At 43.3% G+C, this 144,179-nt stretch overlaps 2 protein-coding genes across 6 annotated transcripts; one reads left to right on the forward strand and one right to left on the reverse strand.

The window, feature by feature from the left end:
* Positions 1-6,004: 6,004 nt before the first annotated feature.
* On the reverse strand, positions 6,005-80,912 carry FRMD6 (FERM domain containing 6). Of its 5 annotated transcripts, none has more exons than XM_058540568.1 (14): positions 80,830-80,912; positions 44,018-44,259; positions 37,174-37,264; positions 33,849-33,928; positions 32,762-32,838; positions 30,138-30,324; positions 26,653-26,808; positions 23,584-23,649; positions 22,607-22,675; positions 19,516-19,690; positions 14,821-15,156; positions 13,636-13,767; positions 10,833-10,924; positions 6,005-8,940 (listed from the first exon to the last, which is right to left on the reverse strand). In XM_058540568.1, exons 2-14 carry the CDS (start codon positions 44,114-44,116, stop codon positions 8,656-8,658), a joined length of 1,845 nt encoding a protein of 614 aa, XP_058396551.1. In that variant the 5' UTR covers positions 44,117-44,259; positions 80,830-80,912; the 3' UTR covers positions 6,005-8,655. The 5 variants fall into 5 exon arrangements, with proteins under 5 accessions (XP_058396551.1, XP_058396547.1, XP_058396548.1 ...); XM_058540564.1 differs by having other exon boundaries at positions 33,825-33,928; XM_058540565.1 differs by lacking the exon at positions 80,830-80,912 and adding an exon at positions 80,364-80,561 and having other exon boundaries at positions 33,825-33,928.
* Positions 79,713-81,808, forward strand: LOC131405253 (basic proline-rich protein-like). Its single transcript, XM_058540346.1, has 3 exons — positions 79,713-80,622; positions 80,719-80,964; positions 81,138-81,808. The coding sequence occupies exons 1-3, from the start codon at positions 79,713-79,715 to the stop codon at positions 81,806-81,808; spliced, it is 1,827 nt and encodes a 608-aa protein (XP_058396329.1).
* The last annotated feature ends 62,371 nt before the right edge of the window (positions 81,809-144,179 follow it).

Below are 144,179 nucleotides of genomic sequence, written 5' to 3' on the forward strand. Positions count from 1 at the left end.
CACAAAGACACGTCATCTCTAATAATATCCTGGGATAAACAGGCATTCATGGGCTAGTTAGGAAAGTTGAGGATGTGCTCTAAATATCGAACAACCAGTTTAGAAGCAAACTTGGAACATAACTCCTTCCTACGTTGGAAACTGTCTGTTCTCATGAAATTCTTCTCTTGCCTTAATGACAGTAGTAAAAGAGACCCTAACTGACTGCAGTTGACACCAGATGGGTAAACGCCTGTCCTACATGGAGAGCTGGTTAATTGTAGCTGGCCATGTGTACAGCCCTCCGAGTAACCTCCTGAGAGTACAACTCCCTCTCCTGCAATGGCTCAGAGCATCTGAGCAGGATTTCTCCGAGGCCAGGCTCCTCCATCACCACAAAATACATGTCTCAAGAATCAGAGGGCTGGGTGGAACTTAGCTTACTTATTTACATTATACCTCTGTGTGGGGATCCACTTGTGTAAAGCATCAGAGGAATGATGAAGCAAATAAAACAGTGACAGGGAGATTTTTAAATATTTTACTGTACTCAAGTAACCCCACCCTCCTACTGAGCCAGTCACATGCACATGACACCCAGGTCTCTAGAACATGGGTGTATTCAGACTTTCTCACTTGAACATTGGTCCACTCTCTGATAGCTATATTGGCAAAAAGAGAACAATATCGCTTTCACAAAACGCAATATACCTGGACACTCTGGAGACCCAACCCATCCCAAGAGTGGATCATGCGAATTCAGGAGCAGATAACCTGGTTGGTCTATATTGCTTGGACTCACCTATAGACCAGTGGGTTGCAACCCTGATGCACGTCAGCACCACCTGCAGAACTCTTAGTAGTGCCGGGCCCACCCTGGACCAAATGAATCAGCAGCTCTGGTCTGGGCCCAGGCATGGCTTTTAAAGTTCTCTAAGTCATTCTAATGTGCGGCCAGTGTTGAGAACCACTGCAATAGACTAGAGTGGTTGTGGCTGTTGTGGCAATTTTCAAAGTATTCATGCAGAGTAGATTTAATTCATAATATAAAGCAGTAATTAACTCTTTAGTCCTCCCAAGAATATTGCCAAGTATGGCAAAATTGCCTGTTTCTCCAGTATTTAGCTTAGGAGGTGACAGCCGTGTGTGTGTGTGTGTGTGTGTGTGTGTGTGTGTGTGTGTGAATAGTCCTGTTGTTTTGCTTCCTGCATAGCTTTGGAATCTTTTCCTTTTCCTCCCTGCTGCCACACCCTTACTGCAGGTCCTCATCATCTTTCCAGGCTGACGGCTCCCTCCCCACTTTCTAGCACTGCTCCCATTCTTTCTCTCAAACTCCAAACGCGTCTCCTTCTCACAACTCCCTCCAATGGCTCCCTGCTGTCCAGAAGAAAGCTCCGTGTCCTCATCTGGGCACCCAAAGCCTCTCATGACCAGGCTGGAGACTCATTACTCAAGCCAAAAGGCCCCTTCCCGAGCATGGTTGTCTCAGCTTTTAAGCCTTTGCCTGGACAGCTTGCACCTCACTCCGTCCCACCAGAAGTCCCAATTCAAGGCTCTTCTTCCCAGTAAAATCTTCTCTGATCGTCCCACCTCCACTCCCACCCACTAGGTCTTCACTGCCTGTGAAGCAATACCTGCATAAGCCTTGTATGTGTCTGGCAGGTAGTGGGTGCTCAAAAAGAAAAAAATAGTGCATGAACCAATTCCTTTTATCACCGTATCAATATTGTGAGTCTGTCTTCCCTATTAGATTCTGAGCTTTCTCTAAGGGCAGTGGTAACGGTGCATGTCGTAGAGAAAGCAAAGCTTTTGGGGACAGGTTTGGGTTTAAAACTCTGCTCTATCACTGACTAGCTGTAGGGTCTTGGGCAAGTCAAACTGTTTCCTCAGCTGTGAAGTGAGGGTGACAGGTCCTTGGAGGGCTGTGAGGATTAGACATGGTATGAGTAAGATCAGACGTAGAGTCGTGACCAGATATTTTCTTCCCTTCCCTCCAATTTACTTACAATTTACCAAATGCACTGCAAACTCATGAGTAACACTCCACCAGAAAGCTTTTGTTTGGATTGCATGCTTCCAAATGACCGAATGGCTCAATTCTTTAAAAGTTAAATGTTTGTTAGAAGATTTGAAAACCTTCCTCTCCCCTTCAAGTCATCAAGGGCATATTATACCTATTACCTTATTTCATCCCCAACAGTCCTCTGAATTATTATTCCTGTTCTATAGCCAAAAAACTTGGAGCAAGGAGAAGGTAATGGATTTTCTTTGGGAGGAGAGCTAGGGGTCTTCAGCATCCTGTCTGTTGACTCTAGCTCTGGGCTCCATCCTTTACGGCACGCTGTCGTCATATTCAGTGTGCTTTTAAACGCAACTACTTATTTTTTTGAAATTAAAACCAACACGCCAATGATGGAATGTTTTCAGGGCAAAAAGTAAAGCAGTTAATTTAAAAAATGAAAAATAGTATGTTTTAAGAAGCAGAGCCCTTTCAGCCCCACCATTTGGGATGAACAGTGGCCGACCACCACCTCCTCTCAAGAGCCTCGGTTCCTTCATCTCTAACTTGAGGATAATAAGAGTACCTGCCTTATGGGAATTCAGTCATGGCAGCATAACGACATTTCCATCAATGAGGGACCACATATATGACAGTGGTCCCATAAGATTATAATTGAGGGGGCCGGCCCAGTGGTCCAAGCGGTTAAGTGCGCGCGCACTCCCCTGTGGTGGCCCGGGGTTCGCCGGTTCGGATCCTGGGTGCGCACCAATGCACCGCTTGGCAAGCCATGCTGTGGCGGCATCCCATATAAAGTGGAGGAAGATGGGCATGGATGTTAGTCCAGGGCCAGTCTTCCTCAGCAAAAAGAAGAGGATTGGCAGATGTTAGCTCAGGGCCGATCTTCCACACACACACACACACACACACACACACACACACACACACACACACACAAGATTATAATTGAGCCGAGAGATTCCTGTCACCTAGTGACATCACAGCCATCGTGACACATTACTCACCATGTTTTTGGTGATGCTGGTGTAACAAACCTGCCGCTCTACCAGTCGTATAGAAGTACAGCACATACAATTAGGTCTAGTACATAATACTTAATGATAAACAACTATAAACAACTACATTACTGGCTTATGTATTTACTATACACACTTTTATCATTATTTTAGAGTGCACTCTTTCTACTTATAAAAAAGTTCACTGTAAAACAGCATGCCATGTTACACTGGCAGCAGCTTTATACATCTCATGTTCACCTTGTCTCTTGATTGCATCATTTCTCTTTTCCTTGATTTAATCTCGTGTTGTTTTGTTCGTCATGACCCCTAAGCACACAAAATCCACTGCTAACATTGCCAGTAAGAGGCCACATTGAGTCATTGACCTGGAAATGAAATTAAAAGTCATTGAGGACTGCAAAGTTGGAGAATCAGTGATGATTATTGCTCGCCAGTCAGGCAGGTCCCATTCCACCATAGCTACGATCTTGAAGAACAAGAAGAGTGATGGAAGTTGTTAAAAGATCTGCTTCACTTAAAGCAACAAGACTAACAAAAATTTGAGAAGAGCCTATTTCAGACATGGAGAAACCTGTAACGAACTGAATTGAAGACCCAGCAGCACATCCCTCTCAGCACCATGATGATCATCACCAAAGCAAAAAGTTTGCAATGTTGAAAGAAAAGACTGGACCAACGACAATGTTGAATTTCCTGCCAGCTCTGGGTGGTTTAAACAACTCAAGAATCATTGTTGATTACATCATGTGAAAGTGAGTGGCGAGTCTGCGAGTGCTGATGTGAAGGCAGCTGAAGAATCTTTGGAAACTCTAGATAAGCTGATTATAGAGGTAAATTACTTGCCAGAGCAAACATTCAATATGGATGAAAGCTCCCTGTTCTGGAAACAGATGCCTGAAAAGACTTTCATCCATAAGGAGGCTAATCAACGCCAGATTTCAAGGGTTTTAACGACAACAGTCTTGCTTGGGATCAATGTTGAAATTGAAACCCTTTGTGACCTGGCACAGTGAGAACCCCAGGGCCTTCCAGCATATCAGTGAGCACACACTGCCAGTGTACTACAGGAGCAATAAGAAGACATGGACGACCCAGGTCCTGTTCCAAGATGCCCTCCTGAATTGCTGTGCCCGTGAATTGGAAAAGTACTGCTTGGAGAATAACATACCTTTCAAGATTTGGTCATTGTTGATGATGCTCTTGGACATTCTCCTTTTATTGGTGATCTCCACCCCAATATCAAAGCAGTATTTCTCCCTCTAAATGCCACCTCTTTGATCCAACCAGTGGATCAAGGAGTTATAGCAGCTATTAAGACCTACTACCTGAGGAGGACTTGTGACCAGGCTATTGCTGCAACTGAGGAAGACCCTGAGAAGACACTGATGCAGTTCTGGAAGGATTACATCTATGACTGCATCAAGAACCTTGCTTGGGCTTGCGTGATATCATCAAGAAGTATATGAATGGCATCTGAGAGAAGACACTCAAGAGGTTCGCCCATGACTTCAAAGGATTCACCAAGGAGGAAAAGTTGCAAAAATCACCAAGGCTGTGGTTGAGGTGCCAAACAACTTTAACCTGGGTGTGGCTGAGGATGACACCGAGGAGCTCCTGGACATGATCCCTGAGGAACTCACTAATGAGTTGTGGGAACTGGAACAGGAATGCCTGGCTGAAGAACAGGCAGAGAAGAAGGAATTGCAGAAGAAAAAGAATCCCCAAGAAAATTCACAGTAAAAACTCAGTGAAGAACATTCACAGTGAAGGGTTTAGCAGAAGCTTTTGCAGACCTCAACAAGCTCCCTAAAAAGGTTGAAAACATGGACCCCCAACACCGAAAGGTTTTCATTAATAGACAGGAATGTTCATGGTACATTATCTGCTTACAAGCAAAGCTATGAGGAAGAAAAGAAACAAACCAAGCAAACCACCATGGACATATTTCTGAAAAAGTGACACGTCCTCAAGAAGAGCCTCAGGCAGGTCCTTCAGGAGGCATTCCAGAAGGCCTTGTTATCCTAGGAGATGACAGCTCCATGAGTGTTATTATCCTGGAAGACCTTCCAGTGGGACAGGATGTGGAAGTGGGAGACAGTGACACTGACGATCCTGATGCTGTGTAGGCTTAGGCTGATGTCTGTCTTAGTTTTTTAACAAAAAAGTTTAAAAAGTAAAAAAAAGCTTATAGAATAAAGATATAAAGAAAATATTTTTGTACAGTTGTACAATGTTTTAACCTAAGTGTTATTACAAAAGTCAAAAAGTTAAAAAGAATCAAAAAATTTATAAAGTCAAAAAGTTACAGTAAGCTAAATTTATTATTGAAGAAAAATATTTTTTATAAATTTAGTGTAGCCTAAGCGTGCAGTGTGTATAAAGTCTACAGCAGTGTACAGTGAGGTCCTAGGCCTTCACATTCACTCCCCACTCACTCACTGACTCACCCAGAGCAGGTTCGTCCTGCAGGCTCCATTCATGCTAAGTGCCCTATACAGGTGTGCCATTCTTTATCTTTTATACCATATTTTTACTGTACCTTTTCTATGTTTAGATATGCAAATACTTACCACTGTGTTATAACTGCCCACAGTATGCAGTACAGTAACATGGTGTACGGGTTTGTAGCCCGGGAGCAATAGGCTACACCATACAGCTCAGGCGTGTAGTAGGGTGTCCCATTTAGGTTAGTCTAAGTACACTCTACGATGTTCACACAATGACAAGATCACCTAACAATGCATTACTGTAGGAGGATTAAGTGAACTGACACATGAACTTCTCACGGTTGGGGAGCGGGGTTCAGCACACAGCAGGGCTCAGCTCAGCTCTTACCATCAACACCACGGGGGCTGTTTTGTGCAGAATTCCATCACCCTGGACCTTTCATGTGCTCTATTATAGGAAAGAAAAACACAGAAAATATCCACTCTTTAATGCTTCTTGCTTCATTGAGGACTCTAATAATAAAAAAAGGCACTTCCAAGACAAATTAAAAGTAACTTTATTTACTGCTAATCTTACCATGAAATGCCTATAAGAATAATTACAAAATAATGCAGTTTTTTTACACTTTTGGTATCATCCTGACATGATGATCCTTTCACAGAAAGGACTATTTACAGTTTACGTAAATATAAAGCTCATTGGTGCAAATACAAACGAAGACGTGTGGAGGCAATATATCCCACATCGGTCTGCTGAGTAGCAATGGATGTTAACAAATGCAGAATAAATAACAGCTTTACACTTTTCTTTTCCTTTTTTATTTTTTTAAAACCATTTCCAAATACAAAAATGTAGACATTCAAAATGGATTTTCATATACATATATATAATTCTGCTGCAGTGGATCAAAAAGCAAAAATGTCTTTAGCATGTTTCATTTTTGAAAACCCACAAGACTATTTATAAATCCACTTACAAAGAGGGTGTGCCAAACCACACCAACGATGGCAGAATCGGGAGCCCTGACTCCGGAGGGAATAGAGAAAACGAAGCACAGAGCACTACCTATTCAATTAAACACGTTTTTCCTCGATGTTCGCAGGAATACTAAGAGCTGAGAAAACGCACCACACATCATGATCCAGGCTCTTTAGAGTCAAACTCACCAGGACTTGTCTCTCCAGCATCGATAAGAAACGGTGGATTATTTAATGACTTATCAATAAAAGTCATTAGATGATCCTTTCATACAGAGACAGCCACTTCTATACATTCTGATATCTGAAACTTTGGTTCTTTTAAAACATCTGATAAAAGCAAAATAATTTCATGACTCTGGAACTCCACAGACTTTTTTTGCCTTTTGAAGTGTCAGTTAAACTACTGTGACGAGGCTTGTGTTGACACGGCCCTGTCACATCCACGTGGGGACACGAGGGGCAGCAGAGGTGGAGCGTGTTCACATTCTCCATGTGTTTGTAATACTGACTCTCACCCACGGTAACACTGCAAGTCTGCTGTACCCTAAATCTATTTCTTTGTTACCTGAAAACTTAATTTTGTACAAAAATATGACTGTTTCTTTAGAAAATAATATATAATTTTTTTTAATAAAACCTGGTAGATAGAAAAAATGGTATATCAAAATATGGTAAACAAATGTAAAATACTTAGTCATTAAAAACATCTCGTAGAAAGACCTTGTGCTGAATGAAGCACTCTCCCCAAGTGCGCGGCCCCACTGCTCTCAGTGAGGGTCAAGTGCCTCTCCTGACTTGGTTTCATTATGTACCCTAACAGTAGTAGCAGAAACCGTCTTAAAAACGGCCCTTTCTCCAACACTAACATTTTCCGTACACTTCTACTTCAACATTAACAAGAGACACCCTCTGGATCAGTGGTTTTCAACTCTGTTGCATATTGGCTCCATCTGGAGAACTTGAAAAGAAAAGGCAATTCGACCTGGGTCTCACCACAAGAGGCTGATTTAACTCATCTGGGATGTGATCCACAAATTGTTATTTTTTTAAAACCTCCCCAAATAATTCTGTTATGCAACCAGGGTTGAGAATCACGGCAAAAGACACATGAGAAAACAGTTATTCTTAACTCTATATATCAACTGATTGTCTGCGGGTACTATTCATTCAGTGACACATCCTCCATATTAAACAACAAAAACCATGTAGACAAGACAGTCACGGAAACTAAAATAAAAAGTTATTAGTAAGCTTTAAACACATATAAACACACACAGCCTCATGTGTTTATATACGTATAACATATATGTATAGTTAGGGTATTTTGGTTAAGCAGAAACTAGTATTACCATAATTTGTTCTTGATTAAAAAAAAAAACACCACCAAGCACAAACATGTTCTAAGACATTTCCACAGCTGTAACAGAAACTGGTTTTGGAAACCCCACAAAATGTGTTATGACATGAACACAACTGATCTGTGACTTGGATGAGGAACTCAGCCGAGCCCTAGAGCTTTCTGGAAGAGCAGGAGGACAGGGCACTGACCAGGCGTGAAGGAGTCACAAGGCATCGTAGCGAGTGCAGTCTCTGGTTATTGCTTAATTCACGTCTTCTTGACCCGGGGCCACGCCTCTGCTATGTACGCGTCTTTGGCTTGCTAGAACCACAGGATTGTGACGGCTTCGTGAGGGTTCACTCTGGGACAGCCCCAGTGGGCGGTAATGGCCACACACTAGGCAATGGTCTCCCCACTAAAAGAAGAGACTCGTCTTGCCTCTCCCTCAAAACATGAGCATTCTTGAGGGAGTGAAAAAATAATTTACCAGCAAATATCTAACAACATCTTTCACATGATAAAAAATGTGATGTTACATGTAATTGAACTAAAAAACAAAACAATGATCCAACACACCACAGCTCAATATTCTGAAGGCTTGGTAACTAGCAAAGGCATCTCCTTTCAAAGGACCATGAACTTCCCGGGCACTTGTCTTGTTGTACATTCTCCGTAGTTCCCTTACCTCTGTGTGACACTTAAAGTGCAATTGTCCCAAAGCTTTTATTTCCGTCTCAAATATATAGAAAAAGAAAGAGCAATGTTTGGGGTGAAGAAAATATGGCACAATAATAAGTCAAGAAGGAGCACATGGCTTTCACCGCCTCTAGCAAACAGCAGGCCGCCCGTATAGCTGCATGTAGACACACTTTATACAACAAACTCTGGAACTTCATCGTGAGTGAGATCCAGAGAAAAGTATTTGCTGGTTCTTTTGACCGGAAAAGCATCTTGGATGTTGACACACTGCTGAGCCAAGCAGCTGCTGCAGTAGAGGCCTTCCTCGTCCAGTCCATGACCACACCCAAAGGTGTAACTCTGAGCCGTGTCTTGACACAGACCTGCAAGGCGCAGGAAGTCTTTCTGGTTAAGTCTGATGTCATCAAGGCTCAAGCTGTGTCGATCGCTGGAGGTCTTTGGTTTTCGACATATAGTCTGCAAAATAAGAGAAGGGTGAAACAACTTTAAGAGTATAGACTAAAGGGAAAGCAATCTTTTCCCTGCAAAGAGAGAGGCTGCAAAATCATAAAAGGCTAAGGAGTCCCTGTATGTTAGGAAGTGGTTTCCAATCCAAGGTTTCTGGGCCCGAGGCCCTGTAGGGAAATATCAGCAACAGCAGCAGCAGTGAACGCTCATGGAGCCTGCACTACATGCTGGCCCTGATCTACACCAGCTACACACACTCACGCACGCACGCACTCCTCCTAGAGCCCCAGGATGCAGGTGCTGCTGTTCCCCCATTCTACAGATGAGTAACCCACGGCACACAGGAGGAAACGCAACAAGAATCCAACGTCTGCTGCATCTCAGAAATCAGGCAATTGCCTTAAAATAAGGCTGAATGGGTCAAGATACCGTCTCTCTGTTTTTTCACTAGGATATGGCAATTCAGTGTGGCAACACTCTCACACTGAAGGCTGTTATTATTTGAATAAGAAATGGGAAAATAGACCAATTATTAAGAAACACAGCTTGAAGAACTAGTTTTTAAAAGCCAGAATCTTGGTGTAGAAAAATAATACAAAGTGTTTCTGGTGTAGAAAAGGTTGGGAGGCGAGCCCCAGAATGAGGAGGCAGCTCCTGAACCTGCAGGGGTCATGTTCTGCCACACGCTTCACACGCCAGGAAGCACGCTCGGAACTCACCATCCCAAGAGGTGGCACAGGCTGAAAACAGAACAGGTCAGCAAACGGTTCAAAAACTACATGGAGGGAAGACACTCCATGGTTATTTAGAGAAAGAGGGCATCCTCTCTCTCACTTCTTGCTGCTCAACACCACAAAGGCCTTGTCAAGACAAAGTTTCACTCAGCTGGGGGCAAAACTGACAGAAGAAGAGATCAAGGCCTGAGCATGACAATGTTTCACTAGGGTGTCACACCCGAACACAGCGTTTCACCGGGCTATCACATCCCAACACTCCCTGAAGACGACGACCCCCTCCCCAGGTGCTGAGGCGATTTCACACATGGAATTCATTCGGTCATCACCACAAATCCTCCAGGATGCGCACAGATGCTCTCCCCATTTTGCAGGTGTGGAGTCTGCACCCCCGCTGTGCCTACAACATGCATGTACACTAAGAGCTGACACTGAGTGCAGAGCTGGTGTGCAGGCAGTGTGGCCCTGGAGCTCGCTGTCCTAATCCTCACACTAAACACAGTGCTCTGAGAAATTACTCACTGGAATTTTCAGAAAGATATTAATAAGACGTCATGTTCACACTACGGCTACTTAAACGGAGGTAAAAGAAAGAAGGGAGACACACAGGGGATAAAAAACAAAAAGGACAAAAAGACCGAGAGGCAGTGCTCAGAGAACAGAGGGACCCTGAGTCGTGGGTGACGTCTGAACGCTGCAGCCGTGAGAGTCGGAGTATTGAGACTCACCTGTATCTTTGACATTTTTATTGTCTAACCAGTGATCACAAGTCATCAGATGCTCTAGCTGAGCAATCTAATGGAATAGTCAGAGTGGGAACACTTCTCCATCACACACCTGACAAGAAAACTCTGCTCCCAGTTGCTGAGGTCAATCAACACACACAGTTAACCTGAAGCCTGAGGCCAGAGGCTTCCCACCCACATAAAGTGCGCAACAAAAGACATCATTTACCCAAATAAAGATCAACACAAAGACAAGCAGAACTAGAAAACAAAACGGAAATAAATTCAGAACAAAACTAGAATGTTATCTCTAGTAAGGATCATCTCCTTAGGGCTTTTAATTTTCACTTGTTTGTATAAATATAAACGTTAAGTTCCTATTCCTATTTAACACTGTTTACAACTCCAGTTCCTTATTTAAATTTTTTAGGTCCTTCCGTACCTGTGGAAGAGAATCAGTACTCTGGCCACGAAGTTTGACAACTGTTTCCGAGGAGCTGGAGGTGGAAGAACCGACTTCTTTTACGATCAACCCTGAAGTGAAACAGAAAGGAAAATGAAGCCTGCCCACGGTTCACACCTCACGCCCCGTCTGACACACCAGGACAGAGGGGCACACGTCACCCATCACTGTGGAGCTCACTGTGACTCGGCTGCAACACTCGCTCTCGCCTGATGATGAAGAGGCAGCAGGGAGATAAACGTGGGGTGAGGGAGTAGGAGTTAGAAACTGAATTTTCCAAAGTAAGCGTCTAAAGTGATGATGTCGGTAATGAAGACAAGGACTGCGGGTATGAGCAGTCTCCTTCCTCTCTCCCGGAGCCTCCCCACTCCCACATCACACCAACTTCGAGTTCACCCTACAGAACAGAGACGCTCCTCCCGGGTCTGTTCCACCTGGACGTGCAGCAGGTAAGCATGGGGCCCCGGCCGCTGGAGTCCCCAGGACTGGGCTGCAGCCGGGCCCAGACAAGGAATTAGCTCACGTCCCGGCCAGTGGCTTCGCCTCCCTGTGGATCAGCGTCCCCCTCTCAGAACACAGGGCTGACAGCAGTGCCTATCCAACAGAGCTTTAACAATGATGAAGGCACAGAGGCACGGGAAGGGCTCAGCGCAGGGTTGCAGACAGGGCACACAGTTCACGAAGCTCTTCCTGGCTGACGGGGACCCTGGGGCACATACCTCCTGGGCAGACCGCACTAGTAAGAGACCAAAATGGGAGGCGACAGTGAAGATTCAGTTATGGATCTCCGAGGTCAATGGAGCCCCTAACCATGCAGCACTCATATTTTGGAAGCAGGATTCCAGGGCTGACGCCTCCCTATGTGACTGTGGCAGGGGAGTAAAGCTCTCCGAAAGAGTGTTTCAGAAGGTAAAACTGCCAATAAGAACTGGAGAGATGGAGGGGAAGGCCACTAATGTTCTCCTTCAAACAGATGAGGGGAGATCCTTAAGGCCAAACAGCTCCTTAGGTCAAGTACCTTCCCACCTTATGAAGAAGAGCCTTAAGTAAGGGGACTTTATCCAGCCACTGCTGGTGTGCTGTCCCTCAGCTCTTCCAGTCTCTCTGTGATGCAGTGTCTACCAGACTGCCTGATGACCAGTGCAGTCGAGACGTGACATACGAAGACGTTCCTGTTGTTACGTGCAGACAGTTTAAAAACCCAGGCAATACTCACGTTTTGGGGTTGGTACCAACTACTTTAGTAAAGAGTCCCTCTCTAGAAAGATTCTTATCTTCCAAAAAGCATTAAACTCTTGAACAAATCTTCACAGGAGAATGAGGACCGGTGCACGTCTGGCACTTGGTAAGCTTCCTTCTGGATTTCCTGGTAAATGTACTTTTGGCTGCCAGGCCTGTAAATAATGTGCTCCAGAACACAGACCCAGCCCTAGAAGAGTCAGCACCACGCCTGGTGCTCAGACATGGAACCAGTCCTACCAAACTCCCACAAGAAGGGAGGGGAGGACAAGCAGTGTGCGTCACCACTACTCAATCTGATTCTCAATCAGTAAACTCAATATAACGCTGTCCATGCACCTATAACGTGCAAATAATTGTCAATGCATAGCTAATACACACTGGAATGTATGTATAAGGAAAAAATTCAGTACAATACAGCAAATGGCACAAAAGGGCCGAGTTTGGCCAAGAGCTCTAAGCACGCGGAGAGCAGCCAGCGCACGGGGTCTGTTGGCCAGGCGGAGTGAGTCTGCAGCTGCCGGCAGGCCTGCTCCTGGAGAGGCTCTGGAGGCCACGCTTCTGCTGATCAGCAACGGGAGCTCCGCCACGACGGGCTCCTGGTGCTCTTGCAGACTGAGGGCCAGGGTGATGGGGACTGTGCGCTGGCCCCTGCTCGGCACACAGGGAGGCTCACTGTCAGAGACTGCGGGTCTTGACAGAGCAATGGCAGGCTACCCCAGGTGTAGCAGGGTCTTTCACTCAATCAAAGCTCCAAGTGGCAGAACAAGCAGCACCTAGGCCATTTCGACAGTGCTGGTTGCTAAGGCACACTTTTCTCAAGAACAGAGACTAATTCATGACATCTGACAAAAGCAGTTAGAAGTGACTGAGGTTTGAAAACAAACCAATACTGCTGCTATTTTTTTTAAGATAACATCTTTCATTTGATAGAAATATACATTATGTATTATATTACATAAACTATATGACCCTATAATAGGGTTGCAGGGAATGCACATTTTCTGGAAGAATTCATCAACTATGGAACTTACGAGTGTCTCTTTATGTCAACTTTTTTGGACACTTTTTCCTCAGACTCCTGTACCCAATATGATACAGTCAGGAGAAAACAAACCAAGCCAGAGGCCAGACTTCTGTTTCTATCCACCCACAGAGCATCTGCCCTCTCTAATCCGCAGGTTTTCTCATGTGTCAAAAGGAGGAGGCCAGTCTGAAGGGTCTCCAAGAACCCTTCCAGATGTATTACATGATTCTCTGATGATCATTTAAGGTAGCAAAAAAAAGAGACAAAGCCTTATTACACAGCTTTGTCCAAGCGTGGGGCAGAGGATGCTCATGCCCAATCCTGGAGCTTCTCCACCTTCCCCTGCTCCCACAGATGGCACTCGTCTTGTGCTTCATAACACTGACTTGGAAAGGCTCGTCTTCCAGTCCTGGCTCTGATCCAGAGCTCCCGCCGCCCTTTCTATGTCTGAGGCACCTGCTTCTCGGTCCAGGAAAACCTACTTCCTAAGGAGAAGAGCTTCCCACAAGAGCTCACCGGAGTGTCCATTCAGCTGCCGTGACAGGAGCATGTCCTCCGTGATATAGATGCACATGTCTGGGCTGACTTCCAGGGACTCTTCATTCATCCGCTCCAAGTCCCTGGGGTCATCAACCAACATCTCTATTTCTGACACAGAAGAAGGAAAAGACATTGAGTGACATGAAGGGACGTGGCCACCATAATTCACAGCCAAACTTTGAGGAGGCAATGTAATTACTTATGTTTAAAAACAAATTTGCTAATGAGAGTCTACAATGGGAAACTCTAGGGACAATTCTCAACTAGATGCTATGTGCTCTCTTTTTCACAGGATTGCTGTGTTATCTACGTGTCTGCTAATGGCATGATTTGATTGCGGATTATTCTTTACTCCTTAAGAAAGAAGAAAAGCTGTGCTATCATGCTGTGGCGACAAAGGGCAGACAGACTGAGGGGCCGTCAACAGCAGACCACTGACACAGGTAGAACAACTGGTCCTGAGCTCCCGTTTCCCACAGCTGCCCACTCTCAGGGCATCTGGTGACTCAAACTGAGAGCCACAGGAATTCCTCAGTAACCACACATACGTTATGCAGTTTTCCTTAATGGAGTCAGTATCTTTTCCCCAAACCTGAACGCTAGAGCAATGATCTGAGACAGAAAAGTAATAAAAAAGATGCACACAAATGCTAAGTTTGGCTGATAGAGGCTCTAGGTCTCGTCTTATCTCCTTAAGACAGTTAGGTAGCCAGGTGCAATACTCACTAACTAATCAAACGGCCTACGCTCAAATCCTCCTTTTTTGCAGAAGCCTGAGACATTTCTGTCAATATCACTGCATCCACTCTTTTGTCCTAACCAACGCCTACATAATCCAGGAATCAGAAATACAGACGTGAGGACTGCAGGACCAGCCTCTTCTCTGCTTCATATAAGCCAACTAGGACTTAGAATCCACAAATCCATCCTGCGGCCACAAAGGATCATGACTAGAGGGAGACTGTGTTCACAAACACAAGCAATTCCACCAAGCCATTGGGGAAGACGGCAGGACACCTCTCCTTCTCTATACTACTCCTTAGTCGCTCTCCAGACATCAACTCCACAGAACCAATGTTTGACCAAAAAAACCCAGTACAGAAAAAGAAGAGAGCAGTGACGACGGGTCAGGGTTAGCTCTGGGGGTCTGGGGGAGGTTACCGTCATCCTGCAAATCCTCTTCCAGGCGGTCCTTGCCGCCACTCTCCACTCCTGAGGTGTGGGAGCTGCCATGGCTGGTCATCGAGCTGCAGGTTTTCAGCTTGCGGTGGATGGCGCTGCCAGAGTAGCTGTCCTCCGGCCCTGTGTCCCGGGGCTTGGTGTCGGCCTCGATGCCCGAAGTGTGGGAGCTGCTGTGGCTGGTGGTGGAGTGACGCGACAGGCGCTTGTGCTTCATGCTGCCAGCGCTGCTCCCGCTGGCCCGGGACCGCTTCTCCAGCTGGTCCATGTCGAGGTCCAGGTTGTCGCTGATGTACGATTCCCGGTACTGCTTCTTCTCTGTGTGGTGACGAACACAGCTCGTCATTACATCAACCAAGACAGAAGGGAGGGCTGCTTAGGTTACCTGAGTCATCAGGCCAAGAACAAGTGCAGTTTCACACCCAGAACCTAGTGACTAGGAAGTGCTGATAATTCTCACAGGAGCTCAACTTCAGAAGCCTGCAGCGGGGATGAGAACCAGGACAACAGACTCGAGGGGAGTATCGTTTCAAAGCTTCAAACACTAATGACAGTGCTACTCAAAGTATCTGCAAGCTGTTAGTGGTCCACAATGAAATAAGTGCAGCAGCTGAGAATACACATTGAGAAACTCTTAGAGCAACCTGACATTGCCACGACAGCCACTAATATGACTCTGTATTTTGGAAAAGTACCTGTCCACAGTGGATTAGGAATTTTAAAAAATCTGGTCCTTCCCCACAGACAATCTCAGAAGCACTGCTATAGAAGACTGTTTAATAAATACACTTAGGCTAGTTGCCATTCATTTTATTTGTTAATTTGTTCAATCTGGTCCATTGTTAGCTTAGCTCTAACTGCTGAATACCATTTAAAATAAAACTATTCTTCCTAGAATTTCTTTCAAAAAGTTCTAAAATTTGGGTTTTCATTAATGAAGATTGTTTTTCTCCATTTAAGCTGAATGAGTGAGGCTTTATCATCTATTTAGAAAACAAGTTTGAAATCACTACTGGTTTGATGATTTATACCCATGTGGCCTCTGATGGGTGAAACTGTTCTTCGATTTAACATGTCAGTGCTGGTCTTTAATGCAGTCAAAGACACAATATTGCAAAGTCCCTCTTATCAAATGCTAAACTAACCATTACATAAAGGCAGAGTCACAACTAAGCTGCAGGTGTACAACTGACACAAAAATATTATTTTTGTGTTTCAGGTCAGAAATTTAAAACAGAAATAGTTTAGCTTCCTTATATTTTTAATACTTATGAGAAATAACACATTAGAACAACGTTAAAAATGAAGAGTGCAGGGCTGGCTTGGTGGTGTAGTGGTTAAGTTCACACACTCTGCGTAGGCAACCTGGGGCTCGCGGGTTTGGATCTCGGGTGCAGATCTACACACCGCTCCTCAGGCCATGCTGTGGCGGCAGCCCATATATAAAATAGAGGAAGACTGGCACAGCACGTTAGCTCAGGGACAATCTTCCTCAAGCAAAAAGAGAAAGATTGGCAACAAATGTTAGCTCAGGGCCAGTCTTCCTCACCAAAAAAAAAAAAAAAAAAGAAGAGTGCAGTTCGCGAATGTTAAATTGATATTATTTCAGAAACTGCTAACTAGCAGACTAATTGGGTTCTCATGGGCCTGTTAATAGATGTAATTGTCTTGTTTCTTGATTAAGTGAAAATACTTGCACTCCTCATGTCTGAATCCACCTCTGAAATATAATCACCATAGGCTCCCCAGAGAGGTAATGAGCGTCAGCAGAAAGAGAGATGCTCTCCAGGATGCAAAGCAGAAAAAATGCTGGAGAAGGCCGTGTGTACATTTCTGGGCTCCAGCCCATTCACGAAAATTCTAAGGAATTGGGCTGAAACACAAAGGTGATTGTGTGTACCCACACAGAAGGCAGATCAGACAGGACATCAGAGCCAAGCACATACATCGCTGCAACGAAAGTGACCCATCTCCTAGGGCTGCCCCAGGTTCTAACAATTCCTATCTTCTGAAGGCAAAAGGGGTTGAGATGAAGATGGAGAGCTAACGGGGTTTGCAAAATTCTCAATTTCTGTTCACTGTCGTATCATAATAATAGCCATGCAGCCCTTGAAAGGGTAGAAAGAGAAAAAAGTAAAAAAAAGTGCTACAGGGTGTTGGAGTGCTAAGACGATTGGGAAATGTGGGTCTAATAATTCAAAAGCTTTTCTGCCTCTTTACAAATAGCCCTTTCACTCCCAACTTCTGAACAGCTTTGGAGCCAATTTTAGTTATGCTGTATTCACTGGTCCTCTTCCTAGAGGACAAGCACGTGCGGCCTGCTCTCTCCCTGACAGGAGCCTAGTGTCAGTGTGCCGGCGCAGCCGTGGTGCTCCACGTGACTGCTTCTGTTCCCTTATGGTGCTGGATCACTTAGATCCTCTGCAAACATCTAAGAAGCTTCGCACCACTCAGATTCAAACTGAGAGAAACATTTAAGTAATTCTGAAATTTATTCTAAGAAACGCACAATGCAACCTCTCATCCCTAGTAATCACTGGTGTCAACAGCGTAGATGATGGATACACTGGTGTTCTTTTGACTCCCTCTGTTGTAAAAGCCCGGAGGCCACAAAGTTTCTCAGACGTTATTCTGGAATATAACACAGTCAACGTGACCTCCTGATGCACGACTTAAGAATAAGCTCCAGCCACTGAACAGAGTTGCGTTAAAAAAGTTTTTAATGACACAGGCATTTTATCCCCTCTCTTTTAAACTCTACGGAAGCATTCTAGTGGTCATTTTCTACCATAACATGCTGAAATAGTGTTTCAGATAGGGTGATTCTAAATGAAATTTAATTAAGATAAATACAGACTCTTTTTGTGCTGTTTTTTCACTAAAGTAATGTTGAGAAAAGGGCTTTCTGGTCAAAATGATGCAGCCCTTGAGTGTGGGTGAGATAACTGGACTCAGGCCCAGGGAAGCCCAGAGTCAGTTTCAGGCTTTCTTCAGACCTGGAGGGATCTCTAAGTAGAAGAAACTAAGTATACAGAAAAAAAAAAAAAGCTGTCCCCCTACACTTTCCACATAAAAGATCTAATTTACACCCCATCTCTCCTTGCCTGCCCCACTCACATAAGCCCCAAATGCACTGGGACCACACCTGATACCAGACAAAGCCCAGCAATCTGGAGAACTCAAAACTCGGCGTGATTTCACCTGAGAGCCTATAAGGAGGCTCATTAACTCCCTCAGGTTCTAGAGGGCTCCCTTAAGGTCATCTAAACAAGAATTCACTAAAATGCTGCTGGCAGAGAGCTTACGGAATCAGTGAACGTCTTGAGGTGCCAAGCTGGCCATTTAGGAATGAGGCTGACTTGGCGAATGACGGTCTCTGCACCTGACTACGTCACCATCCTTACAAGTCTCCTCAGCACTTCTGCCCCGTCTGAATTTCTCTTAATATGCACGTCAGCCTTAGAGAGAAATGTGCTACAGCGACGAGTCATCCTGGGGAAACACTGGAGGTCGGTCAGGTAGCAGAGGAAGCCGATACCCCTGACAGTGACACCAACTCTCTCCGAAGCAGAGGAAGTTTGGTGGCAGAGCGTGGGAAAGGATTCATGCTCTCATTGCTGCTTAAATTACAATGGCATCTCCATACTGGGCCTCATTTAGATTTAGACCGCTTTTGAGAGAAACCAATCAGATGTGCAAACCTCTATAAGGTTTTTCATTTGTGAAGAGAGGACAGGTATTGTCCTTTTTCGGTAGGAAAGGTGAGGTCTGAGAGGTCAAAATTTGTTTCAGACACAGACCTAAGATATGAATCTGCATCCTAATGTTCATGCAAATATCCCAAAAAGAATCTAATAGAATTACCAAGAATTACCACAATGTGAATTTGCAAAACAAATTGAAGACATTAAAAAATAAACAAATATGCAAAGTAGTGTTTTTGGGGATAAGAAGTTGGGGTGTTTTAAATGGAGAATCCACAGGGTGCCGCCACTCAAGATGAAGGGTAACCCTTAGATAATGCTGTCAAGCTGAAGCCTGCGTGGGAGCCCCTCCCCCTGCCCTCCTCCTTCCTCACAGTGACTTGCCCCCCTTTTCAGGGCCCAGGACTCTGCAGCCCCAAACGTCCTGCTCTGTTCTGTGTCTCAGCAAAGCTCCCACAGAACTGGCTGACAAAATCTTGACATGAATATTCCCTCTCCTCTGTCATTCTTGCTGAGCCAGACTTGGGGGCCCCTCAGCAGTCAATGAGAGAGGCTGTGGCACTTCTGTGACCCGCCTTCACTGCCACTCTAACCTACGGAGTAACGGCTGGAAGGAATCGGCATCCAGCGGACAGCAGCACCAAGGTGGACCCGCGCATGTACAGGGCTCAGAGGAGACAAGCCTGGGCCTGCACCTTCATGTGGTGGCTTTTTGCCAAGGATGTTCAAGCCAAGCGTGGGGAGGGGCGTTAAAGGACAAGAGTAACCTCGGGTGTGGCAGACAGTGACAGGGCAGGTGGGCTCGCGGCTGGCCCTTGCCTTCTGGGATGGAGCTGAGAAGGAAACAGGAGTGCTGCTCTGAATCTGGACAGGCCCAGCCTCAGATCCCACTCTTCAGGAGACTAGTGCCGGGTCGTGGCAACTGCAGAGCCAGGGGCCAAAGATGGCAAAGGTGCCCAAGACCCCGCCATACCTTCGCTTTCCTCCAGCTTCCGGATGTGGCGCAGGACAGGCTGCAGATTCATGTAGAGGCGGTGGCTGTTGCTCAGGAGTTGCAGGAGGTGTCTGGAGCGCATGGGGCAGCCTGTGTAGTAGATGAGCTTCCTGGCGGAGGGCAAGCCATCTGGCAAAATCTCAAATTTCTTACCCTGTGGAGGGAAAGTGTGAATCAGATTCAGGAAGAAAATCTCTGATTTGCCAAGGTTCTCTCCATTATCCATTTAGTAAGGAAAACTACGGATTCAGAAATACATGCATACACCCCTGTGTTCATTGCAGCGTTATTCACAATAGCCAAGACTTGGAAGCAACCTAAGTACCCATCAAGGGACGAATGGATAAAGAAGCTGTGGTATATATACACAATGGAATACTACTCAGCCATAAGAAACGATGAAATCCAGCCATTTGTGACAACATGGATGGACACTGAGGGTATAATGCAAAGTGAAATAAGTCAGAGGGAGAAGGTCAAATACCGTATGATTTCCTTCATTAAGTAGTAGATAATAACAACAATAAACAAACACATAGGGACAGAGATTGGATTGGTGGTTACCAGAGGGGAAGGGGGGAGGGAGGAGGGTGAAAGGGATAATTCGGTACATGTGTGTGGTGATGGGTTGTAATTAGTATTTTGGTGGTGAACATGATGATGTAATCTATGCAGAAATAGAAGTACAATGATGTACACCTGAAATTTTTACAATGTCATAAACCAGTTACTGCAATAAACAAAAAATTTAAAAAAAAAAACATGCATAAAGCTCCAATCAAAATTCTCTGAGGAATAAATTACTGTTCTCCTTTTCAAAAATGTCACAGAACAGAGGATTACCAAACATTCAGGGAAGCGTCTAGCCAGAGTCTTTTGGTTCTATCTTTGGTTTATCTGGCTGGGTAGGCCATTCACATCAAGGAGAAGAGAAGGACCCATCGTGAAAGCACCCTCCCACCACTCCCACTGAGCAACAAGACGACAGATTCCAGAAGAGGAAGGCACTCAAACATTTGTGGAACACTTACAATGTACCAACCACTGCGCTAGGCACTGAGAGAATGGCAGTGAATAGAACAGACAAGGACCCTATCTTCACAGAGCCACATTCTGGTGGGAGAGATGGTAAATAAACACATAAAATAATTATAGTTTATGATAAATTCTGGGAAGGAAGCAAATAAGGAGTTGTGATAGTGAACAATACAGGATATCTAGGATTTAAGAAGATGGAAAACTTCTCTGGCTGGACAAAAGAGGGAGCTGGGAGCTGGAGGGACAGTGGAGGGATGAGACAGGAAGGAGAAGGAAGAAATACGAGGAGTATAAGTCTCTCCCTATGAGGAGAGATGTAAGGACTCTCAGGCATTAAGTCTGGGCTCATTAACGTCAAGTTCTAAGTTGAGGGTGAGTTCAGCAAAGTTCCTCAGTTATGGGGTATTATGAACTCCTTTAACTTTCCTAATAATGAATAAGGCAGCAGGACTACAAAAGGGAATATTCCAGACACAATGATTGTCAGCAAAGGGGAAGATAAAGCAGAGGGAGGCATATTCTAACTACACACTCAAGTCAGTGCAGAGCAACAGGGGTCATGTGACTCTGCCGGGCAGGATTTTTCCATTTTAAAGGAACTCAATGCTAGAACGGTAACAACTGACACTTAGTGAGCAATCAGCACATATTAACTCATTTAATGGTCACCACAATTGAACATTAAAATCAGGGTCAATCATCCTTGATTTGGAGTAGAGACACTGCAGCACAGAGAAGTTAAGGGACTTGCCCAAGGTCACACAACCAGGCAGGGCTGGGCTGGCTGCAAGAAGGGTCACCTGGGAAGTCTGTCAACATAGATTCCTGTCCTCCACACCTACTTAATCAAAAATCTCCTGAGGGAGGAGGAGGCCCAGAAATTTGTATTTTAAACAAGCTCCTCAGATAAGCCTGATGCATAACTGGAGTCAGGGACCACTGAGTCTAGGACCCTTAGAAAGTTCCCTTTCATAAATGTATTTGATTACTACTTAATCCGGGACATGAAAGGGGCAAGTGGTGTAACAATTTGCTCATTTTCAAACAGCTCAGATCCTTTCACAAAAAGCCTGAAGGAGAGAGCCAGCGAGGAGGCAGCAGGCCAGGCCCCACGGAACGCAAGAGTAAAGTGAGATCAGACTGAACCGTGCCCAAGCACTTCAAGTCCTGTAGAGTCAGAAACAGGTCTCTGACTCACGAGGCAGTGGGAGGCAGTGCCCAAGTGTTGCTTGGCAATACCGCCCTTTGTCCACATAGACACCTTCCTGACGGGAGAGAAGCCCATGGGGACAGAGCCTCATCTTCCTCCTTTCTTTGTGTATTTTTCCAATAATTTCTGAACAAAGCAAAATTCAGGGTTTTAATGACCACTAGATATTCACATTATTAACTGTAATTCTTTGAACCCTACCAAAAAACGGATAAAGCGGGCAAAGTAGAGAAACAGCTGGGAAAAATAAAAAATTTGCTCTGACAAAAGGAAGTGTACCATTCTCAGTATTCTAAAAATAAAAGTATTTTTCCTGTTAAGCACTGTAGACCTTTCTTTATAATGACGAGTTTCAGAGTCAGATATGAATAGAAACATCTTTTTATATTACTCTTTATTCTTCGCTCAGAAGAAGCAACTTCCAAAGGAACTGGCCGACCCCACACTAAGAGCCAACTACCCTCTGATTACGGCTTTCTGCTTTCCCACCCCTCAGCTGCATGCTTTTTAAAACAACTGTATTTGATGAACTCATCTGTGCTTTTCCCACCACATTTCTTCTACAACTAGAATAACGAGGGTCATGAGGTGGGAAGCAGACACACAAACCAAACTTAGTAATTTCTTATGCTGTAAGAGTCTTTGATTTTAGGTTCACTACTGAGTGCCAAGGAGTACAGCATAGGCATAAGAATATAAGAGAGCTACTAATTATCTTCAATTTTTAAAAAATATCTTTTGTGCCTGGGACAATATTGTTTAAAAAACAAACAAACAACAGTCCACAAAAACAAACAACTGAGTAATTTATTTTAAACTCACCACAAACACCAACTTTCCAACATTTGTCCAGGGGAAATCGTAAAGTAATTGTTTCTCTTCATCTACATTCTGTGGAAAGAGTTATAATGCACAGTTACTGAGGTAATGGACAGACACTATAAAATGGTCTTACATCTCTCCCAGAAAACTGAAATACAGTAATTAAAATCTAAGAGAGGTCCCTAACTCTCCCTGGAGACGGGCAGACAGTAACTAAAGATGAGTGGCACAATTCTGCAGCTCTGGTTCCTGAGGGGCTGCACTAAGTGGTCTTTTCCCAGCAACCTATTCCCTTCTGGCCTGTCCCTAAATTTAAATCGAGTCCAACAGACTCAGGCGTTGCAGAGATGAGATAAGGCACGCTTTCATAAGCGGACATTCTGCCTGTATCCAGAGATGAGATAAGGCACGCTGACTTGCACAAGCGGACATTCTGCCTGTATCTGAGATAAGACGTCCTTATTTTCCCCTAAGTCTCACAGAAAGAGGCATTCTCTCTCCCCTGCTGACGCTGTAGGGTAACACCATCCCACCCGCAAAAGGTGACAGTTACTACTTCTTCATGGGACAAGCTGCATCAGCAAAGTGTAACAGAAATTAAAACACCTGGTCAGGCACTGTATTAAAATCTCAGTTTTCTTCCCACAATTATAAACACACCAGACGATGAAAGAAAATATTTAAAATCAACGACACACAAAGAAAAATGTCTGGATATTAGCAGTCTATTAGTGATGACCCTGGGCCCATCTTTGGCTCACCGCTTTCTGTTCTAGAAGACTTATTACTGCCAAGGGTCAGACCGCACCCCTTCATCTATCCCACATCACCCACAACTGTGCTCGACAACCAGGAAGTGACCACCAGTCAATGGCCGGAAACGGACCAGTGAACCTATCGCAGGACAACACAGGCAGGCACAGTGTCAATGTCACACACAGTGGACATCGTCTGACACTTACTTCTCATTTACTAACCTGAAAAATCTGGATTCCACGCATGGTCAATCCAAGGGTCAGAGAGGCTTCCATTTCCCTTTTATCCTGTAGGAATAAAATTAGAATATATTTTTATTCTACAGTTGACAGTTCAGCACCAAAGAAAAGAAACAGAAAGAGAAATTTCAGGATTGGCAAGTTTTTGACTTAAAATAACTTTGCTCATCTTATCTTTCTGCATCTCTAGTTTTTTACAAAGTTTAAGAACACCATGAGTGCATATTAAATCAATAATGGTAAATTCTACTTTTTAAATCTCTGAGATTTCAAAGCATTGGTGTTTTTACTATATTACATACATTTTCATATCTGACAATATTCTAAATACTTATGTTATTGAGAACTCCAGTAAACAACTATTTTTGCTGCTTTTGCATTACTTTTTTACCTTCCATCTTATGCTTAACCTTTTCTCAAATGCTAGAATCTTGAATCTAATGTCATAGTTATATTCTGAGATGCAACAGACTTTATATGTTTCAAACTAGGTAAATCCCCCAGCTCTGAAGCCAAAATTAGAGGTGAGCCTAAATATTTATGGCTGTCTCATGAGGACAGATAATAAAGCTGTAAAAGCTCTATATTCAGTTAGTTTGGAAAGAAAATATTTATTTTTAAGCAGTTCAATTATCACTTGCCATTGATACACATTCTACTAGCTAAACAATAAATAATAAAAAATAAACTATGAGTATAAAGGAAAAAGTTCTACAATTAAGAATTACTCTGAAATTTGGCTACATCTTTTAAATGCTCATCTGTAATAAGTGGATATAAGCTATGAAGTTCAAAACAGAAGATAAATAAGATTACTAAGTCACAAATATTTTCATTATGAGATTTCTCAACAAAAACAATAAATGAATATGTACAGATCTTTATTACGTTTAGTACTAGGTTTTCTGATGAACACGGGAAGAAACATTTTTAGAAAATGCACCCTCACCTGCAGAGTAAATAGGGGAGAGAGCCTACTTTCACTATTTGGGCCGTTCTAGCCAACTAACATACTTTTACATCAAGACAGTAATTTCTCTTTCAGAGCTGTTCTGATTGCTTCCTGAAATGAGACTGTGCTCATAAAAATGCTGGTCGTGCATGTATGAGGTGTCTGTTACTGGGAAAGCGGTGCAGAGGGTTTTTTCCAGAATATTTCCTATCCTCTGTTCACCTTACTTCCATTTTATAAGCAGGTCTTAAATGAAGCAGTTTTAATGGCTCCCACTAGATTTCTCCAAACTCTGCCCATGAGGTAATATCTACTTCCCCACTTCATTCAGCTACATTATTAATTATCTTGTTTTAGGCAGACAAGAGAATCATTTTCTGTGCCATAGAGATGTAGATTACTTTAAGCAAATTTGAAAGATTGATTTTTATACAAAAGATAAATTGGGGAAATCTACTTCACCAAAGAATTCTTGAGAGGATTCTTTAAAATACTAAACTTCCCTAGCCAATAAGGAGCAATTACTATTTATGTAGCACTCACTAATGTGCCAGGCCCTCCACCTGTTTATTATAGATTCATTATCTCACAGAATCTTCCTAACATTGTGAAATGTTCAATCATTCCCACGTAATAGACGGCCCAGGATTATTCTGCCTAGGATCCCAGTAATAGCAAGTGGTAAGAGAGGGTTTCTAATTCATATATGATTCCAAAGCCACACTTTTTCCAATCTATCATTCATACTTCTAATACATTTTAAAATACAGATTGTCAAAAATGTCATTTATTTGCATTTTCTCATATAAACTGAAGTGTCACATATGAAATCTCTTAAGGGGAAAAAAATAATTCAGTCCTTTAGGAATTGAGCCAAAGAGATCTTGTGGAACTCAATCATGCTTTTCAAGGATGACAGGGCTTTAACAATGCCTCTCTTGGGGATGGAAGAGAGGAAAAAACACCATCCTCTGGTCCCTTATTGAGTTTTCTGAGCCAGCCAGGAAGATCACTCAGCAATACATCCCACCTCCAGTCCAGAGTCCAATGGTCTAGTTGTACCAACCTCACCACAACGGTGGGGCAGAGACACCAAGCACAGAGACAATGATAATGGTAATAGTAGCTGAACATCAGGCTAAGGTGGCATGGCTTTCTCATCCATTTGTTCCTTTAGTCTTCAACAATTCTCAGAGGTAGGCAGGTCACCATCCCCATTTAACCACAGGGAAACTAAAGCACAGAGAGGTTAAGTAACTTGCCTAAGGTCACAGAGTAAGAGGTTGACTCCATCCTATCTGGCAAGAGTTCTTGCCAAAGAAGTGACACTTGTGAAACAGGGAGAGGCATGGAGAGGTGGAGGGGAAGAGAAGATGACAAATAGTGTGAGAGATTAGCCTGGCCCCAGCTATTATTTGGGAGTGTGACCTCTGACCCAGGATGGGAAAATGAGGCTAGAGGGACACAGGACACAAAAGAGGGTCACAAAGTTCAGAGAGCGAGGGGAGCGTGAGGTTCCTGGTTTAAGCACAGGAAGACCTGGGTTGAATTCCGGCTCTGCCACTTACTAGTTTTGTAGTCTTTGCTCGGTTTCCTCTTCTGTAAAATGAAGATTACAGTTCCTATCTTACAGACTTGTGAGAATTTTAAAAAAAGGATAAATATAAAGTGTGCCCTGTCAACACAGCACTCAACAAACACTGGCTGTTGTGTGACATTCTTGTGATTAATGGATACAATGCAGGCATGGCTTCACTTTGAGGAATATTAAAAATTACTGATCAAACGTTACTGCCCAAGGCAGAAATGCAGATTTCGGAACGAGAAAAATAAGTATTTTGTAATCACTGAAAAGGCAGATTCACAACTTGCAGCCACTTGTTATCTAATATTAGCACCATTAAAAAAGACTTCCCCTGGCTCTGGCCCCAGGAAAAGCATCGCTGACCCCAAGACTGACCCACGACAACAAACAGCAGTTCACGTGAAACTCCTAAAAAAGCCCGCTAAAAAGCGAAACGACAACTGTAAATAAAAGCTGCTTCTGATTGAGGAGGCATTCTTTTCTCCGCAGCTGCAGACTCCCTACAGTTTTGTACCTTATACAGTCTGTAGTAATGAACGGCCACGTCGTCCAGTCGGACGGCCTCTTTGATGTATTTAAGATGAGCCTCGGAAGCCGTCAGCGCAAACTGATCTTTGTGCATGTTTGGGATGTGCTTCAGGATGTAGTCTTTCCCTCTCTTGGCAAGAACCTGTCGGCATAAACGGGTGTGCAATGAGACACTTGCTGGAGGGGTGTAAGGACCACTTTCACCCCCAAAATGGTTCAAGGGTCATGTAAACTGGCTAATTTCCCTAGGAAAGTCCAGTTTCTATTCTGTTTTCACCATCTGTTGTTAGGCTGAATCAGCTCATGCTAGAAGCTACAAAGTCAATTTAGCTGTAGTACTGCGTATCTAAGAAGAAAAATCACAAGAAATGGGAAAAAATGTTCTCTTGGCTTTAAACTCACCAAGAAAAAAACCATGCAAACTTGCAAAATTTGTTACACATCATGTTTATACTTGCAAACTTATTGGTACCATGAATACATCTGTCAGCACATCTTCAGGTTCTACAAACTACTTCACTCCTCTAAAATTACAGCCACAGAGTGGGAGTTCCTAAAAGTTACTGCAAAGAAGGCGGGGCGCTGGGAAGAATCCTCTGAAACATGTTTGGTTTTGCGTAAGAGGCGACAGGAGCACTCTGACCATTTCTGAGGAAATGTCACCCAGACGTTCCCCACACTGCACCGTGGCTCAGATTCTCACGGGCAGCAGCCTGCACTTTCAGAAGTCAATGGCACACAGCTTCCAGCAGCTGCAGGCTAGGCGAGGTGTCCACTACTTACAGTCTCCACTGATGTCACAAGGACTACAAAATACAGAATTACGCTAAGGGAGCAAAAAGTAGTGTTTAAAAGCATCAGTTTTAAAAGTTAGAGAATTTTTAGTTCTAAAATGTTTTTGTAAATATTGACATTTTGTTTCTTCCTATTAAATTAAACATAATAAATTACTGACCAATTATGAAGTTTTGCTGAGAACTCAAGTTACAGATCTTTCTTTCTAGACCACTTTTATACGGAGACCATCTAAATCCGTATTTGTCAACCTTTTTCAGGTGAAAGAACACAGAGAAAATGGTATTTGTAAGGGCACTGAAGTACATGGATTTGGAGACCCCAAGGGTTGAGGAAACTGGTATTCGGCACTTGGGATGCCAGGACACACGGACCGGGAAGCTCTGATTTAAATGACCGAGATTCAGGGAGTCTCTGATGACAACTAGGGAATGTCAACAAAGCTAATTTTGGTCCAACAGACAGTGACACGTACAAGGTAGACACCTTTTGTGCTTTCTCTTCAACAATGGAAGCACTGTCAGTCAACAAACACTTGTATTGAGCACCTCAATGCGAAGTGCTCAAGAAACAGAAAGGGGGGCCGGCCCAGTGGCACAAGCAGTTGAGTGCGCGCGCTCGGCTGCAGTGGCCCAGGGTTCACTGGTTCGGGTCCCAGGCATGCACTGACGCACTGCTTGTCAGGCCATGCTGTGGCGGTGTTCCATATAAAGTGGAGGAAGATGGAAGATGGGCACGGATGTTAGCCCAGGGCCAGTCTTCCTCAGCAAAAAGAGGAGGATTGGCATGGATGTTAGCTCAGTGCTGGTCCTCCTCACAAAAAAAAAAAAAAAAAAAAAAAAAAACAGAAAAGGTTAAGTCTATGCCTGTCCTTTGGTTTACTGGGGGCAAAAGATAAATAGACCCCTTGAAATTAAGATGTAAAATACTGATGTCCAGGGTCTTATTGAGCCCAGTGGAGGGGCACTGGGCAGCTGGACAATCCGCCCAGAGGGAACACGGCTGAGCTGAGTCCTGGAGGATGAACGGGAGTTAGCCAGGTGGACAGAGACAGGGGCTTCACCGGCTACAGGAGCTGCAGCAAGGAAGGCCAGAAGTGTGAACAGCATAAGACTGAGGCGACACAGAAAGTGCTGGACGCTCTGGTGCACAAAAGTCAAGGTGCAGGACAGCCAGGAAGGAAGTGGAGAGCTGGCAGGGACCACATCATCCAACTTCCCCAGTCATGCTGGGAGCCTGGGCCTCCCTCTGCAGGTGCCAGGGGAGTCCCCGAAGGTTCAGATCAGAAGCAGAATCAAGTGGTCTGCGTGCTGTGGGGCAGAGGCTGCAGCAGGGACAAGCCTCCACAGCAGCAGTGAGTGCTGACAAGAGCTGGGACTGGAGACGGAGGGAGCCACGACTGGGACGCAACAAACATTTAGGAGGTTAACAAGAAGAACATAAGAGAATCGTGCCTCTTCCGCTGGGTGATGCATCATCAAAATCAAGAGTTTATGTCAGAAGCTGTTCTGGCTGGAGGGAGCAGGGAGAAAAAGGGTGACAAGGGGAGTTCTGTGGGGCACTCAAGTTTCTGGGTGACGGTGGACGGCAGCACCACTCACTGAGATCGGATCACAGAGGCAGGGATACAAAGAACCGAGGTGGGAAGAAGTTTGATTTGGGACATTCTGAGCTCGAGGTACCTCTGGTAAACAGCTATCTCATGGACACGGGGCAGAGCAACAGACGTGGGAGTTGCCAGCACAGAGGTGGTTGTTAAAAGCACTCATTTGAATGAGATCTCCCAGGACGTGAGTGGTTCGATGTCAGATGCAGCCGAGAAATCCAGGAAAAGAAGTGAAAAGTATCCACTGGACTTGGCAATTTAAAGGTTGCTGGTGACCTCAGGGATAGCACCACGAGTGGACTGGTGGGGAAAGAAGGCAGATGGAAGTGGGCTGAGGAGTCTGTGTGGGAAGTGAAGAGGCTAAAAAATCAAACAGATGTTACTTTTTCAAGAAGCTTTACTGAGAAGGGAAGGCGAGAGTGGCAGCTCCTCTCTCCCCTCCTCCTTTCTTTCCTGAGAGTGGAGAGGTGCGAACCAAACATGTTTTGTATGTTCTGACTGTAAAGAGTGAGTTTGAGTAGAAGCTAAAGAGAAGTCAGAGCAGAGACCTGGAGGAAGGAGGGAGACCGACATGGACAGGGCGGGCTGGAGAAAGCATGGCTGGGACAGTCTGTGCTGGAACAACCTAGTGCTCTTGCTTTAGTCAGGCTGCTTCCTCTCCCGGAGTGAAGGCAGTCAGAGCAGGGAGTTTACTTGTTTGTTCTCTCAGCACAGGAAAAGCTGTGAATGATCTCACCTTTTCGAGAGTAATGTTCTTCTCCTTTCAAAGGGGAAAAATGCTGCTGGAATTAAGAGTAGATAAGCAGGTCGAGGCCACGTACATGCCAAAAGAAGGCTGACAAATTCCAAGTCCCACCACACTTTGAAGAGAACAATCCTCTTCCCCGTTAACTACAAGCAGATCAAGAACATCAAGAGATTGTGTGTACCATGGTCTCAAGTGTTATCATGAAGGATTTTACCGGCCATAAAACATCTGGGTTCTCATTTCTTGAAGCAACACGAGTAGCAGCACAATGAACCAAAAATGTGCTAAACAAAACACTTTAGAATCTGAAAATAGTGCCTACCCAAGATGGGAAGTAAGCCTCTGGCTCAAAGTATTTTCCATAGTGTTTATTCCTTTTGAAGTTCCCAAGATCAGCCTGCAGGGCAAAGGCTGCCAGCAGGAAGTAGGCCTCCTCCCGGAGCACACACTGAGAATGAAGAACTTGTTTTCTCAGGTGCCAGTAATAGTAGTATCTTGCTGCTCTGTCACTGGGAAAATAAAAGAAAACAGAACTCACATTCTGACGGAACAATCCAATGGCATGTAAACAGAACCCAAACCCTGCTATCCATCTGGTGACAAGGGCTCTTCCGTTCTGCTCCCTCCTCCCTCCCTCTTGCCCCACTCCCCACTCATTGAAAAGGGGCAGGTCCCAGGGAGCCGGAACTCCAGGGAACTCCACGTCAGGCTCCCCAGACTGCAAAAATAACATTTCCTAAGGCCTATAACATCTGGTTCATTCCGAGAATGGAAAAAGGTCGGCATGGTTCACTCCAATACATAAATATTGCATTGAACAAGTATCAGAAGAGAAGCCTCGGCATTTGTTGTCTCTATTAAAATAATTTTGCTACAATGCTGCTGCGCACATTGACGTAAATAAGGACAAATCTGAGGGGACAATCCTAGTTTTTATGTTTTGCTGTTCTTTTTGTTTCATTTTTCAGCTGAGCACATTACAAGTACTCTTAAGGCCCTTCCAAAAATGTTTGTTTATATGCCCCTCTAGAAAAAAACCTCCTTAACTATAGTGGGGTTTTTTTCCCTCTCAGAATGAATGAACTGAAAGCTTTCCTTAAATCTTCTTTTTTCATTAATTTACGGATGTGTTTTTATAGACACATGACTATCATGATACACCTCACAAATGGAAATACCAGTAGTGTGCTCATTGCAATCTGCTGAGGTCAGAAATAAATATAGTCCCCATTAAATACGCTGGGTAAGAAGTGCTGACTGAGAAAAACATGGTCCACCTCCAAAAAGTGTCACAGGCAAATAGGAGGCCTTTGTGATCAAAGTAAAAATGCAGGAAAAAACGTGTGTGTGTGTGTGTGTGTGTGTGTGTGTGTGTGTGTGTGTGTGTGTTCAACGAGCTTATCTGCTCCCTATTATTTTCGGTTGAATGTTGACCTGGGATTCATAGCTCGTTAGCTGATGGTGATAAAAACATACGAGTTTATTTTACTCAGGTCATGTCTAAGTATGAAGAGCTAAAATACAGCATTTGTGTAATTTTTCCCCTTGGGAGAGAGTACTTTTCAGAGCGCTTTGTTTATAATGCTGACCACACAGTGTTTGAACTAGTTCATCCCTGGGGAAAAGGGCAGAATTACAGGATGAATTAAACATTCATTACCCCCAGGGGGTTAATTAGTGGCTAAATAATATATTTTCCTTCTTTCCAGTGCATTCCATACTTAGTAGGTCAATTGAGTAAAAATTTTATATAAACTGAGAATAATTTTAAAAGTTTCTCAGCCTTTTAAAAAATTCTTTACGGACTATATTTTTTACCTTTCAATTTGCATACGGCAATGATATAAATATTAAGAGTGAATCTCACATATAACTCACTAGCCGGATATATGTCTCTTGGGGTTTCTCAAAATTTAAAAATAAATAACTAAAACAGAGTTCACATTTCTACTGCTTTCTATCAGCCAACAAAGTCCCCTCTGGAAGTCTTCCAGCACTGAACCCTCCTGTACAAATGATGAACTGAGCTTCTGAAATGACGACTTCTGAGTCTGTATCATGGGCATAGCATTATTCCTGCACCCACCTCCAAGAAAAGAATCAATTTCTTGCCCTGGCCAAACTGCGTCTAAGGTTCTCACAGGACAGCTCCACTGGGCGTAATCTTAGCTCTATAGCTACTGCCAAGAACAGAAGCAAGACCACAAAGCTGACAAGGAAACCAGGCGATAGCAAGACCCAGGCGTTTGACAGACGAGAGTTCTTGCCCCTGCCCCGTCCACAACCAGAAAGCAGCACGCTCCTGTAACCCATTTCTCCACTCTTCACAAAAGTGCTAGCTCCCACGTGGAAGAAGTATCTTTTTGGTGACTGATTTGTTATTGAAAACATGGAGAATAGAAAATGTGAGCCAGCAATACTGTTAATATTTTCATCGACATTCCAACATTATCATTCATTCATTCATTCATTCAACAAATATTTATTGAGTGCCCCTGTACCTCAGTTTTAGGGACTGAGGATACACGAGTGTGCAAATAGATTTTTTTAAAAAAATCCCTGCTCTTGGGGCCAGCCCGGTGGCGCAAGTGGTTAAGTGCGCACGCTCTGCTGCAGCAGCAGCCCGGGGTTCGCCGGTTCGGATCCCGGGTGTGCACCGATGCACTGCTTGGCAAGCCATGCTGTGGTGGCGTCCCATATAAAGTAGAGGAAGATGGGCATGGATGTTAGCCCAGGGCCAGTCCTCCTCAGCACAAAAAGAGGAAGATTGGCTGATGTTATTAGCACAGGGCTGATCTCACAAAAAAAAAAAAAAAAAAAAAAAAAAAAAAAATCCCTGCTCTTAGGGAATTTACATTCTAGTAGGTGGAAGAAATAAGCACTTTATCTGGAGCACCAGAAGACGAGCGCTGTGAGGAGACAGGGCAGACTCTCCCGTCCTCGTACCTGATCAGCCGGCCATTTTCCACGTAGTACTGCACGCGGAAGTGGATGATCATGGGGGGCCCAAAGTGGTCAATGCCCTAACACAAAGAAACACATAAAAATTAAGCTATGTTTAGTTATTTCAAAATTTCAAAAGCAACAAAATACCACTTTTTAAACACTGAGAGGTTTTTCCTACTTCTAATGAATGGGGGCTTGCCGTGGGTAGACAGTTGAACCATCTGGATACCAGGTTCAGGCAAAACCAGGAAGTTCTAAAGCATCATCCCTGTATCTGATATCATGCCCTGTGATGCCAATGATGACACACGGGGAGATAACAATAAACGCCAGTGGACACTTCTCGCTGCCCCAGCTCCGCTCTTGCTCTGTCCCCTGTTCCCCTGTGGTGACCATCTGCTCCTCATTACAAACGTTCTCTTGTTCCTCTGACATTCCACACACCAAATTCTAATATGCTGTTTGTTTATTTAGACATTCATGTCCCTTACTTTGTAGTTGGCTTTGAAGTATCTTCCAGTTTATTCCAAGAATTCTTAAATACAAATTGGAGGATCTAGGATTAGACACTGAGGATTTACTCCTGGCTTACTAGGGTGATGCTGGAAACACTAGGTAAATTCCCCGTGAATGCTACCCCGTGTAAATGGAACTGATGTTTACTAAATAAAGGACCAGTACAACAAAGTAACAAAGTATCATACGTAAGTATAGTAAAAGTAGATTTAAAAATTACTAATAACTTCTAGAATGTAAGTTTTGGCAACTAACATACGCACAGAAGAGGAACAAATACTTTTTCCACACTTTTCACTTCAAAGCATTATCCTAAGATTACTAAAAAGTTATCATCCAACATTATTTTAGCAGATATCTGAAATCTATTGTTATATGCTATATGCTATAAGCTATTAATACTTCATTAATGTGACATTTTAGAACTTATAATTCATTTTCCTTGCCCATTCTCCACTGTATAAAGTATTAAGATATTTTTCTAATGCATAATAGCTGAAATAAACCCTTTAAAAAATCAAAATTTTGCTCACAAATGTAATCTCACCCAAGTGACTTCGTATTGGCGTACCTTGCTGGCTTCTTTCTTCCATTCTTTTGGACAATACTTATAAAGCTTTTGTGACAATTCCATATACACATGTTCATTATCTGCACATTTAAAAAAAGGAGACAAGATGACAGAGGATAGATTTTTTAAAAGAATATACGAAGGAACGGGTTTTTTAAAAAAGCCCCAAGATTTGTGAATGTACTCTGCATTCACATACTACCAGGAAAGCTCAACAAGATACTGAAAGATAAAAGGTTCTGTGGGCTAGACATCAGGTTCTTTATGAATTATTTTGCTTTTGTAATACAGAACACATGCTATTAAAAATATGTAATAATTAGAAAAAATATTAGTCTCCAACTCCTGCTTTCACTTAGTTTCTAGGGTCATTATAACTCACAGTCTAACTTCCAACACTGTGAGCATTACTTGGTCTTAGAAAAACATGCTTTTGTTTAGCTCAGAGGACTCTTCTCATAGGTACAAATAATGAAATAGGGCAGAAACACCATCCGACCTGCTATGTAAGCAGTTAGAAAACATTCATGATAACAGCCCACTTCCAGAGGAGTGGGACCCATGCTTTCTGAAAAACAGTCTGTAAGACGATTCCTTCTCTGTGTTCGCACATAAAACACAGCATGACAAAATGACACTCCATGACTTGTACTGCCTTCGAGACTGATCTTGTGGGAAGAAGAGGAGAATCTTATGCAAAACAAGAATGAATGCCAAAATATTTCTTCAAGGGAATGATGCTCTTAAGATGAAAATAAGACTGCTAAAAGCCCAGTAAAAATGATCTAAACATGTGAAAACAAGCTAGTAAAAAATAAAAACATTTTCAAATTTCCCAAAGAGAATCTTTTAGAGGACAGAGATATTTCACAAGAAAAGCCTTCAGCATTCCTATCTTGTACAAAGTTTTAAATCTTTTTTTGAAAAGCGTCTTCCTTTTTCTCTAAGCATCACCAAGAGGGCATGCTCCTGGAAAGCTCTGCATGAAGGGTATTCACTCTAGAAGGAAGTGTGTCTCTCTGACTACTAAGGATGACACACGTGACCACACTGTCACTCCTTACTGAATGCGAGGGTTCCAATGAGACAGCACCATAGAGAACAGGAAGGGAGAAGCTACTCTTCACCTGTAAATGGCATATTAAGTCAACCAATTAGAAGAAAGGGATAAGGAAGAGGTCCCAGAGACAGAAAAGAGGATGCTACTTAAATCCACTTAGATCAACTAAAACTATCTCCCATCTCTCATGCTACCGATTAAACATGAAATGGACAAGATCAGACAGCCTTCCTGTTCAATCTGATTTGTGTTTGGCTTGAGTTCCTGTCTGAAGAAGCAACAAAACGAACAGAACTGAGACTGTTCACCATAATAACACACATATATTTTTAAATGATCACAATGTCTCTACCATCTGGCAGTCTGACAGAGCTCTATACTTTAAGAATTCTCAAGCACACGTCAATCCTGCAAAGCAGGTGGAGCAGTCATTTCCATGTGACATGTGGGAAAACTGAAACTGAGAGAAGTCAACCACACGCGTAAGGCCACACAGCCAGCTGGCGGCGGAGCTGGAACTGGAACCAGGTCATCTGATCCCTGTCCCAACGCTCCTTCACCACACCGCAATCTCGCTTTCACAAAGGACATCTCAAAAACGCTTATTCTGAAACCTAAGGAAGCTGTGAACTGGTTTTATTAGGCTGACTTGTTGAACAACAAACATCAACAGTCTGGCCGTAGGCGTGTATAAAGAATTAACTCTGAGTATAGAATAAAAGTGAAGTTATTTAGAATCCATAGGACATCTTATTTCTCCCTTCCTTGAAAGAATGACTGAGGTTTGTACTAAGACAAGGATGGAGCTGAGCATTTGTTTTATTGCTTTAACAACCACAGGAAGGGGGTGGCTGCATGGTGTAGCGGTTAAGTGCGCGCGCTCCGCTGCTGGTGGTCCGGGTTCGGATCCTGGGTGTGCACTGTCAAGCCGGGCGTGCACTGATGCACGGCTTGTCAAGCCATGCTGTGGTGGCGTCCCATATAAAGTGAAGGAAGATGGGCACGGATGTTAGCTCAGGGCCAGTCTTCCTGAGCAAACAGAGGAGGATTGGCATGAATGTTAACTCAGGGCTGATTTTCCTCACCAAAAAAAAAACAACCACAGGAAGAACTGAAGAGCGAGTCATTGATTCGTGGGTTCCTGATGTGTTACCACTCTACGCTCACTGGCCTGTGCTAGAAAGACAACTGGAAACAGCTCACATTTTGGAGAAGGGTCTTGTTTATTAGGTGATCATGATATGCTTTCCAACCTAGTAGATCTAAGCATTTTATGGTACTAACCAGATTCTCAAGATACCATAAGCCTTAAATTTAAACCAATTCCAGTAGTAGAAAATAATCTATATCTAAGTAGAAAATATAAAAACACTTCACAAAAAGTCTCCTTGAAAAACTGAGCAAAGACAGAAAAGGTTTTTGGCATCTGGAAGACTAAATTAGAGAAACTGAAAACCATGATTTGAAAGAAGAAAGCTCATAAGGAACAGCTGCAGGTAAACCTGGGCCCTCAGCTCCAACTCAGGTGTCGTGGGAGCACCTACATGAAGCCCTTATTTTGAAAACCTTCTCCACACAGAGACGCAAAAGAAATGCATCCACACCTCCAAGTCACATGTCCTGACTGCAAGGAGAAAGGGCACGGAGGGAAAAACAGAAAATGAGAGTAAATTGACAGGTCCCTTTGTTATACTATATGGCCAATAGCAAGAGGATTTGAATGGAGGAAAGGCAGTGTTATTACGTCTAAATGTCATTTAATGTTTAAAATTTTAAAACAAATTAAATTACAAAAACACCCAAGATAATTTCCTAGCAGCTCCAGCTGCTCCCTGAGTGCAAGAAAACAAAAATCAAGCTTGGTTCATTAACACATAAAAGAGCAAACACATAAAATCCAGACTCCTACAGAGGAAGCTTTCTTTTTTTTGTGAGGATGATCATCCCTGAACTAATACCCAATGCCAATCCTCCTCTTTTTGCTGAGGAAGATGGGCCCTGGGCTAACAACCGTCCCCATCTTTAGAGGAAGCTATTTTTAAGTTCAAACTATAATAAATACATGACCTGAAATTCTAAATCTTATAAGAAATACACAACAGTTAAGTTTAAAAAATGAATACTAGACTAAAAATGATGATTGATTTATGAGTATTTTGACAATCACAATTGTATAACAATATGCCCAATTTAAGTTACGGCTATAAAACGTCATTTCCTCAGGGATAGTTAGCTAAATCCATCAGAGGTGGGACTAAGACTTACTTTGTATAACACTGAGTCCAAAGAGGTGACAGTCCTTTAGCCTGAGCAGGTCACACACCTGGACCAGCAACTGGTGACACAGAATTTTAACCTGCAGGGAAAAAACGCTCACAACTTGAGATAACAATCCAAGCCTACACAATGAACCACAACTAGGCAATCTAATGCAGATAAACACCCTCCTTGAAAGGACCAGCTTACAACAGCAAAACAACTGCTGGGTCATGGAAATCACTTTAACCTGTGGCTGTGTTTCTGTAACGATTATCACGATACAAATGTTTACAACATGGTAATACAGTCCCAATGCAATCTTGTATAAAACTCATAAATCTTGTAATACATGGACAAGGCCACACTCTAAAACCATGACGCATGATAAATGAATATTGCAGAAGGAACCTACAGTACGAATAGCCTACCCAGGTTACCAAGAGTATTAATTTGGCAAGTATCCTTATAAGGAAAGTTTTCCTCTTGATATTTAAGCAAAATACTCATATACTGCTCAATGAGAGAACACCTAGCTTTTATTTATCTTAATCACTTTTATTGTCTCATATCTTTTAAGTACTAAACCAGGTTCCTTTTCTGAATCCTAGTATAATTCAAACATAATAAAACCATATTAATTTGGAACACTGGGGATAAGTTATCCTGAAAAATTACATGTGGAATGATAAAAGAGTCTTCAAAGAATACAGTTTTTATGCCTTCTGAAATGTTTAAGGAAGTGTTTTGGGAAACAGTAATTCTGCTGAGTCTGCTTTGTTGAATTTAGAATCACTAAAGCTCATTAGTTGGGACTGACTTCAAGAGACCATACAGGTCAATTTCTTCATTTTATAGAAGTGGAAAAGAAAACCCAGAAAGCTTAAAGTCATGTAGCTAGTAGTGGCAAAGGCAGCAACACACAACTTTGCTCATTTGTGTATTATATTTTTATATGTGTACATTAAAACAAGTGCAACACGACAGTGTATAATGTTAGCTGTATATATTATGTGTGGCATTTCCCCTCATTTGTACTATTAACTTGCAAATTCTTTCTTCAATGATAATGATGCCAACTACAATTTTAATTATTATAAATTCTAAATTAGTTAACTCTGAATTAATGACTTTTTATCATACCTTTTTTTTGTGTGTGAGGAAGATCAGCCCTGAGCTAACATCTATGCCAATCCTCCTCCTTTTTTTTCCCTTTTTTCTCCCCAAAGCCCCAGTAGATAGTTGTATGTCACAGTCGCACGTTCTTCTAGTTGCTGTATGTGGGATGCCGCCTCAGCATGGCCGGACAAGCGGTGTGTTGGTGCGCGCCCGGGATCTGAACCTGGGCCGCCAGTAGCGGAGCGCGCACACTTAACCGCTAAGCCGTGGGGCCGGCCCTATCATACCTTAATATGTAACTAAGATTTGAAAAATAAAAACATGCTGAGATCCCTTGATAACTGAAAGCAAAATAATTCAGAATGGTGATAATGAGACTGGAATAAGAACAACAGGTTTACTGCTCTTTTTCACATTCATTATTAAATGGCAACTAATCTGAAGCACTGTATCCACTGGAAAGTGCAAAAGGCATTGACGTGAGGCCACAGCAGCACAATTCCACTGCTCAGAAGCACCACGAAGCAGGGACAGTGTCTTTTTGTGTGTGTGTGTGTGAGCAGGACCAGCCCTGAGCTAACATCTGATGCCAATCCTCCCCTTTTTTCCTTGAGGAAGGTTGGCCCTGAGCTAACATCCGTGCCCATCTTCCTCTACTTTATATGGGACGCCGCCACAGCATGGCTTAACAAGCGATGCGTCCGTGCGCGCCCGGGATCCCAACCTGCGAACCCCGGGCTGCCGCAGCCGAGCCAGCGCACTTAACCACTTGCGCCGCCAGGCTGGCCCCGACAATGTCTTATTTTATATCCAGGACATACAGTAGGCACTCAGTAAATGTTTGATGAATAAAAGCCAGGAGTCTGTGTCCCCCGTGGGCTCCTAATTTTCGTTCTGTTCCATGACTACTGACCCCCTGAGCAGATCATTCTATAAATGTGCCATTCAAGAATTTAGGGAAAACGTATCAATGCAAACCCATCAACACCGCTGGGAGAATACATCTGTCAGTAGAAAATCATCATCTTTATGCATTAAAAAGACTTTGAATTTTGAGTTTCATATTACCATAATTCCACTTTACAAATAAGCTTAAATAAACAGATTGATAAAGAAAAAAGTATCAAATGTTATATAAAATTGAACTATAACACTACAAATTTGAGACTTAAAATGTCCTACAGTCTAGGATACCTTTAAGCCTTAGTTTTGACTGTAGTATTTAAAAATGTCACATATAAAGCACTCAGGATAAAATGTGATAAAAAGTTAACAGAAAAATTCCAAACCACAAATGGTATATAAAATAAACTATGTTGTAACTTTGGGTAACTGTTGGTCAAATAATGCTGTACATTTCCTCCATACATCCCATATAATTATTATTGTTCTACTAGTTTAAATCAAGTATTTGGAGCCTACTGATAAAGCTCTTTAACAACTATCAAGTAAGCACAGTATCCTTGTTTAAAACTGTAATCAAGTAAGGCTGTGGCCCTGAAGTCTTACCTGCTGCGAAAACAAGCTTGAGTTTTTTATATTTGCAAATTATGAGTTTTTAAGGCTACATTTTAGCTGACTGTGAAATATTTCAAGTTCTTTAATCTTTAGGAGCAATGGGATCTTTAAAAAGTGCTATAGAATATGAGATATTAAGAATAAGAATTAAGGCATTATCTAAAAATATACTCTATATGGAACTTTTTAATAAAAACAGCATTTGACCCTAAATGTCAATGGTTTGTTAATGAGCAAGAATATTTAATATGCTCCAGAAAAAAAGAATTGTTCACTCTCATCTTAGTGCAGAAGTAAAGCTCTTGGCCATAATTGATATCACTCAAAAATGTTGTGGCTCTTACATTTACCATGATTTTATTTCCAAAATTTTCCAAGTTTCCATATTTAATATTTATTTGACGATTAAAATCATTTAAAACAGCCCCTTTAGCTCAACGCACAAGAATTCAGAATGACCAAAACATTAAATCTACCCCACATGCAGAAAGATAAAATTCTTTCAACTATACTTTTCAGGGAACAAACTTTGTTTAAAACATATTTAGAAAGGATGAAAAAATGAGACCATTAATGAAAATCTTTTGCACAGTTAATTTATTATACTTATACTACACCTCTACAAACATCAACTGCTATTTTCTGAATACACACACAACACTTTCTAGAAAAAGACCTTTGGCAGCCTTGAACTGGTTTTCCCGCAGGGAGGCGCCTCTACTCACCCCTTACCCCTCCTCTGTCTATCAGCATGCTAGGAAGGGGTCTAAGTATGGCAGGGGAGGCCACACGTCCTGGAATAACAGGCCCACCCCTTCAGGCCCTCTATCTGAGTCTCATTAATAGAGAGCCCTAATGAAATGCGCAAAGAGCTCAAAGAAGTGAAAACAAGTGCTACTCTACTGTGTGCTCATGCACTGAGCAATCCCCGGGCCGCACCGCAATGAGCACTTCATGCATGTTCTATCTTTAAATCCTTGCAACGTCCCCGTGGGGACTAAGATTAGCTCCACTTTATAGATGAGGACACTGAAGCAAAAAACAAACTCGCCCAAGGCTGCAGAGTGAGTTGGGAAGAAGGGATCTCCACCTCGGTCCCTGTGACTCTAAAGCACTCCTGAATCATGATATACGGTTTTGCAATCCACGACCACAGTCCTGACCATCCTGCAGGTATTATTATGTTAATTTGCAAAAGAAAAGAATTGAAGAAGCATAAAATTACTCTCTAAGGAATTAAAATAATAGTAGCAGCTACTATCTATGTGTCAGGAATTACGCTATGCGCTAACCCTGAATTCTCACAACCACCCACAGCATAGGGATTATTCTCATTTTATAGGCGAAGATGCTGACGCTGAAGGAGTTTAATGAACTTTCCGAAAGTCATTCAAGACATGGGATCTGAACTCAGGTCTGTGTTTTAAGCACATTCATGTCTTCTCCCTACCAGACTGCCCCTCAATTATTCTTCATAAAGGGAAGGCAGAAAGGGAGCTAATATAAACTGAGTGCCTACTATGTGCTGGATCCTGAGCAAGCTGCTTCGACAAGCGAGGAAGGTGACTGAGTTTATTCAACCTGTCCAAAGGTCACAAAACTAGTAAGTTGTGGAGTCAAAATATGAATGATCTTATAACATTTCTCAACAATAATGATGATTATATTACTATTAACAACGACCAACACTTACCATGGCTGGAACACCGACACAATGCCAAAAACACAATCCAGTCAACAGAGTTTTGTTGAGTGAAATAAACTAGGTGGTGCTGGTAGACAGGTCTTTGCCTGTCTGGCTTAAGATTTTTTTTTTTTTTTTTTTTTTTTGTGAGGAGATCAGCCCTGAGCTAACATCCGCCAATCCTCCTCTTTTTTTTTTTTGCTGAGGAAGACGGCCCTGGGCTAACATCGGTGCCCATCTTCCTCCACTTTATATGGGACGCCGCCACAGCATGGCTTACCAAGCAGTGCGTCAGTGCGCGCCCGGGATCCAAACCAGCGAACCCCGGGCCGCCTCAGCGGAGCGCGCGCACCTAACCACTTGCGCCACCGGGCCGGCCCCTGGCTTAAGATTTTAAAGTATCGAAAGCACCTGTTAACCAGCCCGGGTGGTCTAATGGTCAAGATCCGGTGCTCTCACCGTGCGGCCCAGGTTCGCTTCCGTGTCAGGGACCCACACTACCTGTCTCTTGGTTGTCACACTGTGGCGGCTGCACATTGCTGTGATGCTGAAAGCTATGCCACCAGGATTTCAAATACCAGCAGGGTCACCCATGGTGGACAGGTTTCCAGACTAAGACTAGGTAGAAAGACCTAGCATCCCACTTCTGAAAAAACTGGCCATGATACAGCACCAGAAGGTGGAAGGTGAAAAGATGGGGCAGGGGTCAACTCTGCTGTACACAGGGTCACCAAGAGTCGGAATCGACCTGACGGCATGAAGAAAAACAGTACCTGTTTAGAGGACCCTGTTAAATACAAATTTCTATGTCCTACCCTTGACTTACTACATCAGCATCTCCAAGGAGTGAAGCCCAGTCGTTTGAATGTTTAACAGGCTCCCCAAATAATTCTGATGTACATTCAAGTTTTAAAACCACTATCTATAAGAACAATGGATTGGGTATCTTCCAGTCTGTTCTCCATAATTATCTTCCTCAGCTAAGATCTTAGTACAAATTAATTTCTTAGAAAATTATAGTCAGCTCTTAGCATTCCTCATGATGTCCGAGTAGTTTTTCTTCCACTCACCTGTGGTCAGTAAGGTTTTGTTCCATGTCCTATATGTGTGCACACACACATGAATACATGCATACATATTCCACCAGATGAAAAGACAGAAATGGAACTGAGAGGTTTCTGAAGTACTTATGCTATATGATTATGTATATTTTTAAAATTTAGTGGACATATTTTTGTGACTGCATAAAAGAACTCAAAGGGCAGAATCACATATATAAGTAAGTTAAATTTTAATATATTTTGTCAGTGCCCACACTGAAAAAGAGAGATATGTTACCAATTTTTATTAGGTTTTAAAAACCAAATACTGAAAAAATAATAGTCTATCACTTCACACATGCAAAGACAACTTCAGGTGCCCTGAGTAGGAAGGTAGCTAATCCACAGATATTCTGCCCAGATGATAAGGTTCATTGAATAGGCAGGCTTGATGCTCAATCCCTATGAGCAAAAACGAGGTTATATTAGTAAATCAAGAAACTAGGGTTATGGTCAGAATAAAATCAAAATAATTATGATAACAAGCAGAACTTTTTCCTATCTAAACATTTTTTTATTGAGGTAACATTGGTTTACAACATTAGAGAGATTTCAGGTATACATCATTATAATTTGCCTTCTGTATTCCCCGCATCATGTTCACCAGCAAGAGTCTAGTTTCCATCTGTCACCGTCACGTGTGCCCCTTTACCCTTTCACCCTGCCCCACCCCTTTCCCCTCTGCTAACCACCAGTCTGGTCTCTGCATCCATGTGTGTGTTCGTTGTTTTATCTCCCACATATGAGTGATGGAGCTATTTAAATGTCATATATACTCAGTATAACATATCGAAATACTCTTTTATACAGCAACTGAGTTAAAAATATAGTAGCACATAGCAAAGAAAACTAATTCAAGGCAAGCACTAATGGAATTTTTCCCTTAATTCCAACAGAATACAGTAAGTGAAAGAAAGACTATGAAAGCTGATCATAGGGAGAGGGCATGGTCCTGACCACCATAACATAACATGGTGTGGCAGTCTCCTCCAAAGCGAAGCATGCACACCTCACGACTCACAAGTCCACTCTTGGGTACAAGCCCAGAAATGGATACAAATGTGCACACACATGAAATGTTCGTAACAGTTTTATTCATAACAGCCCCAAACTTAAAATAACCCAATATCCATCAACCATAGTTGATAAAGATATTGGGCATATTCATATGATGGAATATTATACAACAATGAAAAAGAATTACTATAGCATGGATGAATTTCACAGGTGAAACATGGAGTGAAAGAAGCCAGATACAAAGGAGAACACACCACAAACTTTAGACCTGCGTAGACTACTTTAACACCCCAATTCTGCCACATTATTAAGTCTCATTCTGTAATGATTTCACCCTTAAACCAAGTCATAATTTGAATATGGTCACTGCTGGAAACACAAGTAGTTAAACATTTCTAAAGTGGGATCTACTCACATTGATGATGATGTTCAGAGATTCATCATTGGGAAGGAAAATGCACACACTCCGGCGGTCTTGCATGACTCTGTTGTTGTGGAAGCTCAGTTTGTTCATGGTGTTGTGGGCTCTCCAGTGGTCAGGGCTGGGCTCGGAGTCCTCGGCAAGTCTTCCAGTTCCAAGCACGCCAAAGCCAAACTCTGCTCCTCATCACATGCCCTACTGGAGAAGCATGATGTTCCGCTACGTAGGCTTCATTGCTGTAAAACAGTCCAGAAGAAGACAGTGAATAAAGGCGGTGAGCTTGGGAGGAGAGAGATGGGGAGATGAGCAGCACAACCACTCCTGCTGGCACAGGGACAGCACGTCTCAAAGCTACGACTGCCTAGTTGAACACATGAGAACTCACTGAAATTTTTCTGTTTGTGCCCACTATCAACTGTTTTAAAACTGTGATTCACAGTCATGAAGTAAACATAAAGCCATGAGTGCCTCACAGCTTCAAGGCAGCACTATGCATGCAGGGCTTACAAAAGCAAAGGCCTGCCTTGGAGGGGTTTCCAGTCTCACAGTGAGACAACAAAGGGTCCTGAAAAGAAACAAACAAAATGACAAAAGAGCAACAACAAGAAAATTGTCAACCTCTCTCTTTTTTTATTTCCATTACAATCAAACTCAAATAAATGTCTTGGCTCTTACACTCCATTCCTTCTTCCCCCACTGTGGTCTGCCTTACACTGCCTTCCCTTCCCCAACATGGCTCTGCTAAAAGCAGCCAGTGCTCTCCAGACCACCAGGAGGACCCACAGGAGTCCCTGGAACTGACCTCCCCACGACACTAACCAAGGACGTGGGGCCCTCCTTACAACTTTTCTCTCCCAGAGTTTTTACGGTGCTGCTCTCTCTCCTGATTCTCTAACCTGACAATGCAAACTTAATTTTTCTACTTGTTACTCCACCAACCAATTAATACATACAAATAATAAGACTATGTATGGAAAACCATGTTTGTATACAAAAGGGCTGTGAATTTTGGATACCTCTCATACCCAATCAGTTTATTAAACAGATTAATTTTATTTAACGTCCCTCAGATTTTCCAGGTATACTATTTTGTTTGCAAGCCATAAAGATCTTATTTCCAATTTTCAATAATCACACCTTTAAATATCTGTTTCACGTCTCATTGCATTGGCAAGAACTTGCAAAATAATTTTAAAACAATAGTGGATATTCCCTACTTTTAAAGTGTGTCTAATGTTTCATATATTATTGCTATTATAACACTATTCAACCAACACATGTTAAGACTAGTTGCCTCTCAAACGAACAGTAATGATTTATATTGTTCCTTTCCAGCTATATTTGTAGGATACGTAGGAATTCCCAGGAATACGGAACTGTTTTACCAGACAGAGAGTTTAACTATGCAGTTTTAATTACAAAGCAAAGCTATTATCAGCGCTCACATACGTCAAAGCACAAATGAGGTAGGATCTTGGCCTATTTGCTTCAGGTTAAATGTCCATCTGTTATCAGCAGGAGGATGGGAGAGAACACATTCTTAGACAGCACCATGAGTAAATATAAACTAGTACTTCTTTTTAAACTATAAATAAAATACCATCCACAAGGGAGCTACTCACACTAAGAAAAAACAAACAGTAATCCTATATACAGTATTTCCTTATTAGGAAGGTACTGAAAGGTCCCTTAGGAGTATTCTACTAGGACAGTAGCAATTGCTTCCCATTAGGTTGCAGCCAGCACGTCACCCGACAGGGTCACTGGAGGTCAGGGTTGCAGTTCTCTTCAGGATGGGATGGTTAGCCCACGTGTTCTAGGACCACAAACTAACTGCACCCCAAATCCAACCCCCATCTGGAAAATGCACACTTTCAGTTCAACGGTTCCAAAGCAGCAACTGGAGGGCCAGTGCTGGTTGTATAAGAATCAGCCGGGTACTTGTAATAAACACAGACTCCTGAGCACAGGGACATTTCTGCTCACTTGAATCTCCAGGATCAGGGTCCAGGAATCTTAACCTTTCAAAAAAGCTCCCCAGGTGTTTCTGACACACAGTCACGCACGGAAACCACACTTCAGTTAACAGCAGGAAGGTGCCGAGCAGAGGGCTGGACAGAATACCTCCATAGAATACGTCGGGAACACATCTTGAGGTATAGGACTGGGAACAAGCAACAGATGTGCAAGATACGACGTCATCACTACAACTGAAAAAAACGTCCTCAATGTTTTCAAAGGTATAAATTCCTAAAACAGGTCAAATTTGTGTACTCAGAACATCTTCCTGAAAAATGTTACTAGGTGATCCAGGGATAAATAAGTTGGGGAAGCTGGGTATCCTATATATACCCTCTCTGACAAATTCAGAAAGTGTTGAAGGCTCTGAGAAGTCCTGTAGGCAATTTCTTAAATTTGTTTAATATTTCTCAAACTCGGGTAGAGAATACTCCCGCCCCCAAGGCATATCTATTAAGGTCCTATAGAATAATATTCTTAGGCATACCATCTGAGAAATACAGTTCTAAAACAATTTCCTTGTCAAATATTATATTTCACGGCAGTTTTTCCCCTAGGTATTGATATATTCCAACACTCAGGCCTCCTTTCTGCTGTTAAAACCTTTTCAAGAAGAAATTATAAGCTATGATTAAATCCATCTTATTTAAATTCAAACCCTGATATTAATCCCAGTATAATTCTTCTTATTTAAATCTACACTTCAAATTGAGTTACTCCTATAATTTTCCATTTCTAATTAAACTAATTAAAGGGGGTATTTCTACTGACCTACTTTCTAGAATTTAAAAAATAAAATATGGAAAAAATACATTCTAAGGTTTGGGATGTTTCCAGAGCTTCATTAAAATAATTCTAAAATTTCATTTGAGCTCAATTTTTATGTATTTATGATTCAAATAATGCAGCAAAAAAAGACTGCAAGAGGATTATTGAAGAAAATTTAAGAAAAGCAGATCTTTAAGAAGCAGTAGGGGATGGCAAACTAGAAAAGCCCTAAAAGAGAGACAGGATTAAGTTTGTACTTTGTACAATGTACCGCGGCTGCAGTAAAGTTGGTTAAAAGGTTCCAGAGAAATAGCAAAATACCCATCTCTCTACTATGCTTCAGATTACAATTAATCTTAAATTGGGCAGTCCTGGGGAGAAGTGGACAAAATGTACACCAATTTGAATTGGAGAAATCAGCCTCTGAGCCACTGGCTACTTATTCTGTGTCCTAAGGTAAGTCCCACTCCGCCCCAGGAGAGCACATTTCCTGCTCCAGGGCAGCCCTCTTCGGTCCAAGGACCTTAGGACAGACCAACTAGGAAAAACAAACCGTGTTGCAGTATCCTATTTCCCAGGCAACAACAAAACAGCTTTCATAGTGATCAAACCCCATCCTGCCTCTTTTATTAATACCCCACTTACAAACCAAGTATGTTAAGCTATAAGATTCCCTCACTTAAATTTTAAACCCACATTATTGTAAATTCCTTATTTCCCAATAAGCCCCATTGGTTACAAAGTTACATTTCTTTTAAGAATCAGGAAGCTACCACCTGTGGACATTCAATACTGATTTCTATTTTTTAGAAATTATCGAAAATAACCTTTAAAACTGGGTCACCTCGGAATAAAAGCATAGACTTTAGTTCATTATAAGTATCAGTACTGGTTCATCAGTTGTGAGAAATGTACCACAGTCATATAAGACATTAACAACAGGGGAGAGTGGGTACACGTGGGGCATATGGGAACTCTCTGTACCATCTTTGAAACTCTTGTATTTCTAAAAGTATTCTAAAATAAAAAAGTTTATTAAAAAAAAAAACAAAACTAGGTCAACAGAAATTTCCGACCCACGTAATATAGCCTCACTTTGGAGGATTCTCAATTCTGAGATTGTCACACTAAAAAAAGTGAAAAGATGGTAATGTGATTAAGAAGATTACTCTAAGGCAAACCTGGTTAGTAGGCATATTTCAACACTCAATAAGGTACCTTTATTACCTCACAAAAACAAGGCAAAAAATTATCTTGGAAAACGGGACTACAGAGTGCTATCTTCGAATTGAACCATCACACATTTATGAAGCTCAAGTTATACACAGAGCACTGTAGTATTTATCTGCTGAAAGCAGAATACAAAAGCAATAGAAGATGTGCCCCTACACCCATGAGGTCACAATCCAGTTAGGGACACACCACTGCCAAGAAGCTTAAGACGACGACCTTGTTCCTGCTTCCCAAGAGCACAGTGCTCCAGCGGGCAATGCCCAGGGGAAGATGTAACAGATGGCAGCAACAAGGCTATGAATGCTGTGGCTAGGATCACTGTGGAATAAAGAATATATAGTCTTTCAATGCATGGTGCCCTAAAAGGGATCAAAATGCCTTGGGTACAATCAGTTGGGGTTTTCTTGTTCATTTATCAAACATCTACTATGTGCCAAAAGCTGTTGTAGATGCAGAGTATACAGCACTGGACAAAGCAAAATTCTGCTCCAATGGAGACAGATAATGCATATATAATGTAGATGCTGATATGAGCTATAACTACAAATAAACCCAGAGTAAGTGAGAAAGGTGATGGAGATAAGGTGGTAGTGTGGATGTTATTTCATATATGGTATCAGAGGAAGCATCTCTGATAAGCTAATATTTGAGCAGATACACGAATTAAGAGAGGGATGTCATTTCCAACCATCTCAGGGAAGAGTTTTTCAAATAGAGGGAAAGTAAATGGCAAGGCTCACCTACTGTTCAGAAAAGGTAAAACAAAAGCACTAATTACAGCTAACATTTACTACATACTTACTATGTACCAGGTGCTGTTAAGTACTTATGGAATATTAAAGAAAACTGTAAACTCTTTGCCATGTTTCCCATTAAGAGGTGGGATCTATTTCCCACCCCCTTGAATCTGGGCTGGCCCTGAGACTAACAGGCTCAGTCAGAAGTTCTGCTCATGGATACCTCATTTGTACAAACACTCTTTGGCTGCTATTTCAAAGCACCATCTCTTCCCTAACACTTAGTTCAGTAGCCTGTGGTTGTTACTGTTCCTGTCTATCTCCTCTACTCAGGCAGGGTCACTAGCTACACATACATGTATTTTTTAATCTCCAGTGGCAGGTATATAGGATATGCTCATTAAATGTTGATTGTTTGGCTTACCACTCACGTCCTTGGACAAGGAAGATTCTAGAGCAGGGTTTCTTAACCTCGGCACTATTGACATTATGGGCCAAATATCCTTTGCAGTGGGGGGCCGTCCTGTGCACCACAGGATATTCAGCAGCATCCCTGGCCTCTACCCACCAGATGTCAGGAGTAGCTCCCTACCTCCCAGGTGTGACAACCCAAAACATCTCCAGACACTACCAAATGTCCCCCGGGGCAAAATCGCCCACTGTTGAGAACCAATGCTCGACAGGTTTCCTTGGAGTCACAGGCTACTTTTTAATCACCCAGTTGTTTTTTAAGTAATAGTACAACTCTTACTTAACACACGTTTTCCAACTAAAGGTCAGCAATTGCGTTCCAAACTCAGAAATCTTGCTTGAACCTTTAGATCAAGTGTTCAACCTCTCGAGAGTCTAACGGCCTCTGGCTTCAGACGGCTTTGGAGCCAGCCCCGGCGGCCTAGCACTTTCAAGTCTGGCACACCCCGCTGCGGCAGCCCAGCTTCGGTTCCCAGGCGTGGAACCACACTACTCGTCCGTTAGCAGCCACGCTGTGGCGGCAGCTCACACAGGAGACTTACAACTATGTACTGGGGCTTTGGGGAGACGAAAATAGCTTTGAAGTCCAGCCTTCTTGAAACTTAAATTTTTAATGCAACGTATTACCAAACTTCTCATATAAGAATACATCCATTTTTATCAGGCACTTGCTCCTGGAGGGTCCTATATTTTGATTCTAGTACCTGGAAATATAGAATCTGACCTGGAAACTGACACCTGATTTTCAATTTCTCTGTATGCTCTATATTATGAGGATTTTTTCCGTGAAGTAAGGGTAATTTTTCTCATTCGAAGAACAGGTAAATTGAACACTTGCTACTTCATGGCCTGTTTTGCAGTTACAAAAACGGTAATTGACATCTGTCAACGATCTGGAGCTAACCCCTCTGGAAAGAACATCAGACTCGGCTGCTGTCTCTTTCCCATCCTCCAACCACTGCTCCAGCAGATCAACGAGGGACTGTTGGAAGCTTGATATCACTTCCCAGATGGCTGGACCCCAGGTGTTGAGAGACAATATGGATAGAACACTAAGAAGATAGATTTAACCTCCCCAATCAAACTTGCGTCCTAATCTGGATTCTACAAATACTAGCTTCTAATCTGACCTCTGAGCCCGATTCTTCATCTGTTAAAATCTGTAATATTGGCCTCCCAGGATTATTGGAAAGATTAGATGATATAATGGTTAAAGCACTCGATATCATGTTGTTGAGGGGATATTCATTAAAATAACAGCGAGTCATGAATGAGAAGGCACATCTACAACTGATCTACAACTGATCAACAAGAATCCCTATCACCTAGAGATCTACAATTTAGAGCCAGATGCAGCAACTGCGCTAAACTTTGGGAGGTCTACTTAGGCCTAGGGGAGTTAAGTAAATGGGACAGTTGCATTATATTAGGTGATGACTCCTCTGAAATCTTATGCATTAAAAAAGAGAAAGCACGTATGAGTGTAAAGGTTCAAAGTGTGCTGGTTGACCAAAGGATGGAATGCAGAGAACATCTCTTTTCATCTGTTTGGCACCATCTTTCCACTGGGGAGTAACCCCCTCCCATCCCAGATGTTTCCAGTAGGGCCATCAATAACAGTGTGTTTTCTTCTCTGGAATGGTGGAAGATGATGTAGGGTAGTGACCCAGGGCTGGCCAAACAGTATACACCATTCTCGAGTCACAGTAATTGGTCTAAATGGTGAACATGTAACGCAAGCAAACCCAGAATTCCTCCATGAAATTTGTTATACAAATGCTGGGATGGACAGGGCTGCTTCTGTCTTTGGATTGCTATTTGTGAGAAGGATATGAGCCTGGAGTTGCTGGCAATCATCTTTACATGATAAAAACTTTCCTGAAGAAGGAAGCCACCACAGAGGGAAGCAAAGCTCAGAGAGAATCCTGTGGGGCCGGCCCCGTGGCTTAGCGGTTAAGTGCGCGTGCTCTGCTACTGCCGGCCCAGGGTTCGGATCCTGGGCGCGCACCGACCCACCGTTTGTCCGGCCATGCTGAGGTGGCGTCCCACATACAGCAACTAGAAGGATGTGCAACTATGACATACAACTAGCTACTGGGGCTTTGAAGAGAAAAAGGGAAAAAAAAGGAGGAGGATTGGCAATAGCTGTTAGCTCAGGGCTGGTCTTCCTCAGCAAAAAGAGGAGGATTGGCATGGATGTTAGCTCAGGGCTGATCTTCCGCAAAAAAAAAAAAAGAAAGAATCCTGATGACATCATTTGAAATACTGCATCTAGCTGTGTCTGAAGCCAGAAACCATGCCTAGGAATTCCCACACAGTAAGCCAATAAACTATCTTTTCTCTTAAGCTAATACTGCCACTTTGCAACTGAATAAGTCCTCTCTAGTACAGCCCATCAAAACAAGAAACCGATTTACTGTCTGGTGTACTCATTCATTAATTCACTGAGTGTCTACTATCACTGGCTACCAACACCAATATTTACTTGAAAAAAAACTGCTCTAAGTTTTAAGGTTTCTCTCTATTATAAAACAAAATAGAATATTCACTATGACTAATATTCATCAGCAGCAGAGAAGACCTGGAAGATGGGAAAAAAAAAAAAATGTGAGGCACTGGCAAAGACAATACAAAGAAAGAAAATTACAGGCCAATATCGCTGATGAACATTGATGCAAAAATCCTCAACAAAATATTGGCAAACCGAATACAGCAATACATTAAAAAGATCATACACCATGATCAAGTGGGATTTATACCAGGGACGCAGGGATGGTTCAACATCCGCAAATCAATCAACGTGATACGTCACATCAACAAAACAAAGAAGAAAAACCACATGGTCATATCAATAGATGCAGAGAAGGCATTTGACAACATACAACATCCATTTATGATAAAAACTCTCAACAAAATGGGAATAGAAGGAAAGTACCTCAACATAATAAAGGCTATTTATGACAAACCCACAGCCAACATCAGACTCAATGGGGAAAGACTGAAAGCCATTCCTCTGAGAGCAGGAACGAGGCAGGGCTGCCCACTCTCACCACTCCTGTTCAACATAGTACTGGAGGTTTTGGCCAGAGAAATTAGGCAAGAAAAAGGAATAAAAGGAATCCAAATAGGTAACAAAGAAGTGAAACTCTCACTATTTGCAGATGACATGATTTTACATATGGAAAACCCTAAAGAATCTGTTGGAAAACTATTAGAAATAATCAACAACTACAGCAAAGTTGCAGGGTACAAAAATCAATCTACAAAAATCGGTTGCATTTCTGTATGCTAATAATGAACTAACAGAAAGAGAGCTCAAAAAGATAATACCATTTACAAATGCATCAAAAAGAATAAATCTTACCAAGGAGGTGAATGACCTATACAATGAGAACTACAAGACATTATTGAAAGAAATCGATGATGACGTAAAGAAATGGAAAGATATCCCATGCACGTGGATTGGAAGAATAAACATAGTTAAAATGTCTATATTACCTAAAGCAATCTACAGATTCAATGCAATCCCAATCAGAATCCCAATGACATTCTTCACAGAAATAGAAAAAAGAATACTAAAATTTATATGGGGCAACAAAAGACCCCGAATAGCTAAAGCAATCCTAAGAAAAAAGAACAAAGTAGGAGGCATCACAATCCCTGACTTCAAAACATACTACAAAGCAATAGTAATCAAAACAGCATGGTACTGGTACAAAAACAGACACACAGATCAATGGAACAGAATTGAAAGCCCAGAAATAAAAACACAGATATACAGACAGCTAATTTTTGACAAAGGTGCTAGGAACATACAATGGAGAAAGGAAAGTCTCTTCAATAAATGGTGTTGGGAAAACTGGACAGCCACATGCAAAAGAATGAAAGTGGACTATCTGCTATCGCCATTCACAAAAATTAACTCAAAATGGATCAAAGACCTGAAGGTGAGACCTGAAACTATAAGACTCTTAGGAGAAAATATAGGCAACACACTATTTGACATTGGTCATAAAGGAATCTTTTCGGATGACATGCCTACACAAACTAGGGAAACTAAAGAAAAAATAAACAAGTGAGACTTTATCAGATTAAAGAGCTTCTATAAGTCAAACGAAACCAGAATCAAGATGAACAGACAACCCACCAGCTGGGAGAGAATATTTGCAAAACATACATCTGACAAGGGGTTGATCTCCATAATATATAAAGAACTCACACAACTGAACAACAAAAAAACAAACAACCCGATCAAAAAATGGGCAGAGGAAATGAACAGACACTTCTCCAAAGAAGATATACAGATGGCCAATAGGCACATGAAAAGATGTTCAACATCACTAATCATCAGGGAAATGCAAATCAAAACAACATTAAGATATCACCTCACGCCCGTTAGAATGGCTATAATCACCAAGACAAAAAACAACAAGTGTTGGAGAGGATGTGGAGAAACGGGAACCCTCCTACACAGCTGGTGGGAATGCAAACTGGTGCAGCCTCTACGGAAAACGGTATGGAGATTCCTCAAAGAATTAGAAATAGAGATGCCCTCTGTCCCAGCCATCTCACTACTGGGAATCTAACCAACAAACCTGAAATCAACAATCCAAAGAGGCTTATGCACCCCTATGTTCATTGCAGCATTATTCACCATAGCCAAGAAGTGGAAGCAACCTAAGTTTCCCTCGACTGATGACTGGATTAAGAAAATGTGGTATATATATACAATGGAATACTACTCAGCCATAAAAAAAAGACAAAATCGTCCCACTTACAACAACATGGATGGGCCCGGAGCGTATTATGTTAAGTGAAATAAGCCAGAAAGAGAAAGACAAACACTGTATGATCTCACTCATATGTGGAATATAAACCAACACATGGACAGAGAAAACTGTACTGTGGTTACCAGGGGCAAGGGGGGTGAGGGGTGGGCACAAGGGGTGAAGGGAGTCATATATATGGTGATGGACAAACAAAAATGTACAACCCAAAATTTCACAATGTTAAAAACTATTAAAACATCAATTAAAAAAAAAAAATGTGAGTCACTGGAAAGTTTAGGTGGTTGAGTTGCTGTTAGGACACTACCACTCTCTAGGAGCATCACAAGAGCAAGTGGTTTATGGGAATAACGCATAAATTCACTGAAGGCCAGCAAAGTATACAGCACAACTAATTCCTAACAGTAATTTTGAGCAAAAAAAGAACACCTCATCTTGAATACTAATCTGTGAGTGAAAAGTCCTATCTTATTAAAGACTACAATGTGGTTTTACAGAATTGTGCTAAATGTGCTTTTATTGTATTATCCATTTGTAATAAATTACAGTAGCTGCAAAAAAATGCTTCTTCTGCAAGCAAAATAACTGGAAAGCATGGTTGATATACAATTTGGGCACTGGTCAGTTTATGTTATAGTTGTAGAAATTTTAGTAAAAATAGCTTAGTTTGGGGCCTATTTTATAAATTTGGTAAGAGGAAATTAAACTAATTACCAAATGCAATCTAATATAGACTATAACCTGACTTGAACACTATTACACTATATGACTATAAGTGGCTGTGTATGTCACTTAAAATGCACTTATTGTAATATGTAGTTATTGTATGTAATATACGTATATATTTTAAATATGTAAATATATGTATTTATATATGTATGTAAATATATGCATGTGTAAAAATGTACATATAATACAGTAACTACACTTGAAAAGTAGTTATTGAATCAATGGAAAGGTTAAGTTTGGAAGGAGGGAACACAGTGACAGGGTTCAGAGCCTGGACTGGAGCCAGACTTCCTAGACTGGATTCCAGCTCTGACACTCGCCACCTGGGTGCCCCTGGGGCAAGTCTCTTTACTTCTTTGTGTCCGTTTTTCTCATCTATGGAATGGGATTGGTGTGAAGATTATTAAATGCATTACTCATTTACTACCAAGTAACATTATTGTCTTCATATCATGGAAAGCCAGTGGAAGAAATGTTTTTTGGTAATATTTGGTGGTTATTATCTATTCTGTCATGAATCATATTTTGAGTTCTAAAAGAAATGGTATTTTTCTCCTATTAGCAACTAATGTATTCTTTCATTTCTGTATTTAACCAATGAGATTTGCAATACCTTCAGACTGGGAATGAAAAAGAACCTTCCCATTAAAGTGGACTTGAATTGGTGCCAAGTAATGCTGATCATCCTCTAAGGAATAAAATCCTGTGGCTAATCCTTGGCGATAGAGAAGGGAGAATATAAGAAAGACAGGCCAAGGAGCTTTATCTTGCAACAAAGAGAAAAATTAGTGAAATCACTGTACCCACAAGCTGTGGTTAGCACTGTGAATCACTGCAATCAATATGACTTTGTCCGCAGGAAGAATCATAAAGATGTTCATATCTTTTGACCCAATAATCCAACTTCTGGGGAATGTGTAAGAAGGAAATAATTCAACTAAAACATACCATAGTTTTGAACAAAAGTACTCACTGAACCATTATCCATCAGAGTAAAAACAGGAAAAAAAATCTCAATAGTCTAACAACTGGAATGAATTAGTAAATTACAGTATATCAAAAATAACATCAATAATAAAAAACACCATTTATTGAGCACATTCCCCCCAAATCACAAATACCTACTATAGCCAAAAATTACCATTTCACTATATGTTTTTAGAATAGAACTAGCAGAAATTTAAAAAGCCCCTAAATCAAAGAAGTAATTTAAAAAAGTAAAGAAAAGAAAGAAAAAGATCCCAAGCATTCTGTCAGTCAATGAACAAGCATAAGCCAACCGAATTTAAGGCCTCCGGCACCTTGTTAAAGTAGACCATTTTTGTCTTTCATGTTATTTCTAGATTCTGGTCCTTAGGGAGCTTATGATCTCTTTGAAGAGTCAAAATTGACACAGTGAAACAACAGGAAGTAATACGACTGTATGCTAAATTAAATGCTAAACTGTGTGGTACGACGAACGCTGTGTATCTGAGAGAAGGCTGAGAACTGAGGGGAGTGCAGCATTCAGAAAAGACTGCATGGAGAGGGGAGGATACGCCTTGGATGCTGGATGCAGTGGGAGAAGAAAGAATCACAAGGGTAGAGAGGGTCACAGATCAGGGCCCCCTAGAGGGGGAGCCAGGAGAGAGGCCTGGGCCTGGACAAGGGTCCATGTTGCCACCCCACGGTGCAAACTCAAAGCATGGAGACATGAGAAATCAGGCTTGGAGTGCTCCCCTGAACGCTGAGGTCTTCTGACACCTAGTCTTTCCAATTTTCCCCTTCTTTGGCATTATTTTCTGCTCTGACCACACTCACTTTATTCAGTCGATTACAGAGGCAAAGCAAAGGGTGATATAATAGCAGTGTTTGGGGAAATGAAACCACTTTCTTTTACCCTTGAGATTAAAAACATATTTCTATAAAGCACGATTCTAGTATACTCTCTAAACAGAACAGTAATAAGCATAACTCTGTTAACAATTACTATAGCTTCTATCCTGGAGTTCATGAAAGAAGTAATGGGAATTTTTAGAGTTATTTTAAATATTTCTAAAAGCTGATAAAATTGGCATATTTACCCATGATAATATCTCAAGGGAAATTAAAGATCATTCACTTAAGTAACTTTAATATCATTTTTAAGTTCTTATTTTGATAGCACATTTAGTTTTATATGCCAGATTTAAAAAATGAAAACAGGTGACCTACTTTGATAGACAGTCTTTCCAAACACAAGGCCTAAGGAAGGCGAGGGAGAGGAAGATAACAAAAGTGCTCCCTAATGGTTGGAAGGTTGGGATAGATTCAGTTGCTACATATACATTTAAAAAATAACCTTAGTAAGAAAAAGAAAATCTTTCCTTCTTTCTAGTCCACCATTCTAGCGGCTCTCTCCTCTACCATACCTCCTCACTGTGTTCTCACCTGGATTTGTAAAGTCTGTCTCGTCTCGTTCTTTAAATCTGCCACCCCACAATGCTGCCAGGACGACCTCATGATACTGTACTCGGACCTTGTATATCACACCCCAGCTCGCATCCTTCAGTGCCACAGCACTTCCCCAGGATGACACCAAAATGCTGAGGCACAGCAATCTTTCCCCATCGGGTCCCTCATCCTCAGTGTGACATTCTCCAACTCACCTTCTACACTGCTGCAAGTGCTTCCTCATGGCTCCCTGAAAGGTCCTGCTCTCATATCTCTATGCTCGGGACCACGCTGTGTCCTCTGCCTACAATATCCTCCCTTGCATATCATCCTGCCACCCACCTCCAAAAGAACAAAAACAAAGTATCTTCTTCTCCCTGGAAAACCGAAGACACTGTCTATGAGGCATGCCTGCACGTAGGCAGGTGGCGGAGGGGCGCTCCTCCCTCCACTCTTGTCACCTGTCCTTGTTGTTGAGTCTGTCTCCCCACGAGGACTGGAATCTCCTCAAGGACAGGATCTGCCAGCATCTCTAGGTCTCTAATGCCTGGGATGGTACTGGGTCTGTAACAGGCACCCAGCAAGGCATGTTGAATAAATTATTTAGAAATTCACCAGAAATGTGAATAAATTCCCTAGCAATTAAGAATAAAATTACGTTAAGAAGAACTCTCTCACCCCTACTGCAGCAATGGGAGTCAGTATTGGTCACCGCTTATTGAATATTTTCTGCATGTTAGTTACAAGGTAAAAGTGAACATTTTTTTCTTGTTTTTAAATTTAGTGGATAAATGTAATGGGAGAACACTATTCTCCAACACTGTCAATAAAACACAGTTTTACTGACACAGGAGGAAGGTCTCGGGGTGTATCAGGTTAAACCAGCTTGTGTGAAAGCACAGAAGATACCTTGGTTGGGATGCGGTAAATTGCAAGTACCAAAAATATCCAACTCAAACTTGGACTCCGGAGCCAGACTGTCTGGGTTTGGCTCTCAGTCAGCTATTTACTAGCTGTACGACCCTGGACAAGGCCCTTCACCACTCTACATCTCAGCTTCCCCATCTGTAAAATGGAAATAATAACAGTATCCTCTTTACGGGGTGTTGTAAGGCATATGGTTTGCACTATATAAGTGTCAACTATTGGTAAACTAGTTAAATGATACAGGGGGAATTTATAAAAACCAAAGTAACCTGAAGCCTAGAAGTAGAATGGTGAGCTTATGGGTGGTTTGATATGGTAGCTCGCGATGTCATCGAGGACCCAGCTTCGTCCTGCTGCCTTGCAATCACTCTCCTTCAAGGCTGGCACCTTTCAGAGTGCCCACATCAACCAGAACATGGAGGCAAACAAGAGCACTGACACTCACCCTGACTGGACGTCTTAGGTCCCATGCTGCCCTGCACTGGGCAGGGGTATAGAATAGTTAGACCAGCTAAGCCCCACAGGGCCCATCTCAAGAGCTAGAGCTAGAGGTGGGATTCACTTCCCCTGAAGTACATGGACATCCAAAAACCCGGGTCCCTTTCAGAAGTTGGGAGAGAGGGGAGATGCAAGATAGGCAGCCCACAAGAAGAGCAGAGGCAATGGTGAAACTCATGAATTTTAAACCACGGAAACTTTATTTTTTCACAGCCATCTGTATTCAAAAGTCATATCAGGTTTAGCAACCAGGGACAAAAATTCCTTTCAACCAAGATGAATTTCTAGCACGATACTGCCAACAAAAAGTGCTGTTCTCAGGGAAAATCCTCCAACTTAGAAGCATCTGCTTCTAATTTCCACAATGAAATTTTGATTCCTTCATTTATGGGACTTGCACTCAATTCCCTCTGACACAGGAACTGCAGGGTTCCAGATAATGATTTTGCTGTGAAATTCTCATTATCTGGTAGTAATATATGGAATCTTAACATTAACTTATTTTTCCCCTGAAAAGCTTTTTTCCAAAGAGAGTATAAAGCCTTTAAAAAAGATTGAATTGAGCATTTGGGAAGCTGCTAGATTTCTTTTAACACTGCAAAAGGATTTTCCATGTCATTAAATGGTTCTTAACAACAGCAGCGAAATACATGTACAAACTAGAAAGGTAAAAGTCCATCAACAACAGAATAAAATATGGTACATTAAAACAATTCAACGGTAAACATTAACGAATCACAGCTACCAGTTAACAAGTATGACTCTCAAAAACACTACTGAGCAAAAAAAAGCCAGTTTCAGAAGAATATATACAGTATGCTTCTTTGCTATGAAGAGAAGTTCAGAAACAGGCAACTCAACAATGATTTGCCCAGGAATACACACGTATGTGGTAGGACTGGACCGAAGGTACTGGAAGTATGAACCTCCAAACTGTCATGGCGGAGCTGAGGGGGAGTCGGGGGTGGGGGCAACCTTAGAAAGGGCAGGGGCTACAAAGGAGCTAGAGAAATGTTCTTTTTCTTAAGCTTGGTAGTACAATGGTTTTCTTTTATTACTATTATTGTTTAAAATGTACGTGGGCATTATAAACACTCTTCTTTGTGTGTATTTCACAATCTAAAAAGTAAAACAAATCAGAAGTATTGATGCTGAAAATGCTGTGAATAACCACATACTGGCAATTAAGTTTCAAAAAGACACATAAGGTAGGACTAGCACAGAATTCTGTTACAACAGCCGGCTACTTTTAACACAGGATGAATCCATCGAGGATCCTGTGCAAAGACTAACTACCACAAACTAAAATAATCCTTATAAAAGATTATGTTGCCTACTACACAATTGTTTCCACAACCCTCAAACTGAAAAAAGCCTTAGATATTTTGGTGCTGTTAATGCATTCTTATAGGAGATTCTACAATTTAGTGGCATGTGTATGTATTAATATCTACTACTAAAAGGAAAAATAATGTAATAGAATACAATCAAATGAAAATGTCACCACTGTATCAGATCTTAGAGAGGATCTGGTTCAACCCCTTATTTTTACAGGTGAAGAACCTGACACTCTGAGAGAATGACCTGACCTGCCAAGATAATTCCAGTTAATTTTGGGCACCCATGTGCTTTTCCTTCCAGGATTTTTCTTCTCTAAATTCTATTTAAAAACTTCCACGGGTAGGAAACAATTTAGTTTAATTTAGTCTCCTTTCAGAAATTTCATGTTTTATATGTTTAAATAGAAAGTTAAGAAACATGCTAAAATGCTTTACTAAAGTAAACATACCCAAATGCTAATAAAACCTGCCCTCCACCCCGAGAGTTGTAGAATTATATAGAAAAAACTTTATGAAGCCAGAAAAAGACTTTGAGATGCTAGGAATCTAATTTTTACCTTTATATTCATAAACTATGGGCTGAAATTATTTTGTTAAATAGACACACCCAAGCAAGTAGCATCTGGTATGGGACACACTCTCACACTCACACACATACCATGCGTGTGCCAAATGTGCCACACACACAGCCTGGTGTGAGTGAGCTCACTTCCAGGCACTCTCCACAGCAAGAGAAGGTCGAGAGCACAGTCCACAGACCTCAAGGTAAAGATTCCTCTGCACATTCTAACAAGGCCTCCTATTGCTACAAAAGTCCTTATTTAACACCCCTTTGTGGGTTTTGCTGTGAATATATAACTGGGAGACAAAGACGTCACATAAACTTATAAAGACATCTGAAAATAACAGTTAAAGTCAGAGAAAATGTTGTATACCTGAAACTAACATAATATTGTACGTCAACTATACTTCAATAAAGTAAAAAGTCAGAGAAAAATAATGATTATTTTAATCATTTACAGTTTTAAAAGCCCTTAAAAGGACAAAAAAATATTTATTTTATATATGGCCTCTTTATTGTAGCTTCACAAAATATTTACTATTATTATTGTCATGTAAGGATTTATCTCCAACACATTAAGACACTTATTCCTAACAAAATCTTCATTAACCAGAGACCAACAGTTCAGACTTTAAGAACAACCCCCATACCCCTGTTCCTCTGGGACATCATCAAATCATTAGCCAATCTACTCTAAGGAGACGGAGGTGACTTGTGTTATTCTGGAGAAACATGAATCCAAGTCTGTTAAGGTGGCTGTGTGGAACATTATGGGAGCCAGGGCTGCCTCCCTTTTCTCAGGGGAATCTTCAGGCAGAAGCTGGCTCTCTTCTATCTGTCATCCAGTGTTTAATTCCCTTAGCTTACTTCTGGAAGATTACTACCATGAATTTGCCAGTTCCACCAAGTGTGAAATCTCATTTTCAAGTGGAACTTACCTATGTAGTAACACGCTATTTCCCATATACCAATTCACAGGCCTTATTTCTGGAACTCTTCTCAACTGGGGTTTTGAAATAAGATACAAACCAAGGTCAACTCAATTATTACCCATATATTCCAAAGAGAATAGGAATAAAGGCCACTTACCAGTGAACCTCTGGGGTCCCTAGTGTGTGAAGTCAACAAAATCCAAGAGTGAGTCACTGGACAGCCCAGTCAAGTCGCCTCCATTTGACCTACCTGTTCACTGGAGTTTTTTCTGGTTCTGTGATGTGCATCCCCCCTGTATACTCAATGAGTATACTCAAAACAGAGCATTCCTTCTTATAGTAATCACCCTCTAATGCTTTGAGAGAGATTTAAAGTCTGCTTTTTAAAGGGTGTGGAGGAAGGAAATCAGAATTACACCTTACCTTATACTAAACAAGGTTAATCCTCTGTGAAAAATGAAACCACAGCTCAACTTTGAAGGTTAGAGTTAAAAACAAACAAACAAACCAATCAAACCAACAAAAACCAGAAACCACTCTACCTCTGCTCAGCACTGCCTTTTTATATATGGCTCTAATCATGCTGAGCAGGCAACCAGTTCTGAGGCTGACCTATAGACTTTTACCTGGAGAAACCAGAGGAGCAGCCTATTCCAAGTTTAGCCATCCCTCACAGCAGGACCACTGCCCAACACAAGTGGTGCATCATTGCCACCTTACTCCCTTAATCCTACCAAGAAAAGGCTATATATTGCCAACAGTTGCCTTAGAATCACATCATCTCAGATCCAGAGGCAAAACTATTCAAGTGTTCAAAAAGTACTCATTGAGAGAGGAGTGCCTATTTTCCTCCATGACCTTCAGATTTGGAAGAGTGGATTAAGAAGAAAACAGGGTGTTGGTCCTAGTCATGGGCTTTCTAGGGAAACCTGGCTGGAATTCTTTTTCAGATAATATTTGGAAAGTTTTAAGTTATCTACTGGCTTTTCATCTTTAATACAGGTCTCACTAACCAGGAGATAAAATCCTGAAATTCCCCCTAAAGAGTCTTTTAAAAACATCTTCCAATTGAATTAATCTGTCTAGAATTTGGAAATTTTTTGCTTTAAGAGTATAAAAAAGTCATGAAAGTTTATTAAAAATCTATAGCTAATATTACACTTAATGGTGAAAGACTGAATGGTTTCCCCTAATATTTATCAAGGCAGAGATGTCTGCTCTCACTCCTCATATTCAAAGTCGGAGGACTCAGTATCTGATTTTCAAACTTACCATAAAGCTACACACAGTAATCAAAACAGTATAACATTGGCCTAAAGACAGATTATAGGTCAATGGAACAGAAATACAGCTGTACATAAAAAAGTCATTTGACAAAGGTGCCAAGGTAATTCAGTGAGGGAATGAGCTTTCAACAAATGGTGTGGAACAATCAGATATCCATATGGAAAAAACTGACCTCAATTCTAATATAAAAATTAACTTGAAATGAATTACGGAAGCAAAGGTAAAGCTAAAACTATAAAACTTATAGAAAACTTCTAGTAGAAGATCTTTGTGACCTTGGATTTCTAAGAGCACAGAAAACACTAAACATTGGAAAAAAAGATAAATTGGACTTCTTTAAAATTAAAAATTCTGCTCTTTGAAAGTCACTTAAAAATGACAATGCAATTTTCAGGTTGAGAAAAATATTTATCTGATTAAAGACTTAAATCCCAAATACATAAATAGCTTTTCAAACTAAGAGAAGACAACTCTCTCAAAAAGATGGCCAAGGGGCCGGCCCGGTGGTGTAGTGGTTAAGTGCACACACTCCGCTTAGGTAGCCCGGGGTTCACAGGTTTGGATCCTGGGTGTGCACCGATGCACTGTTTGTCAAGCCATGCTGTGACAGCATCCCATATAAAGTAGAGGAAGATGGTCACGGATGTTACCCAGGGCCAGTCTTCCTCAGCAACAAGAGGAGGACTGGCATCGGATGTTAGCTCAGGACTAATCTTCCTCACACACAAAAAAAACAAAAAACAACAATGGCCAAAAGATTTAAACAGTCACTTCACTGAAAAAGATATACAAATGGCAAATAAGCACTTGAAATGATGTTCAACATTATTAGCCAGTAGGAAAATGCAAATAAAAGCTACAGTGAGATACCACTATGCACCCACTACAATGATTAAAATTAAAAAGACTGATAATACCAAGTGCTGGTGAGAATCTGGAGCAACTAGAACTCTCAGACACTGCTGGTTGGAATATTAAAGGGTACAGCCACTATGGAAAACAATTTGACAGTTTTTTATAAAGCCAGACATTCATTTACCATACAACTCAGATACTTCAGTTCATAGGTATTTGCTCAAGAGAAATGAAAAGATGTCCACCAAAGACTTACACATGAATGTTCATAGTAACTTCACTCATTATAGCTCTACACTGGAAACAACCCAAATATCCACTAATAACAGGTGACAACTGATACGACCCAACAATAAAAAGAAACTAATGATAGACGCAACAAAACGCAAGAATCTGAAAAGCACTATGCTAAGCAAGAAACAAAGGCCTGAGCCCTATGATTCGATTTACGTGAAATTCTAGCAAAGGCAAGACTACAGATCAGTGGTTGTCAGGGACAGGGTGAGGGCAGGAGGGAGGAGGACGTGGGGTGGAAAGAGCTGTAGAAAACTTCCTGGTGTGACAAATGTTCTGTGTCTTGGGTATGATACCAGTTACATGACTCTACACATCTGTCAAATTTTAAGTAGATTATCTCATGAAAAAGCTGATTTTTAAAAAAATTTTAATGACTCTACATGTTCATTAGAGTGTCTTATGTGTTAAGGGATACTCCATTACCTCAAACTCTTTGCCACATGATGCAGGGTATAAACAAGTGATAGAACATCAGCTAAACTGGCTAAATCCACAACTTTGAGAAAGTTTACACCAGACCTTAGAATTAAAATGAGGGAAGTCATGGTGATCTGGAAATAGACTATAATTTTGAAGGTTAGTAAGAAAAACAAAAGTTGGCCTTTTATGTTTACCAAAGGTATCAACTAGCAAGAATTCTGGAGAGATAAAAGAAAACTTCTTGTTAAACAATTGCATAGCAAAGTTTAAATAGGTAGTACTTCACTCACTACGTGGTATAACTGTTCATTTGTCTGTCTCCCCTCATCAACCAGGCTCTAATTTCTAGAAGGTGGGTCCACGCCTTGTTCATCATTGAACTTCCAGTAAAATGCTTGGCACATAAATGACTGTTGAATGAAAGAACAAAGTGCAGATGTTCTCATGCTAAATTTACTTTCATCTGCAAAGTCCACATGTAAGTAAAATGTCCTACGGAAAGGCCCACGGTAGACATGCTTCTGTAAAATACTAGCACTGGGGCTGGCCCAGTGGTGTAGTGGTTAAGTTCGTGCACTCTGCTCTGGGGGCCCCGGGTTCGCAGGTTCAAATCCCCAGGGCAGACCGACGCACCACTCATCAAGCCATGCTGTGGTGGCATCCCACATACAAAATAGGGGAAGATGGGCACAGATGTTAGCTCAGAGCCAATCTTGCTCAGCAAAAAAACAAAAACAAAAAGAACACTAGCACTATTTCCTTCAAGTTGCACAGCCTTCTTTACTCCAATTTAAAGATTACAAAGTTCTAAAGAGAAATCAAGCAGCTGTTTAATGTCTCACCTTTAAATGTATAATGTGCAATCATTTCAAAACACCTTTCACTTCCCTTTACAAACCTACCCTACAAATGAACAGAGATTTTCTCAAGTAACAGCTGCTCTGACCAGGACTGATAGTGTGAAATTTTATGTACATCTTGCTTTCTTCAGATAAAGGCCAATGATCTGGAATTTTGTGCCAAGTTAAATGCATTATCACAGGAAGCAGAACATATTTGAAAACATCACCCTATCTGCTTCAGACTGACACAATTCTCTATCGCATAATCAATGTAAGCTAATTAAGGAACACAGGTTGATTTAGTATCTGGCAGAAACTAAAACTGACTTTAAAAAGTATTAAAAAAAAAAAGAAACCAAAACGTTGCATCATATTTTGCAAATACTCTGGAAAAGTTTTATCAACATAGTGACTGTGACTGGTGGCAAGAAAAATAGCACAGGCCTCAGAGTTAGAAGAGTATATGTTGTGGTTTTGTCACCAACTCTATCAGTTAGAGGTGTCTAATCATACAAGTCATTTACCTTCTTGTCGTAAAACAGGGAGACCATTACTCTGAGGATCAAATAAAGTAACCAAAGTAAATACTCCTTCTAAAACTACAAAATGTCATATAAATTATGATGATGCTAGAAAATTTAGTGGAAGGAAATAAATGCTCACCTTCCTTTAATTTTTAAGAAAGAGATAATATATATGAATCATGGTTTTTAATCTGATGAATACTATGCATTCGTGCCCTACAAATATGTGTGCATGCACACACACAACATCTGTGTTTAGTTTTAGGGTTGCAGAGTCTCCCTTTCATGGCGTGCAGTCTAGGGTAAGCAACCCTGCCGCAGGCTGGCGCATGCGCACTAACAATTTCTCCCCTCCTCTTTCTCCCGCTGACACCTGTCAGCAGTAAATGACCATCCAGACAACTGTGATAAGAACCTTGAGGTGTGTTATACAGGTATCACATTGACAAGGCACTTTCAAATACATTATTTCATCTGAGTAGTATCTTCCATTCTCTAACAATACTGTAAGATCCATGACCTCACTCACTCACATGTCAGATATAATTCAACTTCTGAGTTGTGATTTATTATAATACCAAACTCTAAGGACAGTTAGAAATTCTTAATCATGCTGCATGGCTATATTTCAATCTACATTTAGGCAGACAAATCTCATTAATTAAGATGCATATATATTTATGCAAATCTATTTTATTTTACATTTTTTAGCATCTCAGACAACTGAGAGAACCCCATTTGGAATTATTCTTATGATTACAGACAATTATTCTCATAATCAAACATTTTAAAAAATATATATGATTTTTTTAAATTACCATAGGAACCTAATCAATGACATCTTGATTTGTTTCTTTGAGGAAAATGTTCTATTTTATAGCTACATTCTATTGGTAATCTTCAAAATTCAATCTTTATTTATAGTTTTTGAAAATTAAAATGAAATTTATGTTTTACAATGCTACATTAAATCTAACTATAAGACTGCTATGAAAGTTATATTTTACTTATATGTCAGATTTGGAAGATACATACATGAGTTTTCATAAACACAGTTTTTAGTTTGTTTTATGGGTCAAACTGCTCCCTGGCTTGTGGAGGGTTTAAATTCATAAAGGTAATAGCAAAGTACCTTTATTCATATGCTCAGGGGGAAAAACACACACACACAACTTGGAGTAAAATAAACTAAGGAGGAGTAGAATTCTCTATACATGATTTTAGTTAATTCTTTACTATTAGCATTTTCGTCCGACTACAGAACATACCACACACCGAGATCTTTTTTCCTGCAATAATAGAGAACACACAGGTGGTCAGATGAAGCAGGAACAGAAAACAGGAGGGCTGAAGAAGTCAGGGGAAGCTAAAACTCATATCTTCAAGGAGGTCAAGGCAACAGCAGAGATGATGGGTGGCATAGCAATATAAAAGTTTTATTTAGAAATAACCCCAACTTTTTGGTCTTTTTTTGCCCCTCATCAGAAAGAAAGGTAAGACCAATAGAAACTCTTTTATAAGAAAACGTGTTGTCCATGATCATCTCATTCCTAGGCCACAGGGCCGAGTGTTATCAGCTCAAAAGGTCAGAAGTCAAGACCACTTCCTCATGGACAACCTGATCACAAGAGTGGACACCACCACTTGCCAAGCCAAGGAGACGAAACCTCAGCCTGGGTGAAACTGGCGTTTCCAAAGGAAAAAGCTTGTGCCTTGGTCAACCCCAGGCAAGCAAAGGAAACATGCACTGTACCTGCATTATGCTCACATGGCACGAGGAACAAGAAACCCTGTTCTTAGGCAGCCTGGGAAGAAACCCCAAACCAAACTAAGGCATGTCATAAGCGAGACATTGCCTTCTTGCAATGAGAAATCACAGATCATTTCTAACGCTGCATTCTAATGTTAATTATTAAAACCCAATCTTTACTTATGGTCTTTTGAAAGTTTAAGGAACAAAATTTGTATTTTTCATAGCCTTTTGAAAATTTAAGCAACAAAATGTATATTTTTCAATGCCAAGATTAAATCTGAATACATATCACTGTTATGGAAAGAGTTATATTTTATTTGTATGCCAGACTTGGAAAATAGGCATATGGGTTTTCATAAACACATTTCTGTTACTTTTTTTACGGGTCAAATGCCTCCTTGACTCGCTGAAGCTTTAAATCTAGATGACAGTTCCCTCACCTTATAAGGATCTGAAAGAATGAAGCTGTAATACTGTTGGGCTTAAGTCAGGAGCCCTTTTTTTCTAGGAGCTACGGCAGAATTCAAAGGAGGTAGAAACGTAGTATCTTGTCTGCCCTCAAACAGCTTCCTGCCTACCTGGAAGATGTAACTAACCACCTAACAGACAATAACATCACACCAGGGGAAGATACACAAGCAGGAGTCACCACCACAACACGCCTGATCAGGGCTCCAGCACTAGAAAAAGGAATTCAGCTGACCACTAACCACCTACCCAAGACCCAAACAAAACTTCATATCTTTCCAATCCCCTTGGCAATTGAGAATATATTTCAAAGTCTCCTCAACAGAAAATAGATTATACATTAAAAATGCATTAATTTAGATGCTATATACTGATTAGAAATTCCCCGAAAACTTATTGGTCAAAAACACAAATCTAGATCAAGAATCCATAAGCCAATCATTAAAGAAAATTTGTTTTATGTTATAAATTAGATAACTTCCATTAGCTTTCCCTGCTAGGTTTTATGCTACAACTGAAATTCATGAAGATTTCTCTTTCTGTTTCTTAGACACCAGTACAAGCAAATATTTTAGTAAATTACAAATCATCAGTTCAACCTCCTTTTTGCAGATATAAAATGAATGTGAGCTCAGTTAATGAATATCTGATGTTAAAAAAATTATTTTAAAAAGATTTATTTGGAATTCATTTTAAATTCTACATGACACTTGACATTTCTTAAAAACTATTCTCTGATCTGATTTCCTTAAATTCCCTTAAGATCACATTTGAAAATTTGGGGTTTATTTGAACTAAAACTTCCTTAAATATGTTAAATTTTCTGAATCTCTTTCTATAATTACAAGTAACATGAGTTTCTCAACAGAGATTTCAGAAATGGCACCATCACAGCTGACCTCTTTCTCACTGTGACACCAAGCCATGCAAAAAATTAACTTTACCACTATATTTAGATGGGTTTAGTTAAGTATAGAATTCTATTTTCTTTGGAAAAAAATACTTAAAGCATTTCTGATTGTTGTGATAAAATATATGCAACCACATAAAATTCCACTCTATTTTTTGGCTCACATATGTCATTAACTTCACTGTTGAGGTTTTTCATGACACCATATTACTTCACTCCCAGATCAGGCTGATAAAACATTAATATTTTTCAGTCATGGGCTTGGAAGTATTGAATAAAGGTACTATCCATTACTCTTGAGGGAATAAATCAGTTTATTTTTTTATAATATCCTATCTTGAAAACCATAAGAAAAGTCCTTACTACACTTTTTTTTTTTTTGAGGAAGATTGGCCCTGCACTAAAATCTGTTGCCAAATTTCCTCTTTTTTTCCTTTTTTCTTTCCAAAGCCCCAGTACATAGTTGTGTATCATAGTTGTAGAGTTGTAGCTCTTCTATGTGGGACGCCGCCTCAGCACGGCTTGATGAGCGGTGAGTAGGTCAGCACCAAGGATCCAAACCGGTGAACGCCAGGCCGCCGAAGTGGAGTGTGCAGACTTAACCACTACGCCACCAGGCCAGCCCCTACAAACACTTTTGAGATAATTACAGTTTCATAAAATAAAAGTTGTTTTGCAAGATAGCTTTATTTGAAATTTCTAGCCCAATTTCCCCTGTCTTGTCTTTACTTATTTACACAGTTCAACTTAGATACCAAAAAAACCACAATAAACTCTAGAGCTATAAATTATAATTCTTTATCATCAATGCAATGATTACAGCCAATGGTAAATTCTTTGGAAGAGTTTTTTTTTTAAAAAACCTTATTTTATTATAGAAATTACCTCTATCTGCTTCTAAGGTTAAATTTTTACATTCAGAATATTTTACAAACTGCTATGGAATTATGAGAACGTCAACAAGTCTGGAATCCAGTCGTGTTACACTCCCCACTACAGTCCCCACCGCAGACCAGAGTGCTCTGTTTTAAGGTCTCAGAGCATCTCTACTTCTTAGCAATACTTATCGCAATTGAACAAACCATATACTCCGTTATTTAATATCTGCCTTTCCAGCTAAAAGGTAAAAGTTTCAGGAGAGCAGGGACATCATGCCTGTCAAGTTCACACGGTCTCCAGGGCCTTCTGCATGGCATACACACTATTTGTCAAATGAATGAAAAAATAAGACATTTACAACAGTATTAGCCATTAGAAAGAAGCAAACTAAAACAATGAAATGGTATGTAGTAATGACCTATTTATTTGGAAACTTCATTTACATAACAGAATCAGAGAATTGGCAATAAATGAGGTGCTTAGTGAATTAATACTCAGATTACATAAACGCTACTACGAAGCTACAAAGGAATGGACAGTAAATTAAGACAGCCCTCTTTAAGGAAGTAGATTTTATACAAGACTTTGATATTTTCTAATTATTCTACAGCATCATTATAATCATAGATTACCATCCACTGGAAGCTGAATCTAAACGATAGTTAACTTAGTAAATCTAAAATTTGCTAGGCACTAGTAAATTATAAGATATGCTTGTTGCTCTCAAGAAACTTCCAATACAGTTGGGGAGCTGGAAAACATATAAAAAGATGACTACACAGAGCAGCATGTGCCAGGTTCCAGTGAAGTGATACAGGCAATGTGCAGCTCAGCTTGGTGGAAGAAGAGGAGGAACCACGACCCAGACTAAGTGTGTCTATGTTTGAAGGGACAATGAGAACTATTTGGCTAGACTTAAGGAACTCTGAGATGACACTGGAAAATAAGTATCTACAACTCAAGGACAGCCAACTCCCGTGCCCAGAGGGGCAGGTAACAAGGGAGTGAGGCCTGCAGGATGGAAAACGCCAATGGCCACTCAGTCTCAAAGTTGGGGGCAAGAGGATCTTAGCTGGGGGTTACAGGGGACTGCAGAGCACATATCCCATATAAAAGGGGAAGCTATGTTGCTCCAAAAGATTATTGCCACACCTTCCAGTTTTTCAAAAGAAAGTACAAAGTTCAATTTTTTTTAATGTAAAATTTCTCTATTTTTAAACGCTGACAAATAAATGTTCAATATGTGAAAAAACAAAACATGTCTGCAGCCAATCTTGCTGGTGGGCCACAGGCTTGCTGGTCTGGGTTGGCATGCTGAATTCCACGCTAAGAGATCTGGACTTCATCCTGCAGTCACTGACTTCAGAGACTTAACATTTATTTCAAGCTTTGCTTAGCTTTATACCTCTGCACACTCCAGCGTTTACCATGTACAACACTCAGCACTGCCAAATTATTTCACATTGGCCCTGTGTGAGCATTTCTCTGTTACAAGTCAATTATGTTCATTTAACCACTGCAGAGTGACTTAGAAGTTTTAGCTGAAAAAAGTCACACTGATACTAATAAAACAGTGTTGATATAGCAGTACCTAAGAGAATGCTTACATGATGTGTATATACCACAACCCACCAGAAACACACTTATAATCACTGAAGCTCCATGTCTCAAAAAACATGCTCCATAATCTACTGCAAGTGAAAAGCTTTGCCCTTTCCAGCATTTTCCCATAATTAGTAACTTTCTAAAGACTATTACTATACTTTATTACCAAACCCTCAAACACATGTAATAAAGTTTTAATTCTATCAATCACTGTAAGCTTTTAACTATCTAAAAACAATATTTACGTATTAAAGGCCTATGCGTTAGCATTTTAATAAGCATAGGGAAAGAAAAGATAATTAGTATCAGAGACTTGTTGATTAGTTTTGATGATAGTGTTACAGAAAGTTAGCATTGTAATTCAAAGGTAATTCCCAGATGAGAACATTCTTGGTGCATAATTATGATATAAAACACAGAACTCTGAAAATTGCTTAATCACATGCTTTGACATAATATTCACAATGAAAGCCTGCAACAAATTATAGAAGAAATATTAAACAAGCCATGTTTCTATTACTTGATTTGCTCTGGCTCTTGGGAACCCCTAACCTGAGCCATCCACTCTGTGAATGAAGGCTGCCAGGCCAGTGGGGCACTACGACGAGTAGACTGGTCTCACTCAGGCTCTGCTGTATCCTTTCCATATAAAAGGATCAATGGGTTGAATTAAAGAGCATGTCTTTATTAGAAAAGAACAAAAGGCTTAACACAAAATTACAGTGCTTCCAGGATATAGTTCTTAGTCAAAGCGATTCAATTAAAAATAAAAAACTGCATTAGAACTGTGTTTCTATTTCAAAATCAACAGACTACAATCTCACTCTAGAGCCTTACCAATAACAACTAGGGGGAGCTCAAAGACTCCCCACCCGTCAGAGCCTGTTGAAGACGCTCATGGCCCCCAGCATTCCCAAGTCCCACCCCACATTCTATCAGACATATTAAAATGTACTCACATCCAACATTGAATTATTTATAAGAAATGGAACTAAAAATAAGAGCTTTCATAAGCTTTTCACTCCAATCAGGTTTTCATCCCCACTCCTCCACTGACACAGCTCTTGTCAAGGTCACCAATGACCTCAAAGTTCCTAAATCCAATGAGCAACTCCCAGTGCCTGGCCTATTTGACCTCTCAGCAACACATGACACACTGATTAACTCTCCTCCCTAAGAGGCTTTCTTCACTTGACTTCAGGGAAATTCTTCTCATTTCCCTCCTGTACTTCTGGCTGCTCCTCCTCAATCTTCTTTACTGGTTCCTCCTTATCAGCTCAACCTCTGAAGACTAAAGCGCCTCAGGCTCAGCCCAAGTCCCTCATCACAGTTAGAAAAATAACTCATAGTTCCTTCTTCCCATGTTACTTAGGGAAGTTACTTCCCTACTGTTACTTAGGGAGTAGAGACATCAAATTAGGTCCACTATCTTGGAAATATGTGCATAATACCTTTGGCTTAAAATATTTTCTTATGAGATTTCTTCTCTCCTCCACAAACTATAAATACTGATATGACCCAAGGCTTGGTCCATGGACTGCTTTCTCTGTCTACACACATTCCCTAAGTGAGCTCATCCAAATTCTATTGGTACTTCCAAATTTGTATCTCCAGCCTGGACCTCTTCCTTCAACACCAAATTCCTATATCCAACAACCTACTCAACTTCTCTACTTGAAAGCTGAACATAGCATGTTGAAAACAGCTCCTGGTTATCTTTCCCAAACCACTCCTCCATCAGACCCCCATCTCAGCTCACGAAACTCCCTAATTATGTAGAAAGCCTTGGTGTTATCCTCACTCTGATCTCTTTCTCATACTCCTCAAACAGCTGGCCAGGAAATCCTATTGGTTCGACCTACAAAATAAGTCTTGGTCATTTCTCACCACCTCCTCTACTGCTACTGGCACCTCTCAGCTGAATTACTGCCAACTTCTACTAACTCGTACCCCTGCTCCCATCCTTGACCACCTGCTCCATTTTTCCATCTCAACACAGCAGCCAGTGATTCTACGAAAACGCCAGTGAAATCACCTTGCTCCTCTACTCGCAACTCGCCAATGATTCCCCATTTCACTCTAAGTAAAAGCCAAAGTTCTTAAAATGATCCACCAGGCAGGCCCTATATGATGTGCTCTTCAGACCTCTTTGACCTCCTCCACTCGCACTCTGTGGTCTTCTCACTGTTCCTTGAACACACTGGGCACACTTCCACCTGAGGCCTTCGCTAGCCTTCCTGCTGGAACACTCTTCCCCCAGGTCCCTCTGCATGGCCAACTTTCTCCCTAAGTCACCTTCTCAGTGAGTCCTACCTCAAACACACTACTTCAAATGGCCAATGTCCCACTTCCCTCCTCTGGCACTCCTAATGTCCCTCACTTTGCTCTGTTTTTTCTCTTTCCAATTACACTTATTACTTCCGAAAATACCATAAAATCTGCTTTGTTATGTTTATTGTCTGTCTCCTAATAGGATATAAGCTCCATGAAGGCAGGGCTTTTTCCTTTATTTTGTTCACTGACACATCTCTGGGACCTAGGACTGTGGCTGGCACACTGTAGGCATACATTATGTTAAATGAATTTAATTAAACATTTAACAATTTCAATTTCATAGTTTTCTTTTAATATTGAGCCTTTTATCAGATCCTGAACATTTCTGTTGCTCCTAGAAAAGCTCCTTTGTAACTGAAGAACAGAAAGATCCCAGCCTGATCTCATGGCCCAACACAAATCCAGCAGCCCAAGGGAAGCTAGGGATGTCTACCTTTGGCCATCACCGATTCTGCTCCCCAGAACCAGGACTCCTAGTTGCACTTACCTGGGAACATCTAATACCCTATCACACACATGTATTTTGTTCCCCCACCTAGACAAGAAACACTTTGGCAGGACTTGCACAAAGTATTCAACAGTCCTGGAAACTTTGTAAAGACATAAACCCTGTTTTTTGATGAGCTTAGGGAAGATTTTTAAAGCATTAAGTTTACTAAGTTCGGGCTGGCCCCGTGGCTTAGTGGTTAAGTGCGCGCGCTCCGCTGCTGGCGTCCCGGGGTTCGGATCCCGGGCGTGCACCGACGCACCGCTTCTCCGGCCATGCTGTGGCCGCGTCCCACATACAGCAACTAGAAGGATGTGCAACTATGACCTACAACTATCTACTGGGGCTTTGGGGGAAAAATAAATAAATAAATAAAATTATAAAAAGTTTACTAAGTTCAAGATATTACACAACACATAACAGGGCCCAGGGTTATCGAGGGTAGGTCTCCCTTTTAATGAACAGATCAGAATGATTACATCATGATTATTCTGGTGCATCCTGTGCCCATTTTGACTGGGCTTGTAATTACGCTATTTAGATGTAAATGTGTCTTCTAATGTGCTTAAGTTTGTTTTTCTTAAACACTCCCTTTGAAACTTTCAGACTATTAATTTCCTTTGAATGAATGGTTTAAAATCTTAAGCTTTGGGCCTCATAACAGAAAATCGTAAAGGTCTGACCCACATTCTATAAACTGTGTCAATGGTGGGGGTGGGACTGGAGGAATAAACAGCAACTGCCTTAAACCCTAATAGTGGCTTTCTCTAAAAGGACTCACGTGAGTACAAGAGTACAAGAGTACGGGTACAAGAGCAAAAGGCATGGGCCACTGGTACTCTTTAAGTTTAAAAGTACTTTGTACATTAACCATCACAAAGAGAATTTCCTAAACCGGTATACTTAATTTTTGGCACCTTATCTAGCAGGAAGAAGCTGGGGGACCGAGACTGCCAGAAATCAGAAGAGAATTGGGAAAAATAACTCGCTCAGCTAGTGATGAGTGGGACAGGCCAGCTGTTGTTAGTGCAACAATACAGACTGCCCAGTATCTCTAACTGAGAATACTAGGTTTTGTTGCCTGCTTAACGCCATCAAAAAACAAAATATAATAAAATCTTGTCAACTGCTTGTAAACAAAGGCTTAGGAACATAAAAGAAAACTATAAATCCTTCTAAACATCATTTCTTTTTGTGCTAAGTAACAAGAGCTAACATTACTTGATTATGTGTCAGACCACGCCAGTTGGCCAGTTGCTTCATAGGTACGATTTCACTTAGCAATCAAAACAACCCTGTGGGATAGTTACTGTTACTGTGCTCATTTTACAGACAAGGAAAAAGAGGTTGAGAGAGTGAAGTAACGTCCTCAACGTGACACAGTGGAGAATAGGGGAGCCTGGATTTGGACCCCAGAGTACGATCTCAAAGACCTCGTTCCTACCGTTATCCGTCACTGCCTCACTTTCAAGTTGTCTTCCTCTCACAGTTTACTCTTTTCTGCAGCACTTTCAGTGAGCGACTTGTCAGGGTTGTGGCCCTATGGTGAGCACATTTTTGACTAAGATCACACATGCTAAGTCTTTACTGCATAAGCAGCATCTCAGTATATCGAGCAGGATATATTTACCACCCATCTGTAAATCTTCTGTTATTTTACCTATTTTTCACCTTCCTAATGAGCCTAAGTCGAAATTCTGAGCCTTTTCTTGAACCATGAAAAATGTCCTTTTTCTCTTTAGGGAAATACAAAAGAAAGATACACCTATACCAATAGCGTCCTTTGCAAGCACTTTATCTATTAGATTTCTCATAATCCTACATTTTACAACCAGTGCTTCCTGGGGACTGCCACAGACTTCAGCATCAGAATTTTACTGTTGTTTTAGGTAGACAGAGAGGGGATGTTTCAGGGATATTTAAGAAAAGATAACTTGGGGGGGCGGGGTGGATAGAGGGGAAAAGTGTGTAGAAGAGGAGGCAAATGGCAAGAAGAGAAAAAAAAAATCTTTTTTGCAACATTTTCTTAAGAATGAACTGTTCTAAAAATATGTAGAAAACAGTTCTTTGAAATTAGGGTCCATCCTAGTTCATTTATGGATCAATGAAACGACGAGTCAGGAGGGCCCTCCAGTTATCACCTACTGGGCACTTACAACCCCAAGTCTCACTGGAGAGCCCTGGAAGAGGCGGAGAAGAGACAAGGGGAGCAGAGGAGTCCCAAGGGCTCTCTCTGGGGCAGAAGTGGAGCAGGCTGCAGGAGGTGAAATTTTGCCTCACTCTGCTGCAGCACCTCACCCTGGGCAGGGCCAAGTCTGTCTGAACAGAGCCACAGGACACCTTTGCGAGAATCAGAAAAGGGCACCACACCCTCCAGGCCAGAGAACTCACTGATTGGACCGCAGAGTAGGGGCTGGGTTTCGGCCCTCAGACAGCACTAGTCTAGAGTAGACTCGGGTCAGAAGCAGCTTCCACTCCTGGCGCTGTCATTAGCTATGAGACTGTATGAGTCACTCAATCTCACAGGGCCTCAGTCCCTCCACCTCTAAGAAATGATGGAGCTAGATGTCGCCTAAGGTCCCCTCCTTCTTCCCAACTCTCAACTGAAATCAGGCAACATCCATTTGGTATCTTTAACTGTGTCCCTGAAATACTAGGATTCCATGGACTGAGTTGAGCCTTCACTGTTTCTGTGATACCGCATTTTTTTCTCTTACATTTCTAAAGTATTTTTTTTTCTTTTAATCTTGAGACTATACTCTCCTTTCTACTCCAAAGGGCTCAATTTTTCTTGAGCCATCAAAAGGTCACACCCCACATATCAGCCCCAAACTACCCAAATGTCCATCAACAGAACAGATAAAGTATATTCATTCACAGAAATAAAAGAAAAAGAACTACTGCTACATGTATCAGTTTGGACATCACACTACGTTGAGCTAACGAAGACACAAAAAAAGAACTTATATTTGATTGCACTTAAACGCAGTCCAAGAACAGATTAGAACTATAACCTATGGCAATAAAGTCAGAAGAGTGGTTCCCCACAACAGGGCAGGGACTACGACTGGAAAGAGAAGGTTCTGGGGGCTGGGGACGCTGTTTCTTGATTCGGATGCTGGCTGCCCGGATATGAGCCCTTTGTACTATACACTTCTGATCTGTGCATTTTCTGGTTGTATGTAACTACTTAATAACAAGTTGAAAGAAATAAAGTCACAAGAACCACTCCCCCCCCACCACCAAAAAAGCCATCTACTGAACCTAGACAGCACAGTGCCACTACCTGTAGGCAGAAAACTAATTACCTTTCATTTAATGTGAACCAGACAAAGAACTGCTAGAAAAGCTAAGTGAGAAACTTCATTAATTTCCTAAAAATCTTCATCCAGAATTTGTTTTATTTTTATAATTTCCTCCTTCACATGAAACTGTGGTGATAAGTTAGTATAAAATACTGCTTTTCTCTCTGTCTTCATATACCAGTAAAACATTACTGCTCAAAGTTCTACCAACTGCCAGAACAGCGACTTCTTCCCCCTTCCCAGCATTCCAGAACGCTCTTTGACCAATATGGGAGACTGCATGATTGCCCCATTTGCTACGTATAAGAAGTGATCCCACACAAACTTGCACCAGAAGTAATTATACCACTCAATCATGTCAGATAGTTGGAAGCACAGAGAGCTTGTTTTTACTCAAAACCTTAGGATAACTTCAGCCATCACTGCTGTAGGGCCTTCTGGTCCCACCCATGGGTGGTGGACATTAGTTCTCCCAAATGCTGGAGAACTAATTAAATATTTGTAGAATCATTAGGCTTAGACAAAAAACGTTTCCAGTCTTTAACATGGAAAGTGGCTTGGGACCAGCGGGGACACAGTAAGAAGCACCCAGTCCCTGAACATTACTGAATACCAAACGAGTGATTCAACAGGAACGCAGGCAAGGTTTCCAGGGTAAATATCACTTAGCAGCACTATTTCATGCTGTATACAGACCTTAATTCTAATCCTTTTTTTCTCAGCTAAAAAGATCTTATTCTTTAATTTCCACTTTTAGATAGAAAGTTCTCCCTACTTCAGCCTTGTTTTAAATACTCATCTTTCTAAGTTTAGGTTTTCCTTGCAATTCAATGCCTAGTATTCTACTTCCTCCTTCCTCTCAAATTATCCCTTTGTTTCTACTTATTTTTATAGGCCCCCAAAGGTTCTTCCTCAGGGTAACGTGCAATTCAAAAGGCCCTCTCAACTACCCCCATGTCAAAGTCTAACTACAGAAGCCAACAGTACCATTTTTCCCTTGTGGCTTTTAAGAAAGATACATTTTAACCAAAATTTTGCCACTCACAAAATTCTATCACTAAATCTCTCCTATTACTCCCTGCTACACTCAATTGTTTAATACACAATCACAATGTAATCAAACTCCTAAAATGTGTAATTATACAATCATACAAAGACTTTCTAAAATATATATAATTTTAAGTGTGCAACACACACCCTTTATAACTCAGGTTTTGGGAGTACAGGGTAAAAAAAATACCAGAGTTTTCTTATAAATTGTGTTTGTTGTTTCTTGTTGGTGGGGGAGGAGGGTAAAGGATCATCATACAAGGACCAACTGCTGTTATCAGAAACCACAAACCGTGTTACAAGAGGATTCTAATGAAGACTGTGAACACACACAAAACTTTCTTTTTCATTAAAAGAAGAAAGTTGAAATTGCATAAAGGAAAACCAAAGCTTCTACGGTTTGCCCACAGAATACACAATACTGAATACCTCCGGTTTCCCCTCTTCCAAGAAAGACAGAGGCTTCATCTACCAAACCAGGGCATTTATGAGGTTCGTATTAATGCATAACAGTAAAAACGCATCTCTGTATAAATGCAGAAAACTTTCTATCCTTTAGAAGACTTAAAACAATACTAAAATAACTTTAGCAAAGTCTCGTGAAATTTAGTTCTGAACCCAGGAAACCACCTAAAGGATAATTTGTGAAGGGCCATCTGGGAGCCAGGCAGCCTCATCAACAAAAGGGAAAACTTGTCGAGATCATCCAAATCTAAAACTCACATACGTTTTTACATCTGGACTGAATTAATCTTTTCTTGGTACTGGCTTTCATGTAATAAAATAATTGTTTGCAGGTTTTTTGGTTTTTTTTATCCACAGCCTTAGAAATCAAAATGTGCAACATCCAAGCTGAGAACTACAAAGAAACCCTTTATCAAAAAAGCTAGCTAGTTGTGAGACAGGATTCTCCTACACTCAACTCTGAACCTGACAGCTCAGTCAAAAACAATTCTGCCTGAAACTTTCATTTCAAGCATCTGCCACAAAAGGCTACACAATATATTATGTCATAAGTTCTGAAAGCCAAAAGCTTTATAAGCATAGCTAAAAGTGGAAATCAAGTGCAGAAACTAGAAGAGATCTACAAGCCCCCCATCCCCAATTCAGCTAGCCTAATTGAATGAGTTTTCAAAAAACCTGTAGCTAAAAATTATGACCTAGTACATCGACACTGCTTTCAAAAGCAGTGTCCTCATCCTGACCCATATGGTTTTTCTGTAGAGATGGGAGCACAGTAAATCTGCAAGTTCAAATTATGCACTTGAAGCTGGCAGCTTACTCCTGCTGCCCCCCAAAAAGGAGGGGTGGAAACAGGGAGAGTTCCTGTCCCCGGACGCGCTCCGAGCACTGCAAGCACTGGAGACCGGTCCACCAGCGTCAGGTCTCGGGCATCCCACCCGCCCCTCAGGGGGGAAGCCGGCTCGCATCACAGCAGCCTTTCTGGAGAGCACATCCTGCAGACTACTCAGAGCAGAGATCCCCGGGGGCCTTCTCACGTAGTAACCCCAAGGGTCCACCCCACTACGGAACAGAAACCCGACGCTACGTTCACAAACACACCGAAAAGGCGTTCGGCCGTCCGCGTCCCCATTTCTCAGACCGCGCTTTATGCCCGAAGCCGCCCCACGGAGGACGAGGCGCTGGACGCGGCGCGCTAGAGGACAGCGGCGGCCGCGCTTCCCGGGCCCCCGGCCCGCTGTCCCCCGTCCCCCGGCCCCCTGTCCCCCGTCCCCCGCTCGACCACCTTCCACGCCCCCGCGCCGGGCCCCCCACCCCGCGGCTGGCTCACGCCCGCCCCAGCGGCCCCACGGCCCGGAGCCTCCTAACGCAGACGCATCACGGCAACGTCCCGCCAAGTTCCGCGGCCGCGCAGCAGCCACCCGAAGGCACGGAGGAAATGACTTACATTCCTGGGGAGCGGAGCCAGAGCGCCTTCTCCGGCGGCGCACGCCGGCCCGCACGGCCGCCCGCAGCACCCGGGGAGCCGGCCCCGCCCGAGACGCTGCGCCCGCGGAGGGCAGCGCCCGGACGCCGCCGGCCCGCCGTCGGCTCCCAGCGCCCCTCGGACGGCCCTCCGAAGACGCCCTCGCCCCGGCGTCCACCCTCTCGGCGCCGCCGCTCCGGACCGCGGCCCCGCCCGGCCCCCGAGCCCGCCCGGCCGGCCGGCAAGGGGCTCGCTCGGGGCGGCGGGGACCCGGGCCAGCGCGCCCCCGCCCGGCCCCGCCCCGCCGACGCCCCGCGCCGCCCCCGCCCCCGGCCAGGCCGTGCTCGCGGCGTGGGCGAGCCCCGACCTGCGGAGCCCGGCGCCCGCCCGGCCGCCGGCAGGGGGCTCCGCGCGGCGGGCCGGAGCCGGGGCCGGGGCGCCCTCGTACCTCGGAGAGGGTCCGAAGCACAGCCGCGGCTCCCTCAGCTCTCCGTGCCCGCCGGCCCGCCCGCGCGGCTGCCTCAGCGCCGCTCCCCAGCCCGGCTCCTCTCAGCCCCGCGCCGGCCGCCCGAGGAGCGCTCGCGTCCGCCCCGCCCCAGGCTCCGCCCCCTTCCCCGCCCCCCGAGGACCCGCCCCTTCGTTTCCGCGTCCGTCCCGCCCCTGAGGCTCCGCCCACGCCCCCAGAGGCTCCGGGCTCGCCCCGCCCCCTAAGCTCCGCCCACGCCTCCGGAGGCTCCACCCCTTCCCGCCTCTGAGGCTCCGCCTGCGCCCCGCCCCTTGAGCTCCGCCCCCGCCCCAAGGCTCCGCCCCAGAGGCCCCGCCCCCGCCCCGAGGTGACGGGGAGACGCACGTGGAGCCCCTCCGGCCCCGCCCCGGACTCAACCAAGCGTCGGGCGGAGGGGTCCGCGAGTCGGGGGCGGGAGAAAGCAGAGGGAACCCCCTGGATCCTGGGGAGGCAGGGAGGCTGTCTGCTGCCGCAGCAGGACCAGCGTGGGGCGCTGCGACCGGGCCTCCCCGCGGACGGTGACGGCGGCGCGAGGGGACCCTGCAGCCGCGCCCCGACCGCTCCCGGGACCCCCCCCCCTACTCCCCCGCCCCCCCGGAGGCCGTCTGGCTACCGCGGAGGGTCCCCGCGCCCGGGCGCCCCCGTCCTGTCCCGCCCAGCCCTTGGGCGCCGCCCTGGGCGGGGCCGCAGAAAGCCAAGCCCCCTCCGGGTGGCCGGAGGGGCCGGCGGTGGGAGACCGTCTCGTGGCACCGAGAATCGCGTCGGGAGAGGGAGGCTTCTCTGCTCCCTTTACTTGGTGGCCTCCCCGGCCAGCGTGCGCCCCGGGGCCTGCCGCTGGGGACTGGACCCCGGGGGAGAGGCCCAAGACCCACCTGACACAGGTCCACAAGCTCCAGCCCCTGGCCCGGTGACCCTGGGCTAGGTGGCAGTGACGCCCACAGGGCCCCTCACTAAGGGAGCGATGGGGGTAGGTTTCTGGGCATGAGAGCCGGCTGAGGAGACGAGGAAGCCGCGGAGGGCCCGAGGGAGACACTGCCCAGAATCAGATGCGTGCGGACGGAAGCCAACTGTGAAATCGCCCTGCCCTTGCGATCCAAACATGGCTATGTAGAGGCCGTGTTACTGGTGGGGGGGATGCCTGTCTGCGCCTCGTGTGCAGGACCACGGACAGCCAGTGTTTTGCTCACTACCACTGAAGCTCACGAGACACGAGAACTGTGTCTCAGTCACAGCTCTACATTTTGGGAACCAGGACATTAGAAATGAATATAAGAACAGTGATCTTTTGTGTTTCACAATTGATAATACATTCCGAGCCTATTTCTGATCAAGCAGAGCAGTTTCTAAGGATATTGCACTTACATGATTCCATTATGGAAAGGAGAACACGAACGGTTTCTAATGACTGCCTTTTAAATTAGTTATGTTTAATAGACTAAATTTAAAAACTGGTTAACAGATTACAATGTAGGCATTTAAAAAGGGAGGGCTGCACTTTTTCTCTCCGTTTAATCTTTTATATGCTTTCAGAATGCATGCATATTGAACACTAGTTGGTAAGGTCTTAAATTGATGTCTAATGGGATAATCCAGCATTTCCTATGTAAAGATAAATGAATAATATATTACTATCTTGGAAAACAGTTCCTAAATCTGATTTCATTTCAGGCTCTGTGCATAAAAATCTAGCAAAGAACAACATATTGTTAGATTGTGAAACATTGCTGCAATATAAAATAATTAGGTAACCCAATGAACAAAATATTTAAACAGCTTTGTCTTTAACATGTAAGATTGGGTTTATTGTCTAGAATTAGATTGTAGCAAAATTTATTATATGGATATTTTTTGATTCATAATGATCATATTAACAGTGTGAATACCACAATAAACATAAACTCTTACATAATACATTTTGTAAATCAAGTACTTTAAAACTGTTAAAATCAGTTTAATAAACCCCTGAAACATCATAAAATCCTGAAAGGATTGCTTTGGAAAACAACACATAATCCACTTAAGATGGAAGTGGAGCTGAGAAAGGGTGGGTTGTTTTAGATATTTCTTATCACAGGGAATGTTTTCCTATGCTTATTACGGTAAAGAATGTGATTTTGTAGATATTCAAAGTTATATTTTATGATTCTTTTTGATGCTGAGATACAGTTTTATTTTCACTGGTATAAGGAGATGTTTTCCTAAATACAGAACATTGCCCATTAGTGAAACATCATCCTAAACGCCTCTTAACCCATCACTTTTTCCATGGCGTGTAAATATTAACATAACTCTATAATTTTGCTTTTGTGTTTCTTAGGAAGAAGTTATTCATTCCATGAATTTATTGCGTACTCCCATACACCAGGCCCAGGCTTAGACTCTGGGATTCAAAGGTGAAGTATTCCTGAATCTTCTAGGAGTTTGAGGGAACAGGCATGCGAGGAAACAGCTGCAGTCTCCCTTAATGCTGGAGACTTGCTAAGCCAGAGATTTATGCAGGAGGAACAGTGGGAAGGCCTGGAACCTTCAGGGAGGGCATCAGATATCCCGTGTCAACTGAGATGGCAAGGATGAACAGAAGTCTGCCCAGGCACAAGTTGGTTGAGGTTCTCAAACTTGGCAGCACATTCGAATCACCTGGGGACTTTCAAAAACTATTGATGCCTGTGTCCCAGGCACTGATTTAATTGGTGTGGGATGCAGCCTGGGCTTGGGAATGTTTTAAAGATTCCCCAGATTACTCAAAGTGGAGACACATGTGGGAACCATGGGTGACAGTGTGCCAGGCAGAGGGCACAGAGTGAGCAAGTGCATGGAGGTGTGCTTTTAAAGCACAATGCCCATAGCCTTACTTTGTAATTGAAGAGGCTTCAGCGTTGGTGGGTGGTAGTTACACATTTTGGCGTAAGGAACACAATTATACAGAAAGCAAAGAGATGTGAATGCTATAATTCACATTCCTTTACAAGTCTTTCCAAACACTGGAATCGTATGTTGAGAATTAAGATCAGTTCAGTATATTAGAAGAAAAAATTTAGTTCTTTTTCATCTTTTATTCATAATTCAAGTTTATTTGGAACTCAAAGTATGTTTTAATGCTGAAACATAAGTTCTAGTCAGAGAGAGAAGTCCGTTATTTGACATATTGGCTTTTAAAGGATACTTCCCCGAATTAAATACTGTTCATCATTCTGGGTGAAGGGCACAATGAAGTAATTAGGTTCATTTTTCTTTTTGGTAATTACTGAAGTTCATTGAAAGAGCAAAACAAAATGCATTTTAAAGCAATCACAATAAATGTAAATTCGTCCTACTCCTAGGTCTTAAATGCCCATTTGCTAATGTATATTTGAAGACAAACTAAGCGCAAGTAGATGCTTAATAGAGCAGGAATGGAGTCCTGGTTTTCACTGCCTAACATTTAAAAATGCCCTTTTTATTATTCTCAGCTGGCGTATTACTGTGTTCTGTAAAATAAAAACACCAAAAGAGATTTTAATGCTCAAGAAGTCAGGAGAATTGATTATCAGTCATTTAATCCAGCTGTCTCATTATTATGCACCAGGAGCCCCTAACCAGGAATACAAATAACAATTTTGCAGAGGCTGCATGCACAGAGGTTAATATTCTGTAGCAGTCTGACTCAGGAAGATCTACCTTGACCCAACTGAGAGACACAGAGTTGAAAAAATTAAATTCCACTCTCTTGGCCATCAAATTTTGAGAAAATATTTAAGAATAGGATGACTTGGTTATCCTGGGACAAAGTTTGGTTTTCATACAGCATGTTAAAGTTCACAGGAGACGTACTTCTTTGTACTTCTTTCCATTCTATTATGGTTTTAGTTTCGCCACAAACATCACATTCCAGTTCCTTGAGGCTTGAATACTGGAATACTGCAGGCAAAAGGTCTGATGAGACTGGGAGGGCCAGGCCCTTCACTCTTGAAGAGAGGCAGTCCTAAGTGTGCACGAGAGGATAGCCCACACAGAGAACTGCCCTGAGGTCTTGGAGTGGCAAGGCCTCGGGCAGAGGCAGTGCTGGGTTGAGGACGCTCTGCTAACTGAGATACAGCGAGGAATTCAGTGTGAACACAGCACTGCGGCCTGATGTGTGGGGCTTCCATCACAGAGAGGACTGGGGACAGGTGGAGGGGCCCTCCAGTAGAGAGGACAAGACGAGGGTGAACCCCGACAGAATAAAACTTCCTGATGTACTGTGCCATTTGTACATTTACACAACAGGCCCTAAAGGTCCTAGAGCAGTTTTTCAGCTCTGATTCCTTGATGACTCTGAAAAGCTGAAAGCAAACATTCCTCCCCAGAGAAGGGAGGCAGGTCCCTCCACTCCCCATTGTGGGGGACAGAAGAGACAGGGAGGAAGAAGGGCTGATGGCCTGGTACTCTGAGTTGTGCCTCAGACACCTTCTGATTGTCTCTATCTGAGACCATATTCCAGGAGGAGTCGCTTTCAAACACAGATGATAACATTATGGCTGCCACTGACATTCTCTTCAGTAGTTTATGAGGTCTCATCAGTCTGTGACTGAGACACACTGAACTAGAACAAGGGAGATGCCAACATCCATCTTCCAGAACACAGGCCTTCCTGAGAATACCAACAGAAGTTCCTTCCATGAAATCTGTCCCTTCTGTTTTCACGTGTTACCTTGAGTAGATTGTAAGCATAACAAACATGCCCGTAAGCTTGTTTTCAGTTGCTTAAAAAAGAATGATGAGGGCCGGCCCTCTGGCTTAGCAGTTAAGTGCGCGCGCTCCGCTACAGGTGGCCCGGGTTGGGATCCCGGGCGCGCACCAACGCACCGCTTCTCCGGCCATGCTGAGGCCGCGTCCCACATACAGCAACTAGAAGCATGTGCAACTATGACATACAACTATCTACTGGGGCTTTGGGGACAAAAAGGAGGAGGATTGGCAATAGATGTTAGCTCAGAGCCAGTCTTCCTCAGCAAAAAGAGGAGGATTAGCATGGATGTTAGCTCAGGGCTGATCTCCCTCACAAAAAAAAAAAAAAAATGATGAAAAAAAGTGCGAATCAGATGTTCTAGCTCTGGAATGTCACAGGGAGTTCACGGAGGCTTAAGGGTCCCTCCAGGGGACGGCCTCCCCGTCTGGGGCTTGGGCTATAACACCGGCTCCTGACGTGCTGGTTACAGTAACTGGCTGGATACAAGGGAAGACATTTATGAACACCCACCTTAGATCTCCTCTCACCTGATCTCTCACCTGATCCTCCGTGAGAAACCAAGTCTACTTTCACTCGTTTGGCTTGGCTGTGGAACCAAATGCCAAAAAACATTAAGAAATTCTTCTACGGGCAAGGCAGTGGTTACATTTTTCTTTTTCAAGGGTAGCCTAATTATTAGCCTATTATTATTAGCCTGTTAGCCTAAACAGAATTCTTACGTTCTAGTAAAGAGCGCTGGCAATTAGACCGTGAGGTTTGAGTCAGAAATCAAGGATTGTGAGACTGTTCTCAGAGGAACTGGGGCCCCAGACGTTCAGTCTTCGGGGCCTGGGGAAGGAGCGCCGGGTGGCGGCCTCCTCACTAGATCTAGCTTTAACGGTAAGACTCGGGGGCGGGGTGTGGGGGTCGGTTCTTAAACATGCTTTCTTTTAAAAACTTTATTATGTATTCGTAATTCTTATGTGATTAAGCCAAACATTCTATGTGATTTCTTGGGCAGAAAAACAGAATCAGCAAATTAGTGATTTTTTTTGTTCTGCCAATAGTTCTATATTAGATAATAATTTTTGTCACTTATACTCCAATTTCTTAAAAAATAATGGGATATATACCTAATCTATGATAATTTTTATGTATACATTGACTTAATATAATGTACAAATCAATATAAAATATTTTATGATCACATCACCTATTTTTTCATAGCACTTTTACTATCTGAAATTCTCTATGCACGTTCTCTTGTTTGTCAGCTGTCCCTCCCATCTGAGCTGGTGCTTTGTGTGAGCACAGACCTGATCCCGCTAACTGCTGTGGCCACAGTGTCCAGAACAGCATCTGGTACATGGGAATGATGACTCCCATAAATTCTGTGTGGGGAAGGTGTGTGCGTGTGTGAGTGTGTGCCTGCTTGAGGGTGCATGGAGGAGAGGGAGAAGGCACTGAGGTCAGGATGGAAAAGGGTTAACACTTTTGGAGACGCTTCTTGGACACATGTCTCAGGTAATGATGGAAAGGGTCTATCCCTCCAAGACGACTTTTGGTTAATTTGAATGGGACACCATATATCAGCCAGTTCACATGATGTTTATATTTAAAGTATAAATATATAATTATCAATATTTTGTATCTATTGATGTTCCTTAAGGTATAATTTATTTTTATTTGCAGCCTTCCTCCTACCTTTAACTACTCACCCCACAGCCTTTTGAGATATGAAGAAGAATGTTAGAGGGATTTTACTGGAACAATTAATCAATTATTGAACTCCTTGCCAACAAAACGTTTTGCTGAGTCCTCCTGGGAACAGCTGGTCTGAGTTGAACGAGGGGAGACTCAGCGGCTCCCATCAGCTTAGCGCCCACCTCCATGTGAAGTCACCTGGGCCTGTGTCACCTGCAGCTGCCCCACCTCTGAACGCTGGGACTGGACACTGTGCTGTCCACCACACCCTGCCCTTGTACCTCTCCCACCAGGGCTGTTGTTTGACCTTGAGATTTTCAGTCACCAGCCCCTCCCGGTGCTTTCAATTTATTAGCTGTTTTTGGCTTCACTTCTTTCCTTTTGAGTTTTATGCCTTGGCTCACCATTTTGAATATATTCTTCCCTATAATCTCATGTCCTGTGTCTCCTTGGCCTTCTAAAACAGCTTTCTTAACAATCCCAAAATTCAGGTCCACTCACTCATCATTTTCTTGCATTTTGCTTTAAAGTCACTAAGGGGGGCTGGCCCGGTGGCGTAGTGGTTAAGTTGGCGTGCTCTGCTTCCGCCGCCTGGGGTTTGTGGGTATGGATCCCGGGCACCGGCCTACATGCCGCTCCTCAAGCCATGCTGTGGCAGTGTCCCACATACAAAATAGAGGAGGATGGGCATGATGTTAGCTCAGGGCTAATCTTCCTTAAGCAAAAAGAGGAAGATTGGCACAGATGTTAGTTTGCTCAGGGCTAATCTTCCTCAAGCAAAAAGAGGAAGAGTGACAACAAATATTAGCTCAGGGCCAATCTGCCTCACCAAAATAAATAAAGTCACCAAGGAAGGCCAAAGAAAATGGAATAAGCGAGTTGCTCAGTCCCATCCCCAGGAAACTGCTGCAGCAGTGGAGTGCTCACAGATGCTTGGTCAACTTTTTATTCCCTCCGGGTTGGCTCCTTTTCCCTCTCACCACAGTGATGTTCAGATGTTATAGCTCTCTTCAAGTCCCTCATCCCACTCTGAGACCCTGCCTGGCTCTTTGCTGTCCACTGGTCTGAAACGTTTGTAGGTATTACCTCTTAGAATTCTCACAACAGCCCTTGAAGGGCGGTACTCTCTTGATCACTGGTTTACAGATGCTCAAGATCTTAAAAGAAGTGGAGGTGCCTAGATTTGAACCCAGGAATCTGACTCCGAGCTCAGGCTGTTCCTCCCTGGACTGTCTTGCTCCGGTGCAGAGCTCAGCAGGCATTTTCTCACCTCCACCTCCAAGCTCTGTGCACCCTCCTTTTAGGCCACGCTCTCCTGACTCTCCTCAGTCAGTCTCCTCCCACCAGAGCTGTGTGCTGAGCCCCCCTCGCTGTGAGAGGGCCCTTTCCATCATGATTTACTCATTTAGCAGACATTCATTAAGTACCTACTGTGTACCAGGTGTTGGGGACAGAGAGGTAAAGGAGACCTGACCTCCCGTCCTCGAGCTTAGGTTCTAATCATCCACTTTCCTTCTTATGTGGTCTTGTCTGCCCATCTCCTAGACCCTTCTTTCCATCTGCAAAATGCTGAAGTCACTGCACATGTCACACTACATCTAGCACCGACCTCACAAGGCACCAGGTACGTGTTTGGTAGATGGACAAATGGTTCCAGGTAAAATGAGTGAGGCTGGAATTTGTCCTGAGTCCTCTGAAGAGTGGCCTCCTGCTCTTGCTCCTTTGAGCAGACCTAGGAAAGTTCTGAAAACCAACCCTGGGCCATTACTGACTGAGCAGCTGCACTTGAGCTGAAATGTACTCCCACCAAAGAGACATCAAACTGGTACCTATAGATTAAGCCTGGTGATCTACAATTGTGCAAAGAAAGACCATGGCTTAGGAAAAGAATTTCAGCATTTTTCAGGAGGGAGCTATTTGTGAGACAAGGTACTTTTCAGACTTCTAATCTAGTGGCTCTCAGCCTGAGGGAATTTTGCCCCCAGAAGAACAGTTGGCGGTGTCTGGAGACAGGTCTGGTTGTCACAACTCGGGGTGGGTTGGGGGAGCGGGAAATGGTGATGCTGCTGGTGTCTAGTAGGCAGAGGCTGGGATGCTGCTACACACTCTACAATGAAGGGAAGTTCACTGCAAGGAATTATCAGCCCTGGTTGAAGACCACTGATCTAAAGGGGACCTGGCTTGGAAGAGGGGGGGTCTCATCTGGGGTGCTGGCTGAACTCCCTGAAGGCCTATTGAGGACTGCAGAGGTGAGGGGTCATGTGGGGCCCCCAGAGGAGGCACTTGGGTTCAGTGTCTCCGTCTGGCCTTCCCCTTGCTCTACCTGCACTTTCTCAGCCCCAGACACTGATTCACAGGATGCCTTCCTGGGTCACCTTTTCAGTATATGGTGATTTTGAGGGGAAAAGTAGATAGGATAATCCCTTTATCTGACAAAAGCATTTTTTGCATTGGTTTAACTTCTGCCTCTGGCTATAAAATTTCTAATGTGGTAGAACACATCCTCTTGTCAACAGAAGTATGGCAAAATCTATCACAATCCAGATTAAAGCATAGTGAAGTCAAAGAGGAAAAAAGTTGGAAACACTAAAGATTTTCACTTACATCAGTGAAGAACCAACCTATTGAACTAAAATTAGTCTTAAAGAAGAAGAGTTACATTAATAAAGTATAAACTTTGTAATTTAACCAGGCCCAACTAGTTATTAGCTCTTATAATGAATAATAATTGTAATTACTTAAATAATTTGCTAAATTGTATTTTAAAGTAGTGTAGTAGAAATGTATTTAATAGATTAAACAATATGTATTTTGAACAAATAGCTACTGTCAAATATATAGAAATAAACTTTGAAAGGACCATTAGGGCTATCAAAAATTATTTGCATAACTCATATTGATTAGGTTCATAGTGACTAAAGCCTTCTGCTTCTCTCTGTACTTCCATCATTCATGTCACTGACATTTATAATAAAGAATGTACATGGGCCGCCCCGTGGCTTAGCAGTTAAGTGCGCGCGCTCCGCTGCTGGCGGCCCGGGTTCGGATCCTGGGCGCACACCGACGCACCGCTTCTCCGGCCATGCTGAGGCCGCGTCCCACATATAGCAACTAGAAGGATGTGCAACTATGACATACAACTATCTACTGGGGCTTTGGGGGAAAAAAATAAATACAATTATATAAAAAAAAAGAATGTACATGTATGTATTCAAATATATTCAAGTTCTCATGAAAGCAAAACCCAAGAAGAATAGCTATAAAGAGGACATCACTAAGCACCTTTTCCACATAGTGCCTGATTTCTGCTTAGACTTATCAGCTGATTTCTTTTCAGTAGTGGTTTCCAAACCTATAAATATATCAGACCCATTTAGGAACTGGTGGCAGGGCTGGGAATCTCAAAGTAACAGCAACAAACTCACCAGATGATTCTGACACCCATTTGTGACCATATGGGTCGTCGCCCTGTTAATGCTTATGCTGAAGTGAGACTTGAAGATGCCAGATTAGATACTTTTGGAATGTCTGAGGCTCCAAAATGCTTTAGCTACTGTGACTCTACCATCCTCTTCCAAGGAATAAAAACGGAGTGGGGGCAGGCGGAGAAAGGCATTAAGATGTGACTAGTAATCTTTTCATCACAATAAGGACATTGATGTCAGTGCATCCAGCTCAAATTCAGGAATGGTTGCCTATTTTTAATTTTCTGTGATATGAATGGATATGAATGGATAAAACTGTGATTATTAACTTGGCCAATGAGAAGCCATCCAACTAAAGATAAAGCAATGGAGCCTACCCGTCTTAGTGAATAACATAATTGCATCCAGTCCCCAGAAACTTCACATCAATCTAATAGTGTGTAAGTGAGTCACAGTCTTAATTAGCATTTCCCTAAATATGCTGAGGGCAGCTCTGAGGAAATGGAGTACAGCCTGAACAGGACATGGACGCATCCCTGTCTACTTCTTCCCATCCGTAGCTTTGCTCTTTGATGCTGCCTCAGAAACATCTGCACAGTTCATCCCCACTCCACTGGCCCACTCAGGGCTGGGAGGTTACCTCAAGGCAAATACGAGGTTGCATGGATAGATCCTATTTTGTTCTATGAAGGACAAGTGACTTCAAAGAGTGATTTCCTGGAATGCAATGCATTTAAAACAATAATAACCATTGATTGTTTATTGATCATTTATTGTGTTTTAGGTACTGTGCCAAGTATTGTGAGTTTATTATCTTTTTTAATCATAACAGCCACACTATGAGATAGGTACCATCATGATTCCTATTTTTTTTTTTTTTTGGTGAGGAAGATCAGCCCTGAGCTAACATCTGTGCCAATCTTCCCCTATTTTGTATGTGGGTCACTGCCACAGCATGGCTGATGAATGGAGTAGGTCTGTGCCCAGGATCCGAACCCGAGAACCCAGGCCACCAAAACAGATCGTGCAGAACTTCAACCACTTGGCCACGGGGCCAGCCCCAGATTCCTATTTTACAAATAAGGAAACCAGAGCACAGATAACTTACCCAAATTTAAATAACCCATTAGTACTGGAGTTTCTAAATAATGTTTTTAAAAAACAAAACAGAAAAAGTCATGTGAAAATAATGGAAACACCTAGATTTAATAAAATAAAAAGAAATCTGACACTAGTGTCCACCTTTTGAGCAGAGTGTCTGATTTTCAGACAGCAAGTTGTGGTATCAGAAAATCTGGAGAAGAACCCATGGTACATGCCCACTCAACCCGATTCATGCCCAGATGGATATGTAGACGGGACAGGAAGGACTGGGCCCTGCTTCCAGCGGATAGATCTATTTAAAAATAATTATAAAGGATTTTGTGAGGTCATCTGGCAAGAAGGTGTTAACAGGGCAGAAGTTGGTGACAGCCCTTCCACTCCAAGGGATCAAGTAGGCCTGCACCTTATATCATCCGACCCAAGGAAGAACGGCCAACGCTCTCAGCAAAGTGGCTACACCCATTTGCATTCCACCTGCAGCTCAGCATCTTCCCTCAAGTTTCCAGTTAGTTCATCTGAGCCACACACAGCATAAAGGACACAGGTGGACAGTTGAGGTCACAGAAGGGAGACTGACTAGTGTTCCTGCAATCCCCTTTGCCTTTAGTCTCTGTGGTTTTTTTTATCATTGCCAGAGCCAGGCTGTGGAGTCTAGCATGCAACAAGAGCCTCTGTGTCAGCTGTGGCTCCCAGAGCAGTGGCTGTCAGCCCGGGGCTCCAGGAGGAATGTGAACGATGCAGAACCACCCACAGCTGGAGGCTCCCAGTCTGAATGGGCGGGTGGGGACCCAGTCACTGTGTCCACTGGCATTGAAGATTGGGCACCGTGCTATCCTGGGTTACTCAGCTCATGACCCACGGAAAGAATCTGGCAAACTTTTTATTTCTTGAACTGAAATTTCCCTATTACTGTTTACAACTTGGAGAACTCTTAAATAAATGTCCTTGAGTTTAAGAAAAGCCAGCCATTAAAATCTTTTGGGAGATTTGGGGAGAAATGAGTTAAATTGGAATGATTTTTAAAAACTGCTTTAGATGGATTTATGGATTACATTCATGAAGGCATAAAGATACTGACTTGTGAATTTAATCTCTATCCTCACTTTTCAGGATTGCCTCCACTATTTGTAATTCCTGCTTCTAAACAAAATCCCTTTAGATTTGTGACTTGTTATGCTAACTAACAGGAGAAAAGTGTTTTTGTTTTCTCCATTCCCTTTCAGTTTGTTTTTAGATACACAGGAGTGCACGTGTGCAGGTAAATGTTGATGCTGGTGGGAGTGCTGTACGTGCTGATAACATGCCCTTCACTTCATGTCAGTTTCCTCCCCCAGCAACTATTTCTAGCCGGTGGTATGACTTCCAAAAAGAAAAAAAATTGCAAAAGTCTGTTTCTAAAATAAAGGTATGACACGTATATTTAACATCATTCATTTACATAATAAATGGGGACACATCAATTATGGAGTAAAGTTGATTTTTAAAGGCTTTTGATTTAATGGCTGTTGTTTAAAATGTTCATTCTTTCTCTTAAATAGCAGGCATTCATACAAATAAAATTTCTTGCCAATTATTTTAAAGAAAAACAAAAAATTATTTGTTAAGTGTGAAATACAATTACTATTTACTTAAAATGTTTACGAAGGTGAGGAGAGCTCAGAATGACTCTGGCCCTCTCCTCCCAACAGGTGCCTCAGTCTTTCCTTCTCTGCCCTCTTGGGGAAGGGGCTCTCTCCTCCTGCGAAGGCTGTGCCTCTCCTGGCGCCGAGTTGGGACATGTGAACAACTCCGTGACCACGGGCAATGCACACAGTGCCTTGGGACAATGGGAGCCCTTCCAGAGGCCACATCCCACATTCTGGCCTTTTCCGCCAGAGTTTATCTTCAGATTGGACCTTACAGACAGTAAGTGGCATTTGAAGAGCATTTTGCAGTTTTTAAACCACAGGCTTTATCTCGTTTGCCTCACAAAAACAGCGCAGGGACCTCCTGAACCATCTTCCACACACACCAGCATTTCCCATGGTGACTTTTCTGTAGCTGCCAGAACGTGCCAATAACACATGACCAGACAGAAAAATGGTCCACTTCAGGCAAATTTGATGAGTTGACCAAAGCGATGTAGTTGGTGGCAGAGAGGAACAGAACTCTCAGGTAGGACTCCGCCTGCCTTCCTCATCTACTCTGCAGACGTGAACACCAAGAGGTCAGAGTGAAGAGGCAGGTACACACCAAAAGAACTTTTCTATGCTGTCTTGAGTAGGAAAACCGTGCTTTCTGAGATAAAGGATCTTTGGAAAGACTGATTGTAGCTGCTTTATTGAGTGATTCCTACATGCCAGGCACCCTGCTAAGTTCTTCGCAAGTGTTTTTTGCATTTAATTCTTATGCCTCCCACAAACCTGCAAAGTAGGTAGCATTATTTATTTATTTTTTTTGTAATTAGTTAAAAAAGATGAGGTAACTGAGTCATGGAGAAATCCCTTGTCCTAAGATCTATTTTTTCCAGTTTTATTGAGATGTAATTGACATATACCATTGCATACGTGTAAGGTGTGCAGTGTGATGGTCTGACACACTATATATGTGTCAGATTATATACGTATATATGTGGTAAATGATTACCACAATAAGACTAGTTAACAATTCTACCCTTGTCTAAGTTCTAAAGCCAGAATTCAAACGCAATCTGAGTGCAGAACAGCTAAATACTCTGCCTTGTGATAAAATTTACTTAAAATATTAAAAGAAATGAGAGCATTTTAAATTGTTTTCTAAGTGTAAATATAGATTTAAATGTAAATAAAAATATAAAATTTTAAACAAGAGCCTTTACTTATATGCCAAAGATTTTGCTTGCCAGTACCTGGGCTCACGTAATTCAGACTGGCACTGGGTCCACGCCCAGGCCATGCCAGACTCTGCCTCCCTGACAGTGGAGAAGACTGAAGCTTAACGCCCAGCACCGGTCAGGAGGCTCCGGGAGAAGAATAACTGCAAAAGAGAATTTTGGAGCTGGAAGGAGCCTTATAGATAATTTAATCTCACATTTTCATTTTATAAATGAGAAAACTGAAGCTTGGAGAGACTAAGTGACTTTACCAGGTTACACAAGGCTAACTAGCAGCAGAGCCAAGACTCAAGCCCAGGCTTTCTGTCTGCTTTCTTTCAGTGACACCAAGCTGCCTCCAGATTCATGAGAGGGAATTTTCCATCTCCTTTTCCAGTGTTTTAAGAAATGTCAAAAGCTAATATCCATGTATTTAAGTAAATTTATCTAAATTTATTTTTGCCTTTTAATATACATTAATAAATGGAAATGTGTTTGGATTTCCCAAGAGTACTTGAATCTCATGAGTTTTACATTTTCTACAAAGGGGCCAGGCTCACCAATTTAATTTTCATGGCCTAAGAGCTCTGATTAAAGCCCTCACCTGGGCAGATAACTGGTTCTGAGAACAGGGCTGGAGATGATTCAGAGATATGGCAAGCACTCCCTCACTCAGACAGACGTGCACTGCAGGTCTGCGGTGTCTCAGGCTCTGTGCTGGGCACAGGTCACACGTCACACAAAGGCAGCTATGACTTCCTCTTCGTTCCCTCTCTTTCCTGTCAGCAAAGGATCTGATATATTCTTGCTGCTCTTAAATTAGTGTGATATTTCCCAAGGTGTATTAAGAGAACTACTTGTGCTATACCACGTGATTTTAGATGGTGCTAGATAAGCATTTTTTAAAAATAGTTATGTGTTCATTTCAATATATTTTAGAAAAACGAAAACAGCTCCCAAACCCATGTTTAGTGGATGTTATGGCTTAGGACACAGCTCATCATGCTGGTGATCCACTTTATGACCATATGAACTATAGGCATGATGCTCAGGCATGTTCTGCAAACCTTCAGCATAACATTTAGAAAGTATGATGATACGGATTTTCAAAAGTACAGATGATATGGATTAATAGCATGGATTCTGCATGTATTGAATTTCTGTGTTCATCACTGCATTCTTTTAAAAGATATATCAAAATGTGACTTCTGAAGGTTGACAGTCATTCAGTATGTGAAATATAATACATAACTTTATTAAAAGTGCTTAGCACGGGGCTGGCCCGGTGGCGCAGCGGTTAAGTTCACGCATTCTGCTTGGGTGGCCTGGGGTTCGCTGGTTTGGATCCTGGGCGAGGACCTACTCACCGCTCATCAAGCCATACTGAGGTGGCATCCCATATAGAAGAGCTACAACTCTACAACTATGATACATAACTATGTACTGAGGCTCTGGGGAGAAAAAAGGAAAAAAAAAAAAAGAGGAAGATTGGCAACAGATGTTGGCACAGGGCCAATCTTCCTCAAAAAAGAAAAAGTGCTTAGCATGCGTAGTGCATGCATTCTCTCTAAGGAACTTACTTTTCCATGCACATGTTAGAAATTGATTAAGGTTATTAATATTTATATTGTCTACGTTAAAATGTTTTATTCATAAAATATAACGTTACTTTTTATCATGATTTTATGGTTATCTTCTAATTACGGCAAATAATTATTCACTTTTTCATTTTTAATTCAAAGATGTGCAACTGTGTTTGTCTTACAAACAGTGAACCTCAAAACTAGTCATAAAACAAGCTGTGGTAAACTCACTTGTTTGATGAGATGGTTGAGCTTTTAGCTATCAGCATCTGCAGCCTCAACCTGCCTATCTGGGCAACAGGCTTTCTGCTATATGGAAACCCCCTCACATGCCTCCATCACTGCTTTGTAAGCACTCAAAAGACCATGTTCCGGGCTGTGAAGGACTGGGCCAGGTGTCAAGGCTGCAGCAGTCCAGAGTAAGCTAGCACCTCAGCTTTCCCAGCTAAAACCCAATAGCACGAACAATTAAAAAAGAGAGAGTGAGAGACAGGAGGAGAGAAACAGCAGCAGACTCCCGGGCCCCGTCTCCAGTTTGATTTAGTAGATCTGGGGCTGATACATCTGCTTTTAAAAAAACTTTTCATCATCAAAAAATTCAAACCTACCAAAAAATATTGGAAAAAAATCTCCGTATATCCCATTACTTAGGTTGGGCAGTTATTAATATTTTGCCATGTTTGCTTCATCTATTTTTTGAAAGTATTTTAAAGCAAATCCTAAACATCGTACTTCACACTAAACACTTGAGGATGCATCCTTATATAACCAGATCCTATTATCATACCAACAAAACCAGTAATAACTCCTTAGCCTTCAGACTTTCTACTATGCCCAACATGTCTTCTTACAGTTGGTTTGCTGGAACCCAGGTCCAAACAGGTCCCATGTGTTGCATTTAGTTATTACACAAGCTAGTTTTACTTTTTAATGAAAAATTTCCCTTTCACGTGAAACTGCCGTGAACGGGTGCCTCAGTCAGGCGGGCCATCTCGGCTTCGAGAAGGCGCTCCAGGTTTAGAAGGTCCTGGGTTACTGCTCTCTCAGTGTGTCTCTCTGCTCTGTGGGCTCCCAGGCGGGGTCATCGGTGAGCTAGTAGACGGAAGGGGGTAAAATGGGGAGAGCTGCCTGGACACCTGCACTCTGGACAGACGGGAAAAGACAGTGCTAAAGCAACTGCCAATTTCCTGGGCCACCTTTCCCCAAAATGTTGCACAAAATGTTCCTGAGATTGAAAGTTTTTCTTTTCTTTCTTTCTTCATTTTTTTTGTGAGGAGATCAGCCCTGTGCTGACATCTGCCAATCCTCTTTTTTTTTTTTTTTTTTTTGCTGAGGAAGACTGGCCCTGGTCTAACATCCGTGCCCATCTTCCTCCACTCTATATGGGATGCTGCCACAACATGGCCTGACAAGCAGTGCGTTGGTGCGCGCCGGGGATCAGAAGCAGCGAACCCCGGGCCGCCACAGCAGAGCGTGCGCACTCAACTGCCTGCGCCACCGGGCCGGCCCCTGAAAGTTTTTCTTTTCAAGCAGCTCAGGAAACACCCCATGCAGCAGCCCTTGTGGAGGCTCGAGCACCCTGAGTATATTGGAGCTCTTTGGTGTTGCACAGATTTCCCTCAGTGTTTCCCAAACTTACTGGATGATGGACTGGGTTTTTCCCACCACAGATCACCTGTTAACATCTTCTGGAACACAGTTCTGGAAGTGTATTGATCTGTACTACTGTTACGACTGCTTTTATTAGGTCCACCAGTGAGCATTTGTATTGGCAAAGCACGCTTAATCCTGTTTGCCAGGTTTTCCTCTCACTCTTAGGTCCTGTGGTGTGAACACGTATTTTTATTCCCACTCAAAGATAAGTGCTGTTAGGTACACGGTATGAGCTGCCTAATAAGCTGCTGCCAGAGTCAGGATTTAATTTAAAGCCCTAAAATTTGAAGACTTAGTTGGTAAAAATCCAAATAATCCCCAATTAGCAGATTTGTGTTAGTTGCTGTTAGAGAAAAAGTCATTTCGCAGTGTATTACTGACGTTCTCCTCTCCCATCCCCGACCCTCTTGCCACATTCCAACCTGAGCATGAACGACTCCACCTTGATGCTCCGAGGCGTGGAGGAACTCAAGGAATCACTGCCACACTTCCCTTGGAACTAGACATCCTAAAGAAGAGTGATCACTTTTTCTCTCACGGTGACCATACGAACATTTATGAAGAAAAATGGAGTAAGAGACACATCAATCCAACATTCCTGCAGGCAGAGAGGAAGGCGGCCTCTGCTGTGGAATCTGTGTTTCTTTGGGAGCCCCTTCAGGTGCTGTAACTTCTTCCAGTGCTCCACCGCCTGTGCACCGCTGTGACCACCAGCGCACAGAGACGCCAGGTGGTGGTGGGTGGCAGTGACATCAGGGAAGACTCCGCTTACCCGAGGAAGCAGAACTATTACTCAGAAATGCACCAGTTTAGTCCTGGACTTCCCACCTCCTCACCCTGCGTGGTGAAGATATCTCTGTGGATTTTCTCTGCACTATCTGGGCAAGTGCTCAGAATGAACACTCTTTTCTCAGCCGAGAGGAAATCAAAATGCCTTCTCAACAAGCAGAAAGAGCACTCTTCCCGCACCTCCTGAAGCTGTGAGTTTGAGTCTTAGTCCGGGGTTTGAATGTTGTACATGCAGATGGTCCCACGTGTGGAAGTAGCAGAAGATAACTGTTGGCTGTGTAATTGAGGTTTAGCGATTGACCATTGTAAACCTCAAGGATATATTTTCTCACTAGTTAACATTTACATTCACTGGTTTCCCCCATTCCTTAGAATTTTCCTTTTTTGATTACTTCTGCTTAGTTGGCATAGTGAAATAAAATGGGCTTGGAACTAGGTGACCTGGGCTTGAATCCCAGCTTCACTTACTATCTGTGTGACCTTATTCAATTTACCTAACCTCTCTGAGCTTTCACTTTTTCACCTGTGAAATGGTGATTATAAAACTATCAAGGATTATGAGAATTTCATGATATGAGGAACATGAAAATGCTTATCTCATACCCAGTATGTGGGCAGTTGACAAATGCTGGGTTCTTTGCTTTCTTCTCTTCTCTGCTTGCATCACTTATCACCCGATTCCATCATTTTGGGAAGAAAATCAAGAATAGATGACTTCCTTGAATTTATTTTCTTTGAAATAACACCATGGGCTATGAGAAGCTTATCCCAAAGGGATCTGCTTCAGTTTTCTAGCAGAGCAGGATCTGCACAGGAGAACCAGCTGGCCAGTTGGCTGGAGGAAGAAGACAGCCAGCACAGAGCCTCCACCCCTGCCCACATCAAGTGCTAGGTTTGTTGTTGTTGTTGTTTTTAACTTATTCTAATTGTTTGGCCAAAACAAGAAACAGCAACTAAGCATTCCTTTTCTGTTTGTACAGACATCAAAGGGCTTGTTTCAAGTTGTTAAGTGGACTCTGGTCACTGCAGAAAGCTTATGATCCTACTGAATGGGTATAATTAAAAAGACAGAGAAGAGTAGGTGCTGGCAAGGATGTGGAGAAACTGGAACCTCTTCCATTGCTGGTGGGAATGTAAAATATATTTTTCACTTTGAAAAGTAATTTGGCAGTTTCTTAAGAAGTTAAACCTATCAGCAATTTTGCTCTTAGGAATCTACCTAAGAGAAATAAAAACGTATATCCACACAAAGCCATGTATGTGAATGTTCATAGCAGCATTATTTATAATAGCAAAAGACTGGAAACAATTCAAATGTCTATCAATTGGTGCACAGACAGTGGAATACTATTCAGCAATAAAAGGAAACAAACTACTGATACATGCTACAAACAAGGATGAAACTCAAATACATTATGCTATGTGAGAGAAGCCAGACTCAAAAACATAGTGGATGATTCCACTTAAATGTCTAGAAAAGGCAAATCTACAGAGACGGAAAGCATATTGGTGGTTGCCTAGGGCTGCCTCAGAATAGGAATTAACTGAAAACAGGCATAAGAGATCTCTTTGGCATGTTGGAAATGTTCTCGAACTGGATTGTGGTGATAATTACACAACTCTATAAATATACTAAAAAGTCATTAAATTGTGCACTTGAAATAGATTTTATGATGTGAATTATACCTCACTGAAGTTGTTTTAACAGAATGCTTATTACTACACAATTCATGAAATGATCTCCATATCAAAAGTAGCATTCAGAGGTTGTGGAGAATATCATAAAGAGGCTGTGTTCTTGGTAATAGGCACAGATCTGTCTTGCAGCGCCAATATTCATTATTCTGTGACTCTGATGGTAAACAAGCCCCGTGCTCCAGCTTTCCAGTTGGGTAAGGCACGGAGCAGTGAGTGAAGGAGAGAAGCAGGCTTGGGTGACGTCAGCCACAGAGAGAAGACGAGCCAGCCGGGGCTGCTTCTGCTCATCGGCGTCAGGAATGGAGACTGCAGGACACCTGCATGGCCAGATCTTTTGAGAACCAGGATCCAATATGCTCACCTGCCATCTCCTGTCTTGGCCAGCAGTCTCTCTTTGCCCCACCCTCTCCCAGTGCTGCTTTTTCTTGATTTCTAGCCTCCTCTGGGCTGTGCTTCTCCATCTATTGGTCCCTCAGCCGTCTGTGTACCCGGTGTCCTAACTGGCTAGACATTCTTCTGAAGGGTCTTAACCCCTGTATGTAACAGTTCAAACCAAGGAAAACCCTATCTTTCAATGATTATTTTTCAGTTACTTAAAAAACTTCTTTCTAGGTCTCATTTACCGACATATGCCTAAGAAGCTAGGGTTATTAATTTGCAATTTACATTACTGAAGAAAATGAATGCGGGTGAGAATTTCAGAGAAGAGTGAAGTTGGACCAGTTCAGGACTTGATAATTCAGTAGGTCTCCCTCTCGCTTTACCCAGTCCCAGCATTTCAGAGTAAAATTAGCAGGAGACAGGCAGGGCTGTCATCCTGCAGATACGTGTGATATGCTCCTAATACTGAGGGCTGCAGTCGCACAGCATACAGAAAACAATCAGCAATTGTGTGAATCAGCTAAATAGCAGATAATGGAGCATACAGTGCTTATTTGAAGGGAAAGCCTATATAAAATCCACTTAAAACTGAAAATGCCCTCCCAAACCTATCTGCCGGTTGAATAACTTGGATTTTTGAATTATATGGTTTTTTTTCTATAACAAGCTTATAGTACTTTACAAATAATAGCTCGTCATTATTGAGTTATTATGATGTTCCAGGCACCTTATGGATCTTCACCATGACCCCAGGAGATAGGAGCAATAATTACCCCATCTTACAAACGAGGAAAGTAAGACATAAGAAGCTCTCTGCTCGGAGTGACCACGGACAAGCAGCACTGCTTGTCAGCACGCTGACTCCAAAGCCGGCGTCCCAATCCCTACACTGCTCATCTAAACAGACCTCAGGATGGCATCTTGTAAAAACTGTCCCCTCATTTTTACAAAGAGGACAAGGGCGTAGGACTCACTCAAGAACAGGCACCAAGTCAGTTCTTTGTGGATTTCTGTCTTTGAAATGGGCCTCCTCTTCAGCATTTTATAACTTGCCGACCAAGTTACAAGACTTTCTTGAACAGGACTCTCTTCTTTCATAGGGTACTCACCTGTTCTAGCCGTAGGTTCTCCAGATGACAGCCGGGACACGTGACTCTTCACATGCTGGACATAAAAGGTCCATTTGTGTTTAGATAACCAGGTCACTAGAGCTAACAAGTAGTACCGTTGTTTGGTTTACATTTAATGCAAAGATTCTGGCATCAGTTCTACCAAGGACAAGACAGAGGAGGTTATGGATTGAGAACATTATCACATGGTGGATATATGCATATATTTTAAGTAACTAAAACTAGTCATTTGACTCACCGTAAATCATTATATATCAAATTCCTTTAAAATCTCTCTTTGGTATGTTTCAGAACTGTTTATCTTCTTAATCTGACATCAAGCAAGAGCAGCAGAGAAGACTGACAAATCCTGAGAACGGAATGAGTGATTTGCAGAGGAATATGCTTTAAAACTCTTCATTACGAAGATGTGGCTACTGCTAAATTCACTGTGCAGAAACCCCAGTCCTGACCCTGATGGCGATGAGCAAAGAAGCCACCCAGGCGAGCCTGTGACATACGGCCACCTTTCCCACCTCCCTCTAGAGTTCTCTGACCACGAGTTCAAATAATGTTACTCCATAATTTTTGTTTTCCCTCAATAAGAGAAATCTCAAAACGCTTTAACCTGTTTGGCCAACGAATACAAAATAGAATCATATTTTCTAGGTCTTGGTACATAACCAGTAAGAACTTCCATTTACTGAGAGCCTACTATAAAGTAGGCACTGTACTTAGCGTTTCACGCTTATTATTTCTAATCCTGATAATTGGCTAGTTAGGTCTTCTTATTCCTATTTACAGAAAAAAAAAGAAAAACAAAACTGGGGCCAAAGGAGATTAGAAAATTCTGTCTGACTTCAAATCCACGTGCTTTCCATCACGCTGTCTTGCTCTTCATCAAACCCTGGAGTACCACCAAGGATTAGATGATTTTTTTTGGCCGCTTGAACAAACATTTATCAGTTGCCTATTTAACGCCTAACATGAACCCAGGATATGACAACCCCCCCAAATAAGACATAGACCTTGTTCTTCAGGAGCTCATAGTTCAGTATAGACAAACGGAGAACATAACTGAGTTCTAAGAAGAATGACTCTGACAGCAAGTGCGAGAGGAGGTGAGGGAAGGGCCCAGTGGTGAGCTGACAGAAGGGCGTAGCCCCCTCAGATGAAGTGGGGCAGGCAGACCTGAGACAAGGCTCCGTTTGGACCAGCCGAGAAGAGAGGGAAGAGCACGCTGCAGAGACCTGGGCCTCGAGTTAGCGTGCCACGTGCAAGCACAGTGAGGACACCCTCCCGGCGGGTGGGATGCGTCTGTGCTGGGAGCAAAAGGCCTTGAACGCTACAGTGACTCATCCTGTGGCAGCTCATCATGACACTAAAGAAGCCACGTTCCAGTCAGGTCCTGGGAAGAGTTATACAGGTTCTGCTTCCTGTCACGGTTAGAAGTATGTCCATTTTTTGCTGTCATTAAGAAAAAAACTAAGGGGAACCCAGAAGGGTCCTGGGACACATGCAGGCCCAGGAATCAGAATTTCCGGATCCTGAGTTCAGTTCAGTCCTTTACTCTCTGAAACACAACAGCAAAAATTATTGAACCTCCTCTGAAGTAGCTTCTGCTAAATGGGAAAAATAGATAACCACTTTCTGCCCCGTGACCGCATTCCATCCTAAGTATGCAGATTGTTGGAAGCAAGACATCAAGTGTTCAAAATACTGATTTTGCTAATGAAGCTGCCCTCAAACTGCCCTGTCTCACGCCCTCATACTATGCTGGAGACAGGGGGGCAGTAAGTGGCGTTGTTTTAAAATGATGATAGTGTTGGCATCTTTTAATTTAAGGAGAAGTAGTGTTAACTGCATTTATAGTTTTCAAGCATAGTTTCTAGATACGATGTAATTTTTTATTATCATTACAATTTTCCTGCTACTTGGACAACTTGTAATTTTTCTAACATGTTTAATTACACAGTTTTTAACTTGTGCAAGGTTGGGGAGAGCAATTATTCTAGTGAGTTTTAAGAAGGCACATTAGGGCCAGCCCCATGGCTTAGCGGTTAAGTGCGCTTGCTCCGCTGCTGGCGGCCCGGCGTTAGGATCCCGGGCGAGCACCAACGCACCACTTCTCTGGCCATGCTGAGGCCGCGTCCCACATACAGCAACAGAAGGACGTGCCGCTATGACATACAACTATCTACTGGGTCTTTGGGGGAAAAATAAATAAAATTATAAAAAAAAAAAAAGAAGGCACATTAGCCTTCCAGACAAATTTTCCCAAGCTCCCTCAGCTCTAATTTGTACTTAAAAAATTCATTTTACTAACTTGCTGAGCATAAAAACTTTGGTGCTGATGTTTAGCCATCTCAGCACTGCAGTGCAGAAGGCCAAGCGAACACGGCCCCCCAGGGCTGCACTGTGGCAGCTCTGCAATGTCGCACCCCCAGGCTGAGCAGTGCCTAGCAGAAGTGGTCTCGTAAAAGAACAACAGGATAGATATGTGTATTCCACAATGAGACGGCACACCCAGACACACTTATCCTACAAATTCATCTTGCTTTTAGGAAGGCGGCAATATTAAAAGCCAGGAATGAAAGAGTCTAATTTACCCTTTTATATATCACTCAGAGTCTCCCAGATCCTTGAAATTTTCTCCTATCTGAACCTGTGAATAATATTGCCCATATGGTGTTCCCAATAAGGGCTACAGTTTCTAAGTTGGGAAACACCAGAATAAGTTCATAGGAAGTTCTTTGAATCTATTTCCAGAGCCACTAAACCACCGTTCCTGCCTTATCAGTGCTCTAGAAGCCTTGCTCTCATGCATTTGGTCGTTTATCCCACATTTACTGAAGGTCTTTTACAATGACAGTGAGCACACTCAGACGGCTCCTGGTCCAGTAGCGGAGATATTATATCTGATAATACGGTGTGGCTGTGGCGTGCTGTTACGTGACCACGAGCCAGGTGCTAATGGTGACGGGCAGACGGCAGCAATTGTCAGGAAGGCTTCTGGGAAACCGAGGCAGCTGGGAACTTCGAAGGACGATGAGGAGTCCAGGTGGGAAAGACGTAAAGAGGCGTTCTAAGTGGAGAAACAGCACACTAGAGGCATAGGAAAATGTGCATGATCTTTGCAAAAATATGAAGGTGACAGGGCTGGAAGAGGGCTGAGTAATTTGCAGAATTATAGCTTTCAGAGTCACCAGCCCAGGCTCTAGTTTTCACAGTCTAATGAATTTGAGCGTTTGGGCCTGAGGAATTCTGGAGCCCATTTAGAAGGACATTTCCTTGATTGGCAGTCAGGAAACAGGATGGCAGATTAGTTCAAAATGATAACTCCTTGAGGCAGAGATTCTGCAGCGTATCCAGTTGGTGATAAAACAAGAGGATCTCATTTCATTTCTTGAAGTATGGTCAGGAATTCCACCAAGATCACTTTTGCGTTGTTTGTTTTAACAATCTCTTTTCCCTTCTCACATTCCATACACCTAAGGTGTTGCTTTAACATGTGTGTAAAGGTCAGCTGATTTTAAAATTTGATCTCTTATTTAACTTCATTGTACATCCAAGAAGACTGAGGATCTTACGACAAATGACAAAGCCACAAAATGAGTCAGTGCAGAGAAAGAATTAGATTGAAGGACACCCAAAGCTTGGTTTGGGGCCAGTCTTTAGGGTACTGTCCTGTGAATAGGAGCAAATACCCTGGACGGAGCGACTGTGGGTGGGGGCTGGGCGGCAGCAGAGGCTGGCTGAGAGGCTCTAGGCAGGAGCTAACTCTCCTGCTGGGTACCGGGAAGCATCCAAGGAGCCACCTTCTCCTGTGCATCTTCTGTAACCAAAGACCAGGAGTCAGGACTACTGCTGCCCCTGCTCTGCCATCCATGGCCCTCAGCTCCAGCTGGGAGACTGCTGTTCTTCTCTAGAGCCATCCTCGGTCATCCTTTTATCCCCCTTCAGTGGCACAGCTGTGGAAAGGGTAAGAAAGGGCCTGGTGTGCACCCTGCTGGGTGATGCTGGTCCCTACCCCTCCCCCGACTGCCTACAAGGCAGGAGCCCTCAGCACAGGTGGAACCTGAGGGGTCAGGAGGGGGATGCTCTTTCAGAAAACAAATAAACATTATGTATGCAAAGTTACATACAAAAATGAATAAATTTTTAGGAAAGAAATCACCACAAGTAACTGAAGGCTTAGAGACTTAGGACTCTGCCTAAAATATCTTTAGGGGAGTTACCAGCGATGCTTACAGGGAAGTGCTTCCTGATTGCAATCTGGCCTTCCCTCTACCTACAACACTCTGCAAGTGGCGCCACTCCCACCCTCCCAGGGCCCTGCAAGTGAGGGACTGAAGCTCACGCTTCCTTGGCTTCATGGTCCACGCACACATGGTACCACTGATGGAGAATGAGTTGGATACACGCCCTGGTTTCCCAGAAAGTCCCAAGCTATGCCTGTTATTCTTGTTTAAATTTTAATAATTCTCCTTTCATTCTGAAAAGGCAGTCTTGGTTTGCACGCTAAATCATATGGTCACCCTATTTATGTCGGTCAGCTCGGTGACCACACAAGCGGGGCCCAGATGAGAGGCTTCCAGTTCTAACTTGAGCACCTTCATGGCCGTTCGGTCCCAGCTGGGCCTGGTAGAATCTCTGTTTCCCAATCTTTAAGTGAAGTTAATCACATTGACCTACTTACTGTGGGTTGCAAGGAAGGTTCCTGTTACATGTTTTTCTGTCTTCCTAGAAGTCATTGTTTTGGTATTATATAAATTAAGACTTTTTAAAAACAATTAGCCATTGGTATGTAAGGCTTCTTTCATTTAGAGAGCCAGGAATCTGTACGTAATACTATCTAATCCAGTAGCTTTGGTCCTCCCTGTAATGCCCTCATGAAGACCACCCACCCTCCTGAAAACCCTGCAGGGTGGAGCAGCGGGACATTCAGGCCTGGTTAGGAAGATCCCCGGGTGCCGGTCCTTTGGGTGAAACGTTGCATCTGAATGTTGGAGCTGTTGGAGCTAAGGAGGTGCCATCCAGGCAATGGCGTGGCCTTGGTGGTCCCAGTGTCGGTCAGCACTATCAGAGAAAGACAGGCGGGAGAGCTCCACCCCCATGTGAAGCTGGCTTGCATGTGGGACCAGTGAGTACGACACCACAGCTCCGCTGTGGGCAGGCTGCCGGGTCTCACACACCACTCGGAGCCTCTGAGTCTACATCAGGTGCAAATGACCAGGCTTATTTCCCTGCCACAGTCACCTGCGGGTCAAGGTCACATCCGAGAGTTAAGGTTAGAAGGTGGCTGCTTCTGAGTGCTGATTTGGGCACATAAACAGTGGTGTGGCTAAATGCCACTCTGTGTTTGAAGCAATTATACTCCAGCCCTGGAATGTGGTGTGTCAAAGCCCTTTGCAGCAAACAAAGTTGACTCTATCAGTGAACTCTGGCAAGTTGGCTGCCCAACAGGGCTTCTTCCTGAATTTACTCCTTCCTACTTGGGAACCATCTCTGGAAAGTCAGAACTTGGGGACAAGTGTGGGTGCACTGCCCAGCCCTCCCAGGCTGGTGCCAGCTTGAAGCCAACACTCTGTCTGGAGCATGGCTGGGGGACGTTGGCTCATAGCAGCTGTGGTCACTCACATTCAGTGGGAGCCCTTGGAAAACAGCAGAGGCCCATAGGAGTGGCAGTGGCCTTGGTCTGTGCGTTACTGGGTCCTGCCAGATCCTGCTGGAGCTGGACAGCCGCTGCTCAGCAAGCCAGAGAAATCCAGCCAGAGAAATGCTGGTGGCATAGGCCAGGCCTCCTGGGAGGGCGACGTCCCCAGGAGTGACGAGGCGATGGCTCTCTGCTGCTGCTCCAGAAGCCCTCCCTTCACAGCCCAGACAAACGTCTGACTGGTGCAGTCTAACTTCGTCCTAAATAGAAGGACACGGGCTTTTTTATCCATTTCTACTTTGGAATCGTACCTTTCTCAGGGAAAAAGACCTCATAATCACCCCTCTGCCCCATGTCCTGGCCCCCAATCCCCAACCATGTGCCAACTCAGTGGAACTTTTCTTGTGTCTGGGGAGAATCACTTCCCTTCATCCCTACAGAACTTCCTTCATGAGTTACTGCTGGCAACTATGTTTGTGCTAATTAGCTGCCCTTGATGGATTTATTTCATCCACTTGTAAATTTCAGATTAAAAGTTCCCAGGCCAACTTAAAACTAGAATTTGTAGAACAAGCTGAGTGGAAACCAGGTTTGGATGACCTCCACAGAGCGAGTCAAGCCAGTTCCCATGGGGTTTGAACACAGCGTTCCCAGGGAGCCCCATCCAAGTCGAGGGACAGACCTGGAAGAAATCCCTCGGAGACCATTTAGTTTAGTCTCTTCATTTCACAACAAGGAACCTGGGCTAGGAAACGGGAATCAACTTGCCCATCACGCCGCTCTTTACTGGTCACCTCTGGAAGTGGAAAGGGTACGGGCAACATTGCTGACCACAGGGGAGCTTCCTGTGTGTCTTCTGGGACAACTAGAATACGGTGGTCAGGAGCAAAGGCCTTGTCTATTTGTCTCAAGTTCATCTTCCTTTTCACTTTCTAACTTTTCTTATGAAGTAATGTTACATCCCTAAAGAAAAACACATGGAATCCAGCTGATGAGGTATTTCACATATTCCAAAAAGTACACAAAGTATCTTCGTCATTTTGGTAGGGACCATGGACCAGCTGTCGGAAAGCACGAAGCTCCTCAAAGATCTGGACTGATCTGCGTCCTAACTTCAGTCATAAGCTGTCCATTGGCTATAAACCTTTATGCTCTGAGTCTGGAATATTCTGATTCCCCATGTGTCTCTGGTACTTTAAGAGCAGTTAGGGAAGGTGGGGATGGAGGAGGTTTGTTTTATGCGGTATTTGGGAAGAAATCGTCTCATATTTATGACAACTCTTCCAAATGGTGTTTTTTCTTATGCATTGGCCTCCCTCCCTCCCTCTCTCTCCTTCCTTCCTCTCTCCTCCCCTCCCCCTCTTCTTTGTCCTTCTTGTCCTCCTCATTCTTTTCTTTCTTCTCCTCCTCCTCCTTCTTCAAACCTCAAAGCCCAGCTGTGCTGTTTAATAAACAGCCACCAGCGTACATGCTGTGGGAGGGATACTATATCAGCTGGTCACTATTGAGCCCTGACCTCCCATAAATTTATTAAAAATAAGTGCTCCTTCATATTGCTCAGCTTTCAAATAGATACTATGAATATTCATGTTTTAATATAAATACAAGAAGACTCTTCATTTTACAGAATCAAGACCAGGAAGTTTTAGTACGGAAATTCTGTCATGAGAAATTCCTGTTTTGTGCACAGAGCTGTAATCTCTATGGTTAAGTTTAAATGATGCCAAAATAACAGACAAGGGGGTTACTAAACCACCAGACGACTGAAGATAGTTTTGCCTTATAACCAATTATTTGAAATTCTTTAAACATAGAGACTCCAAGGATCATCTGGACTTCCTTAATATTACAACTTTATATATATCTGCGTCAGATGAAACTTTGTCAGTTCCTCATAAAATATTCATTTATAATTAATTGTACTGTAATAATTATTTACCTGATTGCAATGGATTAAAATAATTTGCACTTCAATTAAATGATTCTGAAAACAAATCACAAGTGATCATCTTCCCCACCAAACCTGTTCCTCCTAGACTTCCTCATTCCCCACAGTGGCTGCACCCTCTACCCAACATCTCAGGCTAGAGACCTGGGGGTCATTCCTGACACCCCTCAGCCCTTGCCCTCCACATTCAATCCACCACCAAGTCCTGTCGATTTCACTTCCAGCATTTGTTTTGACTCTGCCTGTTTTGCTTCCCATCTCCATTTACTCCAGTCTTCCCCAGCCACACTCACTTCTTTGCTGGACTCATCAACAGCCTCCCACCGGGTGTCTCTCTGATCTGTTCTGCTCACAATAACCAGAGCAACCTTCTAAACAAGGGAACGCGAGCAAGTCATGCTCTTCATCCAAACGCCTTGACTTCGGTCTGCATCTCCTCCCGCTTTTCCCTTGGATCCCTAAACTCTAGCTGCCTTTGGCCTTCTTTTGGTCTGTAAAATGATCTGGAACATTCCTTCCTTTTGACCCCCTCCCACACACACACACACACACTGACTAGTTTTTTTTCATCCTCAGGCAGGTCTTAAATAAATGTCAATGTTCAGAAGAGTCTTGCACCCAGACTAATGTAGTTCCCATTGTTATTCTCAATCATGACAACTGTTTCTTCTCCTTCAAAACCCTCACCACAACTGTGAATTTGTATATTTATTATATTATATAATAATAATAATACATTATTCCTGTATTATAAGCTCTATGAGGGCAGACACCATGTGTGTCCTGGCTTGTGCAGGCGTACAATACATGTTCAATAAATACTTGAAAAAATGGATCATCACTGTAATGATTTTGCATCACATGTTTTATTTTAAAGTGCATGAGTGTTCTAATTCCTTTAAATTTATGTACCTGTTGACCAGATGATTTTATCCCCCTTTTACAGATACCAAAACAGGCTTAAAGAAGGAAAATAAGTTAGGAAAGGTGGGTTAAGGTCCTCAAGTTCAGACCTGCCTAATAGCTATAAAAATAATAACAATGATTAGCAATTATTGCTATTTTATGATGTACCAGGAGTGTTCCAATTGTATTAACTCATTTAATCCCTAGGACAACCCTGTGAGGTAGGTAATATTTACCCTCCTTTTGTTGAGGACATGGAGGTTAGGTAACTTGCCCAAGGTCTCAAACATATGCACACATCCTATTAAATGTTTTTACATAACAGGTACACATTCATGTTGGTTTTCTCACTGAACACAGTTCTAATATGCGAGCTTTACCCACTTGGGGTCCCATATTGAGGAAAACTGCAGGTAGAAGAAGATTCCTGCTTCCTGCTGGTCACTGTCCTCCTCCTTCTCCAGAGACCCCTCCACTGCTCCCCTATCTTCCTTCATCCCCTCCCTTCTCCAGGTCCCCGCGTCCCGCCACCATCCAGTCGTCAAGCCTCTGACAGAGCCACTGTTCTGCCAGGCTATCATATACAAGGTCAGTGTTTCTACATTCCAAAGGCAGGTGAAAATGTGTGTGGAGAGCAGGGAAGGCCACCAGAACAATGATTCACTGTGTGCATGCAGAACGGTTCAATAACAGGTCACTGCCTCAGCAAGCTCAATGCTGCCCCTCCCCTGGAAAGGAAGGGGCCAGCACACAGCCCCCCTGGGATTTGGGAGGAGCCTTCTCTGACAAATGGGAAAGAAAGGGATGGGCAGGAATGAGGTGTTGACATGCAATGCCACATTTGCATTTATACTGAGCACGCAGTCTCTCCAGGTTACCAGCAGTGAGTGACAGAAGCGGGGCAGTGTCTGGTCCCCTCGCTTCTCCCACTGGTTTGTTTACTTGTTTGTTTTGGTCCATATTCCTGTTGGTAAGAACTCCCACTAGCAGAAATACAGGATTATGGTGGAAGTGGCTGCTCCCTGCCTTCCTTTCTTCCAATGAAATGAATGACCTGGCCCCTTCTCACGCCTCACATCCTGGAGCCCGCATGCAGCCCACCTTGGGGCCAGTCCACAGCCTCCCTTGCTGGTGGTGTGACACTGCTGCTGGGGAGAAAATCAGCCCTTGCACTTTAGGGCTGTCATAAATTCACAACCTCTAGACTCACCTGGTCTCTAAAATTGCCTCACAGTTACTTAGCCCTCCTCAGCTCCCTCAGCATTCCCCGCAGCATCCGTTCCAAACCTCCTCACGACTTTCCTCAATCCCTCACTCTAGTCTAAGCCAGTGGTTCTCAACCTTGGCAACCCACTAACATCGCCCAGGACCTTTTAAAAATCCCAGGCCAAGCACGTTAGATGCTGTGGCAGTGGATCCACGCATCAGCGTTTTTAAAGCTCTCCAGATGATTCCAGGGTACAGCCAGGGACGAGGGCCATTGCTTTTAAGCAGATAGCTTCCCCTCCTCCTCCGTCAGAAAGGGAAGGGCGCTAGAGAACAAACATCTCGAATTGCTGTCTGCTCATAAGCGTGTCCACCCACACCCTCACCCTGCAGTCCTCCCTCCAGTCTGAGAGGCTGAGATGTCCCTCTTTCAATTTCACAAACTATGTCCTTTACACCCATAACTTCCAAGATCTTCCAAGACTGGCTCGTATCTCTAATATCTTCCTCTCCACTGGATCTTTCCCTTCAGATCATAAGCAAGATTAAGTCTTCCCCATCTTTGAAGAGGTTTCCTTGGAGCTGTCTTCTGTGTCTCCGGCCTCTCACCCATCCGCTCTCCACTTAGTTCTTTGTATTCCAGTCATATTCTCCCTGAGTACAAGCTCTCCTAGCTGGACTGACTCTTGATCATCTTCCATCACTGGGCTCAGGTGTGCAGCTCTGACAGTTTCCCAGATTCACTGGTTGGATCTGGACTCTTCTACAGCAGGTAGTACATTCAACTGACATTCTCTCTTTGTTTTTCTCTCCTTTCCTCTCAAACTGAAGCTCTTTGAGGACAGGAATCATGTCTTTTCATCTTTGTTAACATCAGCCCCAGGCTTTTTGTAGGCATTCACCTATGCTAGTTGAACTGAATTGCAAAACCATTTTCCACCAAGCTTCTTGGGCAGAATGTTGTGATCTAATTGGCTGTGGGTGAATTTCATTTAACCAGGCCCCCTGCTTTTATTCCCATGAATAACTGCCATAGAGATTACCTGGGAAATTACTGGCACACGCTTTTGGATTTTATGTTATGCCAATAATGTCCTATTTACTTGTTTAGGATGACTTTCTAAGAAAATCTATTATAGGATTCCTCTCATCAGCATTTCCATCTTTTCAAGGTCAATTGGTGTTGTTGCCCCAACAACAATAAGAAATAAGAATCAATAGCGCGGCTTGCACTTTACATACAGTAGAAATTAAAATTCAAACTCCGACACAGTCTGCTTTATTTTAGAATCTAGCACCATTTCTTTGCAGAGGGAGAGCTGACCTCGCTCTGCAAAGCAGCCAGAAATGGGTGGGCCACTACACTGAGCTTTCCATGGCAGCAGCTTACTAAAGGTTTTCTCTGTTTCCTTTTGTTTTCCTCTTAAACCCTCCTTCAACAGTACAGGTTACTTCTCAGTCACACTCTGAATGCATAGCTCCTCAGCAGAGTAGCCATATCCCTACCCTGCCTGATTAATTAGCTGAGTAAATCTAAGCGTCTCCTCAGCCGTATGGCCCTTCCTTCTGCCAAGTTTCATAAAATTCATAGACTGCATGTATTCATAAGCACAAGAAAACACCTGCGAGCAATTAACCAAATACCCTTGATTTAGAGGCCTTGGAAATATGCTGATGGCCCTCAGATGGTTGGCACAGGTCTCTAATTCCATGAGACCAGAACCCAATCATCCCAACAGGCCATTACAGGAATGGTCATTTTTTCCAATACAGCATAATGCTGCCTCTAAAGATAAGTCTGCCTGAGACTCAGAAAGAAACGTCCTCTATAAGGTGCTGCTTTAAAGCCACCACACCCCGGAGTTTGGAAGGGAGTAGAGCCTCAGGCCATTGCTCCGAAATTTGTATACAACCACGACCAGGGAAAGGGAACCACCAAAACCAATTTTAAAAATTCATTGAATTAAAAATCGTGTCTAAAGTTACCCACCTGGAAAGTGTTGCATATAACTGTTTCTGTCTGGCCTAGAAAAAATACCCACAGAATTGATAAACCAAGTGTGCACCAACAACGTGTCCTGTGAAAATGTAAAATCCGTCTTTTAGGGTAGACAGTCCACTGTACAATTACAAGACAAAAAGATTTTTTAATCCTTTCTCTCATTCACAAGAATGAATTATCACTCTGCTGTGTACATTACTTTATATTCTATGTGACTAGATTATTTAAAATGAAACCTCACAATACTGCAGCAAGCCATCTATTTCCAGAATCAGTCTCAAACAACCCAAAGACTCTAACAACTTGAGTTCTTAACCAAGCATGGATATGCTTCAGGAGCTGCGAGAATCCCCAGAGATTCCAGGACAATTCTGTGTATGTGTGTATTTTCAGGGCAGGGTGGTAGCAGGTCTCTGCGGCTACGCAGGTAGACGCAGTAACCACCCCCATAGGCGGCTCGTGAGTGCCTGGTGTAGCGCAGCCTCCACTGCCAGCACTGTAAGCGTGCAGTTCCCACTGGATTCCAAAGACTGAGTGATGAAAAGAATGCAAACTATCTCAATAATTATTATACTGATTAATGTTTAAATTATAATATTTTGTATGCATTGGACTAAATAAAATATATTATTACAATTAATCTTACCTGTTTCTTTTTACTTTTTAAAATATGGCTACTAGAAAAACTAAAACCACATTTGTAGCTCACTTTATACTTCTATTGGATGGTACTGTGTCCACAGCTTTCGCCAGTTTCCAAAAGGGCCCTCTTCCTGAGAGCACAGAGGGGCCTGAGATGTACATTCTTGTCTCCCATCTGCAGATCTGGTCTCCGTCTCAGAGAGACCCCGGCACTGGCGGCTCTGATGCAGGCAAGGCCATCCTTGGCCCACACTTGGAGACACTCTGCCTTGGAAACCTCTAACACTGCTGCTGTTTTCAAAGACAAACACTGGCCCCCACCCCTTCCCCAATGGCACAAGAATTCTGTAATCTCTCTCTCTCCAGTCTTCGAGGGGCACATATCACAGCTCTGTGCTGTTTGTCTTCCTGGACACTACATCTACACACCGAATGTGCTTGCACTTTGCACACAATCGTCTGGGTCGTCACATCTTTGAATCCCTCCTCTCCTCTTTCCCTGCCATGCCAGCACACGCACACACTCATTAAGGCCCATCAGTCTTTCTAATACACCTTTTTGTGTTTTTTTTCTCACCACTGCCTGGATTATTGTCATAACCTCCCACCTCACCTCCCTTCCCCCAGATCATCTTCCTCCCCACTGTCAGAGTTCATTTTAAAATCACAAATCTGAATACATTCCTCCCTGGTTCAAAGATCATATCATAAACTCCTCATTGTAGCCAAAAAGTCCTCCATAAACTGTCTGAATCCTGGTTTCAACTCAACTATCTCCCAATACGCTCCAGCCACATGTCTGTGCCTCCAACCTTTGCACACAGGCTCCCCTCTGCCTGAACTCCTTTCCCCTCCAAGACCCAGCATCACCATCTCTGCTACATCCACCTTGGGACTCCCAAAGCACTGTGTGTGTATCTCCATTATGGCACATATCACACTGTATTAAATTATTTGACTGTGAGATCCTCTGAGTTATTCACTTTTTGTCCTTGCTGCCTAGTACAGTGCTAAGAACTACAGAAACTTATTTGATATCCAGAGAAATTCCAAGTAATCTTGTTTACATAGATCTTCCAAAAGTACAGTTCTCCAACCTCACAAGCTAGAGTTTGAAGGATCCTTCGAGATCTTGTTGTCTACCCTCTCATTCGCTGAAGAGCAAATCAAGACCTTCAGAGGTTACACAAGGCATCACTTATCGAGTGTCTGCTGTCTCATTTCGTCTTCATGATGACCTAGGAAATAGGCATCGCTATTAATATCCATTTTACAAAAGAGGAAAATGAGGCCTCAGTGAATTTAAGCAATGTACCCTGGCAAGATTTGACAAGAATTCAGGTCTCCTTATACTTTGCCTAGACATCTTTCCCTTGTCTCACACGACTACTTACAATTTGGGTCACTCCCTGACTTATTCAAGATATTCTGTACAGGGAGACGGGATGTTTTAGTGGAAAGAACCACATTATGACAATGAGACTAGTTTTAGCCTCAGCTCTGTCTCTTCCAGAGTTTTCTTATCTGTTAAATGAAGAGATTTACACTAGCTGTACTTATTATTAATATAAAATATTGTGGAAACAACCTAAGTGTCCATCAGTTGTGGAATGGACAAAGAAAATGTGATATATACAATGGAATATTATTCAGTCTTAAAAAAGAAGGAAATCCTGCCATTTGCAACAACATGGATGGACCTTGAGAGCATTATGCTAAGTGAAATAAGTCAGACAGAGAAAGACAAATACTGTATGATCTCACTTATGTGTGGGATCTAAGAAAGCTGAACTAATAGAAACAGAGAGTAGAATGGTGGTTGCCAGTAGCTAGGTGGCGGGGGAAACGGGGAGATGTTGGTCAAAGGGTACAAATTTCTAGTTATAAGATGAATAATTTCTGAGGATCTAATGTACAGCATGGTGACTATAGTCAACAAGACTGTATTGTATACTTGAAAATTGCTGAGACGAGATCTTAAATGTTCTCACCACACATACAAAAAAAGGGTAATCATATGAGATGATGGAAATGTTAGAACTAACTTTATTGTGGTAATCATTTTGCAATATATCCTTGTATCAAATCATCATGTTGTACACCTTAAACTTCACAATGTCACATATTTCAATAAAGCTGGAAAACTGTGAAAGAAAGGCAGATATAAACAAATTTAGATATATGAAAGTGTTTAATGAACTATATCATTTCAACTTGCAGGTATTTAAACATTTCTTTTGAAACAATTTTGTTCATTATGAAAGTAGTTGGTGTTTATATGGAATACTCGAAAACTATAAAAAACAAACAGAAGAATATCACCATCAAGATCACTATTAACATTGGATATAATTCTTCCCAGTTTTTTCTAGGCATTTTTTATTTGTTTGACATATTTGTGATCATATAACATTTTATTTGCCACTGTTTTTTTCATTTTCCATCATGACATAAACATTCCTTCACTATTACTATTCAATTTTCATAAGCAGAACTTTTCGTGGCTGCATAATAGTCCACCGACTACTCATACCATATAGTGCGCACAGTTGTTTGAATCCTAATAGAGTGACATTTAAAGGCATGAAACCCAGCAAGTTGGTAGAATGATAGCTTAACAGCTCAAAAGGACCTCAGAGATCTCTAACCTGTTGTTTCTCGAAGTGTTGTCCTCAGACCAGCAGCATCTGTATCACATGGGAGCCTGTTAGCAATGCAGACTCTTGGAGTCTACCCCAGACACACTGAATTCAGATCTGCGTTTTCACTGGACCCCCAGGGGATTCCCGTGCACATTAACATACGAGGCTGTGACTGAAACCACTGATTCTCAGCCTTGGCTGCACGCTAGAATCACTGGGAAGATCTTCAATATCCTGACATCCAGGCCACACTGGAGACTAAATCAGAACCTCTGGGAGGGGCACCTAAGTGTCCGTCTCTTTACTGCTGCCCTGGTGACTGCAAGGGGCTCCGAAGCTGTGGAGGGAGGAGCTGAGACTCTGCCACACCCTGAGGAGAGGTGTAAGCAGCCACCTTCTTTTCACAAGGTCATTCCACACATTTCTATGGGGAATTCTGGTAAAAAAAAAAAAAAAAAAGGCAAAGCAGAACAACAACAATGAAAACAAGACCCCGCAATGCTTCTAAGAAAATTTAAATATAAAAATCTCTTAAAATTTCCCGTTTGTGTTTTCTTTCCTGCCCCCCTCACCCCCACACCGCCTCCTCTGCCCTCTTCCCCCCTCCCAGGAGATTCCTGGCAGGGAGATTCTCTGAAGATCATGCTCAGAGACCACAAAGTGGGTTTCCTGTATCACAGAGCCAAGAAGCAACAGAAAGACTACTTGATTTGTTCTCAATAATTTTATTTGTCCTGGCACATTCTCCTACCTTCAAGCCCCAAATCCAATTTATCCTATATCCCTGTATTTAAGCAAGCCAGAGGATTTTGAAACTTTGAATTTGTCTACACAATGTCACAACAATAGGTTGACAGAAAAGTCAAGGTCTTAGCCATGAACCAATTTTCCTAATTTTCTTTTCAATGAATTGCCCACTTGAAAAACAAATACCTGAATTAACCTGGAGGCCCGGGTCTCCTGGTCCTGCAGAGCACAGTGTTAATCATTTTTAGCCCTGGGACCAGGAGTAGTACACACTTTTTCAAACTAGCACTCGGCATTGTTCCTCTTTTTTACATAAACTAGGATCACAGCACATGCTCTGAGTATTTCAACTTTTGCAAAGAGTGTTATAATGGAACACTGGGCACATGGCATTGCACTTGGTCAATTAAAAGTGATTTTTAAATTCTTTTGTCCTTAATCCCAATTTTAGGGACTTAGCCATTCTGGTTCTAATTTCTTTCAGTGTTTAACCCAACTTAATATTCATTCTAAATTTTAAAATTTATTTTAAAAGTTTATATTTTAAACTTTTTAAGTAGTACAAAAAAATTTAAGCAGATATCTCATTAATAATTGCCAACTGAGCACAAGCACTTATCTCTTTCTCCTCTTGACAGCCTCTACACACTAATTTTTTAAAAAAAGATATAAACAGAGAATGGGATGGGGGCTATCAGCTTATGAGAGATTTTGGAACTTTCTGGAAGATGGAAAATGGTTGGAGGAACCGTGACCTGGAAAAGGGAGGCTGGGGCATTTCTGCACTGACACCCTGCCCCCAGGTCCCGGGGTCCGGGGCTGCCCTAGGCTTGAGCCTGTGTGTACGTCACAGGAGGCATGACGGCCAAGGTGGGGACATGTCACGGGAGGTGTGACTGCCAAGGTGGGGACACAGCAGAGCGTGCACAAAACTGCCCACCTCCCTGCAGCTGAAATCCGAGGTGGGCTGTGGGGATGCGAAGCTGGTACCAGAGGTGACACTACAGCTACACACACCTGGAAGAGGAAGGGCCAGGACTCGGACCTCCATCTGGACGCGACATTCCATCAGGGGTCCTCCGCTGCCTAACTCGAGGAACAGAATGGGCTTCAGATCCTTTAAGCCCTGACACGGCGTGTATGAGCATTTTGGGGGGTGGGAAGGTCCACAATTTTCGTGTTTTCAAAAGTGTCCATGTTGAGTGTTTAAGAGTCACAAACAGAAAGCCCGAATCTTTCACACAACAGTGAGGCACTGCCCGGACCAGACTAGATGACCTCCTGGAGCCTCCCCTCCTGTCCTCCCCGCCCGGCAGCACTGAGTCTTGGTCACAGGTCTTCTCACATCTCAAACAGCCCTTCCGCCCTTTAACGCCTCTGATTTAACACGCGCCTTCCTCCCAGCCAGGAACCCGACACCCCCTGTGCCACTGCCTCGGCCCCTCTCTGCTGGTGAGTTACCTCCTGTCCTTTAAGACTCTGCCATAAAGTCACCTCCTCTGCTGTGCCCTCCCTGTCCTCCTCCACAGCTTCTCCCTCCACAGTTTCCCGATCAGTCCACACCCCGACGCGTGAGGAGCTTGCCCCTTGGTGTTGTCCCTGAGCGTGTGCTGGTCTCTTCTGCTCGTCAGTGAGATCTTCAGAGTGCAGCCCACGCCCCTCACCGCCCAAACCGTCCCTGCGTCAGCAGACAACACTGCAGATGCAGCGAGTGAGGGGACGAACGGCTTCCCGTCAGCTTGGCCAACCGCCCCTTGGATCTTACAGAGAACCTGACTCTGAGAGGCTGGGATATTCACACCCAGTCTCCTGCTCAGGTTGTTAGACTCTGTCCTGATCCAAATGTACATTCCTGGCTGATTCCCACTCACCTTTTAAGAACCACCATGAAAAAAGAAGAATCAGAACAAGGAAGAAGACTTGGAAATTAAAAGTGTAATTGACAACATAAAAAATTCGATAGGAGGTTTGGAAGAGTGAGAGAAACCTCCTAGAAAGTACAGAAGTCACTGCCAGGCTGGTGCACGTCCCTCCTTGAGGCATCCAGGACAGGGCTTCTCACAGATACGCATTTGTCACCGTGCCCTGTAATAGCCAGACAACGGCCTCTGACCCCCGAGACGGGACTTCCTCCAGAGCTGGGCCGTGTCTCCTCCACCCTCTCACCTGTCACAGTGTGGCACACAGCAGGTGCTCACACCCCCCTGCACTGAAGAACGAAGGAGCGGCGTCAGCTCTGTGGGTGCTGCTCTGAGGTCTGTGGAGAAGGTGAGGGAGGCGAGCCCCAGGGGCACCCTAGGGAGGGCCAGGCTGGGGCAGCGGGCCGCTTCCAGCTACTGCAAGCTTGCTGGACAGCAGAGGGTGACTCTGGGCAGGCAAGGGCGGAGCCACCAAGGATTCCAAGAGAAGGAGGAGAAGGGAAAGCTCACTCAGCAGTTAATATTTCCTGAGGAATCACTACATGTCGAGCACTGTGCCAAGGACTTCTCATGCATTCTCTCACTTAAGCTTCACAAAAACCCCATCAAATAGCTATAATTTTTACTATATCCATTTTCTAGATGAGAAGGGTAAGGCGTGCACATACTAAGTATCCGACACAAGAGCTGGTAAGTGATGGAACCAGGATTTGAGAAAAGAGTCTGATGGCGTCCGTGTGGTTTCAGCCGCTGGGCTGGTGTCCCTGCACACGTTCCCACATGCCTGCCAGGCCGTGGGAGCCCAGGACTCTGCACAGCACGGCCCTCGGGCCTGTATGAGAACTGTGGCCGATCCCTTCCCAGAAAATGCTGTGTGGGAGAATAAATAGCTGGGTTTGGGGCATAATGGTTTTCTTCTGGTTTGTGTTACTGGATTTGATGCACAGAAAACTGCCCAGAACCTCAAATAATTACAATAAGATGACGCTGCTTTCTTCACGTGGCCTCAGCAGACAGGCGGGAGGCCAGAGACTGCAGAGTGAGTGAGCAACTGTAAGATGAGAAAAGGCCACAGCCAGGACCAGGGATTTCTGACAGAGCCACAAGCAACGCGTGGCACCTGGAGAAATGGGGAAGGGCCCCCTTGAAGGTCACCGCCTTGTTTCATACAAAAAATCCTTTAATAAAAAGGCCTTTAAGACATACGATGAAGTGGGAAAGCGGCAAGCTGTGAGACAATTCGTGCAGTGGGGTACCATTTGCTCCAGGAAAAAGCCCACCAGACAGTCTACAGTCTGGAAGACATTATACCGCCTGCTGCAGTGTTCTCTGAGGAGGAGGCGATCTTGGCTTTATCTATATTTTTCATAATACTATGATAATCACGTATTACTGGGTAATGAAAAATAGTAAAGTAAATGGGTTTAAAAAAGAAAAAAAATAGAGTGAAAGATGAACTCTGTTTCTTCACCAGTCCGGATTAGAACCAGTGCTTCAGTGCTGGAACAAATTCCTTCTTTGATCATCATGACCACACGTCGGTGCTGCCCCCAATTTTAAACTGGATGCATAACATACCTTGCATCACACAGTGCCTACCAAACATGGATAGTTTCATAGTTTGTTTTGAGCCAGAAGAGACTGCGGAGATCATCTGGTCAAACATTTTTGCAGATGAAGAAAGCAAAGTCATTCCCTTCCTCTGCCTTCCCCACTTCCCCCAATTCAGCCTTCCCACTTTCCGGCATTCGTCTCAGAGGCTCAATCCTGGAGCTGTGCAGACAGGAACAATTCATGGACCAAGCCCAGGAGAGCCAAGGTCACCTAGACATTAGCTCGAGGCCAGCGTACCATTAGGGCAGAGGTGGTGGGAGAGGGCTGGAGGCTAGGAATATTCTCTGGAAAGGGCCTGCCCCATGCCCAGCGGGTGTGTGCATGTGCACGTAAGTGTGTGTGTGCTTGAGTGTTTATATGTGCGTCTGTATGTGACTGCATGTCTGCGTGTTTATATATGTCTGCATGCGCATTGTGAATGTTTATATGTGTGTATTACTGAATGTGTGTGAGTCTGAGTGTGCATATGTGAGTGTGAGTATGTGTGTGGAATGGGAGGATCTCTCTTTCCCCAAGCCAGGAGCCCAAGGAGTTACTGTAAGGTGCTTGAAGACCTAGTGCCACATTCTTGAGTCTTGCACAGAGGACTTCCAGGCACCTCATTGTGATGCAAGGGTGTGGCCGAGGATGGTCCTTACCTTACCCTGGAGGGAACAAGCTTTCCCTAGCCTCTGGAAACTGACCCATCTCGCTTCTGGCTGTATTGTCAATTTTCAATGAAGACACCAACTTCTCTGGCCCTCTGGAGACAATAGCATGGAAAGTGGGTAATTAATAGTCACTCTGGAGGGGCTGGAACACCCAGCTTCAGCAGTGGGAAGGACACAAGTTCTGGGACTCAGAGTTTCTAGCTTCTCCTGATGTACCCACTTCAATTCCCTTTTCAGATGAATCAACTATGTTGTGATTCTACCAGCCCTCCTCTTCAACATGTCTCAAAATGTATAGCATAACGCACATTACATTACCAATCTTTGCAAGGTCCACAATGACCTCCAATTATAGAGGGGCCCAGCTACAGAGAGAGCCCTCTCTCAGATCCTGTAGAAAGTAAACCCCGTGCAGTCTTGGTCTACTGGAGGCCTTTCCTGAGATGGGGTATGGCACCTCACTAGAGCGCCTTTGACCACAAGATATATATTCTCTCTCTGCATCCTCAAGAGAGAGAATATATATTTAAGTAGAACATATATCTTTTGGGGTAAGACATGAGCAGTAATTATACAGACTCTAAATACTTTAGGCATGAACACATTGAGAGAGAATGATTAATTGCTTGTTTGATGTAGCAAAGCCCCACCTGTGCAAATCCATCCTAAAATTGGGATAAATAACATAATACAAACATATGTAAAGAGACCCGCAGAGAAGCAAACAGCAGAGATAAGGTCATGATTGGCATTAGCTGGGTGGCAGGGCAGGGTGGAGACAGGTGAACTTTATGAAGAGACCGTTGTGGTTGGGGTTGGTTTTTGTTCTGTGTTACCCCTTGTGGATCTTGAGACTGCAGCTCATACAGGCGATTGACACTCAAGGACATAACCTCAGTGGACAACATCCTCATGTTGACAGTAAGCACCTAAGAGGTTGGGAATGTATGGATACCGAGAGGGCTTGGGAGAGTGTAAAGGTGGAAAATGATCCCTCAGAGTAGTACTCCCTGGAAAACAGGAAGGACAAGGAGGATGAGAAGAATGTGGCACATGCAGTTTCCAATTGGCACATCCTACCCAAGGGTGGCTCCTTGGTGTTTTGAAAGACATACAATGGCCACAGAATCTTCTCTTCACTCTTCCCATTCTCTTAAGCTCTTAGTGTCTAGTCCCTAACTTATCATTAGATTTTTTTAGTGACTCTTTTTATTCCTGGCCCCAAGTGTACAAGTATTCCTTGGAATGCTAGTTACTTGAACTGGAAAGTGTGCTGGACACACAAGTGAGTGACGCCCATTGCCTCCCCGCAGTCATCTCTCCAACCCCACGAAAGAGCGGAGCCGCTCTGGAGCCACGCTTTACACATCTTGGGATGCCCGGCGCTTTTCACATAACAGACACTCAAAACTGCTGAACTAAACTGTGAGCTGTCAGGACCATTTTCCTCCAAGACCCGAACCATCACACACATACACATGCACGCCCATGCCCACTCTCCCTCCCCCAGTAATCCAGCTGTCCCTAACTCAAGTGGGTGGTAATGGAAGCTCCTTGACCAAATGACCAAACCAACACACTTCTGAACCACTCTATGTCCCTTGTCCTTAGGAGACTTGGCATTCTCCTTCCTCGCTGCCCTCCTTCGCTCACTCACCTTCCCCTGCTCCTCGCTCTGCACATTTCCCTTTAGGGACTTTTTCCACGAGAGAAATTGCTGCAGAAGGCAGGACATCTTTTTAGTAAATATTCTCCATAAAACATGCTGGAAAGTGGCAGATTTTTAACGCATACGTGCCTGTCACTACAGGAGTTGTTAGTTGTTTTGAATGCATTATCTTGTTTAATGCTGGAAAAAACCCTAAGAGGATGTTGTTTTCCTCACTGGAGAACGGAGCCTCCAAGAGAATGAGCAGTTCCCTCCAGAGGACAGAACAACGTCTGGTAGACTTGGTTTCTGAGCCCTGTGAGAGGCTTGATGCCGAGGCCCTTGTTCCACCACCTCCTAGGAAAACTCCCCTTTTCCCTTAGGGAAGGATGAAAAATACCTAATGTACTATAATTGTGTTCCATTTTTCTATCCATTAGAGGAAAAAGTTGTTCATTAGATATTTTTCTTTTTTGTAAAAGTCATATTGGTTCACTGAAAACCATTTAGAAACTACTGAGTAGCAAAAAGAAGAAAAAAATCCCTTGTAACCCACCATTCAGGTACAACCTGTCTACATTTGGGATGGATCTTTGATCCCACCACTCAGGTACAACCTGTCTACATTTGGGGTGGATCTTTGATCCCACCGCTCAGGTACAACACGTCTACATTTGGGGTGGATCTTTGATCCCACCGCTCAGGTACAACACGTCTACATTTGGGGTGGATCTTTGATCCCACCGCTCAGGTACAACACGTCTACATTTGGGGTGGATCTTTGATCTCACCACTCAGGTACAACACGTCTACATTGGGGGTGGATCTTTGATCCCACTGCTCAGGTACAACACGTCTACATTTGGGGTGCATCTTTGATCCTGTAACTCAGACACAACCTGTCTACTTTTGGGGTACATCTTTGATCCTGTCACTCAGGTACAACACATCTACATTTGGAGTGGATCTTTGATCCCACTACTCAGGTACAACCTGTCTACATTTAGGGTGGGTCTTTGAAGATATTTTTGATTGGAATATTTTTTATGGGTTCATGCTAGACACAAGAGTCTCTGCAATAAATGGTTCCACAGCACTGGACTGTGCAGATGTACATACTTTCACCATTATGAATGGTTAGGCATGAAAGGAAGAAATACTGTAGCTCATTTCATGAATGGTAAAGTCTATTCACCCCAAAGTTTAAAGCTAAAGAGAAATAAACCAGAAAACTTTATCTAGATCAGGGTTTGACAGTCTTTGCTTGTAAAGGGGCAGGCAGTAAACATTTTAGCTTTGTGGCCACATGGTCTCTGTTGCAACAGTCAACTCTGCCCTCACAGCACAAAAGCAGCCACAGATGATCATCAATGAATCAGCGCGGCTGTGTGTTAACCAAACTATTCACAGACACTGAAATTCAAATTCTGTGTAATTTTCATGTGTCATAAAGCAGTATTCTTCTTTCGATTTTTTAAAACCATTTAAACATGTAAAAACTACCCTTAGCCTGTGAGCCATACCAAAACAGGTGACAGGTGGTAGTCTGCCTACCCTTGTTCCAATTATCCACTCATACCTAGAGCACATCACAGAGCCACAGACCAGGTCACAGAATCAGTGAGAATTCTCTCCAACCCTTCCTTCTCCTGGATTCACACACACACACACTCACACACATACACTCACATCTGGTTGCCCCCAAGTCCTTCCTTCATAGGCTGGCCACTCTCTCCCAGAGTTCCATAGGTTCAAAAATTAATTCTATTTTCCTCAGTCAATCTCTTTCTGGGAGCATCTGATTATCTGACCAAAGTAATTCACAGTAAGGAGTGATTGGCAGGGACCATCCTCCCTCCAGGAATTTCCATTTAAAAGAGCATGTACAGATGTAGCTAAGTGGATGCTGGGGAGACATTTTTGAGCAGCGGGATATTCAGTTCCTCCTTCAGGAAGTCAACTCCAGTGTTGTGAGGCCATGAAGGCTAGACGACAAGTCTACTGGGAGTTTATAATCCAACTGGGGAAGCAGGGCAAAAAAGACGGAAAATTCATATCAGAGGCTATTAACTGTTGAGACACTGGTGCATAAATGGCTACGCTGGGGCCAGCCTGGCAGCGTAGTCAAGTTCGCACACTCGGCTTCAGCGGCCCGAGGTTCGCAGGTTCAGATCCTGGGCTCGGACCTACACACCACTCATCAAGCCAAGCTGTGGCAATGTCCCACAATAAAATAGAGGAAGATGGGCACAGATGTTAGCTCACGGCTAAGCTTCTTCACCAAAAAAAAAAAAAAAGGCTACACTATGATGGAGACTATGATGACTGCCCCATGGTGTCAAGCCAGGCATTTAGGGGCGTTCCTCTGAATATTGGTAAATACTGGCTCACAACATCCTCAGGAGCTCAAGAATCTACCCAGAGTCCCTGCTTTCTGGTTGTACTTTTGCTATTGTACGCACAAACAATTAAAGAAAAAGAGTTTTTATTAAGCAGCAACCCAAGCTTGGAGGCAGTTCTGGAGCCTTTCATCAAATTTCTGGAGATCTGTACAGCTCCAAACAAGATGCCCTCCTGAGTCCTTGGTGACTGAGCCTGGTGGTTTCAGCACCAACTCTGCAGCAGCCTGGGGCACGCAACGGGTATAGGGCAACGCGCTGAGAACACCTCCTGTAAAGGTCTCCTCTCCCAGGGAGGAGGGAGGCAGGTCACCCAGACTGAAGCCACAAGAGTCTTCCTTCCTCAAAGATGTATGGCAGAGATATGTGACAAAAAGGTGGCCTTTTCAATGACAACAAGCTGGACCCGGGGCTCTGAGCCAGCAGGCTCTCCCCGGCAGCCACGTTTGCTCGCCATCCACCCGGCCCCGCCAGAGGCTCCAACACCAGAACTCAGCTCCACTCAGAGCACAGGGAGGCTGGGAGGGGTCTGCCAGGAGAAACCAGGAGAAGCCCAGGGCTAGAGAGGCAGGTGGAGATCAACGCCTAGCCATCAGACTGCTTCAGAAAATACATGGTGAAAAATATACCTTCCCTCTATGTTCTAAAAATTGCTGCTCAGATATCCTTTTTTTTAATCACCCAATTTTCATTTCAATGACAAGTGCTAATAGGTCATTAAAATAATACAGATGTTACCGACTCAGGCTATTGGCGACTGCTGCTCTCCCTTGACGCTGCCTTCCTGTGTCTAACCACATTCACTCCCTCTGGCTCTCTGCCTTGGCAATGGCCAGGGTTCGACGGTTCAGAGAAAGCTAAATTGCCTAGCTAATTAAAATCTGTACTTCTAAAAACATTTTTCTCTCATACTGTCAGGCAAAGTTAAATGGGTACAACTTTCTTTGAGAAAGCCAAAAATAAATTCTGGGCTTAGACGTTGTAGATAAAACTGCTTCTTAAATTCTAAATTGCAGAGAAATTGTTATTTAGCTGTAACTGTGGGGCTGTGGGGCTGATGCCATCATTAACCTCCTTCCAGAGTGGGTGCGTCAGGAGCTGAGAAGGAGGACGGAGTTTGGTGGCCCTGTGCCAGCGTGTTAACCCTGACGCTGCACCCCTTCCGTTGGTGACAGCACTCCCGTGTCTGTTCCTAGCTGCTCTCACTCTGGCTCTAGACTCTGCAAGAGTCAAATGGATTTCAGAAATCCACTACAGAGGAGTGGTCTGGACCCCTGTGGGCAAATAAATCACGTTCCCATCACTGGTGCTCTAGTGTGACACGTCATTGAAGGAAGAAAAACACAGCCCCAAGCTTCAGCATGGCTTATTTTGCCATCCACCATAATAACTCTGCGTCTGTGTCCAGTAACTCGTGCCCTTCAGCAATTCAAAGGAGAGCTTGAGGCAAGAAAGGGGAAAAATACAACCCAAACTGTCTTCTTCTTTATACCTTTTCTGGAGAAAAGTGAGAGTGCTGTAATTTTTAAAAATTAGAACAGTAACAACATCACCTAGAATTGATAAAGTGCAGGGGATTTCAGATTTGTGGTTTCAAGTCTTCTGACACTTATTCTTAGGTGAGAACAGTGGACAATCTGTGATGGTTGGAGCCCAGGCCGCCACGGGAGCTGACCAGGAGACCAGAGTCTCATTCCTCTCCACCAGGGGAATAGGCGTCCCTCAGAGAGGAGACTGGACCCCAGGAAGCAGCTCGGGGAGGGAGGAGGTCTGCAGGGGTCTGTCTCAGCATCTAACAAGAGAACTGTACCGGAAGGTCACTGTCACTCAGAACCTGACGACCAGGCCTGAGGAGAACCGCCAAGTGACTGAGGAAGCTCCTGCCTGCCCTGTAAGGCGATGGGACGGACAACAGGCCCGGAGACTCCTTCCACCGCATCCAGATGGCCTGTCCCTCAGTCCTCAGACTCTGCATGCCTCTTCAAGGGGCAGCTCTGGGGGCCACTTTCTGTGTCTCACTACAGATTACAACGCTGAATTCTGTTTGTTTTGTATTTTGTTTGGGTTTGGTTGTTTTTCTTTTACTTTTTTATCTTCTCCACAGCAAAGCTATTTTTCTCTCACTTTCTTTTTTTTAGTCCTTTATTTGCCAAAGAAGACACAAAAGAAGAGCTGAAGGAAATTCCAAACAGGGAATTGTCCACTGGGAGAGAAGGGATGAGTAACACACTCCACACTCATATTGACAGCAAAAGTTAGGGGCGCAGCCCCTGTTCTCAGAGCCACCTTTGTTTCCAGGCCTCTGCTTCTTCCCACACTGTTCTCCAGAACCGGCCCCGGGCTTAGCGGCGCAGTGGCCTTGGGACCCTGGCCTCCTCCCTCAGAGACCGCTCAGCTCTCCGTGGGTCTGCATGCTGGGTCCTCGGAGCTAGAAGGATCTCAGAGTCCATCTGGTCTTGGAATCACTGCACCCCTTCCGTTAGTAACAATTCAGATCTAGCCTTTATAGAACACTTCCTGTTGACCAAGGAATGGTCTAAGGGTGTCACGTTTTACCTCATTTGTCTCTCACAGAGCCGAAGGAGGCAGGCACTCTTATTATCCCCATTTTACAGATGGGGAAACTGGGGCATAGGGTTCAGTAAGTCACCGGAATGGCCCTCTAAGAATCAGAGCCCTTCCTCTCCACACTTTCCACTGGCCAGCCCAATCTGAGGACCCGCCCTCCGTCTTCTGTCTCCTGCCTCTGCTGGGCCCTCCCCTTTGCCTGGAAAGCCGCCCCACCTGGCCCTCCCCCAGGCCCGGTCTGTCCAGACCCTGCCTGACCCTCACGGTCCAGGGCACACGCTGTCTCCTCCAGAGAGCCTCTCCTCATTGCCTTCAGCTGCAGTCACTCTGCTCATCCTGAAATAGCAAAGAACCTCCACGTCTGCGCGGCGTGTGCTGGCTCCGTCCCGGGTCCCCACGACACACATGCACCTTTGTCCTTGAGAGCAGGAGGCAAGCGCTGTAAGGGGCGGCGCGCGCCCAGCTCGTCTCTGCCCGCAGCACCAGCGCACGCCTGGCACACGCAGACAGGCTCTGCTGGAGCGTCCATCGCACGACGCCTGAGCGAATACACGCCCTCCGGGTCACGTGACTGCACGAGCACACTGCAGGCGGGCTCACCGGACACACTCAGTGCACATTTACGTGTCATCAAACGCTGTGAGAACCTGCGCTCCGAGACCCGGGTCTACACGCAGGGCGCCGTCTCCCCAGGAACCGGGCGTTGCACTGCTTCTCTGCATCCCCTTGCCTGAAAGAGCATTTCCGTCGGGCCTCTATGCTTCCACTGACCTTTCTGGGCCCATGAACTTCTGAACCGGGCAGTGCGGCTCTGCTCAGGGTGATTCTCTCATTCCCCCAGTGAGCCCACACGGCGCCGTGTTCACAGGCCACAGGAGCATCACTGCTGAACCGGAGCCTTGGGGCTCAGCCGCGGCTCAGGCCACCACCTCAGGGAGCAAATCAATCCTACCCTGCGCAGAGCAGTGCATTTTAAAAGTCACAATTGATGACCTCCAGCCACATGGGCAACTTACGAAGGAGTCTACGTCTCCCTCCAATTTTCAGGTCAGCCCCAGGAGGAACGGTCAAGCAGAGAGGAGCACACACTAAAGTGATCTGACAAGCTGGCAGGATCTGACATAGTGCCGGTCAGTTTAATACAAGTTCAGACACCTCCGGACCCCATACTTAACCTGTCTGCAAATATTCCCTGAAGGCAGCAGAATGGAGGTTCCTGATTCTGACTACGCATCAGATTCCCTGTGGAATTTCACACACACACACACACACACACACACACACACACACACACACACACACACACAGCAGGCTGTCCCCCTGGAAATTCCACAATTTTAAAAAGCTGCCGAGTTCAGCCTGACGTGCAGTCTGGGCTGAGAATTACTGTGATGAGAGGAGACATAACGATCAAGGCAGCTCTCAGTCCAGGGCCTTGTCTTTCACTGTGGCTGCTTTTTCATCAAAAGGGCGAGAGGATCAGTAAGAACATTTGTTCTACAAGCAGCAAGACTTAGAACATTTCAGAGCTACAGAAAACAGCGGGGCTGTGATTTCAACACCAGCAGAAGTAAAACATTTTTCACAAGGACAAACCAAAATACATAAAACCCCGCAAACTCTGAAAAAGAGTTGAATTCCACAATTCAAGACTGTGGAACTTATATTCCATTTACATTCAAATATTATTAATTAATTATTGGCAATATTTTAGTATTAAAATGAAATCAGAATGGTGAAGACCCATTATTGCCTGAGACTCTAAGGAAAGCAAGCTGTTTACTGAAAAATTTTAATGACCTATAGTCTGAACAAATGGAAGGGTTAGAGCTTTCTCTTCTGCAGCAGGTAACTGACCCACAATATTGCCCTCCACTCGCCCTGACTAATTGCCTCTCCTCTTGTCTTCCTTGATCGCCAGACGCAACAGGATTTGTGCAGTCAGGGTCCACCCTGTGCCCTTCTCTCTAAATATTCCTTTTCCTTCTGACATTCCCCTCCACGGGCGAATCTTCACACTTTTGAAGATACTTTCATATTTCTGCTCACTCCGGAAGCAGGCTTTGTTCTCATCCTTTCTAACAGAATCAAGATTTACCAGCCTCACGCTCCACATCCCACAGTATCCCATTCCCAGTCTCTGTTAAGGGCAAGTCAGAGTGTTTTATAAACTAATCTGGAGAAATGGGAGCTAATAATAATATACATTAAATTTCCAGGGAACAAATTTGAGTTCAAAAGGATCTTCTGGTAATAATGCTACAGCCTAAAGCCAGAGCTCTAAAGGTGGGGTTCCAGCACCCTGGAGTGGGGGGCTGATGCGGCTTTGGGAAGACGTCTTCCAGAAACTCTCCCATCACATTTACAAGCCTCACCTGTTGGCCTCACTGAGCACCCCGTTCACTGGTGCATGTGGACTGCAGGGGATGAAGTGGGGATGGGATACTGAGGCCACAAGAATGCCCACCAGCGCCCTCTTCCAGTTCCCAGCACAGGACAGGCCCCTCCTATGGAGGCTGGACTACCAAAGGTAACCCCACAGCGTGTCCCCTGCTCTGTCTCTTCTACACACGTTCTGGCAGTTTCCCTCACAGCACCTTCTCCAGAGGAAGGAAAGAACATCCAAAGCAGTCAATTTTGCTTTTGCTTAACAGCTCTGACCAAAGTCCTGCCACTTATAAATAGCAGGGACTCTTCCCGCCCCATTTCCCACTTCCAAGTGTTATGGGGAGAGGGATTCCTGCTGTGGAAGAGGCCAAAACATGGACTCACTTCTGCTCTTAGGAAGTCTCTGGAAGAGGTACAAGAAATGCTCTAAGTTCATCTAGGTTCCACTGATAATTCACTCTGGCGTTTCCATTTCACACACCCTATTTTGCTGTCCCAAAAGTACACATGCATATGCCAGGCGATTTGGCCCTATCTTTGGTTCAAAAAGTATGAGTCTATTCTTCGGAAGGAGGAATGGAAATTTCATAGAGGTGGAGAGGTGGGTTTCATAAACGTACATTGAACATATTTCACAATTGCCATCTTCAGTTTTGTACTTAAAATATCAAACAAGTATTCTGGTATCCAGAAATGGGAGTTGGGGTTTACCCAGATCACTCTCTTTGGGAACGAAGCCCACAAGCTCCAGTAGGGCAGACAGAATCAAGACAACGGGAGCTGCCACAAGAAAGCAGGAGTTCTCCTGTCTGGCACATTTGTGTGCTGTCCTCTCCCGAGCCAGAGGGCAGGGGACCTGAAGAAAGACCGTTGAGAGGGACATGAATGTAGGTGCAGCAGCCTGCTGTCAGCTGGCACTGCACAACTCTGCAAACAGGCATTTCCCAATTGTGAAGGGAAAACTCAGTGAGCCTGCAAGGAGCGAGATGCTTATTAAAAAGGCTAGGAGTGGGCCTGGGGTTAAAAATTCTAGATATATTTTGAAATGAGAATTTATTTGTCTTTGCTTTCACTTGCTCACATTCTTCAGGAAAACGTGGATGATCAAGTCTCAGAAGCAGACAGAGTCTGGATTAGAGACAGCACCACAAAAACCTTCTCTTTGTCAGAAGGGAAATCGGGAGCTGTGCGCTGGCAGCACAAAGACCCCTCTGCTGCTCTCCTCGGCCCGGGTCTCCCCCGCTGCAGGCGGAGGTGTGGGGACACAGGCCTGTTATGTCCCACTAAGCTGAGGGCGGTGCAATGAAAAGCAATTCATCAAGATACTGTGAAAAATAAGAAGGTGGTTTAGGGAAAACCCACAAAATGCTGTGTGCTAAACTGAGTGACAAGAGTGACATCCCACACCTGCCGTCTCTGCCTGCACCCTCGGCCCCGCCGAGCCGGAGCGCCCTGCAGAGGGATCCATAAGTGACGTCATGGCACAGTGAGCAAGGCACAGATGTTGTCTCCCACTGCACTTCACATATTTTTAACAAAGGACATACATAGAAAATCAGCTGTGAGATATTTTGTTAATTTTTAATGAACAACATTTAAGAAATAGAAATTGTGGTTTCCGAGGCAATCATAACTCTGCTTTTATATGTACACATAGATAAAAAAATTTAACCCCACTTGTTGTAATCCAAAGAAATGAGTCAGGACTTTGAGGCTGAATTATAGTCACTATGGAAACCAAAAATGTAACCATCATGATTTAGGGGCCTCTACATTCTCAACTGTTGTGTTGTCTGAAGAAGAAAAATTTAATTTTGTGTGTGTGTGTGAGAAAGATCAGGCCTGAGCTAATGTCCTTGCCAATCCTCCTCTTTTTTTTGCTGAGGAAGACTGGCCCTGAGCTAACATCTGTGCCGATCTTCTTCCACTTTATGTGAGATGCCACCACAGCATGGAGTGACAAGTGGTGCATCCGTGCGTGCCCAGGATCCCCTCCCAGGCCGCCAGCAGCGGAGTGCGCTCACTTAACTGCTACGCCACGGGGCAGGCCCCAGAAAAATTTAATTTTTAATTAAATGAGTAGAACACCTAAATAATTTTATATGAAATTTTAAAAAATGTGTTCAAATATCATCTAATGTGTTATTTGCTACTTTTAGGGTCATTTTCCCCAGCAACTGTAGGCTTTTGCGAGATGGGTTAGAAACATTTATCAAGCACCTGTACATATATACAACACTGCACAGGACTCCAGGGGATGCGAGGGATAGTACTTTAAACACACGGTCCCTATGCAAGAAGTTTCAATCTAGTTGAGATCACTTAAAAAAATCACAGACAATAACTCAATTCCTTTATAGAACCATATGTCAGCAATAAGGCTTCTTAACTATATCCTGGTGGCGGGGCCCTGAGCCAAGAACAGAAAGGGCCAATCAATGGTCTCTTACACTCCCAATGGAGCTGAATTTTAAAACAAATTTTTTATAAATAACAATTTCTTCTCTGATTATAAAAGTAATAGGTACTAATTACAGAACAATTCAAAAGTATAGAAAATTTCAGAGGAGAAAATTAAAACCAGCTGTAATTCTAATATTAACTCCTTGGTGTATTTTCATGGAGTTGTTTTTTCCTGTGGGGACATAGGGACAGGCAGTTGTCACTCTGCATGATGCTGTGTGATGGTAAAAATGACCACGCAGGGTGAAACCACACAGTCACTTTAATAATCAATGGGGAAAATCCAAGTGTTCCGAGACCTTTAAAATTTTTTGTCAAAATGATAAAAACTCTCTTAATTGGTTATAAATGTATAGGGAAATAGAAAATAGTAAAAGTAATATTTAATACTCTGTAATTTAAAACATTAGAAACACTGAGAATTAAAGTGTTCTATATCTTTGTAGAAAGCTGAACAGAAGTAGCTCCAATAGTGCCTGTTTTTCGCTATATAAGTTATAACGAGAGCAGGCACTTGTACCAGGCTGTGGCAAAGTGTCACACTCTTTCCCAAATCTGGATCAGCCCCAACTTCCTCCTTCGCACCGTCAATGAGACACCCCTCTGATGTCAAGTCTGCTTTTCACCAGCGTCTCTTCCTCTGGACTCCTCTGCCCTGCGGTCGCCACCCCGTCTGTGTCTGCTCCGCCCCCCTCAGCCCCTGGCTCCACCAGCGCAGTGCGACAGCGGCGGTCAGCGGTCTTCTCCAAGTCCCTTCACACTGGTTCAGATTTCACTCCACTGTCACCACTGTTCATTTCTTGGCTGCATTTTTGTCACAGTTGATAAATTCCCTCTTTCAATTACCCATTTTTTTAAAATGCCACGTGGGTTTATCACTGGAGACAAGGAGACGACACAGCCACACACTTTGCTGCCCGAAGGTGAACTGAAGAAAGGAGGGCAGTGACCAAGGTCGGACAGACACGGAAGGAGCGGTGTGCCTGTGACTGACCAGGACCTGCCCCAGTCATCAGTGGTGACCTGCGGACGGGACTGGCAGAAGTTTACTTTATGCAATTGTAGTCAGTACATTGGGGTAACTGAACCTCGAACTGTGTTGTTGAGAGACTGCCGTTATCTAACTAACCCACGGTAACTGAAATCCGTGTGTGTCAAGCTTATGCAAAGCGTGGACTGCCTGTGTGTAGATATTTTTTTAATTATTTTTTTGCAAAATTGAGGTCATGAATACACAATTTAGTACCTTGCTTTTATTTTTTTCACTTAGCATTATATCATAAGGTACTAACTAGTCTCCAGTAACTAGCCTCCAGCAACACTGCAGGGTGATGTCTGTGTGGGAAGGAACCAGGGAATGGTAAATGAGAGCTGCTGGCAAAGGGCGACTTGCTTCCTGGTGAGAAGCAGCATCGGGGAGGCACAGAGACTGGCCAGGGCACGCTGTTATGTCGAGAAGAAGGAGAGGATTAATTTGGCTAGAGCATAGGATCTATGTTAGAATAAAAATGACAATAATGTCAAAAAGTCCATTTCTCCATGCTTTAAAAATAATAATATAACAGCTAACATTTATTGAGCGTTTCCTCTACTCTGGGTACTTTTCAGGCGTTATCTCCCTTAATCTTCAAGTCTTAGTCACCGTCATCCCCATCTCACACATGAGGACACGGGAGCTCAGAGAGGTCACTGAGTTTGCCCAGGTCACACAGCTGTTGTGACAGAGCCAGCGACAAGCCCAGACGCACGTGGGCCACCCCTGACTGCTCCACGACACGGCCTGGAGAAAGCATGTCCCGTTCCCATAGACCTCGTGCATCTCCTGACACCAGTGTGCAGTGGGCAGGCCAAGGCAGGCTGCCAGGGTGCACAGGGCTGAAATCCAGCCGGAAGGCTGCGTACTGCCAGGGGGGTGCCTCCTTCTAGTCTGTACAAAGGGGCAGTATGGGCTAGTCTTGGTCCTGGCCAACATGATCGACTCGTACCACAACCCTCAGAAATGACAGAGCAGTTAGGTTTACTCCAATTTTATCCTAACAATAAAACCCCAAGGCTGACATGGGGTGAGTGATTTATCCAAGGTGAGAATGAACTGGTGAGATAAAGACACAGCTGAGGAAGGGGTTAGATCCAGGCTGAGCAGGTTTCATCTGAGACAGAAGGCAACAAGGGACGGTGACAGGTTCATAAATCAGGCTACATGTCTGCCTTCAAGAGAGTAAACAGAAGTCGTGGCTGTCCAACCAGAAGAGACCGCCCTGGGCAGCTTGATGCCTTCCTCCAGCTAAATCATTTCTTCTCCGGAGTTTTGATCAGACCTTTGGAGACACCTCCAATTCTCTTGAGGGGTAAATACATAGTCCCCAGGACTTGAAAAGAGTAAGTCTGAAAGCAAATTTCCCTTCACCTCACTGCCTTTCATGATTGAATTTCACAGACCTCTTTTAATTAGAGAATTGTAATTAATATTGTACTATCTTGAGAACATCCAGGCCTAGGATTTTTCTGAGTGCTTCTGAGCCACCCTGTCTATACCCTTACCTTACAGAGAAATGCTGCTGCATAGACCAGATCCTTCAGACATAAGGGACCCATAGGGGTCTACCTTTCCTGGGCAAATTTAGCATTTCTTCTGGGATTTACAAGCTTTACAAGAATCCTTGTAAGAAAAATGACTGGGTAAGAACAATTCCTCCTGCTTCCAAGAACAGCCAAATGGTCAGTAGGCATTTGAAGACAAAACAAATTAAGAAATACAGGAGGCCAGCCCTAGAAATGCAACATGAAAAATAGGTCTCTGGTCAAGTGTTTGGAAAGTTCTAGACACTACACCTATTCTGTGGTATGTCACAATACTCTCTGAAAATCCTTCCTTATGGGTAAGAAAAGTTTTTAATTTTTATAAACCTATTGTTTTCCATATATTTAGCTAAGGTGAGAAATTCAAAATTAACCAAGGCTTTTTTATTTTCTCATTGATCATTTATTAACATCCTGATGAACTAATGTTCTATGAAACACGTTTTGAGAAATGCTAGACCATTTGGTCTAGCATAGAAGAATTTGGGTATGAATGGTTAATTCTCTATTTAAACTCAGAGTTATTTCCTGTCCCTGAGCCTGGGCTAGTGGGGTAGTGATGGGAAATGGATGGGACAGCTGAGCTCTCTCACTGGGACAGCAGAGTAGTTCTCAAAGCTGAGTGGCGGTCTCTGTGTTTGAAATAGGGAGAGAGAGGCAGAGCAAATGGGCCTCTGTTCTCCTTTCCTCTTCAACCCCATCAGCCCTGCTTCCACCTGCCTTAGATATTGAGAATTCTTTGGAAGATTTCATTAGAAAAATAAAAACGGTTCCACTAGCAAAAAAACAAAAAAAGTAAAAACCAACAATAAAAAAACAAAACGGGCAGTAGTACTTTAAAATGCATAATGGAGCAAAAATCTAGAAGTCACAAATACTTTCTATGACCTTCTACAGTCACCTAACCTCTCTGAGCCTTGACACTAGGACTGAACGTTTATGTCCCCCATAAACAAAAAAACACAGGAAGCTCTAACCCCCAGTGTGCTGGCATCTGCAGGTGGGGCCTCTGGGAGATGATTAGGGTCAGATGAGGTCCCAAGGGTGGAGCCCCTGTGATGGGATTAGTGCCCTCAGAAGAGGAAGAGATCAGAGTTCACTGATCTCTCTGCCACGTGAGGACCCAAAAGAAGGTGTCTCTGCCGTCTGCAAACCAGAAGGCAGGCCTCATTGAACACCAAATCTGCCGGCACCTTCATCTTGGACTTCCAGCCTCCAGAAACTGTGAGAAATAAATGCTCATTGTTTAAGCCATCCAGTTAACGGCATTTTGTTATAGCAGCCCAGACTGACTAAGACACTTGGTTTTCCCATTTGTGAAGTGGGAATAATAATATTATAAGGATTAAAAAAGATTTTTGGAGAAAAAAACAGAAGCTTTACATTAAATTTAAGGTAGAACGGGAGCAGGCATAGGAGGATGGAAGGGAAAGTGGACGTACGTCAGTCTTTGGCTGCCCATCACCTGAATGCCCTCTTGTGTCTGGGCATATCCCCACCGTGTGTTCGGTAGGAGGCCAGCTGGGTATTCCTACTGGGGCTTCAATACCAGAACGAATGACCTAGAGAGGCCTGGACAGTTTAGGGCTCATTTTGGCGGTGGTGGCGTCCACTGCTCAGTGGCAATGGTACCAGCCATGGCACGTAGTTCCCAGAGATGGCAGTCCCAGAGCCAATCTGTTCACGTGGCAGGAAGGTCTGGCTGTGAGCTTCCTCTGTTTCCCATCTGGGTTCTGAGTCTGGTTCTCTGACCCTCCCATAGAGTCTGTGAGCTTCTCTATTCCTTCCATTTAGTTACGTACAGCTCAGATTAGTCAGAACTCGCAGGCGAGAGCTGCGACAGGCAGAGACAGTGGCATATCTGAGTGTGGACAGGGCGGGCTGGGGTGGGGGAAGACTGCCATCCCCGTTTGGGTCCCACATCGGCAGATCTGAGAAGAAATTTCAGCAGAGGACAGCTTTTCTGCCCCTGCATTTATAATTTATGATTTTTGTTACACAATCAGAGTCCTAAACAACACTTTTTTGATTTTAAACTTCTCTGTGCTTAGTTTTGTTAGGATCTAATGAAAATTCATCTTTTAAAACGTCTAAAACCAAATTAAAAGAGAAAACATGAAATAGCAGAGTAATCTAGAAAACAGCAATGCCAGAGAACATAATAAGAAAGAACAAAAAATGTGTGACAAATAGTCTGCTAGAATTCTAACCCAAACAGCCCTAGACTGCTGGGACCGGGGGAACAGGTTGCTGTCCGTCTGGCTGCAAACCTGAGCCTTGGCTTTTCTGCTGAATGCAGAGGAGGACAAGAACGTCCCTGCAGCTAACATCTGTGGGAGGACCCTCGGGGTACCTTCATGGACAGGGGCAGGCACGAGTCTCGGGTCACTTGCACAGGGCCCTCTAGGGATTGGGGGTGTCACTGCCACCCCATCTGTATTTCTAGAGAAGTCACCTCACTCTACTGTTAAATTTTAGCCTCAGATGAAACCAACAACTGGAAATTTTCAGGCCTGGCTTACTCGTGTGCTTCAGGCAGCTATAGAAACAGCCCAAAGGTGCTAAATGGCCGACGACATCTTTATGAAGATGATGAAGCCTGGATTTGAATCTAGGTCCAGCTGCCTCTCAAGTCTTTGCTTTTAATCCCTGCCCAGCGCTGCTTCAGAAGCACACTTTTGAGTCTGTAGCTAGACAGACTCCAGAACAGGGGGATCTGCTCAACCTGAGAGCTCTTGGGTAGAAGCTGGGCGCCTCATCACAATTTTATGTTGTGAGATTGCACAAAAGTGGAGAAAGGGGTTGTGTGTGTACAGGTGTGAAGGTGAAAGGCAGTCTCCTGGGGATGGACTCAGAGGTAGTGAGGAGCCCGGGGCCCAGGATGACCTCTGCTGGAGCAGGTGAACGAGACACGCAGCCACAGGGATGGGCACCTGGTGGGAAGGAGGAGCTCCCCTCTCCATTTCTCTGGAACTGTAATGGAGCAGAGTGGAATCAGGGACTAGCGAGAGTCATGGGCCCTGTTTATCGAGTGTGTGCTGCACGGGAGCACTATTCTAAGTGCTTTATATGCACTAATTCATTCAATACACACACTACTGCTGGAAGGTAAGTACTGATCACAGTGTGATCTTATGGAGGAGGAAACTGAGTCACAAAGAAGTGAAGCAATTTGCCCAAATCACACAGGGAAAGAGTTACAGGGCAGGATTCACATTCAGGCCATTTGCCTTCAGAGCTCACACCCTTTACCACTATCCTGCTTAGCCTCTAAGGGCAATGAACACGTGTGAGGCTCATTGGCAGTAGAAGAAACCAGCAAATGAGACCAGAGTACAGTAGAAAATGGACATCAGAGCAAATTGGGTTGAATGTCATCTCAGTCTTGGCAAGGACTGGCTCACACACTGAGGACGATGGCACCTGCTTAGTGGAAACATTGCAAAGGGCCTGATCATCATGTTGCGGAAGGTGCCATGTGGACTGAGGACAAGAAGTCCCCGCCCGCTCACAGGCGCTAAGCCTGAGCTGAGCATCTCTATGCCCACGTGGTCCCTTTGTGGGATTTGCCTGTTTCTGTCAAAGCTGTGTAACTGGATGCACCCTGCCTCCTCCCTTTCCTGTTTTACTGACATCCAATCAAGCTCTCTCAATCCTTCCTTGGAAAGTTTACCATCTCCACTGGGCCCGGGTCTCTTGTGCTTCACCTAGAGTTTACAATAACGCCTCACAGGTCACCCTGCCTCTCTCTCCCTTCCAAGCTGAACCAAATGCCTCTGCCAAGTGAATCTTCCAGAGTGGGCTGAAACACTGGAAATGGTGTTAAATGATGAATTGGGAGAGCCATGCTCTGTTCAAGCTCTGCCAATAGGTAAGTGACACTAGGAGTCATTCCAACCCTCTGGACCTTTCTGTGATTATAAAAGGAGCCAGAATTGATGCTCTCTAAGGTTCCTTCGGTGCTGTGATTATAAGAATGAGTCAATTCTTTGCTTATACATTTGCCCATGGATTTCTGTTTAACTTGTAAACCTGAGGCTCAAGGCTCTATATAAAAATGTTTTCAAACCATTTTGCAAGACAGTCATTCCTCCTATCACGCCATATTCATTACCAAATCTCAGCTTTTTTCCCTGCTATTCTGGCTTCCCAGAAAGTCCAGTTCCACCCTCTTCACAGCCTAAATCTTTGACCATCATTAAGATTCTTCTCAAAAACCGTATCTTCCACTGACAGCTTCCCTGACTGACCTCAGGCTGCAGTTTTAATTCTACATAAAATGTCTGTACAGGTAGGCAGTGGACAAAGAGCCTGGACTCCAGAGCCAGACCACCTGGATTCAAATCCTTGCTCTGCTATTTACTAGCTGCTAGTTGGTTAACCTCTCCTTGCCTCAGTTTCACCGAGTGTAAGATGGGATCGTAATAGCGGCTACTCAGTAAGACTGTTGTGAAGATTGACACGTGTTAATATATGTAAAACACATGGAAGAGTGAATGCTATGTAACTGTCTTCTATTATTATTATTACAACTAAATTTCACACACTTGAAGTAAATTTTAGATTTACATTGTTTCACGCATGTAGATACTGTCTCCCCAAGTAAATACAAGGATCTTCACTATTTTCTACTTTTTTCATGTCCTGGCAAACAATTGGTTCTTAATAAATGCTTTGAATGAATGTATAAACTAAGTAAATGAGTAAATAAATGAATGAGTTACCATTCAGCCTCAACAGGAGAGAGAAGGGGTAAAAAGACCAATTTTATATAACTCTGGAGGAAAGAGCACAAATACACCTCACTCCTTTCCTGCACCACAACAGTTCACTCAGCTTCCAAGGGTGGCTATCATACTGTAACTTGTTTAGCAGGAGGATACTAGATCAGAAAAAAACAAAATGAGAACAAAAATCAACCCAATATCGACTTGATGTGTAGGGGCATTTTTGACTTTTAGGAAGAACTGGTTCACAGGAGTCTCTGACCATGACTTTCGGAATGGACAGTATATTTCTTCAGCTCTTCAAGAAGAAGAACCATATTGTTCATTGTGATGGAGCAAAAGATAGGAAAAAAACAACAATGCACAAGCAGGAGTTAAAAAACTACAGCTCCTGAGTATCTTACACACTTTAACAACATACTTCTTTAACAAAAAAAAGCTTTCCTTTACCACCAAATGCCTAATTTTAAACCCTAGGAGTCTGGGGCCAGCCCCGTGGCCTACTGGTTAAGTTTGGCACACTCCGCTTTGGCGGCCTGGGTTTGGTTTCCGGACACAGAGCTGCACTACTGTACTGTCAGCGGCCATGCTGCGGTGGTGGCTCACATACAAAATGAGGAAGACTGGCAACAGGTGTTAGCTCAGGGCAACTCTTCCTCAGCAAAAGACCCCAAAAGATCTAGGAGTCTCTTTCAGCTCAGTAAGGGCCCCCGTGTCACTAAGTCACGGAAGAGCCCTGATGCAGAGCTGACACAGCAGCTCCACCTGCACCAGGGACGGGGGACACGCAGAGGACTCGGTGCTGGCTGTGGAAGGAAACTCAGAGCATCCCCACCACAGCTCTCCTTCCAAGGACATCTGAAGACAGTTGGGCCCTGCGAGATGCTGGCAACTTGAAACCATCGTGGTTTGGCAAACAGAGAAGTTGATGAGGTAAACAAATATAATAAATACCCTGCAGCTGTAGCCACTGCATCTCCTTAACATCTTGGTTTCTGTCTGAATCATTACAGCCAAACTGTAAGAGTTGGGAATGAGAATTTCTACTGGATTTACTGACAGTATATAATTCAACAGATGATAAAATGAAAATCCTCTGAAAAGTGTATATTCATGTCATTACGTTGAGAAGTTATTACAGGAAAGGGGAGAGAGTAAAAAATATGTGCGGAATATTATTTCATCAACTATCTTTTTAATCCTTTTTATTGTGAGTTCTAAATATGGTCAAGATTAAATGTGTTTATTTTGCCTTGAACCTTCTCACTAATGTACTGAAGGAGCATTTCATGAATGTCAAGCAACACAAATGTCCTGTAAAGCAACCAAGCTCCCTTAAGAAGTGCTCTGGAAGGAAAATTTCTCATAGTTTTGTTGCATTTCTCACCTCCAACGCAAACCAAATGCCAACGCCAAGTTGGACAGGAAGAGGGTGGTGCCATCATTGTCATTGAAGGCGAGATGATGTACATATTGTGTTTTCAGACCGGGCATGGCTTCATAAACCACTTCCTGTTTGTAATTTGACCTCATAGTTGATCCCGACCAAGGTTTTTATACAGCCTTTGGAAGAGATGTGAGAGATGTGAGGTCTGGAGCCACAGAATGGTCTCGTTACAATTCCTGAGGTGAAAACACAGCAAAACTTCAAGTAATAAACATACTAAAGCTGGGAATACAACTATTTTCTTAAGTGCCGATCACAGGGAAGATAAGACCATCTAATGCCTCTACTCATCAATATCTAAGCTTTCCTGATGGACAAGGTCTTTGATTTCATCCTAGTCTCTACTGGATTATGATGTATCTCAAAAGCAAAGCAAAACAATTTTCCTTCTGCATATGGACCCCCCTAAAAAAAAACCCAAACAGAAACAAACTCTAATGGCCCAGTCTCCAGCGCATGAGGGAGTGTGACAAGCCATTAGAGAAGGACACAGACCTCCACTTTGATCAGTACGTGTAATGTATTCACAAGTACTGAGCCTGACGTTGGGTGCCTGGGTTAGACAAATAAACAAGACACAGCTTCTGCTCTAAAGGAGCTCCCGGTCTACTAAGAGAAGTCTTCATGCTTCAAAATGGAACACGCGTGGCCAGCTGGGACTTCACATTCACAACAGAGGGTTTTTTAAAGTCTTTCACCTGCTGTGGTTGCCATAAGATAATTTGCTACTCTTTGTCTTTGGGGATGAAATTCTTTTCTCACTATCTATAGCTGTCTGGTTCAAGCCTCACACATTTAATAGAAAAAACGAAATCACTTCCAGGCTAGAATGAAATATGTTTCTTTTCCTCAACTGAACTTCTCACGAGCACTGCACAGGCTCTCTGAGTCCTGGAAACACAGCCGGATGTGATGTCAAGAGTTTGACTAGTATCTGGGGAAAATCAACCGAGCTTTTACTCAGCCTTTTACTGCCTCCTGACAAAATGAATCCAGAAGAGATACGGACACATAAACTTACTGATTTACAGCTTTCAGAATATTTCCTACATTTCTCTACAATGTATTTGTTTTGCTTTAAGTGTCTGAAGTTGTTACTTAACCCATAAGGATATGCACTGTAAATGCTTCCAAAACAGGAGAACTCTTCCAGCTGGGAAAGAAGAGAATGACTACAATACTTCCTGGGGAGGATTCACTTGATTCAATTCTTCCTCTAGACTGTGAGCAACTGGAGGGTGAGGAACGCCTTGCTCATCTTTGTCACTCTGCACCTACTTCAGGGTCTGCGATATGGTAGGTGCTCCAAAAATGTTTGTTGAGTGAATGTACGAATGATGAATGGATGAATGCCTAGGTCTTGAAGACAGAGGTAGTAAGTAAAGAAAGATGGGAAGAGGTTGAGGAGGAGGGAGAAGCATTTATACAGTCTAGAAAGAATGGGAGTTTTCCTGTGCAAGAACAGTGGCAAGTTAAATAACACTGGCAGAGCTGAATGGGAAGGCGTAGTGGCAGAGGAGGCTGCAGAGAGACTCTGCAGTCACATGAGAAAGACATCTGTTTTCCATGGTACTGTGATAGCCAGCTTATCATTTCCACATTTTCTTTTATTTAGTTTTTGAAGGCCACACTAGCTCAAGCCCTACTAATAGGTCTCCATTTGGCCCCTATATTGATTTATGGGTATAAAGAAGCTTCCTTTGGGGGCCACCATGTAAGGCTGGGCAGGCTGTGCACTGCACACTTCCAGAGAGCACCCTCCACACACAGGACAAGGGTGGCAGCCCTGTGCTCCCTTGATCTCCCTGCATGTATAATGGAATATATTTATAAATTGCTGAGAAATGCAACATGCTGGGAGATACTTGTACCTATCTTTCCTCTTTACCCATTACATACTCCTTATGACCTAACGATTCTTCCATTTTCCCCAGTTGTGAGAGCTATATTATAAATACAAATTGTGTTGTTTTTTTGTGATGCTTCCACATTCTAACTCTCAGTGATCAAAGGGTACCTGCTTTGAACCATTCCACACCAGATGGTTCTGACATTGGAGTGCTTGGTTTCAAATCCTGGCTCCAGCACTTACTACATGATGTCGTGCAAGCCACTTAGCTTCTCTGTGCCTCGGTTTTTTTAGTTGTAAAATAGAAGTAATAAGAACTCTCACCTTAT

This window comes from Diceros bicornis, chromosome 5, assembly GCF_020826845.1.
Source record: "Diceros bicornis minor isolate mBicDic1 chromosome 5, mDicBic1.mat.cur, whole genome shotgun sequence".
Lineage (NCBI taxonomy): Eukaryota > Metazoa > Chordata > Mammalia > Perissodactyla > Rhinocerotidae > Diceros > Diceros bicornis.

What these genes read in the sequence shown, in the direction of transcription:
- FRMD6 (XM_058540564.1), bottom strand. Translation starts at nt 44,116, where the DNA reads ATGAACAAACTGAGCTTCCACAACAACAGAGTCATGCAAGACCGCCGG. An exon ending in ATTACTACAGACTGTATAAG is followed by an intron (nt 23,650 to 26,652) that starts GTACAAAACTGT and finishes TTATTCCTACAG; the next exon opens with GATAAAAGGGAAATGGAAGC. An exon ending in AGAGGATTTGCAGGATGACG is followed by an intron (nt 13,768 to 14,820) that starts GTAACCTCCCCC and finishes CTTCTGTGTCAG; the next exon opens with AAATAGAGATGTTGGTTGAT.
- LOC131405253 (XM_058540346.1), top strand. Translation starts at nt 79,713, where the DNA reads ATGCACTTGAAGCTGGCAGCTTACTCCTGCTGCCCCCCAAAAAGGAGG. An exon ending in CGAGCCCGCCCGGCCGGCCG is followed by an intron (nt 80,623 to 80,718) that starts GCAAGGGGCTCG and finishes GCCCCCGGCCAG; the next exon opens with GCCGTGCTCGCGGCGTGGGC. An exon ending in GCCGCCCGAGGAGCGCTCGC is followed by an intron (nt 80,965 to 81,137) that starts GTCCGCCCCGCC and finishes CCCGCCTCTGAG; the next exon opens with GCTCCGCCTGCGCCCCGCCC.